We start from the raw sequence: 128,040 nt of genomic DNA, 5'->3' as shown, positions 1-128,040 counted from the left end.
AGTGCGCTTTCTCGAGCGCCTAGTGCCCGCAGGACACCAAAGTAAGACCTCAGACACCATTTCGTTTTTCGCACGGAAACAGTGACCTGAGAAAGAGAGCATCCTGCTAGTCAGGACAGAGGAAATTCTTGGGAGTCCATGATATATCTCTTGAAGGGTTGGGTGGTTGCGCCAATCAAGATTCTGGACTCTTTTCAAAAGATTTGTATAGCAGCCATCAAGGCTCTTCAGCATGGTTTTTGTCATGGTCCAAGTCTCCGAGCCATATAGAAGAATGGGCTCGACAAGACTTCTAAAAGTTTGAAGTTTAAGAGCGTTAGACAAATTAGAGTGCCATATCTTGTTTAACTTATTACAAGCTTTCCAAGCTAGACCTTTCCTAATTTTAAAATCGTTTTCAGAGCTGTTAATATGAGAGCCAAGATATTTAAAATCCTTCACAAGTTTGATATTGACACCATTCTTGGAAGTTAAAGGGAGAACAATCCCAGAGGAGCTGATAAATTCAGTTTTTCCAGCATTGCAATAAAGACCGACTTGACTGGCCGAAGTTTCAAGTGAGTGAAGAAGACTTTCAAGATTTTGAATACTCTCAGAAACTAGGGCAAGATCGTCAGCAAAGTCAAGATCGGTCAGAAAAAGGCCGCGGTTACGCTTGCGCAGGGGAACTTTAATTTTGATTCCCTTGTCATTAGATAAGTCAACAGAAATTCTTAAAACATAATCTAAAACAATGATAAAAAGAAAGGGAGCTAAGGTGTCACCTTGTAGAACTCCAGCATGAATGTCAAAAATATCAGTGTCTCCGTCAGCTGTAATGACCTTTGCTTTGGTGGACACGTAGAGTGCCCTGATGGCTGAAATGAGTTTCTCTGGAATGCCGTACAATTTAAGAATTTCAAACATTTTTACACGAGATATGGAATCAAAGGCTTTTTTAAGTCAACAAAGCAAATAAAAGCATCTTTGTTAAGTTTTCGCATTTCTTCCAAAATACGCCTGATGGCTAAAATCTGTGTAAGAGTACTTCTTCCCTTCCGAAAACCATTTTGGTTTTTTCTTAGAAGAGGATCAAGAACTGGAACGATACGTTGTAAAAGAAGTTTGTTGAAGATTTTGGCGGCGATAGGCATAAGAGTGATGCCTCTGTAGTTGGATGCTAAGGTCAAATCACCCTTTTTTGGAACAGGAATGATACCGCCAGTTAACCAAGCAGAAGGGGGAGTTAGAAACTCAAATGTGTGATTACAAAAATCGAGAAGCATTTCCATAAAGACGGGATCTTTCCAAAGCAGAGTTGGAATATCATCAAGGCCTGAAGATTTATTATTTGAAAAAAGTTTAACGCAATTTGAAAGTTCATCAATTGTAAAAGGAGAAGTTGATATGTCAAGCTCATCAAAAATTTGAGTTAAAGGGAGAGCATTAGTATTTAAAATAGGTTGGTTTCCAAGTAAAGTTTTAAAGTGGTTGAGCCAGTTTTCTCTTCTTTTATCTGGTGAGCCACCTTTGAGCTGAATAGAAGGGTGGTCTTTTCGACCTGTTAGATCATTGATCGTTTTCCAAGCGGCCGAGTGCTGATGGCTAACATGAAGATTGGAAATTGAGTTTATCTTACCCTGAATAAACATCGATTCGGCGTTAAGGTAGGCATCATCCAGAGCTTTTTGAGCATCAGAGAGGATTTTTGATGTTCTTCTTGTAGGGCGTCGCTGATGTTTTAGTTTGGCCTCTACAAGTGCATTCCGTGCATCAGAAACAAGGTTGTTTTCAAAGAGATATTTCTTTTTGACTTTTAGTTTCTTTGGTAGAAGAGCAAGACTAACTTCTTTATTAGCTTTAATCAGATTTTGGTAACTTTTCTCAATGTCGTCGTCTGCTTGAGCCAATGTATCAAATCTATTTTTCACTTCAATAGTGTAAGTAGTTCGGAGGTCGTGGTTACAATAAACCTGTTGCCAATCGATGGATTTCATTGGGTCAGGTTTAGACTTTTTAGATGATCTAAGGCTAAGAGAAATGCGACAGGAAACAATTCTGTGGTCAGAACCAACAGAAGAAAAAGAAGAATAGGACTGAGCATTGCGAACACTGTTCCTCCATTTGTTTCTTACAATCACATAATCTAACTGAGAGAGGCTTCCTGAAGGGTGTTGGAATGACCAGAGTTTGGAAGCCTTTTTCATAAACATTGTATTTGTTGCTAGTAATTGAAACTGTTGCATGAAGTCAAAGAGTTTGTTACCGTTCCGATTAGTTAATGGGTGGAAAGAGAACTTAACGTTGTCTAGGCCAAGCTGAGCATTAAAATCACCAGATATCACCAAGAAGTTGTGGGCAGGGGTGTTAAGGACAGCCCTAGAAAGAGAAGAGTAGAATTCATCAACTTCAGATTCATCAGAAACGTTGGTGGGGCTATAGCAAGAAATGAATGTTGTTTTCGGATTGCTATTAAATTCGGCGACAATAATACGGCTTGATACTTTTGAAAGTGAAATTAGGTTGTTCGCTGCCTTAGGAGAGAGTAGTAAACCTATGCCCCCTATGGTCGAACCCTGAGAGTTTTTCCAAGCAGAGGATGTTATAAGTTTATTTTTACCAATATTAGTATGTTGAAAGTTAACCTCAGGATGTAATGTTCTATGTTCTTGGAGACTAAGTATATCAATATTGCATTTGGAAAAACAGGAGAGTAGTTCCTGTTTGCGACTAGTTAAAGTAAGAGTACGCGCGTTAAAAGTGCTAAAAATCGTAGAGTGTTTACATCTAAGAAGTTTGCGGTTATTATTTTTGGTTCCAGACTCTATCCTATCACCGCCTTCTCGCTCAGATGAGTTTGGAGAAGGAGGTTCATCAGTCTCTGAAGAAACAAGGTTAGGTTGTAGAACCGGAAAAGCAGGGGCTTGAACCCTGGTGCTGTTTAGAGAAGTCATGATTATTTCTTTCGATAGCTTTTTGTTTCGAATGCTCCACGCCACTGGATACACCCTAGAGAGAATGACAGTAACAAGTGTCTAAAGAGGTCAATCACCCCATGAGGCATAAGAGAACCCTGCAAGACGCCAACCTGTACAGGGGTGGTTTTATATCAGAATTTTCCTTTTCCTATTTGGATTGCCGTAACCGGGCTATAAGATGCTCCAACTACACCTAGTTCTCCGAAGAGATGGAATGAAAAGTAAAAATAAAATTCTTAAAATATGATACAGGTTATATATACTAAAATTCGCGGTTTATATACAGTTAAAATTCGGTTGTATGCAAGTTTAAGAGAGAAAAACATATTCACGTAGTTTTGCATTTGACAATTTTCAACACTGAAGTGATTAAAGTCGTCTCTAGAAAATTTTCAATTCAAAATAAGTTTCCTAAATAATCCAGTAAAACTACAATGAAGTAAAAAAAGAAAAAGAGACTCTCACAACAGAAGTGGAAATGATGGAACTGTCTGTCTAGCAAAACTTTTAAACGATCGATAGATCTATAATGGCTTTGCAGGGCAAGGGCGCCAGGCTTCCCAGAGGAAGCCATCCTTGAGGATGGCTAACTGCCATCCCGCATACCCCAAACATTAATATGATACCACAGAGGAAGAAATTTTGGAATGCAAGGATTTAATTTGAAGAATGACCAGGAGAGGAAATTCGACTTGACAGGACTATATTTGGGGATAGTAAAAAAACTATGTGACATCATAATATCCAAAATAGCCAATAGCTTTTGACTGGAACGACTTTCGGTGATAAAATTTTGCACATGAAATCAATAGAGCATTTTAAAGACAATGAGATCAAAATTTTAAATTTTTTTTGCCGACATCAGCAAAAATAAGCAAATTTCGAATTTTTGCCATAAAATGCTGACGTCATCATTTTTTTCCAAAATTTTTTTTTGAAAATTTGCTTTGTCCTAATATCTTTCAGTGTGCAAAATTTTAGCTTTATAATACAAATATATCAAAAGTTGTAGCGAAAAGAACGTTTTTATGACGTCATCAGGTCACCGTGACGTCATTTAATCAAAAAAGTTAAATATCTTCCAACTGGAGCCACTTTTGGCAATAAAATTTTGCACATGAATTTAGTGGAGCGTTTGTAAACCAGTGAAATCAAAATTTTAAATTTTTTTTGCTGACGTCAGCAAAAATATGCAAAATTCGAATTTTTGCTATAAAATGCTGACGTCATCATTTTTTTCAAATTTTTTTTAATGAAAATTTTCTTTGTCCTAATATCTTTCAGTGTGCAAAATTTCAGCTTTATAATCATAGCACATCAAAAGTTATTGCGAAAAAACGGTTTTATGACGTCATCAGGTGGCCCGAAATCAAAATTTCTTAATTTTGGGCCGAAAATTTGAAATTTTTGAAAAATTCTTTTTTGATACTACGAGTTACCATTTTTTGCACATAAATTAGTCAAAATGAACATGAAACAATGAAATCCTTACTTTTAATCGTGATATTTAGTGCTTTTTACCCCCGGATTTCTTCATTTTTTCGTTAGGTGCCCCTACAAAAGGAGTATTAATTCTTGGACAAAATTGATTTTTTCAACATTTTTTTTTCAACCCATAGTATAATGATCAAAGATCACCTAGAAAAAAAAAGATCAGAAAAATTTAAACCCAAATTTGAATTATAGCCAAAACATGCCCAAAATAGAGTTTTTTTCTATTAAAAAATGCCCCTTTTTGGGCCACTTTTTGGGAGACCCTCTGTAGTAAAAGTTGGCTAATTTTTGCTCCAATTAGCTTCACAATAAATCCCATAACTTTTTTTCTATAAATGCTACGGAAGTCAACGACCCCTCGTTGAAACGAGAAAAGATAGAGCTTTCCAAAAAACCAAGTTTGACAGGGGGGTTTGAAAGTTTGAAAATCGGCCTAAAGTGCCTATTGGTAAAAAAATCGAGTTAGCTATAAAATCACCAAAAAAATACTGACCCACTCAAAAACTTTGACCCACGCCAAAAATAATGACCCACGCAAAAAATATGACCCACGCACAAAATAGGACCCACGCAAAAAATAATGACCCACGCAAAAATTTTGACCCACGCAAAAAAAAATTGACCCACGCAAAAAAATAATGACCCACGCAAAAAAAATGACCCACGCAAAAAATTGACCCACGCAAAAAATATTTTGACCCACGCACCCACGCAAAAAAATGACCCACGCAAAAATACTAACCCACGCAAAAATATTGACCCACGCACCCACGCAACCCACGCAATTTAGCAGACTCGAAAAATCCACGTGTATTTATTTTGAATTTGACACGAAAATTGGCGCGAAATGGGCGGGAAACGCCAAAAAATGGGCGGATAAGGCTTGGAAAGATTTTTTCCATGCGATGTTGGATTTTATTACCCTATACCTGAGTATTCCCGTATTCTTGGCTGGTTGACCCATAAGAATTGCGGAAAGTTCTTCGGGATGCATGCTTAATATTAGGATCCAACAAGGATCGAACCTCCAATAGAGGTGGAAATCCAAAATTAATAACTCAGAAATTAAATGTGCAGAGCCCAGCATTAGTAGCACCACCATAGAGATCTCAGGTACATCTTATCTTACATACTTTTCGATTTTATGTAAGAATTGTTTAAAGTGATGGGGAGGCAGGGACAGCGAGGGCCTTTTTTTAAACATCTCTGTTTCCCAATAACCTTACTGCAAAATTTGATCTGTTGGCAAAAAGTTTTAAAGATCTTATTCCTAGAAATGAAGATCTGTTTCTCCTCAAAACCTAAATTTTGAATCTCAAAGTATCTCCCCTAGAAAATTTTTGGTCCGGTTAGTGTAAAACGCAGGTCACAGGTCGCAGGTCACAGGTCACAGGTCGCAGGTCACAGGTCGCAGGTCACAGGTCAACAAAGTGCAGACCGGAAAAAAAAATAAGATCATAACAGATACATAACATAACATCAATACATAGCGCATTAAATTACAAAAAAGTAATACATGCTATTTAGATATTATAAAATGACAATTGAATAGAATAACAACCTATTTTGACATAGTGACACTTACTTACAAAAATAATGACAAAATCATAAAATATGATGCCTAGCAAGACAAAAGCACGAAAAATATTTATTATGCAAAATGTGATGTGGATGGTGTGACTGGATATAAAATGAAACCAAACAGAAGCTTGCAAGGACCCTAAGAGAGTGGTTTTAGAAGGATGGAACTAATTAATTATTCAGTTATTATTTTAATGACTTAATGACAATTTTTGACAAAAATATTGACAGAATTACAAAATATCATGTCTTACAAGAGAAAAACACCAAAAATATTCAGCATGCCGAATGTGATGATAACAATATGGCTGGATATAAAATTACACCAATCAGAAGCTCGTGAGTTCTCTGAGAAGGTAGTTTTAGAGCGATTTGTTTTATTATATGTAACCATCATATAACGTTACAAACATTACAATATGTAATATACCTGTTATACGTATAATATGGTTTCAAATATTTTCTGGTCTGCGTTATACACGGCGCAAACCACGAAAGATCGATAAAAGCACATGGTTAAATTTTGATGTTTGAAATGGTTTTATATGGATGAAATTGCTTGAGAATTATGTTTTTGATAATTTTTTGTGTTTTCCAAACATTTTCCTCTGCAATGACATTGATTAGAGTTAACCTGTCATCACTGACCTGTGACCTGTGACCTGCGACCTGTGACCTGTGACCTGCGTTTTACACTAACCGTTTTTGGTCTGTTTGTTTCCACAATTTTCAGAATTAAAATTTTGATCTGCTCTCCCAAGCATATTAACGACCCTGCCTATGCCCCGGACAGTCCGGGGCAAATGTCTGGGGTCTGAAAAAAATAACTTTTTCCCCGGACCTACTTCCGGGGCTCCAATTTTTGCGCCATAAATTTACCCCGGGCGTATATCGCCGAGCACACTTTAAACCCCCGGACATTTTATCCAGGTCTACATAGTGTGCAGAGGGGTCTGAACCCCCCCATTAATATTTCATCCCCCCCTATAAAGGTATCCCCCCTATTTTTAAAATTTTTTGATCCCGCACCATTTACAGGGGTCCGAGCCCCCAGCATATAATTTGTACTCCCAGTATTGGGGAAGAATTTTGATAAATCACATAAGTCGAAATTATGTGATATTAAATTTTATTGACTTAAATCAACATATAACATAAAAAAAAAAAAATTTTAACCAAAAAGTTACTATCCCCCCCATTTTTATTTGATCCCCCCCTATAAGCTCAAACCCCCCATTTTAACTGGAAAATTGTCCATCCCCCCCTATAAAGCCTTCCTTGAAAACTCGGATCCCCCCCCTTAAAAAGGGGGGGGGTTCATACTATGGTCTAAAACTCACCCCCTCACGTCCAAATTCCATTTTCCAGCTTTCGGTTAGATTTTAGAATTTGATTGCTGAACAAACCACGCTTGAGATTTAAGGTTCAAATACAGGCCTCACACACGAAACGCCAAAATCAGGACATTACAAGATCTTTTGGAAGACAGCGTTTGTCCACGGAAGAATATTTCAATGAATTAGAAAAAAGCCCGCGCGGTCAGCGATTCTATAAAAAGCGACCGCGCGGGCTGTCTGGGGCGTCCGGGGTAGTCTCTCAAAAACAAATAATACGGACCCCGGGCACGCATCAAAAAAACCCCGGACTGTCCGGGGCATAGGCAGGGTCGTGCATATTAAAAGGAATATGTTAACATAATTTATGCATAAAAAACAATAAAAAACCACGTAAAAAAATAGGCTCTAATAGGGGCTCCCCCAGGGGCTGGCGTGACACGTGAATGAGCCTTTTTTCTGACGTGAATACGTGAATTGGACTTTTTTAGCGCGTGAATACGTGAATTGGACTTTTTTAGCGCGTGAATATGTTGGGTATAGATTTGTTACTTTTAGCCTTTGTATATATATTATGATTTGATGTTATTTATGTAATATGAAGATGGTATATGTACATAATATGCTTGTTACTTGTATTATATATTTTATATTATGGTATTATGTTACCCTCTACAATGGAGATCTCATGTTTGCATGTTGAAGAGTCTTGATCTCCATTGTCCCCAGTGCACTCCTCCTTTGTGTCCTTGCTGGAAGAATGGGCCTTAGTGAGCTCTCCTCCCTGTCATGTGGTTTTATAAGAGCCTGTAAAATATAATATGGAAGTAGGATTTATTCAGACAGATGTCTTTTATGTTCAATATATTCAGTTTTTAAAGATAACATCATTGGTCTCCACCATATTTAAGATCAAAACAGCCACACAACATTGGTAGCAGAGGGTTGTTATGGTGATAATATGGCAGGCTTACTCGATCATCGGCTTCAAATATTTACCACCAAACTACATAATGTACTATTTATGGAGATCATCATAACTAACAGAGTTAACAACAACATCAACCGTCAGTCAAGAGACAACGTCAAATGGCCTGCCAGATTGGAAACGGAGTGCAGTGGGTTGGTCACGAGACAACGCCACAAGAATGACTGCCGACAAGAGAATCTGGAGCGGATTGAGTTTGGTCAAAGAAGCTGCACTGGTTGATTGTTTTGTTTTGTTTTGTGGGTTGAAATTCTTCAAATTGGAATGACTGAATACAGACTCACTCTTCTATGGGTCAAAAGGGAAAAAAGTTAAATCAATGCATGATCTGGAGTTTATCAAAAGATGGGAACCCAACTTATTGTGTCAGTTTATTATTGATGTAGGAAGTACGGTACTCCTTTAAATTTAATTTTGGACTTTTTATTTGTTTACTGGACAACAAATATTTCAAATCGGAAAATGACAGAAGTATAAAAATATTCCTTGAGAAAATTTTTTCCAGGCAGATTAATTCACCACTTTAATTGAGTGGGAGGAGGGAGAGATGATATGTGTGAATTGAACCCCCCTCTTTCCAAACCCTGAAATTATAGGACAGTTAAATGGAACGAAATTCAAGTGTAAGCAAATGGCTGAAAGGCAGGATCCCATAGATCTCCTGTTTACTTCCAATCTTGCCAATATGGCCTGGGGAGATTTGGTTTCGTAAAATTTGATGATTTGGACGAGAAATGAAAGTATGTGTTAAGTGAACTATGTGATGTAGGCATATCGCTGAAAGAGAGGTGAACCGCCCGTACAACGGTTGTAAATTCCTGTTTACTCCCGATCTTGCTTGTTTTGCTTGGGGAGATCCTTGGTTGTTCTAACATTATGTTTTCTTTTCTTCATGTACACATTCCTTGGTGGTTGAAAGTATGCAACACAGGTGGAGGAATAAATGACAGTTTCATGGTAGAAAATGTTTGGTTTCAAAGACAATTAGGCGGTATATATCATCATGCCGGATATGATATAAAAGTGAAGTTGGAATATTACAAATTATGTATAAGGATTGATTTTAGTGATTGGATATTATGTTGTCACCTTTTTAAAAGTTGGGGTGAGTGTTGGGTATAGATTTGTTACTTTTAGCCTTTGTATATATATTATGATTTGATGTTATTTATGTAATATGAAGATGGTATATGTACATAATATGCTTGTTACTTGTATTATATATTTTATATTATGGTATTATGTTACCCTCTACAATGGAGATCTTATGTTTGCATGTTGAAGAGTCTTGATCTCCATTGTCCCCAGTGCACTCCTCCTTTGTGTCCTTGCTGGAAGAATGGGCCTTATTGAGCTCTCCTCCCTGTCATGTGGTTTTATAAGAGCCTGTTCTCTCCAGCAAGTATGAGTGGAAGCCTGATCATAACAAGACATGAAGGATGAATCTCTTATACTGATATGTTAACACACAAGGATCAACTTAATATAATATGGAAGTAGGATTTATTCAGACAGATGTCTTTTATGTTCAATATATTCAGTTTTTAAAGATAGCATCATTGGTCTCCACCATATTTAAGATCAAAACAGCCACACAACAAATACGTGAATTGAGATATCAGCGTGAACGTGAAAATAAGATTTTTCCACTGTGAATTCGTGAATCGAGATTTTCAACGTGGAAACGTGAAAAGCAAATCATTATAAAAAACACAAGGAAACTCTAAAAATCTAAGACCTAAATCTGTAAAGTTTTCTTGCTCGCTTCGCTCGCATAGCCTTGGATTAACTTATTGTCATATCAACTTATTGTCATGGTAAAGTCATTCAAAATAATCAAAACTTTATAATATTAAAATCATCAAAGATATCTAAACAAATATTTTCGTTATTTTTCTGAGGGCGTATTTTTTCATTTTTAATGACAATTTTTGTGTGCAAATACTGCATCCAACGAAAGCGTTTTTAGCCAAAACAAAACAGTCTAGAAAATTTCCTCCGTCAGCGTTTAGTAATGGTCGTCACTTATATTGTTACTACAATACAATCTTGTATGCATGCAGCATAATGATGTACATGATGCGTTTTCAAGCAATCTAGGCATTCTAAATTTCTAAGTTTTCTCTTGGGTGAAACTCTTGGAACACCGCACCGGGTACGGCAGGTACGTCGCTCGCCCTACCAGATATTTACCAACAAATGGTCAGTGCTAAATAAAATAAAATAAAAGAATTGTGTGACAAAACAAGGCATACTTGGCTAACAATAGCGTATTAAGGCCATTTTTCAGTCATAAAAGAGCGAAAATTGTCGAAAAATGTTGTGCTCGCTTCGCTTGCGTTGTTGTTTTCCATACATTTCCTTCCATGAGATAGGGGTCGATAATTGGAATTAGAGTCCTCTGGTTGTACTAAGCTTGTGTTGAAGTCTACGGCTTCTTAAACCATGATTGGCCCAACCTCGATTTAAAATTAAAAAAGACTTCCTACGGTTCTACAAGGAAGAAAACCCCACACCAAAAGCCCACCCTACGCCAGAGGGGCAGTTCTTTGTAACTTTGGCGCGGCAGACCTAAAACATTGCTTTACTGAAGCTCAAATAGCTGTAAAAGATGCCTTAAAAGGTCGACGCTATTGAGAATAAGGTTACAAAATTGCAAAAAACTTCATATTGGCAAAAATGTTTGGCATAAGAATAGGTCAAACTGCTTAAAAAAAACACAAAAAGGTCATGTTTAGCCCAATAAGGTCACAATCGTTTTAACCAAAGATGTAGAAGCAAAAGTGGCAAAATTTTGTGCGTGAATACGTGAATTGAGGGTCGACTGGAGGGCCTCCTAATAAGTTGGCCCCTCATATTCACACAGGATCGGTTCTCAACTACAAGTTTAAAAACTCCCTGAGTTTCGGCAGGTGGTCAACGTGTTTTTTAAAGATCAGTTCGCAAAGTACCAGACGATGTCGATTGAACAAATTTGCACGAAGATCACAAGCAAACCAATCAAATGTTGGTCAAAAGTGATTGAATAATTGCTATTCTATTGTCGATTGCAATCAGATCCTAATCGAACGGCTGATTTCTGGGCAATATTTGATTGTGTTCGATCGATTGTGTTTGAATAATGTTCAATTGATTCAATTGATTGTCAATTATGTTTGATTGATCTGCGATTATATTCGATTAGTTCAAATAGGATTATGTTTGATAAGTTTGATTGCAATTAAATTGACCCACTCCTTTAGAGGTTTAGCGTAGGTGTCCGCCAATACACAATTGGAAAATCAGATAAGAGCAAGTACTGTACGAGAGTGAATAGAGCGAGTGAATATAATTGAATCAATCTAACGTAATCAAATACAAGTAAAATTAATTTAGGCAATTAAAAGGCGGCAAATCCGGGGTAATAATTACAATTCAATTGCATTTGACAATCGAATTGCAATTATTTTTTTGGTCTAGTCTACATTCTGGTTTGTAGAATACCAACCAGATAGTTGGCTGACACAAATTTTTCAAATCATCCATATCTGGTCAAAATTTCAAGGTCCTAGCCCTTTTAACCTTGAGCTCCCCCAAAAAATATGCTTTCCCTAGTAAAAAAAATAGGAAGATGAAACCACTGAAAATGAAAGTAAAGGCAGCCCCAAGATCCCATAATCTTTAATATGAGTTTTGATTGGTTGACTTAGCTTATAAATTTGCAATAATATCGTAATTTTGGGTTCGACCAATCAGATCGATTTAATTGTTGAGCAGTGTTTACTTACGAAACTGCCTTTCGAAAGCTCATTTTCAACTACCACTAGTCCTGATCTTTTTGGTCAGCCCTGGTGACCCTTCAAATCCCTTCCGTGATTTTTGTACCTACCCCGGTGGGCCGGAGGTCCTATAAATTAACCTGTGTTCGTTCGTTCGTTCGTTCGTTCGTTCGTTCGTTCGTTCGTTCGTTCGTTCGTTCGTTCGTTCGTTCGTTCGTTCGTTCGTTCGTTCGTTCGTTCGTTCGTTCGTTCGTTCGTTCGTTCGTTCGTTCGTTCGTTCGTTCGTTCGTTCGATTGAATCATAGGAATCTTTTGATTTTTGGTACAAAGGTGCAAAATGCTGGTGTCCAAAATGTGACGGAGCCCAATTTCCAAAAAAAAAAAAATTTTTGGGCAAATTTCAGCCAAAAAACGGCTAAAAAACTAGTTTTTTAAACTTTGTGAAAAATTGGATCATTAGTTTTTTCTGATTTTTTGCATGAAAGTAGGGTACCATCATAGGTAAAAGATGGCTGAAGCAGATTTTTGCAAAATAATTTTGCTGGCTCAAAAAAACGCATGTTTATCTATAAGAATCACTATTAATAAGCATACATCAATGTTCTTAGTCAAATTACTCAATTTTTTTATGAGATAGATGTTTTTTTTGCCCATGAGGGCTTACTTTTGAAGAATATGTGTGTTTATACATGAAATTTTGGTTTCTTGGCGTGTTTTTATAGAAAAACTGACCAAATTCGACATTTTTTATTTTTATAAGCACATTATCAATTACTTAGGTATTAGCTTTTCTCGAGATTAGCTCTTTCATTCTTTATGATTTTTTGCACAAAGATGCATAACTATAAACCCTCAAATGTGACGGAGCCCGATTTTCGAAAAAAAATGTTTTTGGGCAAATTTGTACTTTATCTATAAGAATCACTATTAATAAGCATACATCAATGTTCTTAGCCAAATTACTCAATATTTTGATGAGGCCAAAAAAAAAAGTAGTTTTGTTTCCGGAAATGCGGGTGACGAAAAACAATCTCACCCGGGCGGCCGGAAAATATTTTTTTTTTTCAATTTTCCTAGAAAAACTCTAATTGATGTGTACGAAAAAATAATCCAGGTTCGATGTCTCTTTACTTGAAAAAACGAAATTTTAAGAAGAAGCTGTACTCTAAGGTAATTCTATTCACAACAACATAAAACAGGAAAGTAGAAAACATTTGTGACAGAAGATTTTCTTTTTCAAAACACAAGTGACATACGTAAATCTTTGAATACAATTGTTAAATGGATCGTAAAATCGTAAAATGGAAAATAAACTCTTTATAAATCTTTGAATACAATCGTTAAGGTATGTGGAAACCTTCTACACCACACCTGACTCTTTTATTAATAGCTTTCAATACAGATATGTTTCAATAGTAAAAGTATATATTTTTGGAAAGCTTATTAAATTCTCTATCGAATGATACTGACAACATTAAATTTTGTCAATTTGACAAAGAAATAAAAGGTGACAAAGGAAAAATGACCATGTCATCTTCAGAGAGTGATAAGTCCCCTTATGTTGGCAATTTAATAAAGCTTTTTATATGATCATGATCCAGAAAAAAAGACGAAAAAAACGTTGCCACGTTTTTTTTTCTAAATGCCTAGTTTTCGAATTATTCGATAAAACGTCAAAAACCGACAAAAAACATGAAAATAATGGCGATTTTTTGCTTTAAAGGGTCATAACTTTAGTTTAAGGCAAAAAGAAAGAAAAACGTGGCAACGTTTTTTAGATCTATCTTTCACGAGTACAATAAAGAAAAAATGAAGTCCGTAGCTCAGAGATAAGGGGACTTATTACTCGTGGAATGACCCTAGGTATCCCAATTTTCTGTCTTGAGATATCATCGATTTAAGTTTTCCCCTTAATCTTTTGTTTGCATAAAGATTAAACAAAACTATTCATCAAACAACAAAAGTTATAAATATGAGGTTTCTGTTCTCTCTAACATTTTTTTACAAGAAAAATTTAATGAAATTATATCTTGTCTAAAAAGTTTCGCTATTGTATTTCGAAATAAATCATATATCCTTATTATGATACATTCATCTGTTTTGGTAACTTCTAAAGGGCTCTATTATGGACGGAAAGATTATGGTCACAAGATTGACTGTTCTAAGAAATTCTTTTCGAGCAGCCGTTCTTATATAAAAAGGGGCAAAACACAAATGTTCCCCTCTTCTTTTTTTGAACATTGTTTGGCGGTCTTATTGAACTAGAGAAGAGAGACATTTTATTTATAAACAAGGGAAACAAGGAAGAGATACAAATTCTATCATAACATCCAAAATATTTGGAATTAATAAACAATAATTACATGTCTGGAAAGCTCTGGAAATTTTACATCAGATTAAACAAAAAAAATTTTTTTGGAAAAAATTCCAAACGAAGGTTTCCACATACCTTAAATGGATCGTAAAATCGTAAAATGGAAAATAAACTCTTTATGTATCTTTTTTATTGCGATGAGCTCGCTGTTTTTTTCTATTTGCGGCCGGGTGAGATATATTTTTTCCAAAAAAAAGTTCACCCGGCCGATTTCCGGAAACAAGACTACTTTTTTTTTTGGCCTGAGATAGATGTTTTTTTGCTCACGAAGTCTTGAATACGAAAGAATATTTCAAGAGCATGAAGTTTTGATTTCTAAAAGTTTTTTTATAAGAAACAAATGACTAATTTTAATAGATTGTCACTATTTGTGTTCTGAATGATTGTTTAATGGTCACGCTCACGTAGATATCAATTATAAACATGTTAAATGCATAATCCGGGTGGGTCCATGAAAGTATCACTTGTTTTCCTGATGTTGGTAGTGGTCAAGACTTTTCATTTTAAATCCGATTCTATTACGTTTTCGAAAAAAATCCCCAAAAGGGTTTCTAGAACCAAACATGGCTGATGGCTAGCCCTAAGCACAATATTAGTTATTATTCTGATCAAAATACATGTGTGATTTCCTATTCTGTTTTTATTGTAGTAAGACAGCAAAAATATATTCATTTGAAAAAAAGTACCCACAATGCCTTGTTTTTTAAAGCGCTTTTCAAATTTCTGCTAAGTGATCCTTATTTTCACTCACATCTTAGCTCTAATTACTCTTTTGAATCAATTTTAAAACTTATTCTAGCAAGAAGACACAATAGCACCAGTTGTGTAACCGCTTTGTGTTGAATTAAGCAAGGTCACATAGAACTCTCTATATCCAAGCTTTCATATGCGATACCATTTTAAGCTTTGAAATATTCTTTATGGCACTCTGAGCTTAACAAAACTGTTTTTTAGATTGAGATGCTACTATTTGATTGCCATCTATCTTTGTAGGGCATAGAAAATCATATAAGAGCTAAAAACATGACAAAATCAATCATATTCCTTTTCTTGCAAAGTTTTGTATTGCTCCACAACAGAGTCTATTTTGGTTTGTTTATATTTCACCACAAACTACAAAACAGCGTGGATTACGTACTTAGAGACTTTTTATAATAATTATATTATAACTTACTGGTAAGTAAGTTAAGTTTTTAACGTCCTTCTACATTTTTCTCATCATCGAAAAATGTTTTCAAGATGTTCAGCAGGCAGAATTTTACACTAACTTTTTGTAATTTCAGTGACCTTCTAGTATGGGCAAGTTTTAAGGTGTAAAAGATCATTTTAGAGCAAAACAACTCATGCCATTTCTCTATCGATATTCCTTATCTTGAGAAAACATAGAGGCTACGACATATCGTCCTTTGTTTCGAGTGCAAAACCCCTACTCTTCGGGATATGAGCACTGTTCTTTTTTTTAAATATTGAAATTCTCCGGATACATCGCATGCGCGCACTGAGGTTTTAATGAAATAATAGAGAGTTTCGAAACCTAAGCCAATCAGCTGTGTTTTAAACATTTTTTGCTCCGGCCTAGGAGCCTTTAATTCTCTCTTTCGACGGTCAAGACATTTTTTGTTTGTTTATCTAATCCGATAATCTATTCCGATTTAATAAAAACGGATTATCTGGATTTCGATAATAATGCGAAAGTATTTAGGAAGAGATGGCTGCCGAAAGTAAGTGGGCTTAGCTGCAAATTTCAGTGAAAAGTAGTGATCATTTTCATCATTATTCATGATGTTTTGGACATGATTTATGAGAATTTTGATGCATACTGCTCTATAACAATGTGGAAAGACTTTGGAGAAATTTTGGCCATGAATCGTCAGCTGCTCGAGTGCTTAAATCTTGCATAATGGCAACCAAAACCATAAAACTCTGTGAAACTTTCAAACACACATCCATTGGAATTCGAAAGAGAATACTAAAATTACAACATTACAGTGCAAATTTGAAAACGATCTGAGCAGTTTTTGTGGTGTTATGTGTATGGCTGAAAATGATCCTGTTTTTTATTCATCATTTTTTGACTGGGTGACCGTTCCTTTTGATTTTTCAAACCCGACACAGATATTTTACAAACATATCACTATGAGAATTCAATAAAGGATACTAAAACACAATTCCTGTGTGAATTTGAACAAGATTGGAAAAAATTTCACAGTATTATGGCTGAAAATGATCGTTTTTGGACTTTGTCGTAATTTCATCGCGGCTGGCGACCGTTCCTTTTGATTTTTCAAACCCGACACAGATATTTTACACACTATGAGAATTCAATAAAGGATACTAAAACACAATTCCTGTGTAAATTTGAACAAGATTGGAGAAATTTTCACAGTATGGACTTTGTTGTAAGGCGACAATCACATATATATCTTCATTTCGCGTCCTCGTTGGGTCTAAAAAGTGAGTCGGTCGGTCGGTCGTAAAAATTTTCGGGTTTACATTTTTCCATTCATTTTTGGAGTGCATTCTTGGAGGAAACTGCCAGCGCTAGCCAGCAGCCAAAATAGCCGCATGTAATGGGTGGTTTAAAATATGTAATGATAAACAAAGTCAAAATGCTGCAAATGCGCTAGAAATCCCTCGCAAAAAATCGGCAATAATAAAATTTGAACAAAGGAAAGGTCCTTGACAGAAAAAGTCTGACAAATTTACCGACTCGTCGACTCAATTATACTCAATTTTCGAGAGTCGGTCGGGCGACGCGAAACGAAGATATTTGTGCTTGCTGCCTAATTTCATCGCGGCTGGCGACCTTTCCTTTTGATTTTTCAAACCCAGCACAGATTTTTCACAAACATATCACTATGAGAATTCAATAAAGGATACTAAAACACAATTCCTGTGTAAATTTGAACAAGATTGGAGAAATTTTCACAGTGTTATGACTGAAAATGATCGTTTTTGGACTTTGTCGTAATTTCATCGCAGCTGGCGACCGTTCCTTTGATTTTTCAAACCAAACACAGATTTTTTACAAACATATCACTATGAGAATTCAGTAAAGGATACTAAAACACAATTCCTGTGTAAATTTGAACAAGATCGGAGAAATTTTCACAGTGTTATAACTGAAAATGATATTTTTTGGACTTTGTCGTAATTATTTTGGCTGGAGTGACCGTTCCTTTTGAAGATTTTTCAAACCCGAAACAGGTTTTTTCCAAATATACCACTATTTATTACATACACACTATTGTACCATTTTATTTGGTTTATCCTACTCTCCCCCTAAAAGCCCGTGGCCTCTAATTTAGGCTATTTTTCTCCCCGAAATTTTATCTGGACAATCAAATCAAGAACTTGGAAATATTGACTTCTAAATGTTTATCTCATTTAGCAGCAATAAAGGTGGGTTTGTTTCACCAAAGACAGTGCTCTACGTAAAGGAGCAATACAATAATGATGAGTCAAAACTTTTTTTAAAATGTAGAACTTAAAGTTTCATGCTTACAATCATCAGCTAAATATGATACAAGTTTGATCTAATTGAAAAAATTCAAAATTTCAAACACCGCTAGAATCGACAAGTCGTAAAAATTAATGAGTAATTAGAAAAAATAATTAGAAAAAATAAAATTATAATTCCCATGTGAGCAGCTATGTCCAGTCTTTTGTTTTATAATGTTTGAACATAAACTTATTCATGTGACGACATTTAGAAACGATTTCGGATCTTTTGTTAAGCAATTCGTCTTTGTTTTCGAATCTCAGGATTTCTAATTTTTCTTGTAAACAAAGGCGGCACATTTTGGAAGTGTTAGAGTAAGATTTGACCCGTTTTTGGATAGACCATTTTAACGTCGGGGCAATATTCTTTTCTTTTAGGGTCCAAATATATGTAGACAGGGTTGTGCTGTTTTTGTACTTGGCGTTGTTGATAGATTGCTTGTGTTCATTATATCGCTGCTTGAATTCTCTTTCGGTAAGGCCAATATATGATTTCTTATCATGGTCAGGTGCTGTAACTTCGCATTTATATACAACGGATTTGATTTTGCATTTGTTTTGTAACGGACATGCATTTTTATTACGGCAGTTGCAATGTTGGTCGTTGTCTTCAGGTTTCAATAAAATCTTTTTATTGTGGGAGTTTATAATAGAACGGACGTTTTCGGTACAAGAGTAGCTCACTTTGACATTGTTTTTGTTGAAAACTGAATAAAGTTTGTTTGCTTTTGTAAAATGTTTATCAATGAGTTTTAGGAAGGTTTTTCCTACATTGGTTGAGACGTTTTTGTTGTACGGGGGGTTGAACCATATAATTTTTCGCTTTCTTGATCGACGATTTTCTGTATTTTGGTAGGTATTTTCATATGATAAGTTGATATTTTTGTAACCACTTGCTTTTAAAGCTTCTTCGTAGATAGGTTTGGCTTGATTGAAAATAGTTTCATTTGAGGAGTTTTTTGAAAGTCTCTTGTTTATGGAAAGTGGCAGTTGCTTTATAATATTTTGAGGATGGTTTGAAGATGTGTTTACATATGAAAGGGTATCATTCGGTTTTTTGAACGGTCGGTAAGTACCTGTGTTTAGATCAAGTGTCAAATCGAGAAAATCAACGGTTTTCAAGTTAATGTCGATTTCAATGTCAAATCCTATGTTTTTGAAAATTTCGACAATTTTTTGACGGGTAGATTCAGCGTCTTTTCTTGTCAGGTTACGGAATATCATTAAACCATCGTCACGATACAAACCAATATTACGCTTGTCAGTGATTTGCGAAAGGTTGTTCAAAATGTAAATACCGACAAGTTCACACACTTCAGCACCATCGTAACTTCCCATTGTGACGTCGAAGCAATCGTGAGATTTGTTCTTTTTCCATGATACGTTGTTTGAAAAGAGGAGGGATTTACGGCAGTGATTGATTGTTCTGAGATCATTTTCTGAAATTGTTGTGTATTGCATCGCGAAATTTAGTGCGTTGTCAAGTATTTCTTTAGTGATATTTGGGTAAAACTCTTTAATGTCCATTTGAATAAAGGAGTGTTCATTTTTATTTTCGATGGATGAAAACCATTCGATGACTTGGTCGGAATTCTTCCATTGGTTAAAGTGAAGGATGTTACGAAGGTCTGTATTGACTCTGTCTAGAATAGATTTACTGATTGCACCAAGTTCACTTTTGCATGGGTTGATAAGACGACAGGGTTGTTTTTGGTGGAAGTTTGGTTTATGGTCTTTCAACGTGATAAAAGCAGGTGAAGGTGCAAGAATTTCTGCGCGTTCGTGGACTTTGTATGAAGCTGCTATGTGCTTTGCTTCGTTGTTGATTGCAGATTCGAGATTAATAGGTGCTTTTTGGTAATTTTTTGTTACATTTTCGCGAAGCAATTGATTGTGTTGATCGGCAGGCATTTTGTATATATTTGAGGTTTTGTCTGCAAAAACATAAACTTTATCGGATTTTCGGATTGATGAGATATCATTTTTCAATTTTCTCTGAAATTGATCGTAGTTTTCACGATATTCAATATTTTCGAACATATCAAATAGGTCTGATTCAAAAGCTTCCAGCTCAGGACATGGTGGTGGCGTTTTACGTGATTTAAAACCAAAATAGTTCTGTCGATGATCGTCGCTGTCTGGTTCGTTAATCCAAAACATTTTCCAACGCATTCTCTTTATAACTGCTTCCATTTTATCAATAAATTTCAACTTGTACGATTCCATGTCTGGAATTGGAATGTTTTTCAATGAATAAGCAAAGTTTATTTTTTCCATGTTGAAAACAAACAAAGTGCTCGACCAGAAGGAGCAATATTAGTAGCAATAAAGGTGGGTTTGTTTCACCAAAGACAGTGCTCTACGTAAAGGAGCAATACAATAATGATGAGTCAAAACTTTTTTTAAAATGTAGAACTTAAAGTTTCATGCTTACAATCATCAGCTACATATGATACAAGTTTGATCTAATTGAAAAAATTCAAAATTTCAAACACCGCTAGAATCGACAAGTCGTAAAAATTAATGAGTAATTAGAAAAAATAATTAGAAAAAATAAAATTATAATTCCCATGTGAGCAGCTATGTCCAGTCTTTTGTTTTATAATGTTTGAACATAAACTTATTCATGTGACGACATTTAGAAACGATTTCGGATCTTTTGTTAAGCAATTCGTCTTTGTTTTCGAATCTCTGGATTTCTAATTTTTCTTGTAAACAAAGGCGGCACATTTTGGAAGTGTTAGAGTAAGATTTGACCCGTTTTTGGATAGACCATTTTAACGTCGGGGCAATATTCTTTTCTTTTAGGGTCCAAATATATGTAGACAGGGTTGTGCTGTTTTTGTACTTGGCGTTGTTGATAGATTGCTTGTGTTCATTATATCGCTGCTTGAATTCTCTTTCGGTAAGGCCAATATATGATTTCTTATCATGGTCAGGTGCTGTAACTTCGCATTTATATACAACGGATTTGATTTTGCATTTGTTTTGTAACGGACATGCATTTTTATTACGACAGTTGCAATGTTGGTCGTTGTCTTCAGGTTTCAATAAAATCTTTTTATTGTGGGAGTTTATAATAGAACGGACGTTTTCGGTACAAGAGTAGCTCACTTTGACATTGTTTTTGTTGAAAACTGAATAAAGTTTGTTTGCTTTTGTAAAATGTTTATCAATGAGTTTTAGGAAGGTTTTTCCTACATTGGTTGAGACGTTTTTGTTGTACGGGGGGTTGAACCATATAATTTTTCGCTTTCTTGATCGACGATTTTCTGTATTTTGGTAGGTATTTTCATATGATAAAAATATTATAAAGCAACTGCCACTTTCCATAAACAAGAGACTTTCAAAAAACTCCTCAAATGAAACTATTTTCAATCAAGCCAAACCTATCTACGAAGAAGCTTTAAAAGCAAGTGGTTACAAAAATATCAACTTATCATATGAAAATACCTACCAAAATACAGAAAATCGTCGATCAAGAAAGCGAAAAATTATATGGTTCAACCCCCCGTACAACAAAACGTCTCAACCAATGTAGGAAAAACCTTCCTAAAACTCATTGATAAACTTTTACAAAAGCAAACAAAAATTTATTCAGTTTTCAACAAAAACAATGTCAAAAGTGAGCTACTCTTGTACCGAAAACGTCCGTTCTAATTAAACTCCCACAATAAAAAGATTTTATTGAAACCTGAAGACAACGACCAACATTGCAACTGTCGTAATAAAATGCATGTCCGTTACAAACAAATGCAAAATCCAAATCGTTGTATATAATGCGACGTTACAGCACTGCCCCATGATAAGAAATCATATATTGGCCTTACCGAAAGAGACTTCAAGCAGCGATATAATGAACACCACAAGCAATTCAACAACGCCAAGTACAAAAACAGCACAACCCTGTCGACATATATGTGGACCCTAAAGAAAAGATATTTGCCCCGACGTTAAAATGGTCTATCCAAAAACGGGTCAAATCTTACTCTAACACTTCCAAAATGTGCCGCCTTTGTTTACAAGAAAAATTAGAAATCCTGAGATTCGAACAAAAAGACGAATTGCTTACAAAAGATCCGAAATCGTTTCTAAATGTCGTCACATGAATAAGTTTATGTTCAAAAATTATAAAACAAAAGACTGGACAAGCTGCTCACATGGGAATTATAATTTTATTTTTCTAATTATTTTTTCTAATTACTCATTAATTTTTACGACTTGTCGATTCTAGCGGTGTTTGAAATTTTGAATTTTTTCAATTAGATCAAACTTGTATCATATGTAGCTGATGATTGTAAGCATGAAACTTTAAGTTCTACATTTTAAAAAAAGTTTTGACTCATCTTATTTCTCATTTAGCTCCAATTTTGAACTTTTTCGTTGAGGATGAGTGGGCGGGGGGGGGGGTTTCTTTAGGCAAGAAGTGCATGTGTAATCACTTAGAAGAGCTAAACTTCCAGCTGGTTTTTTATTTGTAAGATTATTTCTCATACTCGCTTGCAATAGAATTATTACTTTTGCTTTCTGATTTTCTGATAAGCAGTTTGGGACACGTTTCTAACACAACTAACTCAACAAGCTCATCTTCACATCTTTAATCTCTTAACCGGAGCTTCCAGCGCAGTTGGTTTATTTCATTTGAAATCTCTATTGATAAAGATCTTTTTGTCAACAAACATCAGTAATTTGTAGTGACAAAGTGCTCTATACCAGGTAGAGCTAAATTCCAATGATCGACGATTTCTGTATTTGGTAGGTATTTTCTATATAAAAATATATAAAAGCCCTGCCACTTTCCATAAACAAGAGACTTTCAAAAAACTCCTCAAATGAAACTATTTTCAATCAAGCCAAACCTATCTACGAAGAGCTTAAAAGCAAGTGGTTACAAAAAATATCAACTTATCATATGAAAATACCTACCAAAATACAGAAAATCGTCGATCAAGAAAGCGGAAAAATTATATGGTTCAACCCCCGTACAACAAAAAACGTCTCAACCAATGTAGGAAAAACCTTCCTAAAACTCATTGATAAACATTTTACAAAAGCAAACAAACTTTATTCAGTTTTTCAACAAAAACAATGTCAAAGTGAGCTTACTCTTGTACCGAAAACGTCCGTTCTATTATAAACTCCCACAATAAAAAGATTTTATTGAAACCTGAAGACAACGACCAACATTGCAACTGTCGTAATAAAATGCATGTCCGTTACAAAACAAATGCAAAATCAAATCCGTTGTATATAAATGCGAAGTTACAGCACCTGACCATGATAAGAAATCATATATTGGCCTTACCGAAAGAGAGAATTCAAGCAGCAGCGATATAATGAACACAAGCAATCTATCAACAACGCCAAGTACAAAAACAGCACAACCCTGTCTACATATATTTGGACCCTAAAAGAAAAGAATATTGCCCCGACGTTAAAATGGTCTATCCAAAAACGGGTCAAATCTTACTCTAACACTTCCAAAATGTGCCGCCTTTGTTTACAAGAAAAATTAGAAATCCTGAGATTCGAAAACAAAGACGAATTGCTTAACAAAAGATCCGAAATCGTTTCTAAATGTCGTCACATGAATAAGTTTATGTTCAAACATTATAAAACAAAAGACTGGACATAGCTGCTCACATGGGAATTATAATTTTATTTTTTCTAATTATTTTTTCTAATTACTCATTAATTTTTACGACTTGTCGATTCTAGCGGTGTTTGAAATTTTGAATTTTTTCAATTAGATCAAACTTGTATCATATGTAGCTGATGATTGTAAGCATGAAACTTTAAGTTCTACATTTTAAAAAAAGTTTTGACTCATCATTATTATCTCATTTAGCTCCAATTTTGAACTTTTTAGTTGAGGATGAGTGGGCGGGGGGGGGGGGGTTCTTTAGGCAAGAAAGTGCATGTGTAATCACTTAGAAGAGCTAAACTTCCAGCTGGTTTATTTATTTGTTAAGATTATTTCTCATACTCGCTCTGCAATAGAATTATTACTTTGCTTTCTGATCTGTTCTGATAAGCAGTTTGTGGACAACGTTCTAACACAACTAACTCAACAAGCTCATCTTTCACATCTTTTAATCTCTTAAGCCGGAGCTTCCAGCGCAGTTGGTTTATTTCATTTGAAATCTCTATTGATAAAGATCTTTTGTCAACAACATCAGTAATTTGTAGTGACAAAGTGCTCTATACCAAGGTAGAGCTAAATTCCAAATTTCAAAATTTCATCTTTTGTGAAAGTTGTCTATTATGTTTAAACCTATTACTTAGCCATTCCCGGTGGGGGTTACTAGTGGCTGCCTATAGCAGTGCCTAAAGACTCGAGAAAAAACGTATCACTAACTTTTTGGGCTGACCTTCCAGTGTAGCTGATTTATTCTGTTAGTGCTAGAAAAGTTGCAGTGGAATGTTTTGCAAAATGACAGTAAACCCAAGCACTATCCGTGGGGTGAAAGCACTTCAAATTATAGACAGAGATTTCATGTCTATATAATATAAGTTTAGAGAACAAAGTACCACCTTGAATTTTTTTAAGGGGATACAGGTGGGAGTTTTATCTGCCTTGTAAAAGCTCTCCTCAAAATGCCCCTGCATCTTCTGTACCACTCAAGCACACTAAAACTAACCTAAAAAAGGAAACTAAAAGTACAAAATACCCCTTGCTGGTGTTTCCCCTTCCTTTCTACCAACCATTTGCTCCTCATTTTAGGAAAATTTCAGATTCTTCAATTGTAAATTTGCTAACTACTTTGCATAGCAAAAGATGAGTTAAATGCTCATGTTTTCTGCATGTTTTCTCAGGATCTTACACTCAAGATTTTTTTTGACACCTAGTCCAAAATTCTCTTTTTCTTCTTAGAAAAGTTTGTAGAAAAATAAAAATGTAAAATTTATATAAACTAATATGGCATCAAATACAACAAGACATGAGATGGTGGACGAATCCTCCATCCATGTGCTGGATTTTGTCTACCCTCCTGGAGAAACGTCTGAAAACATCTCATCATCCATAACAAATGAACTCATTCGTCATTTTGGGAATAGTGTCTTTGTCAATGATAACGTTAAAAGCCCTCAAAATGACACAGCTGCCGCAACATCTTCAAAAAACAAGCCACAAACTGATGATGCTAAGCAGAAAGAAAATCAAAAGAAGAATAATCTGGTCACCAATCATAAACTGTTTGATATCAGTAATTTTCGTGAAAATGTTGTTGATATTGCTGTTAATAAGAAGTTTCTTTGTATCTTATTCGATGATGGTTCTGTTCATAGAGCAACATGTTTTGTTCCTGATATCAAAGACAGTCTTTCCGGTAAACATTCCATAAAAAGTGAGTTTCAACTAAGCCAGGGAAGACCAGAGCCTCTTCAAGTGGCTAGTGATGAATCATTTGCCAGAACACTTGATCGAACCTTAAATAATCTAAATGAAGAAGTGGCAACTACAATATCAGCACGTAGATCATACAGTTTGAACACTCAAGGCCCTACACCAAGAAATGTTTTCATCAACAATCCTTACGGTTTGAGAGGGTTCTCGCCAGACTTTGCTAGTACTGCGCTACACTACATGCCGACAATGCCATATAGACAAAGAAGAATCCAATGGAATCATCTCATGAATGTACCTCAAAATCCAAGCGCTACTTCCATTATTTATCCCCAAAACTCTGAAGAATTGAGCCAAGAAAACATTGAGATTCAAGATGAACCACAAATGGATTTGATCAACAATATCACCATTGTATCACTAGATAGTGAATCAACTCCTGAATTTCAAATCACTGGCTTGCAAGCAAACATGCCAAGTCAACCTGGTATGAATTTTCCCTTACCAAATACAGGAATATCCACACCTACTGCTGAAAGAGAGGGAGACATGTCACAGTCAGGAAGCCAAGAGAACCTCCAATCAAATATCTTCCCTCAAACCACTTCTTCTCCAACAATACCAATGCCGCAAAGATCTTCAATGAACTTTCCGTTTGCGAAAAATCAGAATGAGCAAAGCATAGCTGGGCCAAGTGGAACTCCAACAACAGGTTATTCACCAAAGAAGCACCAGTCAAAACAAGAAGGATCAAACTCACAAGATTCTTTTGCTTCTTCACGATACACTCCTTCTCCTTTGTTCATCAAGAAAGAACCTGACTGGTCCTCTGAGCTTGGAAACCTACAGGAAAGTGGATTAATGGTAAGTTGAAATCACAACGTTAATAGTTCTTCCTCAGAGAAGTTTTCTCAACTCAATATTCTGCATGATTCACCGAAATTTCAAAAATATATGTCATAACTTTTTGTGTGAAATCTGAACAAATTACAAATATCCTTGCTTTGACCTTCTTCTTTAACCTAGTTTCGGTATGAAATTAAAAGCAACCGAAAAGCAAAACAGCTTGGATGCATGGTTTGCATCTAAGTCCCAACTAAATATTTTTTTGATTTATTTTCTAAGGGTCAACAACAATTCATGAAAATGACTGCAATGGAAAGTTGTTTTCTCCTGATCGATGAAGAAGGCCACTTGTGGATCTGGTATAATGATATGTCTCAACCAATCAAAGCTCCTTTTGCTTGGAATAAAACTAAAACGATCATTGCCATTGGTTGTAACATGTTCAGGGCTACAGTTTTACTTGAAAGCAACCAACTTGTTACTTTCTATGATAAAAGCTTTAAAGGTATGTTGATTTAATAACTTTTCTTTTACTTGATTTTTAATTTTGTACCTTCTACCTTGTACTTTGTACATTGATGCCTTTTAATGGTTATTTATTTAGCTATGGCTACGCAGTTTATACTTCTATGTTTAATAAAGATTCTGTTATGGATACCAAAACATGGCACAATAAATCAAAGAAAGTCAAATTTCGAAATAATAACAAATGTTTTAAGTGGTATGCTCCGTTAAATTCAACAGCTTTTAGACAGCTGACGAATTTTTCCACAAAGGACCAGTTTAAACAGAACAAAAACAGGAACTGGGTAAAATTTCCAGAAACTAGAATATACTCTGACATTTTGTAACCTTGTCACTGTCATTCACGTCTGTGTCCCCTGAATGAAGACTCTCATTTTCAAAATCTTATGCCAAATTTAGATTACAATGGTAAAGAAGAGCCAGAACTTATATCAAAACTTTCACATGGTCCAACCAACTTCACTGAATTCCACGATGAGGAGATTTTAGATATCCAGTGCACCAACTTTTACACCGGTATACAAACCGCCCAAGGAAAGGTTTATTGGTGGTATGTGTAATTTCATAACATGCAATTTTATGGGATGAGCTGGAGTTTTTACAAGATACTTCACTAATTGGTCATTTGAAGTGATAGAGATGACGCGTTATTTAGAAAAAGTAACAAAATTGTTTTATTACTGGTTAACGACCAACCAAATCAAATAAGAGCTTGTAAAAACTCCAGCTTGTCCCAATTTTATGCCTACAACGCTCCAGTTTTGTTCCACCAAAAAGGGCTGTTGTTGGTTATACAGTGTTTTGTTTTTATTAGAATATACTTTACCAGCCCTTGTCATATCCGTCCATATTTGTTTTGTTCTATAAAAAAGAGTTGGTGTTGCTGGTTGCTGGTTTCGGAGACCTTTTGAAACATGATTTCTGAAATTAGGGCCTTAAGTGCTTTGTTAATTTTTGTCGTTGTGTCTTTAGAAGGAAAAATACCGGGTGCGCCACAAAAAAGTTTCTCTCTTTGAAACTAATTTTCTCAAAATCTAAAATTTTTAAAAAAACCACTCCTATTTCATTGGAAAGAAGAAAGATAGACTTAGATTTTGATGGGTCATTTATTTAATTCGATTCATTAGATCAAAAGTTAAGCTCAATTGAATAAAAAAGTTACTTTCAGAGAGTGCTCGAAAACGTCAAAAATCGACCTATCAAATTTTTACTTTAAATTTGGCAATTGCAATAGCCTTTACATAATTAAGAGCATTTTTCCGTAACAAAACACATAAATTTTGAAACGAAAGGATCGAAAGGGTTTAAAATCCTCATCAACATTAATCTAATTTGGTTTTACTGGAATTTTTCTTAGATTTTTGGTTATAAACTGGATAAAGTCTATGTAAGGCTGGATCTACCTCGAAACCCATATTTGATGTATTTTTATGAATTTTACCAGATTATTTGGCCTTTTTCTTCCTTTCATTGAACTTCAACCTTCCTTCAAATAACAAAAGGTCATTTAGACAGCTAATTATCATTTTTAATGACTGAAACGAAAATACTGATATATCATATAACTATGCTTCTGTTTAATTTGATAGGTCGATTTTTAACGTTTTTGAGCATTTTCTGAAGTAACTTTTTTATTCAATTGAGTATAACTTTTGATCTAATGAATCGAATTAAATAAATGACCCACCAAAATTTAAGTTTATCTTTCTTCTTTCCAATGAAATAGGAATGGTTCTTTTAAAACTTTTAAATTTCGAGAAAATTAGTTTTAAAGAGAGAAACTTTTTTGTGGCGCACCCGGTAGTTATCTCACTGATTTAGAAATATCTGTTGTGGAAATATAAAGATTTCAATGATAAATTTTCATTCACAGGGGACTAGCACCATCTGCAGAACGTAATTCATCTAAGGGGACAAGCAAATCACGATTTGGTGACAATCTAGAAATCAAAATTGGTGATATGGTTACACCCAAATTGGAAAAGAACGAAATGGGATGTTTAGTGTTCAACAATGTCTTGCATAAATTTGGCATAGTTGTGCATTATGTGAGAGGTGAGAACACGACATCGACTCAAGGTGGTGTGAACACGGATAAGATTGTCATAGCCTGTCTCGATCGCGATACATTCAATATAGCTACAGATGATATGATCAAGACATTCTCACGTGTTTGGGATGCTAAAGATGTTGTGTTCCTTCAAGAACAGAGTATCTCTACCGGTCAAGTGGTCAGCTTTGATGGGCAATACGCCATAGTTAAGATGAAAAGCAACGATCAAGGCTCAGACTTGAAAGTGTATTTGAAATCTTCCCTTGAGAAAGTGGCCACTAGTAATGAAAGCAATGCTAAACAAACACGGTACAAGAAATTCATGATGGAGAAACCCCTTCAGGTGTTCACCAACCCAGACTTTATTGTCGTGGCAATCACAGCGAATGAGGTTGGTCTCAGCTTCCTGGTGAATCGAATCAAAGATGGTAAAGCATTCTTGATTCATCCGTCATCAGTCACCAATGACCATAACAATAAGTGGTTCACCTGCGGTAAAAGTGATATCAACAAAAGTGATAATATCAAATCTGAATGCACAGTCACCACAGAGTTTGAATCTACACCTGCTGAGGAATCTCGGTTATGCGTCAAACAGTGCAAATCTGTTGATATTCTACAGAAAGATAACACTTTGTTGGATCATGTATCTAATGGAAATATCTTTGATACGTCGGGTGTCACTGATGATGCTCTATTGAAATCGAACACATTAAGAGAGTTAGATTCAGCTTTAAACCAGCCTGCTGGGAACACGCACGGTAGCTTCTCTCGATCCTTCTCAATGCCTACTGGTGGCAAAAATGATATCAATTTGAAACGTAAATGGCGGAACACTGTTAATATTGGGCTATCCGATTCTGCTACTAATATCGTTCAGAAACCGAAGATGTTTTCGTTTGGTGACTCACAGAATTACACATGTTTGTTGTTCGACAATATGAATTGTTTATATCCTGTCCAATTCGATTGTTCACTTTGCAATCCGGCTTTGTTGGAAATCTTACCCATGAAATCGTTCGTGTTGTTGGATCGTGGATTGCAAAAGGATAAACGACTCTTGACTTTGATCGCAGGTAAAGTCATTTTTCAATGTAGAGTAGCTCTTATTATAAAAAAAGTGTATTGGGGGTTAATTGTAAGAAGTTTTAAAACACAGTATCGAGTTTCTTTAACTCGAACCTCTATAGCTCGAATGTCTCCTTAGCTCGAACAATCTTTCTAGTCCTAACAGTTAACAATGCCTCATAAACCTCAGGAAAAACCTCTAATGATTTCAGCGATTTGACGTCGTTCGACCCTTTTCCTTTCCAATTGGTTTTAATACAAGGGGTGATATTTGTGTGTTTTTATATCCTGATTACTTTTATCCTATCTTTAGTCCCGAAGAAGAGTTCATTGATCACAGCGCTCAGTAAGGGAGACAAACAGACAGTACAGAAAGCTGTCTTCAAAATGGAAATCGCTCTTGAAGATAAAGACATTGGGGACGATCTAAAACCATATAAAAGAGCTAAGTATGAAGATAGTGGAAAGTTACCAAAATCGAAACTGGACGTTTTGAGATATCTTGATGAGCGTTGCAATGGTAACCAGAATATCATGCATGTGGCTGCAAGCAATATCTTGAAAACTGATGTTAAAAGTAAGGCGGATCGCTCTGTAATGTTTCTATGTGTAATCATGACTTTCCATAGGTTTTTTTAATCCTATTTTTTAAATACCTTATCGGCCCTTTTTACGCCGGCCCTAATTTAACGCTGGCCCTCTTTACCAATAAGGGCCGGCGTGAAAAGGGCCGATAAGGTAAATCAAACAAAAAACAAATGATTTTTCTTTCTGGAAATGATATTATTTTTAGCACTTTTGATCATTTGCTATGGGACTGATTATCCAAATTTCATTTATCCAAAATTCTGAATGTCGATGCCATATAAGCCTTATATAAGAAATAGAGCTTAGTGTTCAGATCTACGAACTACCAATGAAAAATGTTTTCTCTTTCATCCAGTTCCATTGCTTGGTAGCATTATGGACGTGCGAAATAACGAAGAAAATGTTATGTTGCAAACCTTCTTGAACTCACCTCTCATCTGGCCCAAGATACGGGAACTTGTAAGACATTTCACTTGGTTTTTTCCTGTTTTCCTTTTTGTTATTCGTTTGCAGGCTGTCAAAATCCAACAGTGCCAGACAGTTTTCATGAAGTATAAGAAGAAGCATAACCCAAAAATAGGAATAAAATGATAAAATACTAATCTGCAGGCTGTCAATTTTGTTAATATTGAATTTTAAGAGCCTACATCCGAATTTTCACTGGAGGATACTCGTGTACTCTTTTTCCTTATACCTGGTGTGCCACAAATAAGTTAGCCTCTTTGATTTGATATTGTAGGCCAGGCATCGAAATAAGGGATAGAAAGTGCATCGCAATTTTTTGATAAGCATGATTTTGTATCCTAAAATGGACCAATTTTCAAGTTTTAGCTTGTAAGTAATCCAAAAACGCATCGCGAATTGCGAAATGCGATACGCTAATTCGATCCCTGTAGGCAGTAGAGAAGATATTTTTCAAAGATTGTTTCGGAATCATTCAGAGGAAAGCCTAACTTAAAATTTGGTGTATTACTTTCTAATTTTACTTCATTGGTTCAAAAGTTATGTTCAAAAACCTAAAATGTCAATTTTAAAAAATGTCAAAAAGGCGAAAAACGAGAGTATTAAATTGGTTGTAAAGAATAGAGACACAAAGCCATTTTATGCATCAGGAAATCTTTTTCCATAATGTAAAAAGCACTTATTTACAAGGTTAGACATCCCTGTAAAAACATTCCAATACACCAAATTTTAAGTTAGGCTTTCCTCTGAATGATTCTGAAACAACCTTTGAAGAGTCTTTCTGCTACTGCCTGCAATATTAAGTCAAAGAGGGTAACTTATTTGTGGCACACCTGGTAGATCTTTGTTCATTTACTTTAATGGGCTAAATTTTCACGGGGATCAAATTTCGCAGATTTCGCAGATTTGGGTGGTATTCCAAAGTAGACGACTTTGGACTCTCCTGGAAAAAAATTATTTCAAGGTCTAGCCCTTTTTCAAAAATTTCCATATTTCCAATTTCAACTAAATGGTAAGTTTTGTACTTTTTTCACCTTGTAGCTTTGTGAAAGAGACAGTCATGGATGCACCCCGTTCTTAACAGCTATCATGATGCATAATTTGAGGGGAGCCGATTTGATTTTGGAGGCTGTCAAGAGAGATGGAAAGAATGAAGCCAAACATGTCACACCTGTCGGTAAGAAGCTTTAATTTTGTTTTTGCTCTGAGTTTTCTCCAAGACTTTGTTGCATGTTGTAACACCTGTTGATAAGGAATCTTAAAGATATTCTTCTGTTATGATATACAACGGTGACGTTCCTCTTATTACGCACGGAGCGAGCGTTAGCGAGCGGAGTGCGACTCTTTTGGCAAACGCATGCGCGTAAGCAAAATTTACAAAATTTCAATGATATGCGGGCCCTAAAAATGGAAATTCACCTTTTTTTTCGTCTAGCCGCTATTCCGCCGTGTTTAGCCTCTGGAATGTTTCAACTTTAAAAATTTCGTGAAAATTAGCGTTTTTTAAGAAGAGGCCGTTGCAGTGTCAATCTTTCGCAAATTTAAAAACCCACTTTCCCTTGGAAAAAATTGACGTTTTTTGTTTTTTTGGGACCCTTGGGGCACAAGGTACCCGTTGACCGCAAAAATTTCAAAATTCGCGAATTGACCGTTGACAACATTAGGGGTAAAGGGGACCCACTGACGTCACGAGTTTGGGAAAAACTTCAAAATGCGATATCTCGAGTTTGAAGAAGAGTGAAGAGGTCGTTGACCCCTCATTTTATCGGGAATTTTATGGGGAATGAGATGGGAGGGTTTATAAGGCTTGAGTAGGACTTTCAAATTTGGCTGAATTTTTAGCCATTTTCAGCTGCTGATGACGTCATCAAAATAGAAAACATGCGTTATCTCGAGTTTGAAGAAGAGTTGAGAGGTCGTTGACCCCTCATTACATCGAGAACTTTATAAGGAATGAGATGGGAAGGTTTATACGGCTTGAGTAGGACTTTAAAATTTGGCTGAATTTTTAGCCATTTTCAGCTGATGACGTCATCAAAACAAAAAAATGCGATAACTCGAGATTGGAAAGGAATTGGGAGGTCGTTGACCCCTCATTCTATCGGGAATTTTATGGGGAATAAGATGGAAAGGTTTATAAGGCTTGAGTACGATTTTCAAATTTGGCTGCGATAACTCGAGATTGGAAAGGAAGGACGACTTTAAATAGAAATTAGCTAACATTTGGGTAAGTAGTGTGAGAAAATCAAAACAAAACAGCGGAAAAAAACTGAACTCTCGGAATAAATAATGCTAACGGGAAAACGTAAAAAAAAAACACCATTTTTTGATGAGCTCTTATTCTATTCTTTCCAAAAAGTCAGTGAAAATAAATCTGATGAAATATAAAGAAATTATTACAAAACTACTCGACGCACACGTGACACAACCCAAAGCAGATAAATTCAGCTTTTGGCACTTTCATTCGTGAAAACCAAACAGTTTTTTTTATCAATACAATAATAAATGCATAAAAACTTGAAATTCTTTAATACTTGTCAAGAATATTTTCCATAACAAAACAAGGGAAATTCAATGTCTTTGATTAAACCATGTAACGAGGGATTTTTGTAAAAGGTCTCTGGTGCTTTAACTTTTCAGCATCAATTCTTCAACAACTTCGAAAATTCGACACGTTTACAGCTTGACAATAAAGTTGAAAGTCGAGAAGTTCCCCATTTAAATTAGTTTTTGTTGCAAAAATGTTGTTTCAGACCATTTATAGCTATTTAAACCAGTATGCAAATTTCTGTCATCCATGCATCGAAACAAAAACATCGAAAAGTGTTATCAATCTTATTATAGAGAAACGCAATGATGAAGAATTTCTTCTCGATCAAAAAAATACAATACATCTTCTTTTTCTACGTATAATGATAATTTCACATCACTGAAAATGCTTGAAAATGCTGCTGCATTTATTTTGAAGCTTCTGAATCAAAAAAATTGTTTATTTAATTTGATGTGCATATTTTTGGCGGGAACTTAATTGTCGAATGTTTTTGTTCGAATCTAACGTTCGAATCTAACAAGATTTTCGAACAAAAACATTCGAAATTATAGAGACCCGGAATTCCCGAGTTATTCTTTCCAAGTTAAAAAACCGAGTAATCCCGAGTTATAACGTCATTTTACATTTCATAACTCGGTTTATTTTGCTTCCTTTAACTTTATTTTTCATTTTTTGAATTTGGAATTTTTGGTTCCTTTAACTGTCCGAGTTATTTTTCATTTTGTAACTCGTGAATTTTTACTTCCTTTACGCTTTAGCTTTCCGAGTTATTTTTGATTTTCTAACTCGGGAGATTGTGCCTCCTTTAAGTTAACTATCCGAGTTATTTTCCCTTTTTAACTCAGGAATTGTTGCTTCCTTTAACTTTCTGTAAATAGATTTACGTCATCATCACAAGATTCGCAGTACTTTGAGTTTTGATCCGTTTTAAGTTGTAATTTTTAAATTTATGGAATTTTAGATTTTCGGAATTTCTTTGGGATTTGGGATTTTCGGAAAAAAAGTACGATATTCTTTTGAGCAGCGGATTGATAGCCTCTACCACCTCTTCTTACATAACCAGTGGGCTTGGGGCGTCTACCTGGCGTCTATAGAATCCCTTTCGCTTTGCGAACACGAGACTCGTTCTCCGTGCGTAACCCCTTTTACGATTGATGCTGACATAGCAAAATTAAAAAGTTAGATTTCTCACAAAATTTGTACTCGCTCGGCGCGGGGGGTGAAGGAAGTTTTTTTTTCTATTGTTTAGAAATGCTGTCTAAGCAAATGGTAGGAGAAATGTTAAACTGATATCCTTTAATTTTTTTGCTGTAGTTATTATCTTTAGCGCTTTTTTAAATGAAGCCGACTTGATAATAAGAAATGAATGTCTTTTAAACAAAGTGTTGATTAATCATTTGAAAAAGCCAGTATATTCCAGTGATTATGAATCTATTTACTACTGTGGTTAAGCATAATAAACAGCAGCATTTTTTTCTTAAAAACCAGTAGTACTACAATATCAAAATCAAATATGGTTGAAAACTTTAAAATGAGATTTTCAAAGAAAAATAATCGTAAAAATCAAAATAATATAATAGTTGAATTTGTGAAATTTGGACGTTTTTAAATTTTAAATCAGTGCCAATTTTAATAGGTTGCCAACAAATTATTCTTAAACCGTTTTCATTTTCCACGGAATGACTGTCAATGTTTTGGTAACTCATTGGCCATACATGGATGATCAAATGCTTCTTCAAAAAGCTCTTGGAAATCTTTGTTACTCGTCCGAATCAATTTGGTAATTATCAACTGGAATGGTGCTGTATTTCTATCATCCTGGAAAAATTCATCAAGATCATTTATTTCTGTACTCTCTGATAACAAAACCAATCGATCTTTCACTCTCCTTATCGCGATATTCTCTTGGCGTGTGCGTTTTCTGTCAAATTTATCATGCAAGTCCTCTACCAATGATAAGAGCTCCATCAGTTTACGATTGTAAAACTTTTTCAGGTTTTCCCTATCTAGCTCTTGGTTTGGCGGGCTATCGATATCAACACATTGTTCTATAATGTTAATTTCTGCATTAATCTTTTCTATGGTCACTCTGTAAGCCAACTGTTTATCGAGTTGATCGAAAGGGTATGCCAGTTTAAAATGTGGAAGAGCTGTTTTCACCATGAGATATCTTCCCAGTAATTCATTTTTCCTCTTAATATTCTCAGTCGATTCCTTCTCCAATAGCTTCAAAAGATTCATACCTTTATCGAATACTTTCAAAAGCCACTCCAAGTCTAAATATTTTTTAAACAAGTCTTCTCTTGGGCTATGTTTGATGATTATATCTCTATTTCTAGGTTTTTTCAACATTTTAAAAATTGATTCGATGAGGGTTATGTTTTGATGATTTCTTCGAAACTCGTAATATGTAATAACGCTTATTTGATTCGATATCATTAGAAAAGATTCACCATCGATCCCTTTGAAGTAAATGTAACGCTGTTTGTGGAAATGGTCTTTGAATACTAGTTTTAAAAAACTGATCAGCAAATCTGAAGTTCCTTCTTGACTGTATTTGTTCCGCTCTGGAAGTTTTTCAATTTTCTTTTTCAGACTTTTCAGAAGTCTTTGAAACCATCTTTTCTCGCTCGAGTAAATCAAATTCATGTGACGTTTGCTAACGAATTCTTTGATGTGAGATTTTATAAAAATTTCATTGGCATCATCTTCCTTTGAAGGTTTGAGCACTTGCATTGTTTCATCGAGTGTGACCAGGTAGTCCTCATTCTGCTCAACAATATACAGACTGGTCGTACATCGCATTATCAGATTGCTTTCATGGAGCTCAATAGCTTCTCCTTCTTTGAGGCCGTCGATTTGTCTGACGATGATAATACATGGCCAGTCGAAGCCATGTAGTTTGGACGCAGACGTTATTAAGATATTCCCATCCAAGAGCCATTTGATAGGGTCCTCGTTAGGTTCAAAATCGTTTTTTCCGTTGTAATAAAGTTTGACCTGGTAATCACTCTTTGGCTTTGGGACATCCTGTCCTATAATAAGGATTCCCTTAGTAGTTGACTTGGTTCTTAATGCGATGATAGCCTTTTCAACTGACTCGATGTAGACTGGAGAAGAACTGCTTGGAAAAATTGACGGAGGACCCTTTAAACCAGCAGGAAATATGAAAAATAATTCTTCGCCGATTTCTTTTGCTTTTTTTGCAATCTCCTTGCTATTTCGTAAATTGACTGCTAATTGGATATGCTGGAAATGGTTTAATTGATCACCAAGCTTGTCGTGAGCTGTCCTTGTTTCTTTTTCTTCTTCTAACATGGACAGAATATCTAAACCTCCTAACAGCTCTTCTTTTTTCCTTTCATGCTTTGCCCATTGGTTTTTCCCTTCTGGTGCTACCCAACAGACCTCACGATTTTGCCAAGTCCAAGAGTGACATGCAAGATCGATGTCATTCGATTCGTCAAGGAAAATGGCATTGAATTTATCTCTGCTATCATTGACCTTAAAAAGAAGTTGAAGTCTTATAGAAGCAATACAATGAAATATAATAATGTGGTCGTGTTACAAAAATACAGGCTCTTTGTAGGGAAAAATTAATATCTAGCTGAAACTTTCTCCAGACCTTCTCTAGAATGCTTATACCACAGGGAAAAAAAAATTTCATGTATACCATTCGAAAGCTCTCAAAAAACTATATAGAAGACTTTTAAACGGCCATAGCCGATTTCCTTACCTAACTCGAGATATTTCATGCGCAAATTTCATTTTTTGCCACATTTTGGTCTAAAATTGACCATAAATTGCACCTTCTGCGTGAATTATCTTGGGTTAGGTAATGAAATAAATGTAAATTATGTAAATTATGTTCCTATAGAGAAGGTCTGGAGAAGTCTATCTAATATGACAGTCTAATTTAAATTGTCCACCCTCACTTTTATTAAGCTCGTCAATCGCATATTCGACCATGAAATGGGAATTAATAGTATAAAACTGCAAATGATAATGTTAATGATAACCGAAAAAAAAGTCTCACTTGATAAAAAAGAGGGAAATCACAAAATCTTCTAACGACAATGCCATATGGTTCCAACACTCGCTTTCGGTCAAAGTATAGTAAACTCGGACACTTATCATATTGAATATGTCCGCACACCATATATAAAATACGGCCTTTATATTTTTCATCTTTACTCAATAAGATGGCTTTTTCTTGAAGTAAAAACGATTTTCCTGTCCCGAAGCCACCCAAAATAACAAGTTTGTTGTAACTTGGATCATTACTTGCCAACACGGGGAATTGGTTTTGCGAATAAAAAACAATGTTTTGACTGGATGATAATGAATCGATGACGTCACAGACATAATCGGTCCAACAGGAGGAGGTTATAGGTCTCAGTTGATCTTTCTTCGATACATATATCGTGAAGACAATAATTTGAATAATTTTCTTGAGTTGTTTCAGTGGATGTTGTAAAGGTACTATGGATGGTGATATAGGATATCTCTCCATAATGCTGGATAACCATTTCTCAACATCAGTGTCATTGCTATGTATGTAATGTCTGTTTTGCCATAGAAATTGGTCAGATTCAACATAGATTGCTGGATAGAATGTCCAACCAGGACCCAGTTGATCGCCCAACTTTTCTTCGAAGATTGAGTGATATTTTTGGAGCTGCTCGAAAGGTCTTTTATTTGTCAATCGTGTTTTCACTTCAATTCCAATGATCAGTTTTCTTGACCAAGAGAAGATGAGGGAATCAAACTCTTGGTGTTTCTTGTCACCAACATCTGTCAGAAATATCATTGATTGTAGAATTACTAAATCTTCTGCGCATTTCTTGTTTTTTAATGAAAGTAGCTTTTCGAAAAAGGATCGTTCTGCGTCTTCTCCTCTATCTGACAACTCCAACTCGAAAAACCATCGCATTACTGGGTCCTTTGGTGGATATTTCTCGATAATCTCCTTGATTTGACTTCTCGTATTCTTCTTCTGTTTGATAGCAGATCTGGTTTCCGATTGTGGATTTGATTTCGCCAGAAAATCTTCACAAGCTTGCACAAACGTTTTGAAATCAGACGTTGCAGATGGTATATTCAAAGTCTCCAACTTAGATTCTTGCATTATCAAATATCTAATTTTAACATTTAGGACCCAATTATCAAACTGTCTCCTGTTTAAGATATTATGTTTCCCATCTGCTGTTTGGATTAGTGGTATTTTACAGAACGCGTCAAGCTCCTTTGTGAACCAATGGTTCGGTGAATTAACCTTCAGGTTCTGTAAAGTATCGTTGAGTGTCTGCTCTATATCATCTTGTAGAACGGGTGATTCCTTTGAGTACTGGTTCGAAACAAACTCTGGTGGAATGAATATAGTTTCGTGTGAGTCTGGTCCATAAAGAAAAGTATCGCCATATTCTCTTTCTAAAAGATATTCAGCTGCTTTGATTGGATCTGTGAATGTTTGTCCGTTCCCCATATTGAATTGTGTGTTTTGATGTGAAAGTCTTTCCTGTGAAGTTCTCATGATCTGTTCGTATAATGATTTTCTTGGAGTACATTTTGTTGTATCGATACTCTTTGGTTTCAAATTCAATAAATTTCGTTCGATTTCTTCCATGTTTTCATGCAATCCTCATCTATACCTACACTTACACCAGTCTCTCGTTCTGGCTAGTAAATCTTTATTTACACTTAACTATCACATCAGAGGAGAATTTTCTTCATTTTACTTTTTTTTTTGCTCGAAAATTTTTTTACTCAAGGTTATTTTTCAATAATACATGCTTCTTGGAAACGTATTCAAATTTCTTAATTCATATTATATTTTCATGGATTGACTCAATAGAATTGGGAGATTTTTCTTTTCCTTTACAGTATTGAAAAATTAAAACAGTTGGGTACAACAAAAAGAGAAATTAAGTTATAGATTATGCATAAATAATTAAGTATATATCAATATTAATTCTAGCAGATTCTATCCACTGACCTTTATATATCCCTGGACCAAGTTACTCAATGCCTCAATTTTGATCGGAGTTTTTTTTAAATTGGTACCCGCGGAGAGAGCGTTAGGTCTAGTTTTGCTTGTACACTAATGATGTAGCGCCGTTTGTCGTTAGGCAAAGTTTCAAACACTACAATGGTTTCTTCTCGGTTACCAATTCCAAAAAAATTTCAATCAAAGATGGCAGATATAGCTTGGTCCAGGGATATATAAAGGTCGGTGATTCTAGCCTGGATATTCAACTTTTTATACGTTTTCATTCTTCTGGCTTCTACAGTCTATGTAGTCTGTTATGATTTTTTATGGTTTACCGCCTAGACCACCCAGGTTGATTTACATTATAAAAGTAGTTTGTACATATTCAGGATTTCACCCACTCTGAGTTTACAATACAAAACAGTTATAAATCAGAATAATCAATCGAAATACGTTTGAGTTTATCGACCCAGAGTAGTTTATATAGGAGGTTTATCGTGTCTTGTATCGCAAGATTTCCGTTTGGCTACGTTTCGAGAGATTCTTCTCCCATCATCTACAACTAATCTAACTTACCGTAGTAGACTTAACCTTCTCATTCACGGTAAAATTTCCCTGTTCCTACTTTACAACGGAATAAGATACGTACTCCCGTACGTAAAAAGGTTTAACTGTTAGGGGCTCAGTACCATAGGTCACAGGGTGTTGTCCTCGCTTCTCTAAGGAACCTAGGGCGTGATATTGCGGAAACTTACGTCATATATTTCGATTAGGAACTAAAAGAAAACTTATGAAATTTGTGTGTCGTGAATTTTATTTTGTGAATAGTTTAATACTTAGCCTCACTTTTAACTGAGAGACAAACGTCATAAACGTCAGAAATTTAAGTGGGATTTATTTCATTTTTAACCTAGCCTGGATACATTCTTTTTTTAGACAAGACGTTCTTCCGTAAAGCGATATGTCAACCAGCATTCTCCGGACTTACGCCCGTCCACGCCCTCATCCATTGTTCATCTAAGAAGCAATCTTCACAACGCTGGTTCAGCACTCTGAAAATCTCAAATCTTCCGCCCAGCTATTCGCCCAGACTGCTTTTGAAATTGTTCAAATCTCGTTACCCTTCCGCTTATCGCGCCATTATGCCCATACCGGAATCACAGTGGCCACAAAGAAATGTCCGGAAAAAATTAGCTGGAGGTTTGTATCACATTAATCGGACAAATTTTCAGCGTAAAATACATTATAAATTTCGTGAAAATTTTCTTGTCAAGAGTTCTCGCCGGTTTTTCAATTGAAGGCATTCGACTTCTTTTTATTAATCGAAGGCTAGGATGAAAAAAAAAACTACAGCCAAAGCTTCTTAATAGTGATCATCGACTGATGTGCGTTTTTGTAGAAATCAAATTCAGTGTATTTTATCCAAATTCAAAGGGGTAATCAGGCGGTTTGACATATTTGGCCTGCAGCAACGTTCTGTGGTCCTGAGTAAAACCTCCAAGTATTTTTGTCTAACTGTTTTTCAAAGTCGAGATATCATAATTTGAAATTTAAAAAAATGGGTCTTAAAAATCTTTTACGATGATTCTTGAGTTGAGATTCTACTGATTTCTTACTAAAATTCAATAACTTGGTAAATATTTTGGCAGATTTTGGCAAAAGTATTTTGAGATTTTGCTCAGTATTTTGAGATTTCTCAAAATCAGGTTATTTACCAAATATTTCAAACCATCCGAGATACATTTTCGAATATGATCCTAATTATCCCTTCAAACGCTTTTTTTTCAGGCATCATCTGCAACCAAAACACAGAGGAACAACCCACCTCCACCAAACCGAAAACTAAGCATGGTCCCACTCCCTTCCCACGTATGCCTTCAACGACGCATCATCGATATGTGTCACAGGCTGGCGTGAGTGGCGTTTACCGCCACCTCAGCTCGCGGGCTAGTGCCAATTACGCCAACAGGGCGGATATGTTGAGAGCCAATGCCAAAGAAGGTTAGTGAGACACCTTGATAGCTTTTTCCTTGTTAAGGGATTACTCTTGTGTCTGTTTGTTTACCTTATCGCACAAAACCAACTAGCCATGTTATTTAAAGCGAATTAATCCAGAACGTGTTAATTATAACCGTCTAACAAATTTCGAGTCTTGGTAATTTTAAACAACACTGACTTTCGCATTAATGAATTGACGAACTTTTTTTACTCGGTTTAGAATTTGACTATGGGCGATTTTAACTAGTGCTATCTATAAAAACACAAGGATCTATATATCGGACGGAGGAAAGGGTTTAAGCCAAGAACTATCGCTGTCAACTTTGATAGCGCCTTAAGTCTGTGTTTACACGTCCATTTTTTTCCAAGACACAAGGATCGATTTCTTGTTATGGTTAATTTGTCTTTGGGTTCTAATCTGGGGAGGTACTAGGTTCGCAAAGTGACAGGCATGTCCGACCCAAAAATCGAAAGTCGACCCTAAGAGAGAAAAAGTTGTCGACTTTCACTCAATTTTGGTCCAAACTTTTTGAAAATCATGACCTTTTGAGAGGGAGAAATTTCGATTTTCGTGAATCTTTGACTCTTTCAGAGACTGAATCGGTCTTTTGAAACCCTTAGAGAGACTTTCTAGGATGCAAAAATGGGACTCCTATGGCTCGCACATACACGACACACATTTTGCCTGAACACCCCCCCCCCAATACATTATCTTCTAAAAACCTCCTCCTCTTTCATGATTCACAGGCCTTGTAATGTTTGGTAGCATTAATGAGATGTACCAAGCATTGACAGAGATGAATAACCATAGCTTGTTGACCAAAGCTGATCATCCCAGTGGTGCTCTGCTAAGCGTTGTACAACATTTACTGCAAGTTGAACTCTACCAGGTACGTTTTGAAATAATTTTGCACTCTTCGAGAAGAGACCAATCAAATGTGTGTGTTTAAAGAAACACACTTTCCACTCTAATCCGGCCCTTATGAAGCAAAATATGGCTGAAAATTGTGTATAACTTTTCCACAAAACCCTCATTTCTGAGAGAAACCTGAAGAAAGTTGTTTAAATGTAAGTATATTTTAAACACGATTTGCAGTATCATGTAATTTTGTTATAAAGACCTGCTCCCTCACTTCAAAATTGATATTTTTTATTACTTTTTGGACCTACCCCGGTGGGGTGGAGGTCCTATAAATTAACCCATGTTCGTTCGTTCGTTAGTGTGTTAGTTACCAGCTTTTCTCGAGATTGGCTCATTAGTTTTTTCTGATTTTTGGCACAAAGGTGCATGACCATAAACCCTCGAATGTGACGGAGCCCGATTTTCTAAAAAAAAATTTTTTAGGCAAATTTGGGCCAAAAAACGGCTTAAAAACAGGTTTTTTGGACTTTGTGAAAAATTGGATCATTAATTTTTTCTGATTTTTAGCATGAAAGTAGGGTACAATCATAGTTAAAGGATGGCTCAAGCAGATTTTTGCAAAAAAATTTTTTTGGCTCAAAAATCGTATTTTTATCTATAAGAACCACTTTTAATAAGAATACATCAATGTTCTTAGCCATATTATTATTATTATTTTTATTAATTTTTTTTACGATGAAAATGTCACGGTGGAGGCTAATGATTTGAGTTTTCTGTAAACACTTATTATTTTTTTGGCTGAAAAACGAATCTTTATCTATAAGAATCACTATTTATGAGCATATATCAATGTTATTAGCCAAATTGTTTTTTTATTATTATTTTTTCTAACAGAAGAAAATGTCACGGTAGAGTTCGACGGTTTGAGTTTTCTGGAAACCTTATTTATTAAGCTGTGCATTTTTCTGATAGTGGTTTTTATAAAGAAAAGCGCTTAATAGCTTTTTTATTTCTTTTTCAAAAATCTTTTTCAATAGTGTTGATAGTTTCTCTCAATAGATATGCTTTCATTTTCTTTATTTTTTTTGTATTTTGACCAGTTATGTCTTATGTGTTTCATTGTTTCAATGTTCACTGATTAGTTTGATAACCAGGTAGGTCCATAAAAGTATCGCTTGTCTTTAATCAAATCTATTTTCAGGAGAAAACGAAGTTTGGTGTTCAATCTTCTTCAAACTCTGGTGGTACAACATCCACAACCTCCAGTGCTTACTCAGCAAAACCCAACTTCATCCCCAATCCTCTATTAGGCGATCTTCCATACGATGTTTCCTCCCCCGGTCAACGGCTCGCTTCGGCCGGTGGTAGTGGCGTAGGTGGCGGGTCCACCACATCGGAAATTCCACCCATTATGCGTGAGCAAACCATCAATAAGGTAAGATTTCAGCTTTTTATATTCTGAAGTAAACGTTCCATCCTGTTTTGAAACGAAATGGTTCTCAAATTGGATATTAAAGCCATTCCCATCCATTCAATTAGCTCTGTATTCACTGAGCTGAAGCTGAAACTTAGAGTTTTTTTGTGATACGAGAATATGAACAAATGCTGTTTGAATTCAATCATCTCTTTAAAATTCTTTTCGCAGTGCTTTGACGATATCATGGTTCATTTACTGATGACGTCACTCGTTGCTGCTGATTCTAATGTAAGAACTGTCTTTTATCTATTTTATGTAAAATGGACCTCTAGAAAACGTTATGCATGTAGATGGGACACCCTGGAGAAGGGGGAGGTAAAATTTAAACTTTTAAAAACCTAGAAAACCTTGGAAACCTCCTTTAATTGGAACAAGTTTTATGGTCCCTTCAGTTAACAATGCCTTATAAACTTTACTCCATAACTCGAAATGTCCTTACCTCGATAAAATTTGTGTTCCCCGTGCGGGTTCGAGTTATGGAGACTCCGTTGTTGTATTCCTTTTTATTTTACACACAGATACTGTCTTCGGTGAATGGTGAAGGAGACACGGCAATTTCTTACTTCTTGACCACTTACCCGAGGTATTCACCCTCCCATCTACACAAACTCTTCTTAAACTGGAGACCATGTAACACAACCAACTGCAAATACAATCGCCATGTTGGTGAGAAAAACTATTTTCTTTAGTAAATTATCCAGTTTTTTTCGAACATTTAACTGCGCATTTATTGGCTTGAATCTATCGTTTCCCAAAATATGACAGAGAGATAAACAAACCTTTGAAACCGTGTATGTAATGTTGTTTTGTTCGAATTACAAAAAGTCTCTTTTTCTCGAACCTCTATAACTCGAATGTCTCCTTAAAACGAAAACGATTCCTGGTCCCTTCAATTAATAAGGCTCTCTAAACCGGTTCTCTTAACTCGAGAGTTCTTTAACTCGTAAATTCAGGGTATTTGTGGGGATTTTTGAATGGACCCAAAATTCGCGAACCAATTCATGTTCCCCTTGCGTGTTCGAATTATGGGAGTTTTATTGTAATAACAAGTATTTCTAATGAGAATTTCACCTACACTAGAACCTAAAATTTGATCGAATGAAAGAACGATTCGAATAACAGAATACGAGAGAATCAACTATATTAATTATATTTCATTCTTTTTTAGGTAACATAACAATCACTTCTCAAAGGGAGGTCGACCCTCCAAAAGCACCGACTTCCGACGACCGCTCAACGAGTCGATCCTCGTCACAACAATCGGGTCTTTCTGCGTCAACAAACGAGGACGACCGAAAATTATCGGGTCATCAGTCACAAAAACGTAAAATGGGCGAAAACCCGATCTTAACACGTCGTGGCTTACAAAACCGTACAGGTTCGCTACGTCTTAACGTCAAAGATAAAGCGACTCATTCGAACGATTACGCAAGCAGCCCGGTAACACCTAGCATTCGTTTGATAGCGAACTTAAAATTTGGACCAATTGAAGTGAACAGCTGTTCAGGGCTCACTCCGCAAATCATGCACCCACAAACAGCTTCGGACAACATGCACGAAGGCCAAGGAGGAACCTCGAGGTTTGTTATGTCACTGTAGTAAACTTTTTTATGGTTGACCACTCTTTTTAAAATAACATCAATGTAAAAGAGTTTTCAAAATTTCTTTGAAGTAAAAAAAAAAGTCCTTCCTGAAGGGAAATTTGCACTTGTGTGTTTTTCCTGTAAATTGAATAGAAAATAGCCTGTAACAGGTGAATGATTCATATGAAGTAGGCTATTGGTTAGGCTGCTTGCATCCACTAACGGATTTGTCCTCCCTATACGACCTGTGGTTTTTGTAGAGGTCTGCGATTCAGACTAGCTATTGATTTAACAATTAGGTTTTTCTCTTCCAGGAAAGGAGCATCGAATTTGTCGCCTTTCTTTCCAATCCCTGGTCAAGACCGCTCACAAGTTATGGTTTCTCCAACCCCTACAGAAGACGAATGCAAATGCCACCTCAACAAAGCACGACTACTATGGAACACGACCTTCCAAGCTTCCGTATTCTACCTCGCAAAGAACTGGCCTTGTATTGTCTCATCTATAATGTGTTGGCAATCAAATTCCTCCTCCGATCTCACCTTTGTTGATTGTAACAAGCTGGATATCCTTGTTGAGAATCTCTTAACCAACCCATATTCGATTCTCCTCGAAGCATTCATTAAATCGCTAATGAATCGATTTATCGAATCGAAGATCAGCGAAAATGCGATTTTGTTACCAACTCTTCATCGTTTGAACCCGATCGATCAAAACGCGTTTTGTGGCAAAACTTTTAATAGTCTCCTACCTTGGTTGACTGTTCATCGATTTGTTCGATCACTCGTTCGACAATTATCGATCTTTTTATCGAAGAACACGATGCCTGATGGGAACTTGAAATTGAAGATTGGTCGCCATGCCAACAAGAACCACGCAAAGAAAGAAAGCAAGATGAGAGAATGCTTAAAGTAAAGCTTGTTTTATGTTATGTTTTGGGATCTCGTGTTTTGACTACTTTATAAGTATCGAAATTTTTGACCTAAAGTCTGTTCCAAAAAAGGCAGTCTGCACATTTTTAGTAAAATACTGTTCAATAAAAAAGAAGATAAAATGAGAAGTATTACCTTGTTTGAAAGATAATTTTGAGTGGACGAGTTTTAAGGATTTACTTGAGAACCGCTTATTATTCCGCAAAATTTAATAGTGAGTTTATATGTATGTTTATGTCTTTTTCTGAGACGGAAATGATTAGCTTCTGATTTGTATAGATCCTGAATGACTGAGGACAACGGTAAATTGGCACTTTTACAGTCCTCGATTTTGCGGGTTAACACTGCATGTTATTTCAGATCCCGTCAGCCCTTCCGTCCTCAAAAGTGTAAATACATAACCTCGTTCATGTTCTTTACTCTTTCCTAACCTTTCTTTTTAGCCTGTGTCTGCGTGCATTTTCATGGATTTCGGTCATTGAGATACTGAAGGCTGCAAATACAATGTTACGACCTATTCGTTTGGGTACAGTCAAAGCGCAACCTAAAGATATTATCCGTGATATACACAATGTGGGCCAGCCACCTGTCGGTAGAAGCCACCTCCCAACTGGTAAAATCTTATTATCACCAGCTTGGGAAAAATGTACAGTTGACTCTCGCTAACTCGAACTCGAACGGGAAATCTTATTTGTTCGAATTACAGAGAGATTCGAAAAATAGAAGATCGAATTAGAGAGAGTCTACTGTATCTCGAACCTTATATATTACATTTGTTCAGATATATTAGCTGGTATTTGACTTCCCTGACATGACCTTGCTCAGATATATTAGTTCTCGTAGTAACGCTTTTCAAGTGGTTCTACCTTAATTTTGATTTTTCTGGACGAAAAACGATAGGAAGCAATTTTGATGTCCATGGTTTGTTTCGACAAAAAAAAACACTGCTGAAGTAAGATCTAAGCGTATTTGATTGGTTGTGTAAAGTTATTCCTCTATTATTTGCAGGTGTTCGAATGTACATACCACCAGGCGGTGCAACAACTTCTACACGTCAAAATATCCGATATGCTTCCAGGTTACTTTCTTTATTATATTTGAGAACACTCTCCTATTCACTATTATCGTGTCTATTATTCTACAATCTTGCTCGAAATATATTGAGACTTTTGTGTATTTTAACGTTTTTCAGAATTTAAAGATCGGGCGAGAATTGCTATTTTGACACTTCCACTTTCTTTCATTAAATATTTTGATTTTTGAGGGGTTCGTTGGCTTCTAGGCTATATTCCAAGCCTTAATGGAGCAAATTTGAGCTTTTAAATCTTGAGATCCTAAGGTCTCAGAGTTAAAACTCTACTTTCCAACTGTAGTTTAACGCGCTTAAAATTCATTTGTGGTGTTTAAAATTTCGCAGGGAAATCCCATTTGTCTCAAGTATTCTGTCCATGATATTAGTTGTTTTTAAGGTTTATAGTGAGATAAGTATGATGACTCATATGATGAGGTGAGGAGTCGACTGACCAACTGTATGAAACGTGTAATGCGGGGTTCACTCTTCCATAAAAAATCTATTTTTGTTGAATTCGATATATTTGCCATGTCAAGTTAAATAAAAAGAACAACATTTGTTAAGAATTGAAGCAGAAGCTTTTCGGTCTTATGCCATCATCAGTGCTATAGATAGTAAAATTAGAAATCAGAAAAGTTACAAATTTATCAGTCTAAAAACAATTAAAAGCTGTTAAAAAGTTACTAAAAGAAAGTCGTTAAATCTATTTTTGTATCCTTCCTTTTTTTACAGGCGCGTAACTCGAGAAGTATCGCTTGTTCCTGGTAACGCTACAGCAATGCTTGTCGAAGATCACGAACCACGTGATTCAAATACTCCATCAAAGTCGTCTGCACGGCCTGGCCCATCAGTAGGGGCGCCGTCGAGAGTGGTGCCTCAAGGGCCGTCATCATCATCTTCAAATGTACCGGAAGATGATACTTCGGACAATGACGAAACAATAAACATCGACGACCCGTTTCTCTTTGCCCCTGAAAACGCGGGAGTAGTGGGGGAGAATTTCGAACGCACTGAAACAGACATCAATGAAATAGACTGGACGCACACACAAGGCATCACGCCGGACTCTTCCCTAGCCTGGGCTTTGGACGGACATATACGCATGCGTAATGAAGTTTCGAGTCGGCTTTTCACTCAGACAGGATTGGTAGGGTGTTAAGGTTTTGAGAAAAATCTTTTGAGTTATTAATTATTTGAGTATAAACAAATCAATTTATCTAAGAACTTTTTCTCTATATTCTTGATTAAACTTTTTACAGACCGTCAGTTATTTGAGACCAAATAATTCCAAAACTTCAGCTTTTAGCAGTGAGTTTCTCCGCTAAAACTCGGGCAATCACCTCAACCATATAACTAAAATTTATACTTGGGTTTACACGCTTTTTTAAAAGAACCAGTAAATTTTGGTTCACGCTTGGTTTTTCTTAATTTTTGAAATGTTCAGGCTTATAAAAGTGTTCTTATGATGTTCTTAATACGCTTAGTTTAACTTGATAACTGAAAATGGGTTATAAATCTGCTAAAATCGGATAAGGCTCAGATTGTTCTTAATTTATTCTTAGGTTTTGGCCAATTTTCAACCTGGTGCTCTTATAAAAGTTTTCTTATAAAAAAGCATGTATTTGACTTACCGTGAAACAATTGTTCTCAATATTTTCTCAACAGTGGCAGACGTACCAAAACAACCAAATCCACCAGCAGATAATGAATACACCATCAGTACATGCCGGATATCTCTATTTGTCCAGAATGTTTTGCCGATTGGTCAAAGAAGCAACGGATATTGCCAAATCAATACAACAGTCTGTATGTGATAAATATAGACGCCTTGATAAATTGTTTTAACCTCTGAAGCCTTTTATTTCAAATTATAAAACTGATGGTCCCGCTATGACATTGGTCTTGTTTAGAAGGAGTTGAAATTATTTCATCTGGGTTTTGACATAAAACGGGTTTTTTTTTTAATACTTTCAATTTTGAAAGATTTGAATGATAAAAGTCAAATTTAATATTCAAGTCGTCTGTGTTTCCCTTTTTTAGCAGGAAGAAGTTGTTCCTGGTTTATTCGGTATCAAACCAATTGAGTTCTCGGCTGACGTACGAAAAGCCTTGCAAGAGGAAGCCAATGAACAACTAGCTTCCACGTGGAGTTGGATGAAAGAAATCTTGACCACCCTTGAAGATCAACTCAATAGGGGTGACCAATTCGATACTAAGGTATATCTGACATTTGTTGTTTCACTAGCTTTTGAGTAGTGGTCGGCTTCCCTAAAGATAGTTTCTAAACCCCATGTTTACGAAGGACACGTTCTAAAATTTGAAGAATTTTTAAGGAAGGCCTAACCTGTTGAGTGTTGTCTATTTCAAACGAAATTTGGTGTCAAGTGTCTTTGTGGGAAGAAAGTTTTATAAAGTTAGCTTCTGAAGTTTAGTATCGTCAGGTAATCTACTATGTTGTTTCGAGTTGTTTGGTTCAGACTTTTGACTGACAAATGTTCACCATTTATAACACAAAAGCAAAATAAATATCCATGCTAAATTTTTTTTGATAAAATTTAACTCTTAATTCCAGCATTTTGTACTGCGACTAAAGAAGACGGCGCCCGAGGGCGATATTGCTGGATTGGGGCGTCCACCCATGACACACATTTACGGATCGTCACCTGACGAATATATGATGTATTTGCTGAAACAACAAATGGGTGAAGACCAAGATACACTGCCTGTTATCGATTTGTTCAGGTGAGATTGAGAATTTTTTGTTATTGAGAGCATCGGAATCGGATGCATGTCAGCTTTGAGAAGAAATCTAAGGGCGGTTTTACGAGTGAATTAGGATATCCAGGGTGTTCAGATTTTTCTTTAGAAGACAATTTCTTTTATTTCTTTTAGCTACACCCACCTGACGTACGTTCTAGACGCCTACCTCTACTTGAACAAGTCGCGAGCGTTTAATCCAGCGTCCGCTTCCAGTGCGCGTGACAATTCGCAAGAAGACCATGATTCGAACGTCGACAAAGAGGAAGTGAACTTCTTCAAACCTTGCATTAATCTTCGCTCCAAACAAGGTAGGATTCCTTTCGCTTTAAAGTATCCTACGCCAACACTCTAGAATGCTCGGCAACGAGTTTCAAGATCTGATTCATGCCTTCGGCGCCGCCCGATTTAGGAAGGGTGGGTTGGGTGGCGGTAAAGGGGGGGGATAGGTTAGAAGAATTAAAGCAGTCAGGCCCGCTGCTTGGACCTGCCTGAATGATAGAAAGGTGTCCAGCGGTAAAACTTCAAATTAATTCACTGGAGTACAGAATCCAGTAAAAAGCAGGGCCAAATTTGGAGGTTCTTGGAGGATACCTCGTTTACCAAAAATGGTCAAAAAACGGTCAAAATCTTAAAAAAGTGGATTTTTGTCAAATTTTTGCATTTTTTTACTTTTTGGCTTATAATCTCGCTGGAAAGACTCACTTTTGATTTTTTTTTGCTTGACTGTGAAGCCCAATCCAATTCCTACGAGTTAGATCAAAAATAACGATTTTTAGCCCTCCTACATAGCCCATGTTTGATATATACGACCTTGGCACTTAAAGGGTTAAATTCACAGAGCTTATTTAATACATATATGCGGCCGTAACATGAAGGTAGAGCATGGCCGTCCAGCTACGGCACGCAAGGCTGTCGGTTCAATCCTTGGCTGGGTCGAACCAAAGACAAATTTCACCATCCACAATCCCGAGCGAGAGTGACTGTACCACCCCTACGTATTCATTCCTCTTTGTATTTTGCGTATAATAACGGCTAAGATGCGAAGTAGGCACTTTCTCTATGTGTTAGTACAAAAAGTGATAATTGGTGTATTTGCTTGATGCTCAGCAATTAAGGGAAAAATCGAGGGTAAGTGGAACAATACAGGGAGAAAGAGTGGCATTTTCCTACCTCCGGGTAGACAGTTATCAAAACTTCCGACTATGGTTTCAGACCTTCTTAATTAGAATGAATTTATAATTTTTTTCAGGTAGCCATGTAGGAAAAATGCAACAGTTCTTGCAACACACTGACGAAAAATTGATCACCGCTAATCAAATCTTTATGTGGCTTGATGAAAATGTGCTGAAGAAACAAAAACTGCAAGTTTTTCTCCATGTTAATTTTTAGACTGACTCGTGCTTCGACTTTGACCTTTAAGGATTGTTCTTGTCATTCTTTACATCTCCACTGTTCCCTTTTGCAAAATACCCGTGCTAAACAATCAAGCTCAAAATATGTTGAGAATTTTGGGACCTGTGACGTTTTTTTTAGAATTCGAAAAGAATGGCGGTTTTAGAAATTGTCCACTTTATTCATTGTGACATCTCAATTTTTGAAGGGTTTTGTTTTTCCAGGCTATATTCTCAGCCTTGTTGTAACATTTTACAGCTTTTGGATCTTAAGTCTGATTTTAAAACTCTACACTCCAGAAGTAAATTGGAGCACTAAAAAATCATTTGTGGTTTTTAAAATTTTACAGGGAATTCCCCTCAACATGACGTCATATTTTCTAACTGAAGCACCCAAGAAAAGCCTGACTTTGACCAACGTGTAACTTCTACTTTTAGTAACAGACAGTGGTCAAATCCCGGCTTTATTCTGGTGGGCACCCTCCTCATATATCCGAAAATTTCTAATATGTTAAGCTAGATAACTTTTTCTTTGGAATTGCTTGATTAAGTCTGACAAAAACCTGTATCAACTTGGAATGTATCAATGACAAATTTCGTTTTTATAGGAAAAAAGAAAGTCAAACACTGGCCATCTGTGAAGGAAAATGGGGACGGGTTATCGATGCTTTCAGCACATTGTTTCTTAGTGAGGGGCCTGGTTATGAGAGAGAAAGTTTCCTGTCAATCAAAGCTGGCGCTTCAGGTAGAATCGCGCGGTAAGACAATAAATAAATTTCTCTTCTAGGTATATGATCTTCTTTTAATAGGAATCACTCCCGTTTTCGGAAGGGAAAAAGAATTTGACATTCATAATATTCATGACGTAATGTTTTCTAAGGGAATACCCCGGTTTTAGCCAGTAGTGGCAAATTTAAACTAGATAAAAGTTGTATAAAATTTGCCACTACTGGCAAAAACCGGGGTCTTTCTGTAGAAAACATTACGTCATGAATACCATGAATTGTTCGTTTACATCTAGTCTAGCATGCTAGACGACTATTTATACTTATATTCATTTATTTGCATAAGCCTAAAAAAGCTAACATCGCAAATAGACTAATCCAGGCATACCTTATTACACGAATATTACTAGTCATTTTATTAACACGAATTGAAAAATTTCATGGTAATAAAAAAACTCTTAATTAAAACCAGCTATGGTGTCCTTGAAAAAGCAAATAAAATTCGGGTTAATTTTTGGAGTGTTAATTTCAAGGCCATTGAATACTTGCCTATTAATATTCGTGTAATAAGGAAAGCAGAAATTAACAAAACGACAAATTATAGTTTAGTTCGTACAAATTATATTAACTCGTTACGATACTGTATTATAACAACGGTAATTACTGTATTAGATGGTTTATAAACGACTTACGTCTAGTTTACATCCTTTGTTTTTCCGCGCTTATTTCGTAAAAAATCAGCTATAATTTTAGGTCAATACCTATTCTGTTTTCCAGGTTCCAGCGTACGTTGACGTCTATCCGTGGTACGGACACTTCGCGGCGTTCTTACAACATGATGCAAGATAATCCAGCTCTTTTGATCAACATACATCGGTCGAACCTTCTGAATGATTGTATCAATGTTTTCAGCGAGGTAATGTTTGCTTTTGTTATCTTTCATAAAAAGACCTAATTTTTATTTTACGTCTCACCACCACTGACCTTTATATAACCCTGGACAAAGCTTCTCAATCCCAGCCAAGCAAAATCTTTGATCGGAGTTTTTTGAAAATTGGTACCCTAATGTCGGCACTACTCGATAGCGGTGTAAATGCATCGAGAGAGCTAGGTCTACTTTCCCTCAAATTCTTTCGATGATGTAGCGGCGTTAGACGTTAATTTTTAGCATTGCAATGGCTTCTCCTTGGGTACCAATTCTAAAAAAACTCCAATCAAAGATGGCAGATATTGTTTGGTCCAGGGTTATATAAAGGTCAGTGCTCACCACGCCCCTTTTTTGAATTTAAGTGGCAAGTCTGTAGATTTCAAAAGATTTCAGTTATTTGAATTATTGAAGGAGCGATGACCGATTGCTCAAGATGTCAGCGCCTCAAACAAATGGTTTGTTGTTAGAATTACCGCTCCTTCCAAGTTTACGGGCACTTCGCGGTGCTCTCACGACATGATGCAAGATAACCTTACTCTTTTGATCAACATTCCAATGTACCGTTCAGTTGTTCGACTGTTCAGTTGTTAGGTAGACGAGATGGCCGGCCGTGAAAATAGCCGTGAAAATAGTTAACAGATTGCCTAAAAATCTATCTATTCCACGTAAAGTACCGACTCTATTTTTCTGATTATTTGTATAAAAGTAGTGTATCATGTATCCATTCTTTTTTGATGTTTGCTTCTCCCTATGAACAAGAACATCATGCTAACCTTTTCTCCGATGTACTGAATTCGTAAGATTATTTTAAATCATTAATTCTTCTTCTTTTGTATTTTACAGAACATGGCGAACCATCCGTTCGGTGGATTACGCGTTCGCTTCGAAGGAGAAGAGGGGACTGGACCGGGTGTAACACGTGGTTTGTTTGCTGCTTTTGCTAACGCTCTGAAGAGCGGTGAAAAGGTAGGTTTGCTTTATTATATTGGTGAACTGATCTGAATAATTTTAAAATATTAGGTGCTACGTCTGTTGCTTCTTCACTGTTTGTATATATACTCAAATAATCACTCCTACACTTGTGTTTTCGATATCTTTGTCGAGAAAATCTTTCTTGTATTTTCGTTACCAGTCCCTTTTTATGTTTCATTTTAATTTCATTTAGTATTTTCAACACTTGCTCTCCTTGAGGTCAGATCTCTGATCTTCTATAATATGGATTTGATCGATTTGATCACAATTGTCACTTCTAAATTATACCTATATTCTACTAGTTTTTAGATGCCATTTTTATACTTAATTGGTTGTCAACGAAGCTTCTTGATTTCTTTCATACTAGTACAAACACTGGCCAACGGAATTTTTCACGGAATGTGGAAATTTGCCGACACAGAAAGGAGTTTTTTCACCAAAAGTTGGGAAGTATCTGTTACAAGAATCCAACTTCATCTTCGAACATCCTATGACGCAAGTATGGTTCTACTAATATTCTATGTCTACTCTATATATTCTCTACCAATATTCTAAGTTAATACAGCTAATCAACACTTGTGTAAAAAGAGGAAGGGTTTGAATTTACCATAGTTGACCATGACGTCAAATTTCCAAAGTTATTGGTTTGATATACAGTTGATGACTCTCGTTAACTCAAACTCTCCTGTTCTTCTTAGTTTGAATTAGGGAGGGATAGAGGGATAGAAAGAATTTTACGGAAGGAGTCGCCTCGACGGAGACCGAAAATGAGTTTGAGTTATAGGAAGATTAGCTTATACTAGACGTCACGGCTTTTTTTCTACGCGAGTAACGTCTCTTCCAATTTGCGACCTGTTTGAAAATCATCAAAGTGCAACTCACCAAGAAATGGAGGCAAACGTTCGAATCTGTAGAGGCGATCCCTTACGCAAATGCAGCATTTGCATTAGATTACATAATGGTGGAAATTACGTAATTTAACAAAACATGAAAAAAACCTCTATGAGATTCGAAAAGCAAAAGCTCGAATTAGCAAGAGTACTCGCATATTCACATAAACAGATATCTGACGTCTTTCAAACTTGGTAAACTCCAACCCACCAGTACCCTTTAAGCATTGTTAATATGTATAATTAAAACAATCCACGCTAATTGCTACTTCCTGACTTAAAAACGTCTATCAACTAAACAGATTTATCTTTTCTTATGGAGCAATTTTCTGATTTACTTGATAGTGATATTAATCAGATCAAATCTGTCATTGCTGTGCCCTTTCTAATGTTTTGAAAACATTTCCTGATCTGGCTAATCTTCCTCGCATTAATAGAATGTGAAGGAGGAAGATTAACATTACTTATCATTATTATGAACACAATTATTTTCTCAGGAGAAGCGATACACAGCCTTTGTTGCGATTGGACGTTTCCTTGGATTAACATTATGGTTCAATCAAACAATCCCATTGATTTTATCGAGACCCATCCTTCTGTACTTGCTCGGAAAGTAAGCGTCTTCTTCTCAAATGGGTTTGTTGTCTTTATTATCACTTATGTGAAAAAACCGTATGTGCGAAAATTAAGCCTTTGAATTTGGACCCTTACAGTGCAGATGAAATTTATCCAAAACTAACTAAATTTTGTACTCTTATGGTGCATTTTCTTTTGAAAGATTGGGTCCATTTTAAGGCAAAAAATGGCAAAGCTTTCCAAAATCACCCCCAAAATTGGCTCAATTTTTCTCAATTTTAACACCCTTACAGTGTATCTTCTCGTCTTTGCTCATTTCGACCCTTACAATGTACTTTGGGAAGCCCCGAGGGTAAAGCTCAGGACAATCAAACCTAGACCGCCATAGCCACCCTTTAGTACCACCATTTTGATAACCCATGTGAACTTTGAAAGTAGAATATCCCTCAAACTCCGTGCGATATTCTTTTATGATCTCTTCCTTCATCTCTTATGAAAACTTTTTTTTTTTGACGAAGCAGAATTATTAAAGAATTTCTCAAATTTTGTGCTCGCACGGCACGGGAAGAAGTGAAAGTTGTCCTTTCTTTTTGTCTTCAAAATGGTGTGTAAGAAAATGATAGGAGATTCGTTGAATGATTTCTTCTAAGCAATTCTTACGACAACAGTAGGGGCTGGTAGAGGAGGGCGCCACTCCTCCCTGGATTGCTCTACTGACCTTGATCATTCTAAGTGCAGAGAGGTATCAAGTACCATTTTGAAGGCTCTGGTTTGACCCGGCTAGAGATTGAACCCGCGAACTTGCGCACAGTAGCCGAATACCAGATTTACACTACGGCCGCTTTACACTTGTATCCATGCATGGTCTATTAATGACGATTTTTCAAACATATCTCCGTCGTAGGATGAAACTGTTAAATATACATTTTGAAACTTTTCCATCTTTTTTTTCTAGAGAGAATGAGATCAGTTTTGACGATTTCGCATTTTACGATTCTGCGATGTATAAAAGTTTTTCACAGTTGTTGGTGGATGCAATGTCTAATGAGTGTGGTAATGATGAATTTATTGATCGTTACAATTTATGCTTCGAGGTAAAGCTTTCATATTCGACTTTTTTCGTTTTGTCTTGTTGTGTGAGTCTTCAAAAAAATCCTATATTTAATTAATAATCAATCAGTTCTTTACAAGGCCTTCACAATACTTTACCTGAAAATTTTATTTTTAAAATTACCGTCAATATGTGTATCATATAGTGAACACATACTAACGCTTATAGAAGTATGCAACAAATCATATACAAACAAATCAACGTTCGATTAATGCGTTGCAGGGTGACTATAGAAATATTTGACGCACTACATTTTTAAATATCTCTCACGCCTGCAACTTTTAAAACTTAGCCTCAGCTTAAGCTATTGTATTGTGTTTTTAGGTGACAGTGGATGGGCACACAGAGTCGCTCGTACCGAACGGTCAAAATTTACGTGTCTCAAAGCAAAATGCACTTCAATTTGTCAGGTATGCTTTAGACTAACACAATTTTACTATCGACCCTAGTCTAGCATTACCCCGTAATTATTTTAGTATCATATAACACCCATCTCATTGTATTACACGGGTTGATAAACGTCTCCAGTCTATGTCGACCCATGAATTCAATCATTCTTTGGCTCAAAAATCCTCTTGCGTGAACGCTAGCTTAATCAAAAGAATTCAATGATGGTGCATAACATTTAGTTCAAAGGATGTTCTTTACTCTATCTCACATAAACTAAGCGTAATGGGCCAATGACTTCTGAGGCTCAAGTTAACACACTTTTTTAGATTGTTTGCGCACCACAAGATGATTGGCTGCCGTGAGAATGAATTACAAGGATTAAAGGACGGTCTTCATCAAATGATTCCCAAAGAACTTCTGGACAGCTTGGAGGCCGAGGTTTGAACATGTTTTAGTTTCTATATGTAAGAGGTAGTTTATAGATATTCTTTATAGATATTCTTTGTTATTATAGAAAGGAAACGTGCTTCTTATGCTGACAGAGTAGAATTAAGAATAAAATCTCTCAAAATTTGTGGAGTGGGAATGGGAAATTGTTCTTTCTTTTGCTTCAAAATGTTATATGTTCCCATAAAAAGGCAATTTGAACTCGAACGGGAAGTCTTATGTTCGTGTCATAGAGATACGAATTATATAATTAGTTCGCATTGTATAAAGATTTAAATAATAGAAGTTCGAGTTAGCGAGAGTTTACTGTAACATCTCAATGTTGTTTTTCTTTCCACAGGACTTCCAATTGTTACTTTCGGGAGGTGTGGAAGAGATTAGTTACCAGAGGCTACGCTCAATAATCACATTCAGTAATTCAAGGGGCTGCTCAAGACAGCTGTTGGAACGATATAAAAGGTACTTCATTTTTTCCTCGCGTGTCATTTATAAAATCAATACCAAACCGTCGTCCGGTCTTTATCACTGACCTTTAAAAACCCTGGGCTAGGGTATATCCGCCACCTCCCATGTCATACTCAAAAACGATACCAGACTGTCGTTTTATTTTCATCACTGACTTTTAAAAACCTTAGACTGAACTATTTCCCCCATCTTCGATCGGAGTATTGTTACCTGCAAAGAAGCTAATTGCAGTGTTAAAAATTAACGTCTAACGGCGCTTCATCGTCACAAATATGCAAAGAAAAGTAGATCTAGCGCTTTCGATGTAGGGGGGGGGTGTTAGGACTAATTTTTTAAGCCCATTTGTCAAAAGTTGCCTTTGGGTATAAAAAGAAGAAAAATTCATGTAAAAACCCTGTGGCTCTTTTTTCAAGGTTGCCACGGGTAGGGTGCCACCACCGCTCCGCCAGCAAAATCGAAATTTCAAAAAATTTTAAAACATAGCGAAGTGACCCCTCATTTGAAAGGTATTTTCATGCTGATTAAGAAAATCAATATTGTAAGGGTGGAAAACACTCTAACAAGAAGTAACTTAAGAAAAACGATCAAAAAATTGCGTTTTTAGCAAAATCCTCAAAATTTTGCCAACTGTCAGAAATTACTTTTTGTGACAGTGTTATTCAACCTCATTATATTGATTTTCTTAACCAGCATGAAAATACCTTTCAAATGAGGGGTCACTTCACTATGTTTTGAAAATTTTTGAAATTTCGATTTTGCACATGATTTTTTCTTCTTTTTATACCCAAAGGCAACTTTTGACAAATGGGCTAAGAATTTTTTGCCATTTTTGCAAAATAACATCCCCCCCCTACTAACCTGAGATCAGATTGTGGTTGTTTTCTGCCCACCACGCTGAAGCTCTAAAGGGATGGGTGAAAACATACAATCTGACGAATATGCAATCTAGAAATCGTAAGGACCGCGTTCGTCTAAAAGGACTGGGGATGACAACAAAGTTGCGTGATTGTGTTTATGAATAGGGCGCCGTATCAGTTTTTGACTTTCTGGCGCACAACAAGATTCTTGTTGTAAAATTTTCCGTGGGAGGACTACTTTCCTCAGATGTATAATTTTCAAGTGCCTTCAGAGGTTTACCGTGCACGTAAGAAAATTATGAACAGCTGTTATCAGGTTACCCCCTACTCGATGTATTTACACCGCTATCAATTAGTAGCGCTACCATAAGGGTACCACTTTCAAAGGACTCCAATCGAAGATCAAAGATTGAGCGGGAGTGAGAAACTGCTTCCAAGGTTTTATATAAAGCTCAACAACTGGGATCTTTATGTAGGGTTTGTCTTAGTTGGAGGGAATGTCTTTGTTTTGCTGTCAGCTCTCATGTTTATTACTGGAAATAGTTTTTGATTGAGTGAGAGCAAAACATAAATTTGGATTTTTCTATTTTCAGTTGGTTTTGGCGAATCTTGCAGAAGATGTCACCGAGTGAACGACAAAAGCTGTTATATTTTGCGACTGGTTCGTCTGTTCTCCCTGCTCTTGATAATCGAGTCGGTAACAATGGTAAGTGGTTTTGAGGTTTTCCCTCCTGCATGTCTTATATATTGACGACGCCACCGGAGGGCGTTTATTTCAAGCAAGTAGCTATAAGAAAGTATAATATGAAGGTAAAATTAGATGTATGGTAGATATTCAAACTGATTTTGACCCGTTTTTACATCTCTAGAAATTCCCATTCATTTTATAAAAGATAAAAGTGACCTTGTTTATATATCATTTAATAAACGCCCCCTGGAATAAACACCCCTCATAAAAACCCAAAAAATAAAAAACGCCCGGGGCATTAATTCAAAGTAATACGGTATCAGAGTGATTTCTTTATCACTTAAATTCACTATTTGTCTCGTTTTTATTTTAGAAGAGTTGTCCATAACCGTCGACATTATCAACAATGCGAACAGTGCAGCCTTACCGATGTCTAGTACGTGTGGCCAGCGAATTAGTATGCCACTCTATCCATCCAAGTCAGTGTTGAGGTCGAAGCTCCTACAAGCAATTGAATGTCAAACTTATGGACTCGGTTGATTTGGTGTAGAGCTGTAATAATAGTGGTGTTTAGTTATTGATAAAATGGTGTTTGACTTGGTGAGTGAGGCCAGGTGGTCCAATGTCGACACATTGAGCGATGACCATCTTGGTATTGAAGTGACTCGATCAGATAGATCTCGATCAGATCTGCTCAAACCGAGCATCGAGAACAATTAAAAACTGACTGCTTGGATCTTAAGGGGTTTCAAAATTCATGTTGGAGAGTCTTTATTTCCTTAAAGGAGTATGGTTAAAAGGAACCGCTGATGACCATCTAAAAAGATCCAAAAAACTTTTTGGAGCTCTAATTATTGTTTATTGTTTGAAATTTCCAGAAAAATTTGAATGGGGGGGTCTAGGATATAACATTTTTTGGAAATCCCCCCGGATATTGTGACTTATAACCCCCGGACAGCGGGTCTAATCCCCTGGACAAGCTTCAGTTGATCCCCCGGACAGGATTACCCCCCGGACATTCAAAAAGAGCAAATTCACCCAAACAGGACAAGTTCGCCCAAACAGGACAAGTTCGCCCAAACAGGACAAGTTCGCCCAAATAGGTGAATAACTATTTTTCACTGCCCCGGACAATATATCCTACCCCCCCCCACCCCATGTACGGATATTTTCTGGAAGAGCCCATTACACGATTCTATTTTTTTGATAAAGATCGAGTTAGAATAATCTCTCCCTAATTCGAACTTCTATTATTCCTGAATCTTTCTACAATTCAAACTTATTTCCAGTCCCTGTCAAAGAGATACCTATCCTGGAGTTCTTCTTTCCTTTGTTTGATTTTCTTTTGCGATGATCGGTTAAAGTATCTGAGCAAAATACAGTTGATTCTCTTTTACTCGAATATCTCCTTAATTCGAACAAGTTCTATGGTCCCTTCAGGTAACACTCCCTTTAAAAGACCTTACTCCATAATTCGAAATTTCCTTAACTTGAACAAATTTATGTTCCCCGTCCATGTTCGAGTTATGGAGATTAGTACCTTTAGTACCTTTATTTAGTACCTTAGTACCTCTCAACTTGAGAATCACACTTGTAAGTAAAGCGTTTTTAAGTAAACAATTTATTAAGTAAAAGTTTTTTTATAATTTTAGCTGAAAAAGTAAAGCTAATAAAAGATTAATTTTGTACAAAAATAAATATGCTGAGGTTTAATTTCTCGACCAGGATAATCGAACTCTACTACTCTACTAAGTATTTTATGAAACAGTATGAAATTGATGCTTATTTTGACTAACACGTGCATGGTCGAAAGTCCTAGACGTTTCGTCTTATAAACATTTTAATACAAGGCCAATGTTAGCATCCAAAAATTTGTTTTGTTTTGTTTAATTTGTTTCAAGGATTTGTTTTGAACATATTTTGAATGTCGCTTGGATGTTTGTATTATAACTTTGCCTCAAATGAGTTAAACAAAAATTTGATTTCACGCTACACTAGACCTTGTATAGTAAATAAAATAATTAAAAGTTAAAAATCTTTAGCTCGTTTATATTTTCAAATTTTATATATTTAAAAATATTTTTTTAATTAAATAGATTGATGTCAGCTGGTTAAAAGTAAGTGATAATGTGTTTGTAATTTTTGTACGCTCTAGCTTAGACCACCGACTTTCTGTCCTGTCTATTCTAATTGTTAGAGTAGGTACAGAGTTGGCAATTAAAATCTTAACTTGAAAAGGACTGAAAGAAGTCAATACATTGGTTTTAGACAGCCAACTTTCTGCCCATCTTTTTAAATTCACAATTAGAACAGGCAGGGTGAAAAGTGGGCCGTTTAAACCAGAGCTAAATCTTGTAAGATAAATTACTTCAATCTATTGATTTTGATGATTTCGATACTGCCTTGGCTTCTCTTGTTACTGTTTTATTATCACATTTTTGATTTTGTTCATAATTTTACATTCTTCCATTTTTCCTTATTTCAGTGAGGTTGACATACACATTCCTTTTGTTGGCGTGCCTTGGCTGCATGACTTGTAGTAAGTTCTAAGTTCGCTTTTTCATGACTTTTTTAAGGGTGTGTTTTTACGTAACTTAACAAAAGATACAACGACTATAAAGCTTCTGATGCAAGTTTTACTGGGTGCTTCTAAGCAAAAATACCTTTGATATTTTATCAAGTCATCTTGACATGGTCTTCTCATTTCAAGAAGGCTTACTCTCGATTCTTTAGACCCTTTACAGACGAGACATCAAATTACTGACAAAACAAAACAACAACATTATTACAAACGAACTGTGAACTCTCCACTAACCGTCGACTCTGCTGAAAATATACCTCAAACACCGGAAATGAATGTGGAACTACCCGATACTGCGGATACACCGGACTCCAGAACAAACATTCCGCAAAGTAAGATTCAGACTTTATTCCTGAAACAGAAAAATGTGAACAATAGACTGCAAACACATGTAACTGAGAACAATAATAAACGAACAGAAATCTTCAAAAGAATGCGAACACCCGATACCGTAGATACACCGACCATGGACGTTGATACCCCGAACACACCGGACACTCCCGAATTCGACGTAAATGTAAACTCGACAAAGAATACTCCAGACAGTACCGGATTTCAATTTTCCGGTGATGATGACCCAAGTTATACGGAAGTTGATAACGGAAAATTAAGACCAATCCATTTTATAGCGAACCCGTTTTCTAACGTAACTGAAACGACAGGAGCGGTTTCCGTGCGCTGGAAACCGTACAATAAGAACACGTCGCGTATCACTATTCATGGTGCACGGATGCACGATGAAATTGAAGCCAAAACACAAGAAGAAGATGCCGAGAATAAAAATATGATAGGAGAAGAAACTCAAATCTCCCTTGATAAAGAAAATGCTAAACTTTTCAAAAACTCTACTTTTGATAATACAATGTTGGATTATTTTTTCAACCAATATAACAAAAAGTCCTTTTTACCTAAGCTTCTCTCAAAGAACAAATCTACTACTTCTAAATCTACGCTATTTTTGAATATGAAGTTTTAATATTTCTAACAAAATATCAATATATCTTTTTGGTAAGCTTTTTAAATTTTTAAATTTTATCGGACATAAGCTCTCTGCTACGTCGACCAGTTATAGATACTTCGGCCTTGATTTACTACAGTATTAACAAGTTTACGTAACATCTTTACTTTAACATTGATTTAATATTTAGGAGTTCACGTAACACATACAAAGATACGTTAAAATACCTTAAAATGCGCGTTATTCAAATCTTTAAAATCATTTTGATCCCATTATTAATTAGACTAGCAAACTAGTCTGTTAATTAATCATGTCAGAGGGTGGGAACATAAAGGCGGCGGGCGTTTGCTAGAATAGGAGCTGCGTAGGAGAGCGAACAAAAGTTGGTGAGAGGCTGCTGATTAAGCTTTCAGCCCTTGCCGCCGACAAAATTTCTTCTTACGCTTACCTAACTCCTACGCTCACTTTTCCCACGTGATACCGTTCCAGCCCGACTGGCGTGCCAGTCTAATTATTAATATGCTGGTCCACTCTCTTTTTTCAGGTCACGGCAAGACAATCGCCAATAAACGAAAACATATCCGTAAGTTAGTACCCATTCCCAATTTTTCACCATTTGAAAACATTTTGGTATTTCACAACCATTCAGGATATCAATTTTTCTGATTCTTTAAAAAAATAAAAGTAAATTTTCCCACTATTTCACTTTATCTTGAGTTATAAAGCAAAAAAGTTTTGTTTTTTACCAAAGCTGAGGCTACAGGCTGGTGTTTTTAGGCGATTTGAACTGATTTTTTTGAAGCCACTTTTGTAATTTTTTAAGCGACATTTTTCTAGCGTTATAGTGTACTTACTGATAGCAGAAAAATTTGACGTGCTACATTTTACAATTTTTCATGCGTTTTTACAACGCAATGTGAATGGCATTGCAGCCTGTAAAATCGTATAAGTGTAGTCTTATTCTTATAGTATCCTTATCATTTTATTTTGTAGACCACAAACCAGAAGCCACCAAAAATGCAGAAGCAGCGAAAAAACAAGGTACACTAAATTCTTATGTTGTTAATGTTAATATACTCAACCTCTTTATAATGAATTGCTTTAAGATTTATATCTGTTGGTGCTTTTAAGACTTATCTGTTCTTCATCTGTTGGGAGTATTTTTTAATTTCAAGAAATATTCGATTCCCAACTATCTTTCCTTTGTATCCATGAATTTCTATTACTGTAAGCTTCCCTATTCTTAACAGTCAAGATTACGTCATTCACAAACAGGATGAACTGTTTTAGGGAACATAAGCTTCCATCCAAATTCTTTCCAAACACTGTTTCAAATAGGATAAATGTCTTGTGACTTATGTATATCATGATATAATTTTTCTTGTGGTAATGATTATCTGTTTATTACTTTCTCTAGATATGTCATTCAATGATGAGATGCCAGGACAAGAAATGAACGAGGGACCAGTTGGTGAGTTAGTGAAGATTATATATAACAATGATGCTGGCTCGTTTTGGACCTTCTATTACATTACTACACTCATTGAGTTTAAAGGGGTAGAAAGTCTTTCACAAGCGAGAAAAAGTGAAGTCTTAAGATCAACGCTGCATTTAGAATGAGGGATTGAATCTAGTGCTTTTTTGTTTTCATTCAAGCACGCATTTTTTGAAATTTGGCGATAAATCCGGCATTTCTGTCATCCAAGAGTTTCGCATCCATTGCGGCTTAAAACTCAATTACGCCTGAGAATGTTTTATTAAGGTTGACATGTTTTGGACATGTTTTTCCATTCTTAATTTAAGTTATCATATAGATTTTTGATTAATTACTTTCTAGGTAAAGTCCAAAATGCTGCTGGCGTCGAAGGTTTGGGCGGTGAGATGAATGGTATCCCAACCGGTATGGGCGCAGGGGCGGAACCATTGGGCGCATTTGAAAATGAAGACACACCACCTGGAACAGAAACACAACCTCAAAGTTTGGGCGAAGACCAACGTACGTTATTTTATTTAACCTTGATAAGATATACTTTCTAACTCTATGGCATGGGGAACAGGGGGGTCGATAGTAAAATCTCAGACATAATGACGTTTACTACGGTGGTGGTGTGACGAGAAATAGAAAAAAACTTTTACTACCCAGGGTAGTTAAATACTAAAATGGGTGGTATCTATGGGTTAAATGTTGAAAAAATTTACTACCTGGGTAGTTAAAACTGGTAAAATTAGCAAATTTTAGCTATTTTTGTAATTCTTTTAATTTTTTGGATGGCTTTACTGAAAAAATCTTCTGTTGGAAAGTTGTTTGCTGCAAACCAAAAATTCTCGAAATTTTTTGTCAATATAAAAAAGACTTTAATTCTATGGGCAAAACATTAATTTTTGCATTAAGTGAAAAATGTGTCACAGAATCATTTTTTAGCTTTTTTTGTAAAATCAAGCCGAAAAGCAACCGAAAAATAGGTGGTCTCCATGACAAATTGTCCCGAAAACTTTTACTACCAGGGTAGTAAAATACCTCTTCCAAGAGTCTGGGTGGTGGTATGTAAAAATTCATAAAAATCCTTTTACTACTCATATATGTCTGAGATTTTACTATCGACCACCCCCCCTGTGAGGGATATTATTGAAATTGAAAAGTCAAAACAAAGAAAAGCCAAGGTAGAGTTTAAAATTTATAACAGAGTGTGTTTCTTTGAGCCATAACCTTATAAGGAAATGAATTTTGACCCCCCCCCCCCTACGCCTCTTAAGATCCACCATTTCAATAATTCACGGTAAAGAGATGAAATAAAAATAGATTTTCACCTTCAATTCGCCCGATAGTCACTATAGTCATTTGTAGAATTATCCTTATTGTGAATCACACTCTCATTTTATATTCAGCCAATGGACTTTCGGAATCAAACCTTGGTGAACAAGGAGGAGCTGGAGAAATGACGAACGAAGCTTCAGTGAAAATGAAAGCACCCGCAATTTCTATGTCTCACTCATTAGACGATCTCGATAATTCAGTCAATATCCAAGGCGATGGAGAAATCGGTGAGTACTTGCTGCCATTGACTTTTGATCTGTACAAACCAACATACCCTCTTATTGGGATGATGAAATGATCAAGGGAAAAGCTTTATAAGATTACAAGCAAGTGGAATAATTTTCTGTTTTGAACACTATAAATTTAAACAATGTTCACTAGTTTCCAAACTTGTTAAGACCTAGGTAATCTTGATATCCAGGCTGTATACTTTTTTTTACTTTTTTTAATGTTTCTAGTTTACCGCCTCGTCTTCCTTAAAGCAAGCTATATTCCAATCAGAAGGTTATGCATAAATTAAAAATCAGCCTACACTGTGTTCGCCAGCATCTAGGAAACATTTAAGTAAGAAAATAAACTACAGCTTTGATAACCAGGCTAGGATCTCAGGAATAAAATCTATTTACTCTGAATATACGAATTAATATTTCCTTTCTTTCCCTTTAGGAAAATATGTTCGTAACTCCCGACAAGGAGGTATGGGAACAGGTAGCGAGAGTATGATTGGTTTGGAAGCGAAAGACCCTCCTTTCACAGGACATGGCCCTGAGGATGGTGAGTAAGTAACCTCTCTTTGTTTTTGTTTATCATAGTTTGGTAAATCAATTTTGAACGTCAACATCGATGGCAAAATTGCTTAAATTCCTTATTTTGTCCACATGACACCGAAATACCGTCATTTTTTCTTCAAACGCCGAACCGCCGACAGAAGAAAGGGCCAATACCGTCACATCGTAAAACCTGTACAAAGTCAATGTCCCCTTCATAAGCTCTTTTTATACCCTTTTGATAAACCCGCTGGCAGCTAAATTAAGCAACTAGAAGTTCGAATTTAATATTTTTGCAGATGCTGAGCCTGACCTTTCATGTCAAAAAAGTCTCGAAAACACTGAAAACACTTTGTCCGAAACACTTTTTCTGAACCTTTCATGCTTTTTTGGGGTGTTGTTGGCAAAAATCATTTCCCAGAAACACCTTACCTCTCGAGGTGGTGTGTTTTCAGCATTTCCTGTGTTCCTGGGATTTTCATAAATCAACTCTCAATTTTCTCCATAAAATCCAAGCCAAAATGCATTACCTGAAACACCGGCAAGTTTCTGAACCATTCAGTGTTTCTCTGGTGTTCAAGGTGTTTTTCAAGACGATTTTGAAGCTCTTGCCGTGTCCTTTCGGGACCAATCAGATAAAAATCGGGTTTAAAATCGGGTTAGAAATCGGGAAAAAATCGGGGAAAATAGCCAGTTGGGACTTTTTTTAACAGTCGGCTTCAACAGGACATTCGGTGTTTCTAAAAACTTTTAAGACTGAACCATTCGTGTTCAAAAGTGTTTTCTGCAAACCGGGTAAGCAGTGTTTTTTTAAAGACATGAAAGGTTCAGGCTCGCTATAATATAATATTTTCTAAATTTCTTTCAATATTTCCTTCTCAGAGGAAGACGAGACTCCATCAAGAAGACATCTAGTTAAACAAAAGCCCAAACGCAAGAAGAATTCCTGGAAAAAACCTTTTAAACAATTACAAAAGAAACAACAATAAGACACGTTTTACACCAAGGGTTTTTATAACCTCAACAGTAAACTTATATTCAATTTTAGCTGACTAATTTCGCTTGTATAATGCAATAGATCTTTAACTTTTTGTTAATTTTTTGTCTGAAAGATAACACATTTCTTCCTATGGAGGAACTATTACACACCGTAAATTTATATAATGTCGAAAACTCCTACCAGTTCCGTCACTCTTCCTTGGACTTGGAGAGTTTATTTTTTGATTCTGCTTCACACATTATCTTCATTCCTTCTCAAAGTGATACTTCGGCAAGTTGAAATGTTAGAAGCTGTGTTTCGATCTTTTGTTCCACCTTTAAAAAGCCTCCAGACTTTCTTGTTGCATAGATACAAAATGCAAACGAAAATTCCCTTTAAGCTTCTCACCAAGACAAACAGAAATGAAAAAATCAAATTCACTGTCATCAATTCTTTACCTGGTATTTGTACATAGCCAATGATATCAATCAAACCCAACCCAATAATCAACTTTAAAGCAATTCTCACTAAGTCAGCATTGGCTTGATCGGACTGTAAAGTTTTTCTTGTTTTTTTCTTAGCTAAGTATATTTTGAGTAGAGTTTTGGCTAAGGCAAGAATGGATATCAAATGCATGACAACCATTGGAGAGATAACAGACCACACCCTTGTGAGGGTATGTGTGACCCAGCACATTTTATCATAACCAACGTCGTTGATATTGCCAGCCTCGTTCAAAATGACTGCAGGGAGTACGAAAAACGAAGGTAAAATTGCAACAATTTTACAATATTTCACGAAAGTTTCTCGTTTGTTATTAGTTACCATGGTAACTGAGGAATGGAATGTTTTGGCGAGATCCAAACAAATAGTGGTGACCCACATCTGTGAAACCAAATAAAAGTAATGCATCGATATTCCAAGATACTTGCAACTGGTAACACTGCCAGGTCTTCTGGAAATTGCCAATATATCAGTGATGAGGAGAGAGATGAACATTGCCAAGGCGTTCAAACCGGGTAGATTTTGAAGTTCCTTGAATCTCGAATATATGGCGATCAGAAGAAGATATACAGTAATACTAAGACTTGTACCGATCAATGAGATGTATTGTTCCACTTTTTGGAATGTATCAACTTCAATCTGATAATTATTGTTTTTCTTTTGTATTTCTTCAGTACAATTCTTTTCAAACATGTCATAAATCTGTCCATCACTACACAAAGTATTCTGTTCAAACTTTCCTTTGTAAAGTTTAGTTTTTCCTGAAAAATCAATCACCAGTGACCACGAAAGAACTTCAAAGTCACCACCACTTCCGCCATTAGTTTCGTCTGGAGGGCATGAAGATTCTAATAAAGGGACAATCGGTCGTGTAATTTGCAGACCAGAACAAAGGGCGCAGTGATAATTTGCAAAACCATTTTTCATTAGTGAGTTGTAAGCCATACACTGCCTTAACAATGTCGGATTTTTGCATAAATTCTTCGGTTTTTGATGAAAACATTCGTATTTTCTGAATTTTGGATCTTTAAGGATAGTTTCTGAAGGGTTATTTTTCCATGTTCCATCATAAAAGGATCTTTCTTCGCTCGGTTTTTTGAATTTGATTGTCACGTTAACTTTTTCGAAATCTGTCATTCTATTACATTTGGCACATGCAGAGCTTCTGTATAAAACACCATCTTGTGTCATTACTGGAATCGATTCCGAAACAGTTTCATAGTTTTCATCACTGCATTTCTCAAAATCCTTTCTCGTATCGTCCTTAACAGGGCTCAAACATTTAGCAACCATCATGTATCTTCTACTAGTGATATTTGGGCTTATCTTTCCTAATATATTATCCTCAAAAATGGGTTTACATTCATGGTTTGTGTCGACTTTAGTTAAGTTTGAAATAGCACCAAGATAACCTGTCATTGATAGGCTTCCCATTTCAGGGTTATGCCAAAATTTGTCAATACAGCAATTATTGTTTTCGATGCATTCATCAAGACAAGAACAACATCGCCCAACTTTCTTGCCAATTTGTTCTTTACATAAATGATTGTCTCTTGTCACGTGATATCTTTGGTCGTCGGTTCCATTGTAAAATTCGAAGAGAGGAAAATATTGGTTTGAGCAATAAGATATATTCACCAAGAAAATGATTGTCAGATAGTGAATTGAGTGGAATTTCATTTTGAGTTGTTTATCATTTGAAAAGGCTGAAAAGAGAAAGTATTATCAAAGATATAATGTGGTTCTCTGGAATTTGAGACAAGTTCTAAGATCTTTGCTTTGTGTGAAGACATATAAAGATATACCTGGTGCACTGAAATTATGGAAGAGCTCTCGCAAGTAGAATCTTTACTTTTTCAATGCTATTTAGACTGCTAAGTATTTGAAATATTGAAAACAAATCCCAACCAATTCTCGTAATGTAATTTCCAGCACTGGATTGAGATGATGTTCACCATTAACACTTAAAAAAACAAGGTGTAAGATATCAAATTTCTGGCTTAAAATTGTCGGTATCTAACCTAAGGTCATATTGGCCCATATTCATGTTTGGGGAGGATTGGAAGGACCTCGCTTCTTGGTTTTGATATGAGAAGAGAGGAAAATAAATATTGCACCCAGTAATATTTAAAGTAACCTTTCAACAGTTTAAAGGGTTAATTACTTTCTTAGTATTTATTTAAGTCATTAACATGTTAGATTCTTCTTTGGAAAACGATTCACTGCGCCCTAACAACAAAACTAAATAGAGTAAGAGAACGTTTATTAAAAAGTCAAAATACCTCATGTTGAAATTGCCGTTTAAATTTAAAGCCGAAAATAAAAATTTCAAGTGTAAATTTATCTTGATAAAGTGTCTAAAGGCATACACGTTTTTTATAAGAATAAACCATATAAGAACAAGGCTTCGATGTTGTTCAAAATATTAAGAACAAGTTAAGAACATTTTAACGCTTTGCAGACTCTTAAAAACCCAATTTTTCTTAGAAAATTGGACAAAAGTAGTCACAAAATGGTGAATATAAGAACATGTTAAGAATACTTTTACGCTTAAAATTAAAAAAGTTAAGAACATCCAAAAGGTTCAAAAATTTTGAGTGTTCTCAAAATATTGTAAAACTAGTTGGATTTAATGTCTTTAAGCTAAGTAAAATCATTTCGTTGAAAATATATTACGCTTTTTTATTTTCATTTTAAATGTAAGGTTGTAGGCTTATTAATAATATTGATAAAAATATACAAAGTGAAATAGTAAAATATAATTTTTACAGAAAAATCATATTTATTTCCATATGTTACAAACCTTCTGCGATAATCGGGGTACCTAAGGCACTCCCCAATGGCCGCATGAGGCTCCACGCATTAACGTAAATGTTTTTAGGTTCTTTCGAAGCCTTTCGATATAGAAAATGAGATGGGGCATATGATATGGTCCCACTTGCTCCTTAATTGAAAATTTCAAGAAACCTCATTTTTGCCCCATTTTGATGACGTCATAAAAAGAAAATAATCTTGAATAACTTTAAGTAGGAGACAGCTTTTGATTTTAAATTTTCACCAATGGTGTAAATCGACAAAAGGAAGCGATCTACAGCAAGTGGGGCCCTATCCCATTTTCTATATCAAAATGCTTTGAAAAAACCTAAAAAACAATTACGTTAAGGGGCGGAACCTGATGCGACCATTAGGGAGTGACTTAGGTACCCCGGGTAATAATCTGGTCCGAAAGAGAACCAGATTCACTACATCCTTTAATTAAATCTCATGAAATACCAAATCGCCTCTTTTAAGGTTCACAACCACGAAAGATATTTAAGAGATTAGTTTTTTTCAAATGTGGATGAGAGCTCACTAAATTTTTACAAAAGAGATAAATTACCCATGCTGAACTTCCAGTGGTTCGGGAGTCCAGCGAGTCTATATCGGAATGCCCGAACTGAAATCAGTGCGTAGTTATACAGCAAAGGGTAAAGGAATCTTAGTGCGGAAATGGTAATATTGTACAAAACGACGGTACTTATGGCCAATCATGAATTGTCTCACGAAGGGCGTGACTACTCTGCCAGTTTTCATTTGCGTGAACTTTCTATGCGACTGCAACACTGTTTCTCTTCAAGAAATTGGTAAAACTTTTCTTCTTTTTGGGAACTTCTTCCAAAGGTTGTAAGAGGATCTTATTCGAACGTACACTGGAGTTACTATTGTTTGTTGATTGCTCGTCTTTCTTCTCGTTTAACCAATACGTTTGTACAATTCCAACATTCTGAAAAAGAAACAAACCAAATAAAAATTATGCAATTATTATTATTATCTACTAAATAATTTTCAAGCTCTACCCCCCCCCCATCCTTGGCTTTATAACATACCACTGTCACATTACAACTTTTTTTTTACGCGGAACATTGCATTTTACTTGAGGAAACAAAAGTTTATTTCGCTTGAAGAAGAAGCCGCAGAAACAGGACAGAACCCTCTTTGATTTTAATCGGGCTTTTATCCGTTCAATTATTAGAGGGAAATTTACCTTTCTCTTCTCTTTCTTTTCTTTTCATTTCGCCCTTAAGGGAGTTTATGTCGAGTAAATAGGTTTCTTTTGTTGTCGCTATAAAAAATCTGCATAATTAGCGTGTTGTGACAAACTTTCAAGCCTGATTATGCGCAAACTTTTAGGGCTTATATTTTGGGTACACCTCTCCTATACGAAAGGGTACCTATATCTTCTTGCTCAGAATTTCCTAGCGATTCTACTGATATAACCGCATCATGACCGCACCATAATATCGAAAGCTAGAGCTCGAGAAAATTATAACTTCATCTTGATTTTACTCGACTTCTGACAGTTTTATAAGAACCAATTTAATATCATTACGTTAAGAATTTCTTTTGCTATACATTGGTAAAAATATTGTTCCTTTTTCTTAAAAATTGGACTACGTAGTAGTCGGCAAAAAAGGAAAAACAAATTTTAATTTTTATCGTCAAATCATGTAGAAACCGTCCGATTTGTATGGCGAGCCGTCTTTTCTGGACTTTCATTTTATGACCTAATCAACGTTTTTACAATAGAATTTTCAATAGAAGTGATCTTTTCATTTCTATGGTAAAGCAAAGCAGACGCACCAAGAAACGTTAATTCATAGTGTGCAAGGAGGTTCTGGGTCCCACCTAAAAATTCAGGTCCCACCTAACCCTTAAATTCCCATCCTCAATCCAGACTCCCAGATCCCGGCTAAAAATGGAACGAAATTAAACAAACAAACTCAAGGAACGAAATAAGAAACACTATTCTGGGGGGGGGGGCACTCTATGTCAATCGTAAACATAAACAGTCACTTTCTTTTTTTTTTTAGTAAAAGGCAACGTAGTATTTGATTGTTTTTGCTGGATCAGGTTAGATATTCAAATTCACCGCATCTTTTTAGAGCAGCAAGTTGTGTTGAATACAGATATAAGAACACTTGTTAAAAAATTAAAAACGAAGGTAGCTTTACCTTGAGTTCGACTTTTTGATCACGCGGCTCGATGTGATAATTATCATTATGGCTTTCCAGTAAATCTTTCGTCTGTTGGCTGATGTGAATTCTCAATGCTGAAACGACAGAAAAGATGTTTAAAGACTATCTGCAAGTGCATTTTATTCTCTCTGCACACACGGGGCACTATATGTAAGAAGCTTCGATATGCTTGTCGAAATCATTTTCAGCTAATAGGCTAGATAGAATCATTTTTCTAATGAATCGTTGAAAGGATTACACTTTTAAACATGTATAACAGTAGGTTCGTCTTGCAATTCCTGCATTAATAACACGCATGTGTAATTTGTCGTTCTTTTGAACCACATGTAGTTAATTCCCGTGATAAACAAACAGGAATGAATCCGTAGGGGTGGTAAAGTCACTTTCGGTCTGGGTTGTGGACGGCAAAATATGAAATTTGTCGTTCTTTTTTGTCGTTCATTATGAAATTTGTAGTTCTTTTTGTCTTTTTTTAGTAATGCAGGATTTGTTAGATAGACTGAGAAAACGATAGCTTTATTGTTTTATTTCATATATCTGTGCCTCATCAACGGAATGAAACTAAAAATTTTAGCCCCCAACAAACGATATTAGTCCCTGGTCCCCTTTAAAATTCTTGGGGGAGAGAGGGCTGAAATCATGTGTATGCTCAACAAAGACAGTTTGCTGAAAAAAGCTCTCACTTACCAATTCCATTAGATTCCATACGTGAAGCGACGTTTACTGTATCGCCAAACAAACAATATCTTGGCATTGTTAACCCAACCACTCCTGCTGCTACTGCTCCTGTTGAGTAAAAAAACGCAGAAGGTGTTTCTCTATTGATACCAAAAGAAGGATTTTAGTAACTTGGTCACTAAATGTGAATTATTTCGGAACATTGTGTATTTTCTACAAGCAATGCTAAAATATATTGAGAATTTTAGGCATTTCAACGTTTTTCAGAATCTAAAGTTAGAACGAGAATGGTATTTTCGATCCGGGTGGAGTTTAGTAGCTTATCGGCCTTGTTCAAACATTTTCGAGCTTTTGGATCTCCTTTTTCCCTAATTAAGAACTGAAACTTTCCTGTAGTAGATCGAAGTTTCGCAAACAAGCTAATTTCTTTCACAAAGGCAAATTCCTTACCTGAATGTAAACCGATTCGTATTCTCAATTTATTCTGAGGTTGATGTCTTATCACAAATTCCTCATCGACAGCTCTCAATAAGTGAAGAGAAAGATCCGCGATCTGTGCCGCGTGAAGATGACCATTGCGAACAGGTAAACCAGACACGACCATGTAAGCATCTCCGATGGTTTCCACCTTGTACGCGTCGTACGTTGAAATGACGTTATCGAAAAGTGTGTACAAGTCGTTCAAGAAATCAACAACCTCAAAAATAGAAAGATATGGAAAATTGTAAATTAAGATAATTGAATATTATAAATTAGAATACAATCTAGCTTTCTATCTCACATCTAGAGTCTAGCCTTAGCAGTGCCCTTGATATAATCTGTACAGTCCTAGCTCAAGGAAAGAAATCATCAATTCACTAGATTCACTTCTTAGGCTCAGAGATGCTTAGATCGATAGGGTGACAAGGCTTAAAAATACTCGAAGGATGCTTATATTCTAAACAGAATTTTAGGGAAATTCCTAAAATCCGTAAAGTCCCAGCCAAAACAGCCAAAATCAGAAAGTTTAGGCTGAAGATAATGCATATATGCTGAAATTTTTGCCATATCTTAGCCTGGATATGCTTATAAAAAAACATATACCTGCATTGGTGTGGATTTTCCAGAGATTGTGGTGAAACCGACCACGTCGCTGAAATAGACCGTAACTTCGTCATACCATTCAGCTTCTACAGATCCATTGTTCTTTAATTGGTCTGCTATAAACCTAAAGGGTGAATAAGAAGAAAAGACTTGTATTTAATTTTCACCCCTAAGAAAACAAGAACCGTCCCTAAACAATACCGCGTTAGGAGCAGGTTGTTCTTTTTTTGTTTAAAAAAGCTGTGTAAGTAAATGATATGGACAAAATATGGGTAGGAAACTTTAAAATGCTTCAGTAATTTTTGCAACATTATTATTTGTAGAAAGTATAAAACCACAATAAGATACACTACTCTAAAATACTCTTAAACATCTTTCCAACTCTACTTACTTTGGCAACATACGATGTACCAGGTCATCAGTTTTCTTTTTTTCCACAATAAGTTGTTTTGTTCGATCTTCAACAACTTTCTCCAAATGATTGCTGTATTTCTCCAACATCACCACCATGTGCTCAAACACGTTAGTCTCTCTGTATAAAAAACAAAGAACTTTCACTCAGCACCGTTTTTATTCAAAAAGTCGAGAAAATCTCTTAGAATAGTAAGTTTTACGCAATTTGTTGGAAACAATTATTTATACCGGTTTAAAAAGTATCAATTACAATTTGGAATTCTGAGGCAATAAAAATAATTTATTTGGAATAATTTTCGAGAGGTTTAATTTTGCGAGCTAAAAAATATCGAAACGTTCTGAATTTAATGTTGTCAATTGCCAAAAGATTGCTGAAAGTGGCCCCTAAAAACGGCAACAAAGCCTTTTTAGAGTGTACTTGAAAATCTCATTTTGAAATTCTGTGTGCATTAAATTTTGCGGAGTGTGATTATTTACGTGGGTCCCGTGCCCTCGTGGGTCCCGTGGGTCCCGTGCCCTCGTGGGTTCGTGCCCCCGTGCGGGTCCAAGAAAAAAACCCGTGGGTCCAAAAAAAAACCCGTGGGTCCAAAGAAAAAACCCGTGGGTCCGAAAAAAAAACCCGTGGATCCAAAAAAAAAAAACCCGTGGGTCCGAAAAAAAAACCCGTGGGTCCAGAAAAAAAACCCGTGGGTCCAAAAAAAAACCCGTGGGTCCAAAAAAAAACCCGTGGGTCCGAAAAAAAACCCGTGGGTCCAAAAAAAAACTCGTGGGTCCGAAAAATAAACCCGTGGGTCCAAAAAAATAACCCGTGGGTCCAAAAAAAAAACCCGTGGGTCCAAAAAAAATCCCAAAAAATCGTTCCTTTTGGAACGACGTCTTCTTCACCTTATAGCCTCTGATAGAAACATCCACTCGCTTTGAAACTGAATTTTCTTCAAAGAGAGGCCTCCCCAGCGATTTGCGTGATGGCGTGACCGGGGGTTTTTTTCAAGCGTGATGGCGCGATTCCGAATTTTCTTGGCTTGATTGCGTGATTGGAAGTTAGAACGTGATCACGATTTGACAAAATTTTGGAGCGTGATGCGTGATTAAACGAAATTTTGCTCTGTATGTATTGCCGATAATTGCGTGATGAACTTCGATTTGGTCATTTTTCGTGATGAGTGATTGAACTTGAAATTTGGCGTGATCGCCTGATTTGGGTCTGATTAGGGGTCTCTTCAAAGTTAATGGAGTTTACTTTCGATTAAAGCAAAAATTAAGCAAGTCTCTTCTACAGTGAGAATTCGCCCTGCAACAAACTTTCTCATTTGTCAATTGCTAGAATCCGGAAACTTTCTCTTTCTGGCGGTATTGAAAGAGTTGATATTCGACTGTTTTGTCCTACCTTGAACTCGAGAAAAAGACTTTCGAACACTCAGTCTCCCGCAGACAATAGCGAGATTATGTATCGGAGATATTCTACGGCTGCCCATGCGGGTCATCACCAAAGGCGACATGTCGTCGTCTACTTTGCTCTGTACGGGAAAAACACCAAAACACCCGTACTGTATAAGCAAAGTCGACATAATGCCGTACGTCAAATATCGAACTTGCTTTCACCCGCCATTACTTGCCTTACTCGCCGCTTTATCCGTAGCCGTAGAGAATTCCAGATACATAATCTCGCAAATATCTAAAACCGACCCGCAGTTTAAAACACACAAGCAAACAATAGAATGTTTCGAGACATTTATTTTTCCGGAACCAAACCAACCAATGAAATCCACGAAGTTGTATTTTTTTTTCGGGTTTTTTTTGGACCCACGGGTTTTTTTTGGACCCACGGGATTTCTTTGTTGGACCCACGGGATTTTTTTTGGACCCACGGGTTTTTTTTTTGGACCCACGGGGTTTTTTTTTTCGGACCCACGGGTTTTTTTTTTTTTTTTTTGGACCCACGGGTTTTTTTTTTCGGACCCACGGGTTTTTTTTTTGGACCCACGGGTTTTTTTTTCGGACCCACGGGTTTTTTCTTTGGACCCACGGGTTTCTTTTTTGGACCCACGGGTTTTTTTTTTTGACCCACGGGGGCACGAACCCACGAGGGCACGGGACCCACGGGACCCACGAGGGCACGGGACCCACGTAAATAATCACACTCAATTTTGCGAGTTTTAATTTTCAGAAAATGACAAACATTCGCAAAAACATGGAATCAAATTTATCTGATCCAAGTAACCGACGCTGTGTTTCAAGTTAGGCTGTAAGGTGGATTTCATACTTTCCATGAGACATTTTCTTCATGAATCTTCTTGTCTCTGAGAAAGTTGGGCGTTCAGTAGGATCTTCAGTCAAACAATTTAACATGAGTTGATACATCTCATTGCTTGAGTTTGAATCTGAAAAGCTTTGTGCTGCGTGGTATTTTTGAACCGCTGGTCTGAACGGTGGATCACTCACTGCTTTCACTCTTCGGATGATGTCTAAAATGGAAAGAAGCACATAGGTTTAAATTACCGAATATGTTGGTTTGTTCAAGCAAACCTTAGTAAAATCATGGTCAAAATGACATTTCTGGTTAATTCGACGTTTTTTAAAAGTAATGATTCGGGCAAGATTGGCGATTTCATTATTTCTTCTTTATTTCATTGGATATTTCGATTTAGTGTCATAATTTAGCTAACTCGAAAATTACTAACTCGAAGTTTTCTAACTCGAAGATTCTGGGCCTCCTTGTAAACCACCCCAACTGGACTTTTTGCGCTTGGAGCAATAGAATTTCAATTTCAATAGTAGTGTAGCAAAAGTCTTACCGACAGCATCAAGTTCATGCATTGCGAAAGGTTCACTGCGTGTGATGATTTCTTGCAGAATGATACCAAAACTGTAAACGTCAGCTTTTTGTGTCCCTCTCGGTAAAGGATTGCTCATTCGTAGAAGTTCTGGTGCTGTCCAAAGGAGACCTGAAGAATGAAAAAAAATGATTTCACTCGTGTAGTGCTAATAATCAAGCCAAAAAAATAAAAGCATAATAACTTTTCCGAACGAAAATAATTCAATTGAGCTTAGCAACGATGGGGAATTAGTTTATTTCATAGAAGTTCTGGTGAAGTCTAAAGGAGAACTAAAGATAAAGAATTGACATTTTTGAATTACTGGTCCGATTTTGGTAGCACTCATAACAGTTAAAAGGTTATGATTTGATTATTTGAACTTTTAGCCATCTGCTAAGATAGGGTTTAGATTCAGACTATGGTCAGATATAAGGTTCGAAACAAAACGGTCCCAAAACACTGTGTGGACATCGAAAATTTGAAAATCAAGAAAGAAGAAGTTACAAAGCAAAACTGATTAAAACAGTGACGTTTCATAAGAACGGAACTGCTCCGTTTACTTGTTCTGAGACATTCCAAAACCAATATGAACACTTCTTATCCGTTAAAAAAACTATCCCAAAGCGATTCTAAGCCGTAACGTCTGAAAATTGTCTCCAACAAGAAGTACCTGAGACAGATTCAAACGGTTCAACTTTATCGTATCTATAAACGTTACTTTTGATTATCTGGAGTCAACTTACCGGTATAACGTGCATTATCATCAATTTTATTCAAAGGATCCAATCCATTGCGCAAGAAATTCGTTCCAAAGTCAGTGATTTTGATCAACCAACGACTGTCCACAATACAGTTGCACGACTTCAAACGACCGTGTGATTTTAATGATGAGTGGTGTAAATAGACCATACCCTGAATGAATGAATAAGCGAATTGATTGATGAATGATATCACATGATAGTTTGGGTAGATTGAAAAACGATAAAATCAACGAGTGAATGATAGAATGATTGAGTGAACATAAGAACGAACGAACGAACGAACGAACGAAAAAATTGAATCAACCCATAAACTAAAGGTGTATTTAACCAATAAACTCTGGTCCAATGGTTCTAATATATTAACATAGTACCTTCAAGTTGGCTTACCTTTACAATGTCTTTGACAAAGGAGGAGAGAAAAGTCGAATCTAGTTTGATATCTTCATTTGAAAGTACGTCCTGATAAAAAGAGGATAATTCAATAAGGGGTCATGCAGTTATTATCTGAATAATATGTCGCTTAGTACCGTACTAGTCCTGGGGGCACCCGATTTAAAAACGACTGTATATGCGGCCAAAAATTAGTCTTTTAAAATCGAACCCTTTCAGTGCAGAGAAAATCTATAGTCTAGCCAAATTTGAGTAAATTTGGTCGAAAAAACGACCTTTACGGTGTATTTTCTTTATTTCTTTTTGAATAATTTTGGAATAAAAATGTTTGTGACACTGGAAGACATAAAACCAAGAGTTGAGCAACTGCTTGTGGTGTAGGTTTGGTCTTTTCCAAAAAAAAGTTATTCGGGCTAGTACAATGCAGTAACAATGTGAAAACAGTTCCAATGAAGCTGATAACATTGGATAACTTATCTTTTATTGCCACCTGACGTACAACTGACCTCTTGGCAAAGTGATTAAAATCTTCCTAAGGTTATAACGAGCGTAAAATACACGATAATAATTCAATACCTGTAAACTACCCTTTGGACAGTATTGATAAATGATCATATTGGAAGATTGTGGATTCAACACGATGCCAAGAAATGGATTGATGTTTTCATGGCTCAAATCCAACATCTAGAAAATTCATATTTTTAAAAATCATCCTCTTGATTATGTCTTAATTCAATTTCCATTCCATTTAGAATCTGAAAGTTTATCCCAGATTTTTTAAGAAGAAAGAAATATGTTTGGGATAGTTTCAGGAACGGCTTCGGTCAATAAAGCAGACCGATCACATTTTCATGTTCTCGTATTGATTATTGGTTAAAAATCTCGGAAAAGCAATTATTTTATTGGTGGGAGATTTTTATATTACGTCTAAAGACAAAAAATGTTTCAGAAATGAAAAGACAAAAAACTTCTCAACAAAAAGCTTTCTGGCTCTATCGACGACATTGTGAAAAAGTGTCAGAGTAAGATTTTTTAGCTATCCATGTGACTGCTTAGTAGCCAAATACTGTTAAAGGGGTTTAAACTCAGACTAAGCTATCTGCTATCTTTAGTCAGAGTCTTTAGAAAAGTGGTGCCCTAATGATAGCACTAATCAGCGTAGGTCGATTTATAACTTCAGTGTAATTTGTCATCTAAAAATGTTTTGACACACCTCGAAAAGTGGTACCACTAAGGTACTTCTTTCAAAAAATCTCCGATCAAAAAATTGAAGAAGCCGCGGCTTCTATATCAGTGTCCCGGTGAGATCAAATTATAGCCTAACCTTAATCCCCAGTGGGTTATGAGTTAGCCGAGACAAAATTTATAGAAATTATCTCAAAATGTGGCAACTTACATCTCTCAGTTCTTGCAGCACAATTCGATTGGTGATGAATTTGTTTTTGTGGAAAACTTTACATGCAACTAATTGTGACTGGAAATGAATAAAGTAACCAATCAAAGTTCATCGAACACGAATAATTATGATCAAGTTTTATACTTGATTGAACTATTCCCAGCTAGCACACAACGTTGTTTCAACGTTCATATTACACGGATTATAAACGACTCCAGTCTAGATTTGGTTGAAAATTACATTGATTGTAATAGAGAGCAAAGCAAGTTCTGGTAAAGAGGCTTTGGTCAGATTATGTGCCAAAACTGTCCAAATTATTCATTTATTACGAATTATCAGCAGTACAGTACCTTGTATATTGCAACTTTCGTGAAGAGCTGGATGTTCCCGCGAGTCTGTTGAGAAAAAAACACAGAAATATTCGTTGATGAATTGAAGAATATGATTGAGTCAGTAAAGCGAAAAGTCACTCCTGATTGCTTCATTTAGATATGTTTTTTATAAGCAAGTGTCTGCCCCATATCAAGCTCGCATTATACTTAGCATTTTATTGTTCTTAAACAATAGAGCCATTGTTTAGGTACCAAATACTGAGCCTGCATATTCTTATAAACGTTATACTTATAGAAAAAAAAAACATATAAAATTTTATGATTCCATATCATTCCAAAAAACAAGATAATATATAATGGTTAGTAATCAGTCAAGTCATTAAATCAACTTTTAAATACTTTAATTTCTTTCGGGTTATGAGTGACAAAGGTTACAAAACCGGTGGTCATCAAACATAAGGTTAAAACTCTGGGATTGGTTGCACTTACCATGTTAAAAAACAAATTCGGTAATGTAAAGTTATCTTAGTGAGTTTGGCCGTAGAACGTTCGAATCGTTCGAAAAGTTGCAAAAAAGTGGAAGATTTGAAAAATGCAACACGCATAGTATTGATTTTCGGGTTAATTTCGGTTTCTTTTCGCACACCCGCCCGCCGTTGGAAAAAGGGGTTATTAACCTTTGAAACGTTTGAAGACTGGGTTCGAGTTTACCATGAAAAGATGTAATCAAAGTGTCTAAGTCGTTGCATTGACATTCTATTGGGCAAATAATTGTCATTTCCTTTCAAACTCATTACCAGACCCCTAAAAGGGCGACTGCGCCGTAAGGGGTTGTTAAGTGTATTCTAAATGAGTTTTCATTCATCCTTATATTCTCCAACAGGAGATCAGAACAAAGAAACCTACCTCTTGGTTACTCAACGAGTTCTTGGAAGCATTCAAAGATAATCTTGAAGCATCCATTCCAGAGTTTGTGATTTGAATCTGACTTTCGTCAATCTTCCAACTCATGTTCGTCAAAAGTAAACGACGTCTGTAAAATGAAAAGCGTGTATCTTGACAATTCATAAATTTCATGGTATAAGACTATTTATGAAGATGTTTATGTTCGTGCTATTGACTATAAACTATCAGAAACAAATTTTTTGAGGAAAAACTAAATAATGCGTGATGTTTGAAACATTTTTTGTATGATATTGGAAAAGACAAAACGGGACAACTTACATCAATAAAAATCCTCATAATCTATACAACTTTCTATACCCTAATCACTCACCAAAATTTACAGTGGGGGAGTCTCAATAACTCGAAAATTCACAGGGGAACACAAATTTGTTCGAGTTAAGGACATTTCGAGTTATGGAGTAAGGTTTATTTTGTTAACTCAAGGGGAGGAGAGAACCTGTTTGAGTTAAAGAGGCATTCGGGTTAAAGAGGCAAGAGTTAAAGAGACCTTGGAAGATGATTACATCTATCATTTGAAATTCAATCTCATTTCAATAATTTCTTAGCTCCAGAAAGATAAGATATTCTTGATTGAAGCCTGTTTAGCTTTTCTGGACAAACTGTGACAACCCTTTTTCACAGACCCGGTACGATAGACGTAAAAATAACGGACTGAAACTCGATTGGGATTGATATTTCCATATAGTTTATAGCAGGGGATTTAAATTCCATTGTTTTCAAGTCAGAAAATTCAGTGGGGATGGAAAAATAGCATAATGAAGATTGGGCTTTCCTAGAAATAGTCCGTGCCCCCCCCATGGATATCCAGGGGGTTAAACGATTTTTGTTTATCCAGGGGGTTAAATATCTACAAGGTAGCGGATATCCAGGGGTAAGGTGTCTTTTCAAGTAAAAAATACGATATCCAGGGGGTAAGCATCTTTGTAAGAGAGGATATCCAGGGGGTTGAGTATATTTTTAAGGGTGGATATCCAGGGGGGATATCCAGTCTTTACTAATAAAGTAGGATATCCAGGGGGGTTCGATACTTCGAAAAATCAATATCCTCAACAGTGGGGGTAAAATTTCTTTCTGGAAAAGCCCATTGGTTTATTTGATAATTTTCAGTGGGTATATTTTTGCCAATTTTCCAGTGGGTCAGTGAGAAGGGGATGTATTGGACACAAATCCACCATCCTACCTGTACATGAAGAGGCCAATGTATAAACCAACACATATCAGGATGATAAACACGATGCTCACTACGATCGCCGTCGTCGCTGGAACAAGACATGCAGATGGTTAGAGGTTTTTCATGTTATGTTCTGCCATTATGAAAGCAACCGTTCGATTTGCGTAAAGGACCGCAAACAGATTCGAACATTTTCTTCCATAATTGCGGTAGTTACGTAACTTAATAAAACATGAATAAACCTCTGTACAGTTGACACTCTCTAATTCGAATTTCAAGCCATATACACAGGTTGAAAGTTAAAGTCTGAAGCCAAATCACGTTTTTACTCGAAATTCTTATGTGCTTGTTACATAACATTAATTTCTGATTGGTTCGAATTTATTGACAATGTTGTTCACTCAATTGAACCTTTTCGAGTAATCACATGTTTTGACTGCACTGATATAATTTTGCAACCCGTGTACTGAATTTTCATTGCAGGAATAAGTAGAATAGTGGAATGTCGTTCATGAGTATTTCTTGTTGACGGTGAATTTTAATATTATCGAGTAATGTAGCATATCAAATAGTAGAACGTCGAATAAGAGAGTGTCAACTTTATGCGATTTTAAGTATTGATGCATTCTATCATCCATCTACCATGGGTGACCCAAAAAGATTCCATTCAAATTTGCTTTCACTAGAAAGAGGTTGGCCAAATTTAAGTTTTGAATGATTAAGTGAATCTTAAATTTCAAAAGTAGAACAAGAAATTAATGGTCAAAATATAATTTCCCTTCAAGAATTACCTCAAACATGCAAAAAAGAGGGAGGAAACATCTCCAAAGTAGGGTGAGGGAATTAGTTGGGGTGTCGAGATTAGATCAATTTATGGTAACCGTGGATAAACGCAACTAAAGTCTGTCCAGATATAATTGGCAGTGGAAACAAGAATGCCTGTAACTTTTAATAGCCAAATATAATTTCGAAAATTTTTTTTGCTTGTTTTAGAGAATCAAAAGCGCTATATTTGAATATATTTTTGGTTGAAAAATTCGCGATTTTTAGCGGTTAAATTTGCGATTGCAAAAATTGAGCTTTTTTTCTACTTATGCTATAACGTTCATTTTTACACCAGTGGTAGTTCAACTTTAGGTTAAGAAGTTTCTTAAATTTCAAGGCAAACAGAAAAGTCCTTCGGAAGATATGGGACCCGAAATACCCCTTGGTAGCACTTTTCTGTGAAATATCAAATCTGCAACATATTACTAAAAACGGGGGTAGTGATATGATTGATAAAACAGTTTTTCGATCATAACACATTTTACGATCTCTTTAATGACCTCATAGCCAAACTGTGTTTAGTGTTTTGGCTTTGGGAATTAGCAAAGTTCTTTAATGACTTAACAATAACAAAGGCAATATAAGTTCATGCTTATCTTTTCAATAAAAACAATTATATTGTGATTTCACTTCGTTTCGAAATAATCAATGATACCAATAATACCAATGCACCAACACTTAACATTTTCTAACTTTTAATTGCACTGTTCAAAAATATATAAACATAACCCCCGTTTTTAGTAATATGTTGGAGATTTGATATTTCACAGAAAAGTGCTACCAAGGGGTATTTCGAGTCCCATATCTTCCGAAGGACTTTTCTGTTCGCCTTGAAATTTGACAACCTTCTTTACCTAAGGCTGATTTACCACTGGTGTAAAAATGAACGTTATAGCATAAGTAGAAAATAAGCTCAATTTTTGCAATCGCAAATTTAACCGCTAAAAATCGCGAATTTTTCAACCAAAAATATATTCAAATATAGCGCTTTTGATTCTCTAAAACAAGCAAAAAAAATTTTCGAAATTATATTTGGCTATTAAAAGTTACAGGCATTCTTGTTTCCACTGCCAATTATATCTGGACAGACTTTAAGAAAGTACTCCAGTTAAAAGAAGGCCACAATTTTCGGGCAATTTTCTATTTCAGTGTTTGATAAAGTTTTAGTTTCAATAGTCAGTCTTTTGTTGTTTTAAAAGAATAGCCTGGCAAAATTTCATACTTTCAGTGGTGTTATCTTTATCAGGTGGTGGGCATAACTCATTTTTAAATCCACATTTCGGTGATTGTCGTACGGGAAAGTTTTCCCATCCAGCCATCGAAGACGGCCCGTTGAGTATCAACGTTGTCGTGTCGCTCGGTAATTGATCATACGTGCCGATCGGTTGAATCTCGTGAATATCTGAAATGGAGTGTGATAAGTAAGTCTGCGACCGCAGTCGGAGGCGACCCGAAGGCTTCTCTTTCGATAGTGAAGCGTCGAGACTCATGGCCCATGAATGAAGCGATTTTGAAAATCTAACAAAATCGAGGACAGTAAGAGTTCTTGTTGACCGTCGTCCTCAGTCACATCCCCTTCTCACAGACCCGGTAGGATTTTTTCAGCCAGTGGGGGTAAAAATAACGGACCAAAATGTGATGGATTGATATTCCCATATTTCTTATGGCTGGGGGTTTGAATTCCATTGTTTTCAAGCCAAAAAACTCAGTGGGGCTTAAAAAAATAGCATAGAATTTTGCAATGAGGATTTGCTTATCTGATATATTTCCAATGGTAAGGGTTCCCAGTGGGTCTGTGAAAAGGGGGGTGTTCAGTCAAGATCGAGACAAATCCGAAGCTAACCTTCTTATAGCCGAAAAACACAAATACATAAGTTCAGTTATACTTTACGACGGTGAGTAAAATAAGATGAAGAATAGCTATATTTTGACTGTCTGACTTTATAAGTTACAGGGGCTATTGATGGGTGTGTCTTAGTCGAATATTGACCATTAAATTAAGCTTTGATATTTTTTTCGGTTCCTTAGACACTTTTTATCGTCAAATTATGGTCAAAGATTCTAAGAGGGATGGGTGATTTTCGGTATTGCTCAAAATTTCGGAGAGGGATGGGAAATTTTCGATATTCCTGATTTGGAACTCATCTTGTTGAGAGTAAATTTAAACTCTGTAGCTCTAGAGATTATCAAAGTGCAAAAAAGATTTTACTATTTAACCCGAGTAATCCCTTTCCACTGACTGTAATTTAAAGCTTTTTACCTATAGATTGGTTGTATTTATCACCAAGTTGGAAATATAACAACGAGTACGTGGGTACAAAGTCCAATTTTTCGTTTAAAGTGAAATTGTAGCCAAGTCTACCTGAATGAAAAAAGAGAAGATCCATCAAGAAGTACCAGGGTGAACCACAAGAAATTAATAAAAATATACGCGAAAATGATGGAGACAGACGATATTTCCTTGTTAACCTCACCGTAAGGATTAATAGCGTATCCATGATATTCATGACGTAATGTTTATACGGAAATACCTATAAAAAACCTAAAATTGAATTTAATCAATAAACTTAGTGGCAAACGCCACTCCAGCGTGCTTCCGTATAAAAAACTACCTCATGAATACTATGAATTCTTGACTTACTTTTAAAAATGACATTCCGTGCATTTTTCATGACAGCTTCTCCATTTCTGGTGTCTTGGTTTTTCAATTTAGTTTTGACGAGAGTTTCGTAGTACACTTTGACTGCATCATATAAATCGTCTTTCTTGTTGCTCCACTGGAAGAGAAACATGAAACTTTTATAATCACACGTGAATGGATGATGGATGACCTATAAAAAGCCTGGACACATACAAATCTTCTATTCCTTGGGTGCAAGGAATAATCTTTAAGAATTTGGTAACCACGCTGAGAATGCTATAGACTGGCACGCTGGAACGATATCATACGGGAAAAGAGAGCGTAGGAAGAAAATTTGTCTGCGGGAAGTGTTACACCCTCTTGTTAATTTTTCCTCGTTCTCATACGCTGCTCCTTCTTTTAGAAAACGCCCGCCGCCCGTTTAATCATGGTGAAGATTCCCAGTCACCGCCAGCTCAGCGAATGAGTAGCTTAGATTGGGTAATCTGATCTAGGTGGTAAGTTACTGGGTGCCGATAGCATTTGATCCTCCAGGTCTAGCGCAAATTAAAAAGGGGATAGACTCTCTCACTCCTGGTTCTATCGACAACCGCCCTATAGATACAGTGGACGCTCTCTAATTCGACGTTCTACTATTCGATAAGCTCCCGTTTTCGATCAAATTGAAAGTCACTGTCAAATTTCCTTAAGAAACTCTTATAAACTACGCTCTACTATTCGACATTCTATTATTCGATAAGCTCCCGTTTTCGATGAAAATTTGAAGTCCCTTGAAGGTTTTTCGCTCTCTTATTCGATTTCTAGCGTTTAAAAAGGCCTTTAGTTCGAAATTCAAATTTTCGATTTTTTTGCGTTTGAATTATAATTTCGAAATTCGATTCCTCAAAACTTTTCAAAACAGGCAAATATCGAAAGTTTTCTTCCGAAGAACTTAGGTTTTCAGCAAGAACGTAGACATTTGTCCTGATTCGCGTTCAAACCAATCGAGTCTCGCTTATATTTTTCTTTCTCAGCTCTATAATTCGATACTTACCTCGTGTTTATCGGATTAGGGAGACTTCCTACTATTCGATACGCTCCCGTATTCGATGAAAATCCGATTCCCCTTGGAAATCGAATTAGAGAGCGACAACTGTATACCTATCACTAATTTACTAAATCAACCTAATTAGCTGCTGTAAAATGTTGTCTTATCTATCAGCATCATTGGTAATCTTTGAACAAACTGAAAAAAAGTCGTAAAAAAAACATCCAAAGCTAAACTTACTGTTAGGTCAGGGTTTGTGAAAAAACATTCAAAACGAAATCCTCCAGATTGTGTGCATTTCAAAAAGTCATCCATAATACGTGTCATTCTAGATCGAAAAGTTTTCGTATTTTCCGATCCAATATTATTCCCCCATGGTGCAATAATAAAAGATCTTTTCAAAAGTTGAATAGCAGATTCCATTTCTTCAGACGATTTTCCTTGATATCGACCAAGATAACCATTTGCAAAGTGTCCCCAACCGCTTGTCACGTTGACAGCAGAGTATACAGCCGTTGTTGGGTGGTGAACTTTGTTGGTGATAAAATGAATGACGTAATCTCCATTACCGAGACCATATTCATTTGCATATTGGAAAAACGTCAATTCTGTCTCAGCGAAATCGTTTATGTAAAATATCACTGAAAATAAAATGAAATTTGATACAGGGTTACCGTGGCTTGTTTCTGCCATAAAATCGCGCTGATATTTATCATGATAGTTATCAGGGTGAAAAAAAATTAAATTTTATTAAATATTTTTTGAAAAAAGCAAGATAAAAATAATCTTGTTAGAAGTCGTGTTACGATGTGTAAATTTTCTTGTTGCACTTAAAAAATAATACGGTAGAATAAAAATATTGACTTTTTAGAAAATCACACAATTAAGCTTGGGCGTTTCGGGCAAATAACTTGAAATTTTGGACAGGATAAAATCACCCAGTTAGGCTTGAGCGTTTCTGGCAAATAACTTGACATTTTGGACAGGATAAGATCACCCAGTTAGGCTTGAGCGTTTCTGGCAAATAGCTTGACATTTTGGACAGGATGAAATCACATAAGCATAAGCATAACAGGTCACAAAAAATGTTGGGATATTTGCCTGAAGAGCATAAGCATAACAGGTCACAAAAAATGTTTGAGATATTTGCCTGAAGAGCATAAGCATAACAGGTCACAAAAATGTTGATATTTGCCTAAGATGCATATTAACTTTGTCGGAAAAAATGTTTAGATATAATATTTACTCGTTTTGCTAAATGAGAACCTGATCAAATAATTAGCATTTTTTGGCGTCATTTTTTCCTGAAAATGTGTCATCGTGAATGTCACGATAATAACTTGACAGTTATCATGATAAACTAATTTGACCAGATAAAAATTCAGATATGTTATCAAGTTAACATGTCCGACATGTAGCTCTGTTAACAATAGAATTTTGTAGCCTACTTATTTGCATGCATTTGCAAGGCTAACTACAATGCGATTAAAGGCAGAAACAAGCCACCGTACAGGGTGACTAAAAGAACTCTAATGCTCTCTTTAGGGTTCCTGTTGAGGATAAAATTACTTTTCTAGAAAGAACTTTCTTTTCTATAAGCCTAACTCTTAATTTTCTAATTCTCAAATACTTATTTTTGAAACTTTTCTGAAAAAGACAGATGGATCGAAAACAATCATTTTATTTTACATTATTGCCTTTTACTGGACCATTTGAATATTGAAGAATTTGATCCCAAAGCTCTGTTTGCTATTTTATACTAAGAATATCTCTGTCTCACAGCCCCAGTGGAACTTTTTCCTGAGGGGTGTAAAAATTCTTATTAAAATCCCAATGGGGATAGCAATTCTATTGTTCAAAGGTTAGTCCAGTGCTGGGGTTGGTTTTGGAATGTAATTTTTATACGTTAAACTTCGAGTGCGGATGAAATCAAAGTTAATTTTTCAGTGGAGCTGAAATTACTTGGCTGATGAGTACTCCCCCCCCCCGGGAACGGAATTATTGCCAAATTTCCAGTGGGGTCTATGTCACAGGGGGTCTAAGAGAATGTTTAATAAGTGAATTGACTGCATGTACCTTTGACACAGTAATAATCATTTCACGACCTTTTATTAAAATTTTACCTCTAGCAGTCTCTTTCAGGTTCTTGAAGAATAAATTTCGATAAGCCAAATTTGAAGCAGCTTTATCAGCATCAAAATTATCTTTGAATGAAACAGTGACTCTTTTCAACTCTAACGAATTGATCAAACTACTTTTAGCATCACTTGTCTCTGCTTTTGCACCACTTATAACTGCTGTTAAATTCCATTTGTAATTCTTGAGAGTAGCCTCAACGGGACGATTAAAATACGCAGTAGATGCAACTGTCCGAGAAAATGTTGGATGTAGTGTATCATAATCAACTTGTGCTGTGTTACAAACCTAAAATTAAAAGAATATTTTAGTTAAATAAAGTAAGTCAGTAAGTTTGCGACCGCAGTCGAGAGCGACCCGAAGGCTTCCTTTTCTCTAGTAGACCCGAAGGTAGGGGAGGGGACCACTCTTTTCTCTGGATCTCTCCATTTACCCTTGGTCCGTCTCTTTAGTTGCTTAGCATCAAGAAGAAAGGCATAAAGTACCATTTTTTAGTATCTTATGATCGAACCCACAACCTTGCACATCCTACCTGGATGCTCTACCGTCATGCAGCTAACATTACATTTTAAAATAATTTGGCTCATCAAGTCTAGTATACTAAACGACCTAATTTAAAGCCAGGATATACTCTTGTACTCAGAGCAATTATCGCTACTTTTTTATTTTACATATGGACGTCGTACAACTTTAGTAGTAGGAGTATTAAGCTCATCATAGTAGTAAGCTCCACTTACATAACCAACCATTGGTTTATTATAAGCGGCAGCAGTGGTGGCTGCGCATGCGCAAGTCTGAAACCCAGGCCCAATAAAAGCATCGGTTCCTTCTTGACTCTTATTACCAATTAATTTCAAACTGCTCCACTCTGGTGTATTGAAAACTTTGTTGAAATATATCTCTTTCACAGTGTCAGCGATATTATAGTTCAATTGTATATCATATCCATTTTCTACACTATCTTCGTTCATATCTTCAATGGCAGCTATAAAAGCTCCAAAATAATGAATTGAAACCAACTGTACATTTGAAATAGGGTATAATAAGGTTACTGTATAATTTTCACCCTTTATCAACGGTACACGATAATTTAATATTACAGTCATTATAAGCCATATTGTACATAAGGTTGCCATGACGACTAAGTAAAGTCTTTATTAATCCACTCGATGCTACCTTTCCAACGATGTCATTACGTTGATATGGTACTTTCAATAATTCTGATTCTTTTTCATAAACGAAAGCAATGCAAATCAAATTCAGTTGACACACTCTAATTAACGTTCTATTTTTCGATACGCTCCAGTTTTCGATAATAATGAAAATGACCTTCAACAGGAAACTCTCATAATTGACCCTTATTCGATGAAAATCCGATTCCCTTGAAAATCGAAGTAGAAAGTGTTGCCTGTAAATTATGGCATTCAATATTATTGAGACAGTATAGTATAGTAAGCGCAAAGTATGTTATATGAATCTAGTAAAATCAACAAAGATCAAAATTCCACAACTCCGACTATAATAAAGTCACCAAAAAGTCGAATTCAAACCTCAGTACTAATAAATCTCAATCTTCATAAGAAAACTGAGAAGGTAATTAACACAAAGTCCAATTTCAATTGCGTTCTAATCCAAGACGTTTTTCATACTTGAGAAAAAACGACAAAAGAATATTGATTATTTTTGATTTTTTATGCTATCCTTATATATTTTAAGGGATTTTTTTTTATTCTCTTTGATTAGTATACTCTATATTTACCATAAACATTATTACTTTCTGTTAGTAAATCTTTTACATTTCACTACTTTTCTTTCTCCGTCCTATACTTGCGTTTCTATGCTAGATTGTTGTAACTTTTTTTATAAGCAAAATAAAAATATATATTCCTTTAAACTTTCAAGCAAAGCGCAACTCTATGCTCAAGATCTTTTAATGTCTTTAGCTATCATAAACCCCTTTTTTTCTTATAACCTGTAGCATATGAGTTTCCACAAGCATGACATCTGGGACGATTGTAAAGGAGTGTAAAGAAAATAGTGTAGGGGAATGCCTTTGGGTATCATGCAAATAGTCGATATCTAGGTGTGTCTTTTAAGAGTCTTTTACCAACTTCGCAGCCAAGCAGTTTGGTAAAAGAATAGTTTGTCCTTCAAGGGTCCATCGGGTAGGTCCGTCAGGGTTCAAGTCCATCGAGGGTAGGTATAAGGCGGTCTCGTGCTTTAAGGGGAAGGGTGCAAATTTAGACTTTGTTTGCTCTAATCATAACAAGTTTTGATAAAAAATTACTCTTCATTGCAAAAACTTTCTTATAGAAAATTGTTAGAAGTGTAAATAGGGAATAACATTGATACGTCGCTTAGTTACTAAGGAATGTTGGAGAAATAATAGAGGGGACATAGATATCAGATTTGCCTGGTCATTATCTTTTAGCCTAAAAAGCTTTACTAAAAAGAACGCTGAAAGTCTGCGAATATTTTTTTAAAACGAACTAAATATTTTTCCAAATTTTCTTGACCACTTTCTAAACGAATGTATCAAATTTCTGTTAACTCTTTCTAAACGAATTTATATCTTGCAAACATCCTCGCCTGTTTTAAAATAACTAAATGAAATAAAAAACGTTAAAAATTACGTATGTTTGCAAAAAGTACAAGCGAAAATCACCAGTATGATAAAAACTGTGTCATACATAGATTAGTTCTATCCGATTTGGATGAAAGATTAATTAAAAAGCTCGTACCTTTGATGTCGAGTAGGCTTATTGAGTCAAAAGGCTTGACAGCAACATTACATAATGATGTCACGAATGGGTAATCTGGAAACAAATCTTGAAAATCATGTTAACAGCATGGACCAAAAAGTCAGTGTATCAACATGTGTATCAGCTTGTCCCTATAAAAGACTCGAGTAATAAAAAATGAGGCAGAGAAGTATATGTTCAGATACAGTACAAAGTCCATGTGCTATAATTGTGCTCTAATCCTTGCTTTACTTTTTCTCAAAAATCTAGAGTGCTCTGAATTATATTTTCAACAGTATACTTTAAGTGGATAAATTTTGGCGTGGATTTAATTGGGCGATTGCCCAAAATACGATTTTTGCTTGGGATTTAATTTGGCAATAGATTAATTTCATAAAATTTGGCGGGGATTCAATTTGGCGAATTGCCGAATTTGGAAATTTCGGCGGGGATTTAATTTCGCCAAATTCGCCAAATTTAATCCCCGTCAAAATTTATCCACTTAAGGTAGGTTGTTTGTTAAATTTGATGCATTGGTTGATAAATGACAAGCAAAACAAGAATTATATATAGCATACTCAAAGCTAATTGAATTGAGACGAATTGTTACTTTATTATAGTCCTCAACGCGTGTAAAATAGCGAATGGTCACACGATGCGAAGGTGACTCGTCACTTGATGACCATGAAAGAAAATGTGACGGAGCAAACTAAGAAACTCAGCTGAATAAAAACAGACAGGGGTGTATTTAAAGATCTCGATTTTTGCCAAATGGATGTTTATACGAGATTTTATTGTTTTTTTAGTTCAGTTACCAAAAACCAAGAATACACAAACAAGCTAATACACCTCCTTCTCACAGATTCCATGGAAAAATTGACCAAAAAATCGCACCTAGTGGGATACATAGAACCCGGTTTATAAGAACATTGAGGCTGAAATTCGTCAAAAAATTAAGAACATCGTAAGAACATGCCCAGCCTCAGTTTGGAAAAAAATGACAAGAAACTACAATTTTTCCTCTTTTTAAGCAGTTTTAACCGAACATAGGGATGGATTTTCTAAAATCGAGAGTCAAATATTGTTCAAATTTTACCAATTTTAAGTGCTCTTTAATTTGCATGATATTGTCGATTTAGAGTAGTCTGAAAAATTAAGAACGCATTTAAGAACATTATAGGCTGAAAACTGCCAAGAAAATAAGCACATCCAGGCTCAGCCAAATTTTAGGTGTTCTAATAAAAAAAAAAACGTGTATCATACAATTTTTGTCCCCACTGAAAATAACCAAGTTAAGAAATCCCCACTCACCACTGAATTTTCTGACTTCAATGAAATTCAAATCCCTAATCTTAAAATAACATGGAAAGCGATCCAAATTGATTTTCAGCCCGTTATTTCTGGCTGAAAAAAATCCTCTACCGGGTCTGTGAGAAGGGTTCATAATGCTATAAAACTGAAAATTAATGGAATGAAGATTAAATCACAGAACAAGAAACACTTACAGAAAAATCACTTAAAATAACAAAATATATACATCTCTCATCCGTCCCTCTTTTGAGGTATTTATCAAACTTGTCTTGCTTTCTCCACTACAAAGCAGAAGTTTACACGTTTAAGTAAGGCCCCTAAATAGTCTTTTATTAATCGTTTGTAAAAGTTTTGTTAAACTAGGGTCTCCCATCCTTCCATAAAAATGATTGAAATGCCAATTTTTTCATGATCACTAGTTGAAATATTCTAAAAGGGGAGATTTAAATCCGATTTTTGACAATTTTGATGCAATATCCATCTTTTTATGAACGTTTTGAGATTCAGAAATGAAAGTGTCACCACAACCTCTTTTCGTCGTCGGCTTCAAAAACAAGTTTCCTTAATTAATGTTTCGTAATATTTTGATAATATATCCGATAGGCAATATCTTTACATCTTCACTTCATTTCGTTTTCGGGTTTTAATGGCGTCAGAAAGCGACACGGAGCCTAAGTCTGCATAAGCATCTTGAGCAGCAGTTGGCGAATCTTTCGATTTTTTCGATGCTGTTTTATGTTTTTGTAACTTTGCTTTCTTCAATCCTGTCTTGATACTCTTAAGTTTATCGATCAACTCTTTGGTTGTATGTCGTTGCTTCAATAAGGGTCGATCTGTAAGAGGTTTTGCAACCTTAGCCGAATCGTGGTATTGAGACATGAGAGATTTATCATGAAGCTTTTCAGAATTGTCTTCTCCGTTTTGTGGATTGTTTTTAATGAAATACGTGTTGGGCGTTAGGTTGAGCATTCCATGGGCGTTCTTGAAGACGACGCCAATAATTAGCCATGGCGGTGCCAGCTTCGCGTTGCATTTGACGGAGAATGGAAACGAGTTGGGCTTGTTGAACGCCTGGATCTGTTTCGTGTCCAAGTTGTAAGATTTCTTCGACTGTGAATTGTTCCTTGTCAGGTTTTTTCAATTGCTGTTTTGTATTGAATTGCTTGACGGTTGCTGCTAACATGTCTTTCAAGTATGATTGTTGGTGAAGATTCAACTGCTGCAGCCGCTGGAAACGTTGGCCGTACACTGGGTCCGCTTTAACCGCACGTTCTCCAAGCTTCTTAATCATCATTGTAACCTCTGCGGCGCCGTTTGGTGTATCAGCTTGTGTACCTTTGTCTTTAGCGACGCCTTGTACGTAATGTGGTTCTTTCTTTTTATAAAATGTATGAGTTGGATGATGTTTTCGTTGCTTGATGTAACTGACGGTAGGTTCTTTGTGATTCGCTGAATTTCCTGTCGGTGATTCGAAATCACCTTGATCCATAAATGTGGACAATGGTTCAACACCACCTCTGGGTCGGTCAGTTAAACTTGAACTTGATTCTTCTTTGGGCTTGTCTGCAAAACTAGAGGTTATTGGTTTAGGTTGGTCGGTAAAACTAGAAGTTGTTGGTTGATCTGCTGCAAAATTGGAAATTTCTTGTTTTTCATTTGAGTTCTGTTGGTTAAGTTTTTCCTGCATTTCTTTGACTTCAGCTTTAAGTTCGGCGATTTGTAAAGCGGGTGGGACGGGTGCATTCAAAACTTGGAAAGCACTCATGACTTTCTTGAACTGCGATGATGTAATTGGTCCACCAGTTCCTATGGTGATCAGAAAAATATACATATTTAGTATGAAGTCTTCGTTTTCGTCACTCCTTCATAACATAATTGAATTCTTTTAATCTTATTCTCATCACTCGGTTACCGTAGAAGTATTTTTGATAGGTTACTCGAGTAATAAAAAGCGACACACTAATTAAGTACACGCCACCAAAAAGCTTCACAGTTACTGCAGAAAATTTCCCTTAGGTATTTTTTTTTTTCATCATTAATTTCTTGATCTCCAAAATATATTGGTTCTTCTTACAAGAAGTTGAAATATTTTATGTATATGTAAGGTATATAAATGTATATAAGATTCTACGATTCAAATCAAACTTATACGAAGTGGACAGCTAAGTCAGTAATGGAAGCTTAGTGGGTTGGTCGGCTACATAGTATTGAAATAGTAAATCAATGGGCAGCCTAATATAGAAGACGCTGAAAGATAGGTTCGTCGGATAAGATGATATAGATAAAATAACACATAGGTCGAATTGTGTAGGTTGTCAAAGTCCTAGTTATGCAATGAAATAGTAACATCATCTTACCTTTAGGCATCCACTCGTCATTGATTTCCGTCCGGCAATCAGTTTGTCCATTCGGACAGGTGCTGGCTTCCGAACCTCCCCTCACTTTACTGTTGGCTAAAAAGGATTAGTTAAAATCTTTAAACTAAAGGCATATCATCCTGAACCCATAGATATCTTTTATCAAACACTAGATTGAGCTTCTACGTCCATGTTGAAGTAAAGTCTACTCGCCTCGTCGCCTCTCACCATATGACAGTTGTTTGTTTTGATTGAACGAAATACCGGCACTTAAATGTTGTCGACGTTGTATTATTCTAACAACGATTACCCATTATATTATTTTGACTCGATCACCGTGGCTTGGGAAAGCCATAGAAGCTGTATTTGTATCTAGTGTTTTATATAAGATATCTGCGGCTAAGGTAAACAACTTTTAAACACTTACCAAACACCATATTTTTCCAAACGCGAATAATCTAAATTCAAAAATCCTCTTCTAGGTCAATTTTCTTTCAAATGATTATGAATTATGATTATTGTCAAACCTGTTTGAGCAGCAGCGTTACCACCAACTGCTTCATCAGCACCACCATTCAACTTGTCAGTAACATCAGTACCACCTGCTGTGTTGGTGACCCCTCCTGCATTCAGTGCTCCGGCTGCCCCTCCTCCGGCGTTGAGTGCTCCGGCTGCCCCTCCTCCGGCGTTGAGTGCTCCGGCTGCGCCCCTCCTCCAGCGTTCAGTGCACCGGCTGCCCCTCCTCCAGCGTTCAGTGCACCGGCTGCCCCTCCTCCGGCGTTAAGTGCTCCGGCTGCCCCTCCTCCGGCGTTAAGTGCTCCGGCTGCCCCTCCTCCGGCGTTAAGTGTTCCGGCTGCCCCTCCTCCGGCGTTGAGTGCTCCGGCTGCCCCTCCTCCAGCGTTCAGTGCACCGGCTGCCACTCCTCCGGCGTTAAGTGTTCCGGATGCCCCTCCTCCGGCTGCCCCCCCTCCGGTGTTAAGTACTCCGGCTGCCCCTCCTCCTGCGTTGAGTGCTCCAGCTGCCCCTCCTTCTGCGTTGAGTGCTCCGGCCGCCCCTCCTCCTGTGTTAAGTGCTCCGGCTGCACCTCCTCCAGCGTTGAGTATTCCAGCACCTCCTCCTGCATTGAGTGCTCCGGCTGCATCTCCTCCAGCGTTGAGTGCTCCAGCACCTCCTCCTGCGTCCAGTGCCCCGGCTCCTCCTTCGGTGGCAGCTCCTGTCGCTCCTTAGCAGAAATTAACAAAAGAGCTATGCAATTAATTCCGTAAATTTTAGCCGAGTAGAGTTGACTCTTGAGCAAATACTCAAAATGCGATTGATGTAAATACATATTTCAAGCCAAAAAAATTAATAAAAATAAAGAAAGCAGCGGAATGCTTACAATTAATTCAGAGCATAAATTACATAAAGATCTTGGGTAAAAACACTTGATGTCTGCAAAAATGTTAAGTTGATACGAAATACATACATACAATTGGTCACCACAACCAACCAATAGAATACATACCTGCACCTGCTGCACCTGCAGCAGGAGCAGCTTCCTGAGCATTTGCTGTCTCTTGGGCTTGACCTTCTGTTGCACCTTCCTCTGTCACTGTACCTGTGTGTGGGTAAGGTGGAAAACATTCATGATGCTGGAGTCGTTTACAATACGTGTTTTAAATGTCAAACGCACTGACTTCACCGCACTGGCTCAGCGTCAGTAGCTTTAAAAGTCACATGTAGGCCAAATTGTGAAATTGATGAAAAAACTCAAGTGAAAACTTTAAAATTCCTATAGTTAAAACTTACCGACCGAGAAAAAAACTATTATTGCTAATTCAGACCTATAATAAAATAATATCTTGAGAATCACAATATATGATGACTTTCTTTGGAGTCCCTGAAACTTTAGCGAGTTAGGATTTTCGAAAATCACCCAATGATGAAGTGTGCGAAATTCCAAGTCTCCAGAGGCAAAGGGGACAGAATGAAAAACCTACCTCCTTGCTGATCAGCTTTTTGTTGGTCTTCTTCTGCTTCTTGTGCTGCTTGAGTCGTACTCACACCGACCTGTGCTGCTTGACCTGCGCTTGCACCTGAAAATACAGTACATTAAAAAGATAGATGACTTTGGAGACTGGCCTAAGGCATGAAGAACCATTAGTAGTATTAACTAATTCTGAATGAGCTTGCCTAGGTTAATGGTTAATACCACAGTTGTTGGGAATGGGGGCCAGTTAACCCTCAAAGTCAAAATACAAAACGTATGATAAAAATTGTAAAATGTTACAGTTGAATCTCTATGACTCTCTTTGACGCACGGGGAACACAAATTTATTCAAGTTAAGAACATTTCGAGTTATAGAGTAAGGTTTATAAGGCATCGGGACAAGAAAACCTGTTCGAGTTAAGGAGACGTTAATCCAGGCAGGGGGTACTAGGTTTGCTTGTTGACAGGTATGACTGACGTTCCCCTCGGGAGCAAATAATGACATAATAAGATACCTGTCTGTTTAACAGTCTGTGCTGCAGTTTGTGCAGCTTTCACGGCATCATCAGTAGTGGCACCTGTTTCTGTAACAGTAGCAGCGGCTGATTGTGCGGCTTTGGCTTCTTCAGCCGTAGTGGCTCCACTTGCTTCAATCGCCGTGGAAATTTGGACAGGAGAATCGTCATTGCCTGAAGTTGTAGCTCCCGTTTGTATGGCTCCTTGTGTCGCTTTTGACACATCTGTGGATGTGGCACCGGCGGTCTGACCAGCTGTTCCCATGGCTGCATTCTCTGCTGCGGCAGTTGCTTGTGCTGGAGAAACACCGTTAGCTGAAGCAGTCTTTGCTGCCGTTTGGGCTGCAGCCTAAAATAAAATAACATTTATAATCCAGGTAGAGAAACTGTAATAATAAAAGAAAGCTATTCAACGAGTTTCAAGGCAAAAATATAACGGATGTAAACACTAAGAAAGCAATACAGAACTGTTAATGAAGTTTAAAACCCAACTCTCCAAAAGCAAAAGTGAACAACTGAACCCAAAACTAGTGAAGCAGACAGTCAACCTCTTCTTAGCATAGGATGGAAGGCCTCTACCTAAGAAAGAGATCACAACATGTCAACAATATGAAACAAGGGAACTAACCTGCGTTGCAGCTGCTCCTGCTTGGGCTTGACTTGCTCCTTGTTTCTGAGCCATACTTGCAGCAGCCTGTCCAGCTACTTTGCCTACTTGAGAAGCAGACTCTTGTTTTGATGTAGTAGAGGACTCACTACCACCTGTACTAGTGGCAAGGCCAGGGGAGTTGGCACCAAGTTCAGCTACTGTAGCTGTAGTAGCTGGTACAGAGGGACGGGAACACTCCTCTTCTTCATCGCAGTCAATTACCTCCTGGGTCATTGGCACTGCTGGTGGAAGCCCTGAGGCGGGTGGCGGGGCGCCAAGAGAGGCGGGTGGGGAGCTTGAGGTGGCAGGTGGGGAGCCTGAGGCAGCAGGTGGGGAGCCTGAGGCAGCAGGTGGGGAGCCTGAGGCAGCAAGCGGGGGAGCCATTCCAGGGGCAGGGTTGCTAGCTGTTGGTTTCATTTTGCTGTCAACGATTTTTTGAACAGCTGTATTTACTGCTTGAGCAAGATTGGTTTGAGCAGTTTTTTGGCTTTCAGCCTCCTTTGCAATTTTTCCGATTAGTTGAGAGACAGCTTGCGTGACTTTGTTTTGTTCCACAGTTGATTGGCTGAGGTAAGGGCGGCCAACATTGCTCGCATACTGGTGGCCATAGCCAAAGGTGACAAGTTGAGGGCGTGGCTGCTGAATAGTGTGAACAGGGGCCGGATGCAACACTGCAGGGGATGCTACATGGGGATTGAACCCTGCAACTGGGATCTGATAGGAAGTTCCATATCCGTGGGAGGGTAACCCAACAACGGGGGCTGCATAAGAATGCATTCCTAGGATAGGGGCAGGATGAGTGTGAAGGCCAATATTTGGTGGGTTATCAAAATGATGGATAGGGGTACTAAAGGTGCCTGGGTGTGCTGATATACGTGGAGCCTGGTGGTGTACTCCATGTAGAGATGTCGCTGTAGCAGCAGGGCGGTGGGCGTTAGTAATGGGTGTTTCATTAGGGGGGTAAATAAAATTTTGGAAATATGGTGATGTGTTTAATTGATGACCTTCTCCATCGCCTGGTGAAACCGGAATATGATTTGCTGCTTCAGATTGTTCGAATTTATATTCAGGAAGGTTGTCCAAGGACATGATATTGTTGCTATAGTGACCATTGTATACATCCGTGGCCTCACCACGTTGATTATGTGTAAGAGAGATTCCATGTGGATTGAAGTATCCAAAAGACATTTCGGTGCCGTGAGGAGCAGGTCCATAAAACGGGTTATGGTGGCCACGTAGCGCCGCATCGACCTCAGGAGCATCATCAGTCGCGATTGAATGATGTTGTTCGGCTGTCACCGTGTGCTGTCGGTGGCCACCAGCTATGAAGAAATAAAGATGATCGCTATTGAGATGCAGTTAGTGAAATTTATTTGATAACCTTAGAATACTTTGAAAGAACACTAGTTTGTCATCTGCCGTCTATAAGTACAAAGTTAATAGATTATAAATATGATGATAATGAAACTATTTTCAACTACTGACAATATTAACATTTCAAAGTGAAGATAAGTATAAACGAAGAATCGAAGGATAGCAATTAATTAATTACAATCTATGATTGATATATTTTTTCGTTAATTTATACGCAATTTTTAATATAAAATAAGTTACAATTTATTTTTGATATCAATAAGTAAAAGACACTAATTTAATGTTGCAGCCTGTGCTAATTATCTATTCAATGCATTGTCCAATCTTCGCTTGTTTGAAAAAAGAACATATCCAAGAAAGAACAAGTCTTCAAAACATCGAGTCGTTAGTGAGCGTCATGTAGGCAAAATGTAAATCATATAGTGCTAAAAATAGGCCATAAGGTGAAGTTTATTATTAGTAGAGAAGTACATGTATTACAAACAAAATCCTATTTGGATAGATCGTATATAGTCTGACACAGAACTTTTTTTCGGAACACCTTGTAGTGCTGAAAATAGGTTATACGGTTAGGTTTATAATATTATTATCAGGTATACTGGATATTAAATCTTATTAGTGTAGTCTGTAGTTTTCGGAACACCTTGTAGTGATGAAAACATATTATAAGGTTAGGTTTATAATATTATGTAAGTTAGATAGAAAACAAGTTGATCATTTGTTGTTTGGTGGAACGAAACCAACGGAAGCGTAAGGATCCATCACTTTGTTTGCTCCATTGTTTGGATTGTGAGATTTCTTGCTTGTTGAAGTTTTATTGTCTTCATTGTTTACGACTTCATCGTCTGAATCACTTTCGTCTTTCACTGACAGTATTGAAGAAACAAAGGAAAGATTGCAAATTTATTGAAAATAAATTTTGAAATCAGAAATTTTGAAAAAATCCCCTTGGAATTTCAAAGAATATGGGTGAAAGAGAGGCCGATTTGTGAAATTTTGTTTACGCGAAAAATTTGGAATCAGAAATTTAGGATTAGAGGTTGAAACACAAAACAAGGTAAAAGTAATACTTTAATGTTCGATAAAGCTGGAAATTTAGCCATAGAGACTATAATATTAGCCCAAGGCCATCCCTAAATTAGTTCATATTCAATCAAAAAGAAATACGGTCCATTGATACCTTTCTTATGTTTTTTCGATTTCTTGGTTCTTCTTGAAGTGCTACTTTTCTTTTTCCCATTTTTCTCCTTCAAGTCATTCAACTCTTTCTGCATATAAGCAATCTCTTCGTGAATGTTTTTGAACTCTTTGTTCACTGTAAAAGATATTGGGAAATAATGTCAAGATTCTGCAAAAGGGGCTAGTCGTAAAATTGGACGATAGTCAGAAACTTTCCTTATCCCTAACCTTACTCTATGTCCTGGTAAGTCAAGGGCATGGGTATGTGCCACCCTTAAGGGTACCTTTTTGGAACCTATAAGTCCCTGTATCGCATAGAAGAATTGGATAATTATAATCTCAATTTTATTAAGGGTGGGAATATAGGGAAACTGGAATGTGTCAAATTTTGAAGCATTATGTAGTACATACTCCGATCCTAATACTCCAATGAACGAAGAACGAAGCACATAAGAGAGACAGGTTCCGCGAAATAAGATCTTTCCATTAAAGTTGTTACTAAAATTTAAAAATTTTAGAAGAGAGTAAAAATGAACAAACCAGAGAAGGATCTAGTTGCTGCTTTGAGAGCTTTTCCACGCCTCTTCTTCAATTTGGTGTTTTCTTTCTTTTTCTTTTCATTTGTTTTCTCTTCACTAGCTCCACTTCCACTTGTTTCTTCTTCTTCACTAGACTCATTCCCACTACCAGGAGCTTCAGAATTCTCTTCATGTATATTGGAAGTTCCTTTTTTACTCTTGGGCGTCTCCTCTCGAGCTTTGGGCGTTTCCGATAAATTTTTCACTGTTTGATGTCTGCTAACTGCTTTGGCGGTTTCATTCAACTTTTTTCCTATGGAATAAAAGAGTCCATTAACACATCTCAAGAAAAGCGCTGAATGACCTTTTAAGGTTTTAAAAAATTGAAATAATTTCTAGGTAAATTTGAAAATAAAACTACAAAATAAATTATGAAAAATACTACTTACAAAGATAATCTGCTGCATACATGCGACAAAAATTCCGTCAAAAGTCATGCGATTCTACAGCAGATATAAAAATTTCATGCATCTCCGACAATATTGACAGCATCCAAAAGCACTCATCAGATCGCAAATTCTATGTCCTTACAATTACAAGCGGCAAAAAAAGTAAAACCATTCAGTCATGCAAAAGTGTTAGTTACGAAACACAAAAAAAGCATGCAAAAAAATCAAAATTGATCATAAAGTTCTTACCTTCAAGTTTCGGTTGTCTTGACACAGCATCTGCAGCAACCTTGGTATGGGGTGCCGTTTCAATCACTAAATGATCTTTCTCAGGATTTTGCAATTTCCCTTTTTCTTCTTGCGGTAAAAATTGGTGCATCACGTTATCAAGATGTTGTCCGTATTGTAAGGGCGTCATTTCGTTATGTCCGGGCGCGCCCGTAAACAGAACTCCACCGTTTTCGATACCGTTACTTAAGCTTCCGACGTTGTGCGCTCCGGTATGAATATTATCTGCGTCTTGAATAGGAAGCCCGAGATCTGAAAGAAAAACAAGGAAAAATGGGTTTAGTCGCTCTCCTCTGTGCAGTGTAAAAAATAATTTTCGCGCACATTTCCGATTTTCGCGTTTTGCTTTTTTTTGCGGGAAGAGACACATGCACGAGGAGAACGGGTTACGTGTTTCTCTTGTTGGGGTGGGAAAGGGTTTATAACAGGATATTTTGGAACCGTTTCAATTAAGTTTTAGCTCCACAAAAAGTATGCTCTAAATTATTACAAAAAGGAAACAGAATAACATCCACTGCAATGTAAAATATTACACATTTAGAAAGAAATATCATGCGAGCAAACTCTGATTAACTTGGTTCCTTCCCAAGTCTAAAGCCTGGAACCTGGGAAAAAGTGTTTATAAAATTGATCTGAAAAGAACAATAGATAGCCCAGGGTGCACTTAAGGAGTTTGATGGACTGGATGGCGCTATTAAATAATTAACTCACTGGGTCATCATCTAAAATCACTACGAAGTAATATCGACGAGAAGTACTCTAGTCTACTGATATATAGAACAGAATGCGGCAATAAACAACAACATATTCAAAGAACAAAGTCATTTACCATTATTTCGCTGTTTGTTACCATATAAACCCAATAAATTTTTAGTCGCTTGCTCTCTGTTGAACTCTGTAAAATCTGCTGTGTCATGCATTATCTGATTGGCTAAACTCTGTGTATCTACAACATCTGGTGCTTGTGAAGGTGAAGGCTCACGGTGAGTTTCTAAAGGCGCTGGTGGTGTTACGGGGACATGCACAGCTGGTTAAGAAAATTCATATCAGACGATTCACTTTTCGCCCTCCCTATTCTGATTGTGAATTAAAGTGGGCAGAAAGTTGGATGTCTAAAGTCAATGCGTTACCTTCTTCTGACGTCAATAATATAACTTTTTTCAATGTTTTTCATGTGAAGATTTCAACAGCCAACTTTCTATCCACTTTCTGCCTACTCCCACTCTCAGAGTTCGAAAAGGCAGGGCAGAGAGTTGGCCGTCTAAACTAGAGCTTTATTATGGAGTTACTACTGACATGCAGGCTTGACTTATCGACTTGGTTGACTATACAATCTTAGACATATTTGAATAACTGCAAAGTTTGAAGCATGCAATATAAGATACGCAAATATCTCCGAGAGCCATTTAAAGCAGAAGTTCTGAAGATAACCAGAGTGAAGAAGCAGCCTCTTTTTTAATACCCACTCTTGAAACAACTTAAAAGCTCAACCAAATAAATATGAAATGTTTCATGAAATCTATAATTCAAATCAATAGGAATGTTCGATCAAAAACACTAAAACAAATTGTATAAGTGAAAGTCTGGGAACTAACCTTGTCTGGTGGCGCCTTGGCGGTGTCTTCCTTCCCCACCCAATAGATGAGAATCAAAGCCTTCAATACGCTCCGAATCCAATAACACATCTTTTCCTCCATCGCTCGTGAAATCTCCATTCAAACTCTTCACAAACTGTTTATCGTTAGCAAACGATTTAATGAGCTGCTCTGTATCATCATTGGCTCCATGCATCGCCTCCGCCACTGAATCGTCGCCAGTATCAGGGGAATCTGAACCAAAATATTCACCATCAGAATAACCATTATTTCCATTGTTAGAGTCTTTGTTACGATAAGATTCTGAAAATTGGTTTCCAAAGTTAGAGCTTTCCTGACCAGGAACTTCAGACTGATTCTCTTCATGATTTGTGATCTCATCTCGGTGGACTGCGGTTGAATTCCTCTTTTTGAGTGCGCTTTCTTTGACACTTGAACGCTTTGCCGAGTGTCTTTTCGTTGGTTTATTTTTGTTGTGTTCCTTTTCAACCTTCGATCGTTTAGCGGATAGCTTTATGAGACGTGGTTTTGAGACATGACTTCTTTGATGTTTTCCAGTGATTAATGATTTTTTACCTTTGCTTTTTATATGAGATCGCTTTCTTACATGAGATCTTCTAATAGTGTTAGAGTGTGATTTCATAAGTTTGGAGCGTTTGTTGAGGTAGGGTTTCGGTAAATCAGATCGTTTAATATACTGTCTGATTTGTTCTATCAGTTTTCTATTATTTTCACCTCTCTGGTGACGACTTCTCGAATATAATTCACTGAACCTCTCATTTTTAGATGGATAAAAATGTCCGTGCTCTAGACCAGGAAAAAAGCTCTGCCTTTCATCTTTCATCATTAAGTTTTTCCGCCCAGGCGCGCCAATTCGGTAATTTCTCTCAGATCTTCGACGCCCTTCTTCTTCTCGGAAATTTTCTGGTCTTCGTTTCTCCTCCATAAAGTGTTCTGCATCTGTTCGGTCACCCTCATTCCCCTCAAACCGCTCGCGTCGCTCATTATCGTCACCTTCTCCGCCCTCAGATCTCCGCTCACCATAACCTTCATCCCGATGTCTCCTTTCCTCGCTTGGTTCACCAGGATAATTTCTACTTTCGCCACGGTTTTCACTTTCATCCTTGGCGTATTCCATGATTGGTTTGGAGACAAGATGGGCAAGTTTTTCTTCAGGGCTGACCCCATCTTCTGGATGAGCTTCTGCTTCGTTACCTACAAGTAAGAAAAAATTTTAAAGGGATGGATTTCAGAAACGGCCATATCTGGAGGAATCTGAAATAGCTATACAGTCGAGGCTCTGTAATAATATCATTACCTTCAAAAGTCATGGCTTCAGGTCCTTCAGGCTTCCTTCGTCTGTGTGGTCTCTCCACCGTAGGATTAAATAATCTGTTAGGATCAAAACCTAATGTATCACTAGCTGCTCTCCTTCTCCCTTCATTTGCAGAACGCCCGTGAAGGAGGGATTGGAATACCCTTTTTTGGTCTTCATCGTTGAAATATGGACCACTCCATTTGGAGATTCGAGTATCTGGATGATTGGCGAATTCCGGTGGTTCTGGTAAATCAAATGCTTGGCATTGATCTGAGACAAAAGAGATAGGAATATATCACAATCTTGAAACAGATAGTCATAAAAACTACATGTCAGTGTTTTAATATGAAGATGAAAAGTGAAATATACAGTAAACTGTCGCTACTTCCTGCTTCTTTTATTCAAATTTTTCTATTGTTCGAACTAATTCGCAGGTCACTTCGAGATGAAACCCGCGTAAAATACTCTATATAATTTCAATCTCTTTGTAATTTGAATCTCTCTGTAATTCAAACAAAATAGATAAACGATTCGTCCCTTCAATTATTTTTGCTTAGTTTTCACTCTGCTTAAAATTAGTGGTCTAGCATGCTAGGTCATGCAAATGATAGCTTCTCTTTTATTCGCTTAATGTTCTTACATTTTTTCAATTTTAAGATCGCAAACTGAAACATACTTACAAGAAATGAATAGGACAAAAACAACAAGCAAATTCATTCCGAAGCTGGACCTCGTAATCTAAAAAATAGAAAAAGAATGACGTTAGAAACCTATTATAATCATCTCAACCATCTGGTTGTTGATATGAAGTTCTGAGAGTAGAGATTTAAACATTCAGAGACGATCCAACTTTAGCCATCAGAAACCATAATAATGTCATGATTGAAAAGTGACTTGTAAATTTACCAGTTTAAGATATTTTGCCATATGTTTAGATTATCTAAAATGCTTTTACTTTAGCAGGATAGTGAAAAAATATAGATGGCAATTTTGAGGGCTCGAGCCTTATCAACCTGGTTGATTATGAAGAAATGTGCATTTAACATGATATAATTATGGACATAATAAACTTACCTATCGCATTGTTAAGACATTTACTGGAAGTGAACAAAAAAATCACCAAAATTCAAAAATATCTCCAAAGTCTAAAGATTGCAACAATAAAATTTCTTGGATTTTTGCAGAAAAAGAAAATTGTGCATAAATTATCGGATTTTAATTTTGCAGAAAGTTTACATTATGCTCAATGAGGGCGAGTAAATAAAATCAAAACAAAATGTAAAACAGAACAAAGAAAAGAAATATTTCATTTGAAAAACACCGTAAACAGACAAACAAGTGAACAGAGCAATTAACAAAATTACTTCTGTTACTACTGGTTACTAAAAGAAAAACTTTTAATTAGAAAAATGTTCAATGTTCTATGTTCGAATGATAATCCACCATAAGTCTGCCACACCCAGCCAGCCACACCCATATAACCTGAATAGAAACAGGAAAAAAAATTATAATGTGCGTTGGGGGATAGAACTTGAGATAAATTTTATAAAGGCGTTTTGAGAGCTGTTGTTTATCATGAAGTCGAAGTTCTACGAATCTTTGAGTGTAGATGGGTTTAGGCTTCTGCCATGCCCCCCTGCGTGTGAATCATATTGAGGGGGCCAAAAAATTTTGTCGCCCACCATGGCTGGGCGACGAAGAAAATATTTGATTTTCACTCTTATTTTACCCCCTTAAACGCTATATTTAGTGAGACATGGAAATCTCACAGATTACCTAAGACAGATCACGATAAGCTCCTCAAATTCAAAGCTTAGCACTATGAAAAATATTTTATAAGTAAAAAAAAGTATTTTATAAATTATTGGTGGGGGCATGGCCCCCTGGCCCCCCCGGGTGACGGGGGACATGTTTGCTCAACCTCCAACAAAAGAGTTTCTTATAGATTTTCCATATGCGATTCAGACTAGGGTATATTGTTGGTTTTCAAAAAGGTTCACCTGGTCACAAATGGTGGTTTGAAGGAGCAACACTTTTACTCATTTCTTGTACTTTCTTCTTCAATTTCTCGTTTTCTTTTTCAAGTTCTTTCAATTTGTTCCTCGTCTCGTATATTTCGTCTGATTCTGCTCTCAAGAAAATATATGGTTGAAATCATTCAATCTACGTACGAAACCTCGAAGGGATATTCAGATGGTTTGAGATCTTCATTTCCTTTCATATTCCTGGTGAGTGAAGCCTATCCAAATCATTTTGTCTAACAGACAAGATTGGACAATTCGAAATTTCAAAATGGGTTAAAAAAACACACGTCAAAATTAAATTGTTTTCTTGCTAAAATGTAAAAACTTGTAACTTTAATATCTCGAATTAGGAAGAAGATTAGAGAAAAAGATGGATTTGGAGGTTTTACTCACAACCATTGAAGTGATCATAATAACCTTTAAAAGCATCCAAAGCTGCTCCAAAAGTATTCCAGTGCAATCGCAATGCTAGCTCGCTGAATAAAATCCAGATATATAAAAGCTTGTATTCTTGCTAATGAGTTCGAAATTGAGAGGAAGGTTTTATAACACCCTATAACACCCCTGTGTCACAGACCCACCGGGACCCCAGCCCCATTGGAACCGTAGGAAAATACCCTGGAATTTTAGCCCCACAGGGAAATTGACTTATTTTTTGATTTCATCCCCACTCGAAATTAAATGTTTAAAAATTGCACTCCAAAACCATCCCCACTGGATTTAACTTTTGAACAATTATAGAAATAGAAATTCTATCCCCATTGGGATTTCAATAGGAATTTTTATCCTACAGAGGAAAAAGTTCCACTGGGGCTGTGAGACGGGTGTTTTATATGTAATACCTGCTTGGTCTTTCTTAGATAACATTCTTTTCGAACCATTTGACGATAACTTGAAGGGCTCATCTGTACAAATATGTCAAAATGTCGAAATTTTAAAGAATCTAAAGTCGATAGTTTCTTCACGGCACGTTATTTATTATAAGATATCAAACTAGAGTTGAATACCGTTGATCCGAATTCCATTACTTGAGTCTTTCTATAATTCCAAGTAATAACAGGTCCCTGCTAAGCTGTAAAAGAGTTTACGCGATTTCCTAAAAAAATCCGTGAAATCTTAAAAAAGTTTTAAAATTTTTGATGTTTTGGCCATCGAGACAAATCGAAAATCTAAAAAAATCTAATATAGTTTGTTCTTATAAAAAATGCGTAGCCTTGCTTAGATATTACAAATGAAAATTTCTTCTGTTCAAAATATTGAATATTTTCATACCTGGAGTTCTTTTGAAGATAATATCTTTCTTTCCAGCTTCTTCGTTGTTACTAGTGATGTGACCAAATATTGATTCCTCTGACACTTGCTTGGTCGAATCTGAAATGAAAATTGATCAATAGAGTTAGATTTAACTTATTGGTGTCCGATGATGGGAGAAGAATCTCTCGAAACGTAGCCAAACGTAAATAATCTCGTGATCAAAGCCGCAATAAACTTCCAATTTGAATATCACTGGGTCGATAAACTGAAACTTATTTTGATCAAATTGATATGTTTATTATGGCGTGTCCAGCGTAAGTCAAATTTCACCACCCCACAAGAAGAAAGATCTTCAGAGGTCAGCCTGGTCTTTAAATTCGCAGACATCGTCCGAGTGCATGTAAGGTTAACATTTACCTGTATGAGATGGAATTCCTTCACTTTGTAGGGAAAAACCATTTGCGTCAACTTTAAATGTTTCTTTTTGAGATTGTCCACCATCTTGGTAAAATGGGTTTTCCACTTTCAAGATTTCTTTGTGAGCGCGATTACCGAAGAAAGGAGCATCGAGATCATGATGGTACGAAAAATCCTGCATTCCTGTTGGTAGGGAATTAAACGTTTTTTTATTATTTAGACATAATTATATTAACATAAATGAGGATTCAATGACCAAATTATTAAAAACAAGAGGGCTTTATCGACTCTAAAACATCCCATTTCTTAGAAAATTGCACAACAGTTCTCGCAAAACGGTGAGATTAAAAAAACTTTATTAGAACATAATTGAAACTTGGACTTAATTGAAATACATAATGTCTTAGAATAAAGCAATACCTATTCCAAGGCCAGTTCTTTCTCCAGTAGCTGATTTATCGATCGATGATTGGGGACCATGATCAAGTTTCAGGTCTTGTGCAGTTCCAGGTAAAAAGAGTGGAAACATTGCCACATCTGGAAGAGCAATTTGATTCTGATTCAAACCTCTTTTTTCGAAAGGATCTCTTTTATTATAAACAAAATTTCTTGTTGTTGCATCAAAAGGTCTTTGGATTTTAGAGAACGAGGAATCTGAAAAGCGTTTATTTTCAGGACCAGGCAATCCTGTCGAGGCACCATCATTCGAAGCAAGATTTCCAATGAAGTAAGCAACTTGATTTTTTCCTCCCTTGCTCGAAATATCAAAATTATCCTTAGCTGTAGTAGCAAACATCTGTTCCCTGGACATACCCAGTAGTTTGTCACGAATAACATTGCCAGTGGGATCATACGATTTAATCTCTTCATTGATGCCAAGTAAGTCGTCGTCAAGTGTTTGATTTCTTTTTGCTAAATCGGAATAAATTTGCTGTTTTATGTCTATGACAAGAGGTTCAATCGATTCCAATCTTTGGTTGTTGTGGTTTGTTACCATATCGTGTCCGAGAAAACGTTTATGAATAACGTTCTTCTTTTTTCGGACACCGATCATTCCTTTGGGCGACTTGTGCAGGTGTCGTGATGCTTTCGTATGTTTTGAAATAATATAATCATGGATTTTATAGGCGCGGGGCCTTGTTTTTCCATTGTTCTTAGTAATGGCACTAGGATTTTTCTCAACTGAAGTTGCAATTGGGCGTGATTTGTGAATTCTTTTGACCGCCTGCTTCGAGGTGGTTTTACTACCAACAGTTATTTTATTACTGTTTCGGCTCAGTGGATTAAGTGGGCGTGATGGGCGTGCTCTTTTGACAAGTTTGATAGCGTTCTTCATAAGCAATTTGTCGACCATTCGGTCCATGGAGTGGTTCATTGCATGTTGTGCTCTCATAAGACGTGTATTTATGAGTGTTTGAATACTTTCATTGAGTTTCTGATCTGCCTTGGAAGTTCTCTTGTCGGCGTTGGTTTGGTGCAAAGGTTGAGATCCTGTTAAAGTGTTATAAGTGATCTGATTTCGTTTTTCGAATAACCCATTCCAACCTCTGTTAAGTTGCTCGATTTCTTTGAAAACAGGAATAGACGCCAAGCTTTGATTTTGGGAATGATGGACTTCTGCAGCGCATAAAACTACCTGTAGTACAACTGCTATAAGATAAAATAAAATATATAGTCAAAATAGCCTTTGGTTAGACAATACAATCTTGTGTAACTGACCCAAAAGATTGTTAAAACTGAAGCATTTGTAATGAAAAGAATCTATCGTCGAATATCGCTTTCCAGAAATAAATAATAAATAGTAGGGCATACTCACTATAAGTTACAGCTATAAAGATAAAAAGTTTAGCACCAAAATCCATATTTATCAAAATGCAAAAATGAGCTAAAAATGAAACTTTAAAATTTTCAGGAAGCGTATTAATAAAAGACGGACATTTTAAATTTTTTATCTTATCTTCTTCTTTAGGTTTTGTTTGTTTGTTGTCCTGTTTGCTCATTGGTGGTGAAGATCCACCATATAAAAACTTGAACCACTCTTCAGTGTGAAAAAAAGAGAAAATTAAACAAATGAAACATTTCTTAAAGGTTTTGTTTTTACAGTGTTCCCGCTTCATATCAGCCACATATTTCATATCAGAACAGTGTCTGCCTATTGTTTTATTATGCTGCTAATATAAGCAAAACAATTTTTTCTTTTCCTCTTTCTGACCAATCTTGATCCGCATCCATGTCAATTCAATGTGAAACAAGTGATACTTTTATGGACCTACCTGGTTATGCATTTAACACATTTATAATTGATACCTGCGTGACGTGACCATTAAACATTCATTCAGAACACAAATAGTGATGATCTATTAAAATTGGTCGTTTGTTTCTTATAAAACAAACGTTTAGAAACCAACCAAAATTGCTCTTGAAATATTCTTTCAAATTCAAGACTTCATGAGCAAAAAAAACATCTATCTCATAAAAAAATTGAGTAATTTGACTAAGAACATTGATGTATGCTTATTGGTAGTGATTCTTATAGATAAAGATGCGTTTTTTGAGCTGAAAAATTCTTTTTTTACAAAAATCTGCTTGAGCCATCTTTTACCTACTTTCATGCAAAAAATCAGAAAAAAACAATGATCCAATATTTCACAAAGTCCAAAAAACCCTTTTTTTGGCTGTTTTTTAGCTGAAATTTACCCCAAAATTTTTTTTACAAAAGTCCAGCTCCGTCACATTCGAGGGTTTATAGTTATGCATCTTTGTGCAAAGAATCATAAAGAATGAAAAAAAATATTTTTTGCAAAAATCTGCTTCAGCCATCTCTACCTATGATGGTACCCTACTTTCATGCAAAAAATTTGAAAAAATTAATGATCCAATTTTTCAAGAAGTCCAAAAAACCCTTTTTTCAGCCGTTTTTTGGCCCAAATTTGCCCATAAACATTTTTTTTCGAAAATCGGGCTCCGTTACATTCGAGGGTTCATAGTTGTGCATCTTTGTGCAAAGAATCATAAAGAATGAAAGAGTCAATCTCGAGAAAAGCTAATACCTAAGTAATTGATAATGTGCTTATAAAAAATATCGAATTTGGCCAGTTTTTTTATAAAAACACGCCAAGCAACCAAAATTTCTTGTCTAAACACACATATTCTTCAAAAGTAAGCCCTCATGGGCAAAAAAAATTGAGTAATTTTTGAGCCAAAAAATCTTTTTTGCAAAAAGCTGCTTGAGCCATCTTTTACCTATGATGGTACCCTACTTTCATGCAAAAAAAAAAAACAGAAAAAACCCGTTTTTTAGCCCAAACAGACGAACGGACGAACGAACAGACGAACGAACAAACATACAGGTTAATTTATAGGACCTCCACCGGGGTAGGTCCAAAAAGCTTGTAAGTTAAAATTGATGAATAAGCAAACGATATCACCCTTATTTAAAAACAAAACCGTTAAGATTCGAATCATATTTAAACAAAAAACTCATTTCTTTTTGACAGAAATATTTAAAGTAACTAAATTATCACAAATTCGCTTAGGTGGATTTTATTTTCGAGCTTTTTGCGAATCAAAAGCTATTTTAGCGAAATTCAGCCCTCGCAGTTAAAATCTGGGTTTTTGCCAAGAAATATGGAAGAAATGGAAGAAATTAGTTGAAAAACATCTGATTCGCGAAAAAATCCCACACAAATTTATCCATTAAAGGGACTTGACTTCTAAATAAATATACACTCTACAACTATAATAATAATATATAAAATCAATCTGTGAAATTAAAAAATGGAAAATCAATAACTACAAGCGAAATAGAAAGAAACACAGAACAAAAAGTAAAAACATTCTTGGTAAAAAATACAAAATTTAAGCAAAATGAAAAATAATATGATCTGTTTGTTACCTATGATAAAGTTAAATGGAGTAGATAAATTCTGGAGTGAACCCAAGCAATGACCAAAAGAGAAAGAAAAAACATCTCCACAATCATTTTATGCAATGATTTTTACGAAATTTTAAGAGGAAATTTTAAATTCTGGATATCAATCTCAAAGAATATCAACTGTTTCAAAGCAATGGCCAGTGCAGTGCAGCTAAGTTTGTTGAATTCTTCTACCAATAACCGATGTAGGATTTGCAAGCTCCAAGCCATGACCAAAATAGAAACAAAAATATACAATCTACACAACTGTATTCAATGATTTCAGTTAAATGAGATATCAGATATTTCAAGAGGAAATTTCAAATTAAATGATCAATTCAACTGAATAACAGTCTCAAGGCAATGACAAATGTAGCTAAAAGTCTTGATAAGCTTCTACCAATAATCAATGTAGGATATGGTTGATTACGGATCTTATTATTACTCGTTTATAGCAATACTCGAAATAAAACTCATGAATATTCCTCATGACTCTTCAGCTTTAAAAGTGGTTTGCTTAGATTTCATCAAAGCTGCTGTCACATCAGGTTGTGGTAATGAAATATAACGGTTTGAGCTGTTGCTGCTTTCTGAAGAGGGTGAAGTGAGGGCGCTAAATGTATGAAGGGTGGAGGGCGTAGTCATACTGGGCGGTTCATCGTCTTCATCTTCTGCAGCGTCTTCGAAATCTGAACGATCACTTTCTTCGTTATTCATCTGATTATGAAAAGGAAAACTTACATGAAGTTCACTTTCAAGAAAGACTTTTTAATTCAGATTTTTTCTTTTCTTATCCTTTTATTTTTCAGCCTAATAATTCTTCTTATTGGCGTTCTTGGATTCTTCTCACATTAAGGGCTAAAAATTATCTCTGATTATAAAAAAAGACATTCAAATTGATCAATAGGTTTATAATAAAAGACGCAGGCACATAGTAGAAAGAACATATTAGATTTCAATCTTTTCCGCTTTAGCAGTGTTGAATAATCAAATCATCGAATTATACCTCTATCATGTTTTGGCTTGACATTCCTTGGTTGGACTCTTCAATACTACTTCGATCACTGACACATCCTTTACTTTTGTGGTCAGTGAGGCCTTTCAATTTCCAAAAAGTCGTTCCACAATCGTCACAACTGTGTGGTGCATCCCCTAAAACAAAAGAAGGTGCAGTTGAGTTTAAATTTGTCATAAGTTGGACAAAATTCGTACGTGTTCGATTTATGGGGACTACACTGTTATTTTATTATTTTCATATAAACCACAAATCAAGAAGTAAAGAGATCTCTTAAGAGACAAACTTGATAGACAGATGGTAGATTAGCAAAGTCTATTTAAAAGTCAATTCAGATTGAGGTTTTCAATTTAACTAACTTATGTAACTTTAACGCCATTAGGGAAGTAAACATTCGATTCGCGGAGGGAATTGCCTCTACAAATTTGAGCGTTTGCTCCCATCATGGTGGATTTTCCTTTAAGCTTCGTAACTTAAGCAAAACCTGAAAAAACTTGGAACATGATATTATCATCATCGTAAATAATATATTCATGATATGCATCACTGCAATGTTTTCAAGATCACACCATAGACCCAACAGCTGATTGGTTGTAAATGATGTAAAATCAGTCAATACGTCACTTGCAACTAATCAGCTGTTGGGTACATCTGATGTGATGTTAGAAGCATAGTTTGCACCCCCCCTTTTTAATAGGGGGGATGCCAACTTTCTGGAGGGCCTTTGTAGGGGGGGGGGTACCGAGATCTGCCGAAAAAAACTAGGGGGGATGGGAATGTAGGTGGGGATCAAATAAAAAAGGGGGGGGTTGGAAATTTTGGTCAATTTTCTAATCAAATACAAATTGTCAGTTTGTGTTTTAAAGTAAAAAAAATATGTACTATCAAAACAAAACACAACTTTTTACTTTCCCAATCACTTCTTCTAGTCTGCCATATTTGTTTCTGTTTTTTATTTGATAATCGAATTTTGACTAATCACTTCTAGTCTACCATATTTGTTTATGTTTTTCAAAAAAAAGGGGGGGATAAGATTTCATTACAAAAGGGGGGGATGGGTATATAGGGGGGATGAAATAAACCTAGGGGGTTCATACCCCTCTGCAAACTATGAGAAGACTCTCCATGCAGTGGTGCATATCATGAATTCACTTCACTCACCAGTATGTCGAAGTTCATGATATTTAAGTTGGCTTTTACCAGCGAATCCTTTCCCACAAAACGTGCAAGTGAAAGGGAAATCGCCTGTATGTTTAAACATGTGATATTTGAGATGACTGTTGGTAGTGTAGGTAGCATTACACATGTTACATTTGTACAGCTTTTGATGGTCACCTGAAGTTTAGATAAAGATGCAGAATAAGAAGAGTTGTATCGTTGTTGCGACGTAGATGGCTTTTGTTCCTTGTAATGTAAAGTACAATTTATTTCATTAACGGTAGCGACAAAGCTGATAAAGGTCAATGCAAAAAAGTAAATCTCAAACATTACTTGACCTCTTCTCGGAAGTTTGTACGAATATGTGAATTACCATGCAAGTGCTTTTGTAATTCAGACCAAGTAGAACATACGCAAAAAAATAAGGGAAGGAACATTCATATATCATAATATAACACCTTTATTACTGTATCACATGGATTATAAACGAGAATTTTAGAATTTCGGAATTTTATGAAGTGATTATATTAAAATTAGTTTAGCTATTAAAAATCTTAACAATTTTCTTACCTCTATGTAATCGACAGTGTCCACTATAACTTTGTGCTTGTTTGAATGTTTCCCCACATACTTTACACTTGAAAAGCTTCTCACCGTTTTCCATAATGTGTTTTTCATGTTGCAGACCTTTCCTCTGCTGTTTCACTGAAGCCTTTACAGCTGAGAACTTTTTACTGTTTGAACGTCTGTAGGATGATGGATGAACTAAATGAAAAATAGAAACAACGTTAATATATTATAATATAGCAGCCGTACATGTCTGAATCTTCTTTGAATCGGAGAATAAAGTAGATTTCTACGGCTGAAATGGCTCGTTTTTCCTTTCATTTCGAATTAGGGAGTTTGTACTTTACTTTGTACATTTCAGTTGTTTTTGAATTGTCCTTTGGCTGCTTCAGAATATGAAAATGATAAGAACTTGTTTTTATATGATACGTGAAAACCTTGCAAACCTAACCTGCTTCCAAATAAGGATGAACTAGTTTCATTCTCTTTTTGCGATATCCTTTATCTGTGATGTCACCGTCTTGTAACTCTTGGTCAAGCTCTTGGTATTTCAATTGAATTGCTCTTGGGAGTGAAGCTCTTGAAGGCTCTAAAAGAAAAGTGTTTTAATGAAATTCACTTCGGATAGTTTCCAATGTCTTGACGACTGTCCTTAAAAACAAGTATCTCAAGTTTTAAATTAGCATATCTAATTTCTAAAATAAAAATAAAATTCCAAGGTTCCAGGCAATTAGGACATATTAATCTCAAGACGTTCAAAAAATGTCCAAAATATGAGGGAAAGAACCTTACTTTAAAGGCCAAAATTGACTCATACAATAACAGCATGAAAACATCAAAAAATAGAGTAATAGTTTATTATAGTGGATTATAGTGTTGTAGACAATTTAAATGAAACTAATAACAAAAATTATTTTTATAGATTTCATAAGTGCAGTGTGATGGAAGAAATCTTATATAATTATTGATAAACAGTGCTTATAAATAATACCGTGGCAGGGTGGTTAAATTCATACGTTTAGGTTTTCTCCTTTACTCAAGAGTTATCATTAAAATACCTTTCAACATATAGGGTTCCAGAATCTTCGCTCTTTTCTTGTTATATCCCTTCTCCGTGATTTCCTCTAAATGTTGAAAGCAGAACTATAGCAATAATTCAGTTAGAAGTTAAACTTCTCTCTTGAAAGCATCATTAAAGGGATGATCGGTTTGTGATATTTAGCCTGCAGAAACCTTTGTTGACCTGAGTAATACCTCCAACTATTGTGAAAAGTCGAGACATAAGGCATTTTGAAATTTCTGAAAATGGGTTCTTATCGTTTTCTTTCTTCAAAAATTGTAGCTCGAATATCTTTGGAAAATAGTTCGTCAAAATATTTTGAGGTTTTACTCAGGAATACAGAGGAATTTATGGATCATGAACTCATATGTCAAATATCTAAAACCATCTGATTATCCCTTTAATATAATACTTATAAAAAATGATCTGTGATAACCCATCAAATCTGATTGGCGGAGTAGGAATAATCAGACTGAACGATGAAAACAATGAAATGAAATTTACCATTATCAAGCTCTTCCTTCAGAAGACTCAATGCATTCAAAGCAGTTTTTGGAAGTTTTTCAAGGGAAGGTTCCACTAATTCAACTTTCAGTGACTCTTCAACCACTGGTTTATCTAAAAGAAAGAGACGTGTCAATAACCTCCTTTTCAAATCAAGTCCAGTACCATTTTCAATCTGAAGAAACTTCCATCTTAAGCTGTAGCAGATGTGAAAAATTATTTCGAAAAAACAAAATATATTGGAAAGGAAAGGGGATTTTTTCTATGTTTTTAGTTATACAAAAAAAGTGAAAAGGTGGGGGTATTAAAGAGGTTTTAACCTCTGCAAAAATAGGCTGAAGTGTCAAAATATATAGGATCTTATTTTCTTTTTTTCCGTAAGAATTATACCAAAAAAACTTACATTGTTTCAAAAAGGGTGCAATAATAGCTGTTCTTCTCTTTTGGTAGCCTTTATCAGTGATGTCCCCTAAAAGTCAAAAATTGAAATATTTGGTCATGAAAATTGTTCGGCTCACAAATTTTACCACCTATCATCATAGCGACTCTTTTTTGTTAAAATCCCCCATTCTTTCATACAATTCTCATTCTTCAGAAGTACTTAGAAATTTCTTACTGTTATTTCTATTGGATACATTAAGAGCTCTTTCAAGGAATGTGATTCTTTCTAATAATCAGTGTTCAGTAACCAGTCATTTACAGCATTGGAAATTTGATAATATCATTCCTTCAATTTCAGTAAAAACAGAGTTAGAAAAGGAAACCCAGCCATTGCCAACCAGCCCATTTTTTATAATCAGTTAAATGAAAAGAAACTAACCATCATCCAGCTCTTGTTGGAGGTCTTTTAAAATACTTTGAATATGTAGGGGCAAACTCTCGAATTCAGGTTCGTAGAGAAAACAAGTTTCACCTAAAAAAAGGTTAGAAAAGGAAATTGAATTTAAAGCATCTTGCTACCTGATCAAGTCCTCCCAGAAATCTGGAGTTTTTAATTATTCAACATGACATCATCAATAGTAAAAGGTCAATAGTAAAAGGTCAATAGTAAAAGGTCTATGTATACCCCCTGCTACAATTTTCAAGGCAAAAGAAGAAACCCAGCTCAAGTCATTATCAAATCTGAGATTTTAGGATCAACAGACACTATAGTGTGAACCCCCCTTTTAAGGGCAATGCAACTTTTCTAAAAGTGGGATAGGAAGGATAGGGGATAGGAGATTTTCGGAATAAAATGGGGAGTTTGAGATTTTAGGGGGATCAAGTAAAAATAGGGGGATACCATCAACTGCTCTGACTTGGGACGATTGGTCGAAACATGGGACTGTTGATATCCGGCCTGTATTTTCACTTACTGTTAAATCTCTTTGACAACAAATTTGTTTTGATAACTCCATCAAGTTTATCAATCATACTTTCTGTCATACCATGTCACGATGTCACGATAACTTTCACTGTTAGAGCACACTTTTTAACTTTTTTGTTTTCATTGAAAATGACCGGACGTCAATTGGAGAATTAGAGAAGCCTGCCGCCTAACCCCCTATCACCCGATGGGATCAACAAATAATGAGTGTGTATGTAAGTTGCTGCGTGAGTGATGTCAAACGCTCCATCGTTTTGCCACTAATTTGTTCTTCTTTTTGATTTAAAAGCCTACTCGGTATGAAATAAGAGATCTCATGTATTTTTCAATAGGCCGTTCATTGACTCAAATCAAAAGACTTTGGAGGTTCGGTGAAGTGGTGGCTGAATTGCAGTCCCAATCTTGTCAGATAGTCCCAAGTTAGAGCAGTTGACGGTAATAACTTTTGGTCAAAGGGCCATTCCAGAAAATTTCTGTTACCCCTATTGGACGACATACATTGTCAAATTTTTTCTTCACTCGGAAATAATTATTTTTCCAGTGGTGGTAGGAAATTCAGATGAAAATCCATGTACTTTCGCAAAATCTGTCGGATATTCCACTCTTTGTTGCCGTTTTTAATTCAATTTTGGTGAAAGCTTTTGCCTTTAGAAATTCCGTGTCGTTCAGCTGCCTGTTACAGATAAATTCTGGAATGGCCCAAAATATCTATCATATATATAATTATTGGTTTAGAAATTCGGCAGGTCCAAAATGCATAAAACATAATGCATATTGCATAATGCATAATATTTGAAAAATGTCAATTTTAGAGGCTACAATAAGGAGAATTTGAAAGATAATACTTTCAACAAAACAAATATACCATTTTCTACCAGAAAATAAAGGGTAGAAAGCTGTAAATTTGAATTTTGGATGATGAAGAAAATCCATGATCCACTGAAATTGCTTGTCGCCATTTTGATTTTCATAGTTGTATTTTACAGAACGCAGTATAATGTAGAAAAAACACGAAAATATCTCCTCCATATGTTAATTTTCTAACTCGAAAACGTAAATTTTAGAGCAAGATCTTTCTGGGTTTTCTCAGAGATCTTTTCGAACAATTGCTAATAAAGTTCAACGGGTTTTCCCTCTTACAAATCATTAACCATGTGAATGTTTTTTGTCGCTGGAATATGGACACTCATGTCCAATGGAAAGTTTGAATTTTTAATTATCGGGAAAAACCAGATGGTTTATATACCACCACAAAGTTAAAAAACGCACAGAATTGAAACCTGACAGAAGGTTTTCAATCAAGTAAATTTATTTGGGTGAAGCTATTGGTAAGATTGATGGGGTCTACCCACGCAATCAAAAAGTGGATTTTCTTGTGGCAAGTTTTTCAATAGACCTTTTTTCAAAGAGGACGTCCTGTTGAATAATTGACATTTTGCTAAAGCTTCAGATGCATCCGGCTGGACTTAGAATTTTTTTCAAGTTGGATAGTGACCAAAGGGGGTCTCGAACCAGGAACCCATAGGTTCCGAAACCAATGCCCTATCCACTAGGCCAAACCGGCTGCCGAAAATTCGTTATTTGGGGTTACTTGTACGAAGGTCTTAGTACTATATATAAATAAGTCTGACTGACGAGTTAGGCTAACTGTTATCGTGAAATTGGGTAACTTGCATCAGTGGAGGCTAACATGCATAGCCCTCGAATGAATGACCTGGCTGGTCATTAAAATACAACTACGCAGCTCTGCTCGCAGCTCTACTCTACCATTTTTGTTTTGATTTAACTTTGTATTTTAATGACCAGCCAGGTCATTCATTTGAGGGCTATGCAAGTTAGCCTCCACTGATGCAAGTTACCCAATCTCACGGTATATGATCGTCATTACTCCGAAGAAGCCACCACACGTGTGCACCGCCAGGTGGGTGCACCGCAGGCCGGGTGAGGGGTTAGGGATGTGCACCAGGGTGGCTTCGCGTCCCGCGCGGCCGGATGCATCTGAAGCATTAGCCGAATCTGAATAATTGTGTAGTCCAGCAATAAAAACAATGATAGAGCCATGCATAATTACTGTATCATGCATATTGTAATAATTATACATGGTTTTATCATTGTTTTTCTGCTGGACAACATAATTATTCAACAGGGTGGCCTCTTTGAAAAAAGGTCTATTCACCATCATACCATTCACCCATTTCTTTTACAATTTTCACGCATTCATGTCGGTCATGCAAACTGCTGCTAGGGAGCCCTTTAATCAGTGTTAGGTTAGGGGAGCTTGTTGGGGGAACAAGAGTATAAGGGCTAGTTAGAACTCAGACAGAAAGAGAAAATTGACGTTGAATCCAAGCAAGGATGAAAAACATGGTCATGGTCCTCATGGACAAAAAAACACAAAAAAACAAACCTTGTTCGACTGGCACTTGAATAGGAATTTGATCACCAACATTTTCACTAAAATCGAGAGAAAAAGGACTTGATTGTTGTGCTGAACTTTCCAATGTATACTGACTTCTGACTTAGCCGATTTGCTGGAAAATGTGCTGCAAGTGATGCTAAAAATCAAAATACAAAACAAACCTTGAACTTGGCCCCGCTATCGCCGCCATGTTTTCGCTTTGGAATAGAAATTATCTAGTTCATACTGGCTTTACTAGAGTGTGATAAATTGCGTAGGTTGCGTATGGTGGCCGAAAAGGGACATCGAAAAAAAAACGATATCAAAAAAAAAAGATAGAGACACCGAAAAAAAAATAGAGACAACGAAAAAAAAATAGAGACAACGAGAAAAAAAATAGAGACACCAAAAAAAAAATACAGACAACGAAAAAAAAATACAGACAACGAAAAAAAAATAGAGACAATGAAAAAAAAATACAGACAACGAAAAAAAAATACAGACACCGAAAAAAAAATAGAGACAACGAGAAAAAAGATAAAGACAATGAAAAAAAAAATTGAGACACCGAAAAAAAAAATCCGACACTAAAATTAAATTCCCGTAAATTTGATTTTTCTAGCCATCCGCCAAATTTTTTCCTTTATTAAGGTATATAAAGGCTGGCCTCACCTAGCACGCGCTGCGGTCGCACCTTTTTGGTGTCAATCATTTTTTTCTTGGAGGAAAGATTACGTCATAAAATGTAGTGCGCACTTTGAAATTGAGTGTATTTCAACTTTTTTTAACTGTTACGTCAGATGATCACGCTAATGCTTTATTTTTCTTTTGACCAATAGCGTGGAATCTTTTCTCGAAAAAGTTTTATCGCGCGAGTGTGCAAGTGGGGACCAGCCTTGAAACCAAATTGACATTACACTTTTTCGAGGCCCGGGGTACCAATGTTAATGAAAAAATTTCCTGATTTTTGTAACCCTTAGAGCGACTTTGGAAAAGTGAAAAAACCGACCCTTATCGTCCGCACATACCCAGCACCCATTTTTGCCTAGGTACCCTACTCAAGCGAGTTTGAAAAGAAAAGTGACGCTGAGTGAATTCTTCTACATCGTCCCAAAATATTTTCAAAAAGGGATTTTCCTACTATGTAGCGATTCTTTTTATCCGCGTCACGCGCGGCGCATGCACCCCTTTTAAGAAGCCATAAAGGTAGAAAAGGTTACACCTGGAAAAGTAATTTCTGGATCCTGTAGTGTTTTAATATATAAACCATCTACGATGGAGAACACCTGTATATATACGCCTTACGGCCATGCGATATTGAGTTGGTAAATAGATATATAGCTTAGAGAACACAATATTAAAGTTCCATATTAAGCCTTGGATACAAAGAAAAAATATACAATAGATAATTTCTATCAACAAAATTGGCGAATATCTCTTTATATACGATGCAACTTAAAATCAGTATGGCACTTTTGATTTATTTTAGCAACATCGCTAAAAATATAGCAATGTAACGATGGTAATGAGTTTTTTCTGGGGAAGAGCCCAATGCACTAGATTTAAGCAAGGCAGTGAAAATAGTCCAGATTGGTGTGCCCTATAGCGGAAGTTACTTATAAATATTTTGCTATATTCAAGTGACGTCGCTAAAAGAGTTAGTGCCACAGTGATAACGTGGATTAGGTACAAAGTGTAAATCAATCGATCAAATAGTGTTTCCCTTTTCTTCCCAGCTGTTGGGTGGCCATCGGAACCCTTCTGACGCCAGAACATAATAGAAATAGTCTCTGTATTCTTCATTGTTATCATTTACTCTGAAGAATTCCTGTTCAATACGTTGGATCTCATTTTCGATACCTGCTAATTCAGCTCCTCCGAAATTTATTCCGCTTTCTTCGAAGCCATAAGCCTCAGGAGTGTCGTACAGTGTATTAGGAACCCCAGGAATGACGTTTTGTCTTGATTTTCTAATGTAATGAGTGTTCCAATTTCTAGCAAGAATGTCAAGGTCACGTTGTAGAAGATTTGAAAAAACAAACCACGAGACTTCCTTGTACATCTCATTATTAGTAATAAATGTACCATTAGCAACCTTTGCTTTAAAAAAGTCAATTACCCAGCCAGTATACCTTCTTCGTAATGTTGACCACCAATTTTCGATTCTCTGGTTTGCAATAGATTTGCCATATTTGTGCGCATTTATATCACCGTGAATATAGCAGTGTATAGCCGCTGAAAGAAAGTTTTCTGGGCCCCCATCAGTGCGAAACGTTTTTGGACTATGCTCAAGTTCATTAATTGCTTGTAAGTAAAAGCAAGCAGGAACAGATGGATTGTTGTTATTTTTGCATACTCGTAGCCACAGTATTTTTCGTGAAAACCCATCAACAGCACCATGAATTGGCAGTTCGTAAGGCTTCAATTTATCATACCCATCCGCATGCCATGTGTCATTCGGGCCTCTTGATGTAAATTCTCTCCTTCTTAATGCTCTTCTCCTTCTCGTCTCAGTGGTTTCGGGGTCTATTTCTTTTAGTTTAACCATTACCTTATCTCGTGGACATCTTACACCATATTTTGTCTTCAATAACCCTTGCATACTCATGTAACCCAGACTTGATGACGGGCCCTCTATTTCTCTTTCCATCAAAATTTCAAGTTCATTTTCACTGACGTTCATTGCCCTCTTCAAGCCATAAACCTTCAATCTCCTTTTAAGTGTGCCAATTTCATAATTATAACCGTGTTTCAATTGCAAGGTGTTTAAAATTTTTTTTTATTGTCTGTATTTTTTTTTTTTTGGTGTCTCAGTTTTTTTTTTTTCATTGTCTCTATTTTTTTTTTCGTTGTCTCTATTTTTTTTTCGTTGTCTCTATTTTTTTGCGTTGTCTCTATTTTTTTTTCGGTGTCTGTATTTTTTTTCGTTGTCTCTATCTTTTTTTTCGTTGTCTGTATTTTTTTTTCGGTGTCTGTATTTTTTTTCCGTTGTCTCTATTTTTTTTCATTGTCTCTATTTTTTTTTCGTTGTCTGTATTTTTTTTCGTTGTCTCTATCTTTTTTTTCGTTGTCTGTATTTTTTTTTCGGTGTCTGTATTTTTTTTTCGATGTTTGTATTTTTTTTTTCGTTGTCTCTATTTTTTTTTCGTTGTCTCTATTTGTTTTTCGTTGTCTCTATTTTTTTTTTCGGTGTCTGTATTTTTTTTCGTTGTCTCTATCTTTTTTTTCGTTGTCTCTATTTTTTTTTCGTTGTCTGTATTTTTTTTCCGTTGTCTGTATTTTTTTTTCGTTGTCTGTGTTTTTTTTCGTTGTCTCTATCTTTTTTTTCGTTGTCTGTATTTTTTTTTCGGTGTCTGTATTTTTTTTCCGTTGTCTATATTTTTTTTTCGTTGTCTGTATTTTTTTTTCGTTGTCTGTATTTTTTTTCCGTTGTCTGTATTTTTTTTTCGTTGTCTGTATTTTTTTTTCGATGTCTGTATTTTTTTTTTGGTGTCTCTATTTTTTTTTTGATATCGTTTTTTTTTTCGGTGTCCCTTTTCGGCCACCATAGTTGCGTGCCTTCGTGGGTCGGAAAATAATTCGTGGGTCCGAAAAAAAAATTCGTGGGTTCACAAAAAAAATTCGTGGGTCCATGAAAAAAATTCGTGGGTCCAAAAAAAAAATTCGTGGGTCCATGAAAAAAATTCGTGGGTCCAAAAAAAAAATTCGTGGGTCCAAAAAAAAAATTCGTGGGTCCATGAAAAAAATTCGTGGGTCCAAAAAAAAAAATTCGTGGGTTCACAAAAAAAATTCGTGGGTCCAAAAAAAAAATTCGTGGGTCCAAAAAAAAAATTCGTGGGTCCATTAAAAAAATTCGTGGGTCCAAAAAAAAAATTCGTGGGTTCACAAAAAAAATTCGTGGGTCCAAAAAAAAAATTCGTGGGTCCAAAAAAAAAATTCGTGGGTCAATGAAAAAAATTCGTGGGTCCAAAAAAAAAATTCGTAGGTTCACAAAAAAAATCGTGGGTCCATGAAAAAAATTCGTGGGTCCAAAAAAAAATTCGTGGGTCCAAAAAAAAAATTCGTGGGTCCATGAAAAAAATTCGTGGGTCCCAAAAAAAATTCGTGGGTTCACAAAAAAAATTCGTTTTTTTGAGCTCTTTAGGGATTTCTCATTTTGTCAGCCGTTGAACTTCAGTGCTTTTTCGAACAAAATTCTTAAACCCTCCTGTGTTTCAGGGTTCGTAGAAAGTCGTGGGCATTTCTTTATCTTGCTAAGGTCAATCTTTCTTTGAAATCCAATCTTAGACCTTTCCAAAAATGTATAACAAATACAAAATTTCAGGTATGCGATGTGGTGATTTTTCACTTTGAAAAACAGAGACATTTTTCCTTGAATTCCCCTACTCTTAGGTTCCAAATAAACGCCCCCCCCGCTTGTTAATTTTTCGAAAATTTTCCAACCCCCCCGGACCTTATTAGGACCCCCCCGTTTATCAATCTCTAAGAATATTTTCAGCTGTCAAAGAGAAGGCCCCTTATTTTGCTCTCAATAGCCTGATTTTAGCCTATTTTTACCTTATTTTTGGGTTTCAGAAGTACAATTTCCAACCCCTCCCGGCAATTAGGTCCCCCCCCGTTTATCAAAATCTAGAAAATTTTCCAACCCCCCCGTTTATTTGGAACCTAAAAGTAATGTTTGTTTACATGTCAGGGAAAACCCGCATTTAACTTATAGCAAAAAATTTGGAGGTCAAAACATTCGAAAAGTATAATCAAAGGGCTTTCCAAATATGTATAATGTTATGGGGTTTCCTTTTGAAGAATGTTGTGATTTTCGAACAAGAAGAGATGGCATAATCTAGTAATCTAGCTAATCTACCAAATTTTATCTTAATTTTATCCCTTTCCTTTTTACGCTAAGAAACAACACTGGTTCTTCCCAAAGACTTCTCTTGGATCTACAATTCTGTATATAAGATATAAGATAGTTTAATTACGACTTTAATAACTATACTTCCATCCTGGCCTTGTGAGATAATCACCCATTAATTCATTATAATCAATCTCCTCAATTTTTATTCTAAATCTATCTTCCAGACTTTGTTTGTTTTGATTTTGCAGGATGAGATTCCCACGCTACACTTTTTTGCTAACTCATCATTTTGTCAGTTTTCCTTTTACTTCAAATACGTTCTATTTTTTACTAATTTTTCAAGAACACCAGATTCTTTATTTTCATTTGATGAACTTACGGAAGTGTGTTTATCAAAAAAGTTTTTTGCAATTCATTGTTTCTCCACTATTACTTTTCTTCTATCTTCATTTGGATTAGGTTTTTCTTTCACATACCACTATTTAAATTCCCTTTAACTTTTTGCTAAATTACCCTCTGTTTCGGAATGATTAAAAAATAAAAAATACCAAAAAAATCGTAAATACACACAATTAACAAAAATATTCTTAACTTTTTTCGTTTTTATCAGTTTGAGTTATTTATATATCAATACTTTTCTTTTTCTAAAATGACAGATATTACATATCTTCACTATATATATACCACCGCCCTTCTCCCTCAGTCGACTACCTCAATATTTTTATTTTAATCAACAAAAAAAAGAAAAAACTTTTTTAAATGTACATAACTCAAGCATATATTTTAAAAAAAAGAGAGAGACCTCCTTTGTATTTATTAGATAGTTATATTCATGGTTATACCAAATTGGTGATAAAAGAGATGACAAAAAAAAAAAAAAAAATAATAAAAACTTTTCTAAAATCTAGATTTTGACGTAAAGGGCATAGGAAATTTTGGCATGAGAATTTAGTTTTTAGTTTTATAAAGAGTTCAAAGCATTTAAAAATCCAAAACATATTTTACATTGATCAACAAAAGTAAATTAAACATCGAGCTGGGTTTGATTTTCAAACTAACAGCCTAAAATTTTCAAATATTACTGGAAAATAGTCTGGAAAATAGTCTGGATGAAGAACTTCGAAAAAAAAAATCCCTTTTTCGCAAAAATGGCCGGCAGTTGTTTCTAGCTACTCATTCTTTTTTGCCATTTTTCACTCCAAATTAAATAAAAACTTACTGTTCATCCTTGGTAGTTTTTGATATCCAAAATTGAATCACCATTTGATAAGAATAAATTTTAGATAAATAAAGGCTGCCTTCGATAACAGAATTTCGAAGGCAGGAAAGTCTACTGTGAAAACTGAAGCAAACAAAGCATTCCATTTCTATACATACATACCACTTTCAATCGAATCTCAATTTAATCAATTCTACAACTTTCCTTAATTCTCAAGTTTTATTTTTGAGA

The 128,040-nt window shown here is 36.1% G+C and overlaps 9 protein-coding genes across 12 annotated transcripts; 2 read left to right on the top strand and 7 right to left on the bottom strand.

The window, feature by feature from the left end:
• The first annotated feature begins 24,861 nt into the window (after positions 1-24,861).
• Positions 24,862-61,239, top strand: LOC136815064 (uncharacterized). The gene is made up of 34 exons (XM_067071502.1): positions 24,862-26,199; positions 26,461-26,686; positions 27,106-27,256; positions 28,580-29,835; positions 30,141-30,404; positions 30,771-30,874; positions 31,919-32,054; positions 40,354-40,617; positions 41,206-41,418; positions 42,163-42,305; positions 43,479-43,712; positions 43,923-43,982; positions 44,273-44,420; positions 44,923-45,334; positions 45,652-46,248; positions 46,713-46,882; positions 47,278-47,347; positions 48,074-48,488; positions 49,007-49,147; positions 49,382-49,558; positions 49,914-50,083; positions 50,234-50,409; positions 51,351-51,462; positions 52,101-52,250; positions 52,995-53,133; positions 53,989-54,111; positions 54,485-54,616; positions 55,505-55,620; positions 56,539-56,677; positions 57,019-57,104; positions 57,411-57,522; positions 57,872-57,990; positions 59,447-59,559; positions 59,915-61,239. The coding sequence occupies exons 1-34, from the start codon at positions 24,907-24,909 to the stop codon at positions 60,079-60,081; spliced, it is 8,328 nt and encodes a 2,775-aa protein (XP_066927603.1). The 5' UTR covers positions 24,862-24,906; the 3' UTR covers positions 60,082-61,239.
• Positions 34,845-39,142, bottom strand: LOC136815060 (uncharacterized). Its single transcript, XM_067071500.1, has 2 exons — positions 37,465-39,142; positions 34,845-36,932 (listed from the first exon to the last, which is right to left on the bottom strand). Exons 1-2 carry the CDS (start codon positions 39,052-39,054, stop codon positions 35,115-35,117), a joined length of 3,408 nt encoding a protein of 1,135 aa, XP_066927601.1. The 5' UTR covers positions 39,055-39,142; the 3' UTR covers positions 34,845-35,114.
• A 338-nt stretch (positions 61,240-61,577) lies between the features above and the next one.
• On the top strand, positions 61,578-67,806 carry LOC136815065 (uncharacterized). Of its 4 annotated transcripts, none has more exons than XM_067071503.1 (10): positions 61,578-61,658; positions 62,027-62,080; positions 62,275-62,454; positions 63,625-63,663; positions 64,074-64,121; positions 64,498-64,551; positions 64,918-65,076; positions 65,967-66,122; positions 66,562-66,669; positions 67,545-67,806. In XM_067071503.1, coding segments are annotated over exons 1-10 (906 nt in total). In that variant the 5' UTR covers positions 61,578-61,657; the 3' UTR covers positions 67,652-67,806. The 4 variants fall into 4 exon arrangements, with proteins under 4 accessions (XP_066927604.1, XP_066927606.1, XP_066927607.1 ...); XM_067071505.1 differs by having other exon boundaries at positions 66,562-66,673; XM_067071506.1 differs by lacking the exon at positions 62,275-62,454 and having other exon boundaries at positions 61,579-61,658.
• Positions 67,807-67,885: 79 nt separating this feature from the next.
• On the bottom strand, positions 67,886-69,028 carry LOC136815063 (latrophilin-like protein LAT-2). Its single transcript, XM_067071501.1, has one exon. The coding sequence runs from the start codon at positions 68,836-68,838 to the stop codon at positions 67,894-67,896; it is 945 nt and encodes a 314-aa protein (XP_066927602.1). The 5' UTR covers positions 68,839-69,028; the 3' UTR covers positions 67,886-67,893.
• A 2,452-nt stretch (positions 69,029-71,480) lies between these two features.
• LOC136815059 (speract receptor-like) lies at positions 71,481-91,515 on the bottom strand. The gene is made up of 21 exons (XM_067071499.1): positions 90,534-91,515; positions 89,784-90,084; positions 87,901-88,301; positions 86,634-86,769; positions 86,253-86,354; positions 85,215-85,394; positions 83,177-83,255; positions 81,937-82,063; positions 81,049-81,093; positions 80,699-80,776; positions 79,879-79,986; positions 79,300-79,371; positions 78,895-79,063; positions 78,131-78,280; positions 77,599-77,800; positions 75,313-75,453; positions 74,922-75,045; positions 74,289-74,535; positions 73,848-73,946; positions 73,137-73,234; positions 71,481-71,908 (listed from the first exon to the last, which is right to left on the bottom strand). Exons 1-21 carry the CDS (start codon positions 90,930-90,932, stop codon positions 71,732-71,734), a joined length of 3,435 nt encoding a protein of 1,144 aa, XP_066927600.1. The 5' UTR covers positions 90,933-91,515; the 3' UTR covers positions 71,481-71,731.
• A 3,173-nt stretch (positions 91,516-94,688) lies between these two features.
• Positions 94,689-96,838, bottom strand: LOC136815058 (uncharacterized). The gene is made up of 3 exons (XM_067071498.1): positions 96,733-96,838; positions 96,206-96,301; positions 94,689-95,654 (listed from the first exon to the last, which is right to left on the bottom strand). Exons 2-3 carry the CDS (start codon positions 96,213-96,215, stop codon positions 94,783-94,785), a joined length of 882 nt encoding a protein of 293 aa, XP_066927599.1. The 5' UTR covers positions 96,216-96,301; positions 96,733-96,838; the 3' UTR covers positions 94,689-94,782.
• LOC136815057 (uncharacterized) lies at positions 96,834-107,269 on the bottom strand. Its single transcript, XM_067071497.1, has 9 exons — positions 107,134-107,269; positions 106,740-106,797; positions 106,060-106,329; positions 104,742-105,956; positions 99,318-100,660; positions 98,690-99,038; positions 98,185-98,280; positions 97,710-97,802; positions 96,834-97,427 (listed from the first exon to the last, which is right to left on the bottom strand). The coding sequence occupies exons 2-9, from the start codon at positions 106,774-106,776 to the stop codon at positions 96,835-96,837; spliced, it is 3,996 nt and encodes a 1,331-aa protein (XP_066927598.1). The 5' UTR covers positions 106,777-106,797; positions 107,134-107,269; the 3' UTR covers position 96,834.
• Positions 107,270-107,377: 108 nt separating this feature from the next.
• LOC136815056 (uncharacterized) lies at positions 107,378-111,668 on the bottom strand. The gene is made up of 7 exons (XM_067071496.1): positions 111,571-111,668; positions 110,175-111,404; positions 109,755-109,937; positions 109,356-109,454; positions 108,926-108,988; positions 108,060-108,185; positions 107,378-107,541 (listed from the first exon to the last, which is right to left on the bottom strand). The coding sequence occupies exons 1-6, from the start codon at positions 111,614-111,616 to the stop codon at positions 108,064-108,066; spliced, it is 1,743 nt and encodes a 580-aa protein (XP_066927597.1). The 5' UTR covers positions 111,617-111,668; the 3' UTR covers positions 107,378-107,541; positions 108,060-108,063.
• A 1,764-nt stretch (positions 111,669-113,432) lies between these two features.
• On the bottom strand, positions 113,433-121,987 carry LOC136815055 (myoneurin-like). The gene is made up of 11 exons (XM_067071495.1): positions 121,918-121,987; positions 121,745-121,791; positions 118,792-118,884; positions 118,375-118,440; positions 117,972-118,085; positions 117,466-117,531; positions 116,859-116,996; positions 116,411-116,605; positions 115,844-116,017; positions 114,674-114,819; positions 113,433-114,384 (listed from the first exon to the last, which is right to left on the bottom strand). The coding sequence occupies exons 1-11, from the start codon at positions 121,944-121,946 to the stop codon at positions 114,154-114,156; spliced, it is 1,299 nt and encodes a 432-aa protein (XP_066927596.1). The 5' UTR covers positions 121,947-121,987; the 3' UTR covers positions 113,433-114,153.
• Positions 121,988-128,040: the final 6,053 nt, after the last annotated feature.

The sequence above is a fragment of the Clytia hemisphaerica genome, unplaced genomic scaffold, assembly GCF_902728285.1.
Source record: "Clytia hemisphaerica strain Z4C2 unplaced genomic scaffold, Clytia hemisphaerica genome assembly, whole genome shotgun sequence".
In the NCBI taxonomy this organism is placed as follows: Eukaryota; Metazoa; Cnidaria; class Hydrozoa; order Leptothecata; family Clytiidae; genus Clytia; species Clytia hemisphaerica.
Note: the sequence above shows the minus strand (reverse complement) of the source record. Positions and strands in the feature narration are given on the sequence as shown.

What these genes read in the sequence shown, in the direction of transcription:
- LOC136815065 (XM_067071503.1), top strand. An exon ending in AGAAGCAGCGAAAAAACAAG is followed by an intron (nt 64,122 to 64,497) that starts GTACACTAAATT and finishes TACTTTCTCTAG; the next exon opens with ATATGTCATTCAATGATGAG. An exon ending in AAGTTTGGGCGAAGACCAAC is followed by an intron (nt 65,077 to 65,966) that starts GTACGTTATTTT and finishes TTTTATATTCAG; the next exon opens with CCAATGGACTTTCGGAATCA.
- LOC136815060 (XM_067071500.1), bottom strand. Translation starts at nt 39,054, where the DNA reads ATGGAAGAAATCGAACGAAATTTATTGAATTTGAAACCAAAGAGTATC. An exon ending in ATTTCCCTCTTTTTTATCAA is followed by an intron (nt 36,933 to 37,464) that starts GTGAGACTTTTT and finishes CTTCTTTTTAAG; the next exon opens with GTCAATGATAGCAGAGATAA.
- LOC136815056 (XM_067071496.1), bottom strand. Translation starts at nt 111,616, where the DNA reads ATGGATTTTGGTGCTAAACTTTTTATCTTTATAGCTGTAACTTATA. An exon ending in TATCTTCAAAAGAACTCCAG is followed by an intron (nt 108,989 to 109,355) that starts GTATGAAAATAT and finishes ATATTTGTACAG; the next exon opens with ATGAGCCCTTCAAGTTATCG. An exon ending in ATCTAAGAAAGACCAAGCAG is followed by an intron (nt 108,186 to 108,925) that starts GTATTACATATA and finishes TCTTGAGAGCAG; the next exon opens with AATCAGACGAAATATACGAG.
- LOC136815055 (XM_067071495.1), bottom strand. Translation starts at nt 121,946, where the DNA reads ATGGCGGCGATAGCGGGGCCAAGTTCAAG. An exon ending in CCAACAAGAGCTGGATGATG is followed by an intron (nt 118,441 to 118,791) that starts GTTAGTTTCTTT and finishes TTTGACTTTTAG; the next exon opens with GGGACATCACTGATAAAGGC. An exon ending in TCATCCTTATTTGGAAGCAG is followed by an intron (nt 116,606 to 116,858) that starts GTTAGGTTTGCA and finishes TTTTTCATTTAG; the next exon opens with TTCATCCATCATCCTACAGA.
- LOC136815057 (XM_067071497.1), bottom strand. Translation starts at nt 106,776, where the DNA reads ATGAATTTGCTTGTTGTTTTTGTCCTATTCATTTCTT. An exon ending in TTTTGTCCTATTCATTTCTT is followed by an intron (nt 106,330 to 106,739) that starts GTAAGTATGTTT and finishes CTTTTGTCTCAG; the next exon opens with ATCAATGCCAAGCATTTGAT. An exon ending in TGAAGCCATGACTTTTGAAG is followed by an intron (nt 105,957 to 106,059) that starts GTAATGATATTA and finishes TCTTACTTGTAG; the next exon opens with GTAACGAAGCAGAAGCTCAT.
- LOC136815063 (XM_067071501.1), bottom strand. Translation starts at nt 68,838, where the DNA reads ATGTTTGAAAAGAATTGTACTGAAGAAATACAAAAGAAAAACAATAAT.
- LOC136815059 (XM_067071499.1), bottom strand. Translation starts at nt 90,932, where the DNA reads ATGGCAACCTTATGTACAATATGGCTTATAATGACTGTAATATTAAAT. An exon ending in CCTGAAAGAGACTGCTAGAG is followed by an intron (nt 88,302 to 89,783) that starts GTAAAATTTTAA and finishes TTTTATTTTCAG; the next exon opens with TGATATTTTACATAAACGAT. An exon ending in GTACATCGTATGTTGCCAAA is followed by an intron (nt 75,046 to 75,312) that starts GTAAGTAGAGTT and finishes TTCACCCTTTAG; the next exon opens with GTTTATAGCAGACCAATTAA.
- LOC136815064 (XM_067071502.1), top strand. Translation starts at nt 24,907, where the DNA reads ATGGCATCAAATACAACAAGACATGAGATGGTGGACGAATCCTCCATC. An exon ending in ACTCTTGACTTTGATCGCAG is followed by an intron (nt 29,836 to 30,140) that starts GTAAAGTCATTT and finishes TCCTATCTTTAG; the next exon opens with TCCCGAAGAAGAGTTCATTG. An exon ending in TAGAAGCCACCTCCCAACTG is followed by an intron (nt 46,883 to 47,277) that starts GTAAAATCTTAT and finishes TATTATTTGCAG; the next exon opens with GTGTTCGAATGTACATACCA.